The sequence below is a fragment of the Acinonyx jubatus genome, chromosome D2 (assembly GCF_027475565.1).
Source record: "Acinonyx jubatus isolate Ajub_Pintada_27869175 chromosome D2, VMU_Ajub_asm_v1.0, whole genome shotgun sequence".
NCBI classification, from domain to species: domain Eukaryota; kingdom Metazoa; phylum Chordata; class Mammalia; order Carnivora; family Felidae; genus Acinonyx; species Acinonyx jubatus.
Genome location: NC_069393.1, coordinates 46,088,847 through 46,230,701, shown reverse-complemented (window position 1 = coordinate 46,230,701; position 141,855 = coordinate 46,088,847). Strand labels below are relative to the sequence as shown.

At 46.8% G+C, this 141,855-nt stretch overlaps 4 protein-coding genes and 1 pseudogene across 6 annotated transcripts; 1 reads left to right on the top strand and 4 right to left on the bottom strand.

The window, feature by feature from the left end:
* The first annotated feature begins 6,825 nt into the window (after positions 1 to 6,825).
* On the top strand, positions 6,826 to 36,234 carry OGDHL (oxoglutarate dehydrogenase L). 3 transcript variants are annotated; one of them, XM_027062544.2, is made up of 24 exons: positions 6,826 to 6,866; positions 9,237 to 9,308; positions 10,372 to 10,576; positions 12,900 to 13,058; positions 17,725 to 17,827; positions 18,222 to 18,337; positions 18,485 to 18,639; positions 19,444 to 19,590; positions 21,404 to 21,494; positions 22,547 to 22,726; positions 22,936 to 23,064; positions 24,537 to 24,716; positions 25,018 to 25,170; positions 25,710 to 25,812; positions 26,333 to 26,461; positions 27,409 to 27,559; positions 28,054 to 28,181; positions 28,806 to 28,984; positions 30,730 to 30,801; positions 30,889 to 31,014; positions 31,118 to 31,190; positions 32,554 to 32,717; positions 32,890 to 33,044; positions 33,501 to 36,232. In XM_027062544.2, exons 3-24 carry the CDS (start codon positions 10,373 to 10,375, stop codon positions 33,622 to 33,624), a joined length of 3,021 nt encoding a protein of 1,006 aa, XP_026918345.1. In that variant the 5' UTR covers positions 6,826 to 6,866; positions 9,237 to 9,308; position 10,372; the 3' UTR covers positions 33,625 to 36,232. The 3 variants fall into 3 exon arrangements, with proteins under 3 accessions (XP_026918345.1, XP_014943498.1, XP_053063159.1); XM_015088012.3 differs by having other exon boundaries at positions 6,851 to 6,956; XM_053207184.1 differs by lacking the exon at positions 30,730 to 30,801 and having other exon boundaries at positions 6,851 to 6,956; positions 33,501 to 36,234.
* Positions 36,235 to 65,953: 29,719 nt separating this feature from the next.
* On the bottom strand, positions 65,954 to 76,082 carry CD2H10orf53 (chromosome D2 C10orf53 homolog). The gene is made up of 3 exons (XM_015088272.3): positions 75,948 to 76,082; positions 66,886 to 67,005; positions 65,954 to 66,189 (listed from the first exon to the last, which is right to left on the bottom strand). Exons 1-3 carry the CDS (start codon positions 76,042 to 76,044, stop codon positions 66,125 to 66,127), a joined length of 282 nt encoding a protein of 93 aa, XP_014943758.2. The 5' UTR covers positions 76,045 to 76,082; the 3' UTR covers positions 65,954 to 66,124.
* A 10,732-nt stretch (positions 76,083 to 86,814) lies between these two features.
* On the bottom strand, positions 86,815 to 87,608 carry LOC106989666 (mitochondrial import inner membrane translocase subunit TIM14-like; annotated as a pseudogene).
* A 2,747-nt stretch (positions 87,609 to 90,355) lies between these two features.
* CHAT (choline O-acetyltransferase) lies at positions 90,356 to 135,175 on the bottom strand. Its single transcript, XM_053207342.1, has 14 exons — positions 135,125 to 135,175; positions 132,055 to 132,243; positions 131,115 to 131,233; positions 129,659 to 129,712; positions 128,010 to 128,190; positions 125,858 to 126,035; positions 107,881 to 108,050; positions 105,739 to 105,839; positions 104,750 to 104,878; positions 102,038 to 102,160; positions 98,937 to 99,078; positions 98,732 to 98,794; positions 95,537 to 95,674; positions 90,356 to 93,775 (listed from the first exon to the last, which is right to left on the bottom strand). Exons 1-14 carry the CDS (start codon positions 135,158 to 135,160, stop codon positions 93,506 to 93,508), a joined length of 1,893 nt encoding a protein of 630 aa, XP_053063317.1. The 5' UTR covers positions 135,161 to 135,175; the 3' UTR covers positions 90,356 to 93,505.
* Positions 135,176 to 139,082: 3,907 nt separating this feature from the next.
* SLC18A3 (solute carrier family 18 member A3) lies at positions 139,083 to 141,453 on the bottom strand. The gene has a single exon (XM_015088168.3). It carries the CDS (start codon positions 140,989 to 140,991, stop codon positions 139,447 to 139,449), a length of 1,545 nt encoding a protein of 514 aa, XP_014943654.2. The 5' UTR covers positions 140,992 to 141,453; the 3' UTR covers positions 139,083 to 139,446.
* Between the last annotated feature and the right edge of the window lie 402 nt (positions 141,454 to 141,855).

Genomic DNA, 141,855 nt, shown 5'->3' with positions numbered 1-141,855 from the left:
CAAACAAACAAACAAACAAACAAACAAATAAAAAAGAGTCTCAGCCTAAGTCTCACACCTTATACAAAAATTAAGTCAAAATACATAATGAGCTTAAATATAAATGTAAAAATAGAAAAATTTTGGAAAAAAAAAAGGAGAGAATCTTTAGGATCTAGGGCTAGGCAAAAAAAAAAAAAATTAGACTGGAAAGCAAAAATATGAACCATAAAATTAAAAATTAAAAAATTGGATTCCACCAGAATTGAAAAACTTTTGTTCAGGGTAAGACCCTGGTAAGAGGACAGAAAGACGAGCTGTAGACTGGGGGGAAATATTTGCAAATCACAGAGCTGACCAATGACTAGTATCTAGACCATATAAAGAGCTCAAAACTCAACAGTAAAGGATCAAATTAGAAAAAAAAGCATCCAGTTAGAAAAAGGGATAGAAAGACACCAGGAGACGTTTCACTGAAGAAGATATACAGATGGTAAACAAAGCACTGAAGAGATGTTCATTAGCCATCGAGGAAATGCAGAATAAAACCATAATCTCATTATATACCCATTGGAAAGGATAAAATAAAAAAAAAAATAGTGACCTCATCAGACATAGTTAAGGGCAATAGGAGGGATTCTCCTGTTATGGAAATGTATTGTATCTGGACTGTATCAACATCGGTACCCTGGTTGTGATATCGTATTATAAGTTTGCAAGATGTTACCACTGGGGGAAACTGGGTAAAGAGTACACAGAATCTCTGTATTATTATTCCTTACAACTAAAAGTATCTTAAAAAAAGAAGTTTAAGTTTTAAAATGTCCCCTACCTATATCTCTGATTTTAATAAATTTGCTTTAAGACAACCATATGAATAATTAAGCTTAATTTGAACATATCTTGAAATTTAAGGCTGATCGACTGTTTCTGAGCTATTGGGACCGGAGTTATTGAAGCTTTCTTTCATGCATAGGTCACCACCCCCAAGCACTAAAAGGAGAGAGTTTGTTGAAGGGGGAGGTTGGACTCCTTTGGGGCCGAGGCTTGTCCAGGGAAGTCCTTGATAGCCTGGTGCCTCCTGGGTTGTGCCCTCTTTAGGGGAGAGTGTGGAGCTTGTGAAAAGGCAGACTGGCTTGTGAAAAGAGCCAGGATGAAGAAGCAGGAGGCCAGGTCTGCACCTGGCTATGTTCTGTGATCCTGTGCAAATATCAGAACCTCAGTGGGTTCTCAGCTGCCAGGTCCGTTAAATGGGTGTTGGGACTAGAAGTGGAAGTCTCAGAGTTCCACTCTGATATGTCTTCATCGATACACAGAGCATCACTCTGCCTCCACCTATGGGGTTGTTTACAAGGGACCTCTGTGTATGGCAGTTTCCTCATCTCTTCAATGTAAAGATTAATTGAGATGACATCTAATCCAACTCTGGTGGGAGCAGTAATCACAGTGGTAACAAAGCAAACAGTGTGAGGTCTGGCCAGAGGCCACAGAGAACGGCTCATGTTGAAATTAAAAGAAAATTGTACTGTATTTTATTAAAATAAAATATTAAAAAGTATATTATTATATACTTAAAGCCATTAAGATTGCGTTTATAAGTAATTAATAACATGGGAAATGCTAAAGTTATCCTAAGTAAGTGAAGTATTATGTCAATTGTTTTGTGTAAAAGACACATTTTTAAAAGTGAGGATAAAATCTGCCCAGGAACACTGGCCTCTTGCTGATGACCTGTCCTTTTGATATGTCTCTTCAAAATAATAATATAGAGAGATGGGAGAGGAAAAGAACAAACTAAATGTACACATAAACTGTAGGCAGACTTTAGTAGGGAGCTAACAGAGAGGATAAAATGAGCCATCCCTATCCTGCCTGAGGATATAGGAGGAGCCCTGCCCCAGGAGAAGCTGGAATTGAGGAAAAACCCTGGAGTTCTGAGTGGTTCTTAAATCAAGGAGTGGGGGCCTCCAACAACAGCACTGTATTTATTTTTCTCAGGCATCATAACAAAGTACCACAGACTGAGGGTTTAAACGATTTATTTAAAATACATTTATTTAGGGGCACCTGGGTGTCTCAGTCTGTTAAGTGTCTGACTTTGGCTCAGGTCATGATCTCATGGTTTGTGAGTTTGAACCCTGCTTTGGGCTCTGTGCTAACAGCTCAGAGCCTGGAGCCTGCTTCACATTCTGTCTCTCTGCCTCTCCCCTGCTTGCGCCCTGTGTCTCTTTCTCTCCCTCAAATATAAATAAACATTAAAATAAAGAAAATAAATTTATTTATTTTCTAACAGTTCTGGAAGCCAGAAATTCAAGATCAAGTTGTCACCAGGGTTGGTTTCTTCTGAGGACTCTCTCCTTGTCTTGCAGATGGCTGGCTGCCTTATTCCTCTGTTTCACATGATGTTAACTGTGTGTGAAGATGTCTGTGTCCAAATGCTCTCTTCTTATACGGACACCAGTCGTATTGGATTAGAGCCCACCCTAAAGACCTCAATTTAACTTGATTACCTCTTTAATGACCTTATCTCCAAATAAGATTATATCCTGAGGTACTGGGGGTTAGCACATCAGAGTATGAATTTTGGGGGGACAAAATTCACCCCATCACAAGCGTAAATTACCATATAGCTAAAGCATCTGTAAACAAAGTTAAAAGACAGAGGACAAAGTGACAGAGGAAGAGAAAGAAATATTTGTAACATTTACAACACACAAAAAATTCTTATTCAGAATATACATACACAGTTTATGTGAATCAATTAAAAAGTGTAAGCACTCCAATGGAAAAATGGACAAAGAACACGAATAGGAAATTCACAGGAAAGGAATGCAAAATCATCAACATACAGGAAGATTTTCAACTTCACTTATCAGTTTTATGCAAACTGAAACAAAGTGAAGTTTTTTTCAACTATCAGATTGGCACAAATTAAATTAAAAACACTGATAATAAGAAGTCTTGGCAACATGTAAGGAAGTAGAAACTCTCAAATGCTAATGGGAAACATAAATAGGCATGGTGTTACAGAAGGCAGTACCTATTAAAATGTAGAACATGCATATCTTTTAGCCCAGTGTTAAACTTCTAGGAATCAATGTTACCAAAAAAGATGCACACACGCTAAAGGATTTATGTAAGAGGGCTTTTATTTCTGTGAGTGTCAAAAACAATGTAAATGTCCATTCAATGGGAGAGAAGTTAAATACAATCATTATACATCCCCTTCAATGAACACAATATACCCATTAAAGTGAATGAGATGGTCTTACACATCCTGAGATTAAAACAAAGATCATCAAGACAAGGGAAAAAAAAGGAGTAAATTGCAGAACTATATTCTCATGGATCCATTTAATGTTTTTGTAAGTGTGTATTTTTAAAGTAGAAGTAGTACACAGGCAATTTTGTAAAAATGTTTACCAAAATGTGGCCATGCATCAAAGCTTCTCAGTCTTCTGAGACTGGCAGCTATCCTCACGGGAGCCTTGATTGCCCCCAAATGTTTGCTTTAATCAGTGTAATTAGCAGAACATCAATTAGGCTGGAAGACCTAGCAGCCCTGACTTCTTCCACAGCAGTGCCTTCTGTTCTGGCTGCCCTGCTCAGCCCCTTTGGTGACTTAGCTTCCCTCCATAGTGCGGTTCTCTCTCCCTCCATTGCTGTCTGTTTTCCTCATGAACTCTCAAGACCACTATGGACAAATGGGAGGCTCTGGAGCCCTTTGATTTGCTAGGGCTTTGCTCCTGACTGTTGTTCCAAGTCACACTCCTCTTTTTTAAATGGCTCATTGGTGGCTCCAGCTTGTAAACTTTTCTGTTATGCTCCCCAAACTGTATCTCTTCCTGTTTCTCAGTTTACTGAGAATTTCTATTCCCCCCACCAACTCATTAAAGCCAGAAACCTGTGAGTTATCATTGTCCCCATCACTCATGCTTCGTTAACCCTTAGATCCTACAGAGCTGATTCCTAAATGTCTCTCAAATCTGTATCCCTTTCTCTATTTCTACTGCCAGTGCTTCTCACCTGGATATATTTTCACTCCGACCTTTTACCACTCTATCCTCCCTCCATTTGGTAGAGAAAGCTCTGTAAAAATCAAATCTGACCATCTCTTTCACAGCTTAAAATGTTGCTTGTGTCTCATGGCCTACTGGATAGAATCCAAACCCCTTGAAATGGTGTTCAAGGTCCAGTCCTATTCGCCTAGGCCACCAGTCCCTGCATACATGTAGGCACTTCCCATTCCCCTAGCCCTTCATACAACTCTGCATTTTAATAAGTACTTTTCTGTTAAAGGTCATCAGTACATATGTGTTGTTTTTTCCTCCACAGCACCCACTCCTACTTCTTGTTGTACCAGCATCCCAAGAACTATCTGCTTTGCTTCTCAACCCACGTGTGTTTCAGATGAGTGAGTCCAGGCCTCCATCCCCCACTTCAGGACAAGCCAGATCTTTTAGCTTCCCTGTTCCTGGAATTTGAGTTTTGAACATCATAACAGGCTTGATGAGATAGTCCATTTCTGGCTCAGCCCTACTTCCTGAGACTAATTCCTCAGTTTCCCTTTGAATCTATGAGTTGACAATCTTCCTATCAACTCCTTTTTGACATAACCCCCCTAAGTAATTTTCTAATGCTTTTAATCAAAGAAATTTCAGTGAACCCTGCCTTTCTGCAGCAAACTTACTTATCCTTCAGGATCCAAATTAAGTGTCCATTTACTCATTCATTTATTCACCCAACAAATATTTACTCAAAACATACTATAAGTTGGGCATTATGCTAAGTGCTGGGGATATAATCGTAAATTGAACATGTATGGTCTTTGACCATACGGACCTTAAAATATCTCCAAATAAGGGTGCTTGAGTAGCTCAGTCAGTTAAACATCTGACTCTTGGTTTCAGCTCAGGTCATGATCTCATGGATTGTGAGTTCGAGCCGCACATTGGGCTCTGTGCTGACAGCAGGGAGCCTGCTTGGGATTTCTCTCTGTCCCTCCCCAGCTCTCTCTCTCTCTTTCTCAAAAATGAAATAAATAAACATAATAAAAATATCTCTAAATAAACAACTTTTGGGGGATTTCAGGTATAGACTGTAGAGTTAATCATATTCCTCCATTTATCGCATCTTATCAGGGTTGTCATGGGCAATCAGTTAATTACCTCAGATCTACATCCCACAACAGGAAATTATATTCATTTATTAATAAATATTTGTGTTCTTGTGAAAAGTATAGCATAGTTTTGTGAGTGTGTGCTTTTAATTAACACAGAGTATTACATCACATATTTTTGTAATTTTCCAATTTTCTTCATTAAGCATGATGGCATGCCTATATAATTGAGGTGACATAATGGGCCTTAGAAGCAAATGTAAGAATTTTTACTTTTCCTTCTAGTAAAATGGGAGGTCATTTGAAGGTTTTGAGCAGAGAGCAACATGATTTTAACTGATGTTTTACAAGAAAATCCTGCTGTGTTGAGACTGAAATTCAGGAATGCAAGTGTGGAAGCAAGGAGGCCAGTTCAGGGGCTTTGGCAATAATCTATGGGAGATTTGATGGTGGTGTGCACCACCTACATGACAAACTCCTGTGTATAAACAAGAACAAAACCCAAGAGAAATACAACAGGAAACCCTCAAAACTAACAGACAATGTGAAATGCAAATCATTGATAATCAGAGAAATGCAGATGAAAACAACTATATGACATTGAATCTGTTATTCCAGAAAAAATTGTAAAGCTGCGTATTGCCAAGTGTTGGCTGGGACAGAAGGACTTAAAAGTCCTCTTGCACTGTTAATGAGAATATAGAATTGAACACCAGTGTGACACTGCTGAGTTGTTAAGTATACACATACCCATGACCAAGCAATTCAACTTCTGAGAGAAACTTTCATACAGGTTCAAAAGAGAATATGTAGGAAGATGTTCATTGCAGCATTGTTTGTGGCAACAGGGAGTTGAAGGCCATCTAGGTCTCTATCACTGGGTCAATGAAAGGGTAAAATGTGTATCAGGTTTTGTGATAAGCACTTTATATGCATTATCTCATCTTTTCTTCAAAACAACCCTAAGACAGTGGTACTTTTTATTTTTAAGTTTTATTTATTTATTTTGAGAGAGAGGGAGAGAGAGAGAGAGAGATATCTTGTGAGCACAAGCACGAGTGGGGAGGGGCAGAGAGAGAGGGAGAGAGAATCCCAAGCAGGCTTCTCGCTGTAAGCACAGAGCTCTACTGGGGGCTCCATCTCACAAACCGTGAGGTCATGACCTGCGTGGAAACCAAGAGGTGGAGGCTCAATTGACTGAGCTCCCCAAGCTCCCCAAGACAATGTTATATATTTTTTAATTTTTTAAATGTTTATTTATTTTTGGGAGAGAAAGAGAGAGTGAGCGAGCTGGGAAGGGGCAGAGAGGGAGACATAGAATCCGAAGTAGGCTCCAGGCTCGGAGCTGCCAGTACAGAGCCGGACATGGGGCTCGAACTCAGAAACTGCGAGATCATGACCTGAGCCAAAGTCGGACACTTAACCGAGAGCATGCAGCTTTACAGGAGATAAAAGGGAAACTATCCTCCCATGCACACAAACGGCTGCCTATTTTCTGGTACATTTTCCTTAGTGTTCGTTCAAGGCCACTGGGATTCAGGGACTCAACAGCGTACCAGGTACCCCAGCCATCCGGAGTCGTCTGACCCCCGTGGTCTTCCGGATCTTCGCTTTTCCGGGCCCCGGAGGCTTTGGGTTGGCCTGGGTCGTCAGCACCGCGGACAGCGCCACGGGTGCAGGGGCGGGGCGTACACAGTGACGCCACGACGCGCGGAGTCTCGGGGCGCGCGCTCCCGAGCGGCAGGCGCCACAGCGTCACGTGACCCAGGTAATTGGCTGGGCTCGCTGCTCACCCCCTGCGCGCAGTCCCTGACTTGCAGCTTCCAGGACTGCGCTGCCGCGCGGACCCGACGGCCCGGTGAGCGCGGCTGCCTCGCCACTCCGGGTCCCTGCGCCTCCTCTTCTCCTGCCGTCCTGGGGGGCGGCCCCTCTGCTCCCCTGTCCCGGGGCGCCGCTGCACTGGGTCCTGAGCCAGGCCCCGTCGGGGGTGGTGAGAGAGGGAGTGAGCGTGACCTTGGCTCCGCCCTTATCTGGCCAAGGTCTCTCCAAGGACCCCCAGCCCTTCGCGCACGTTCGACCCTGTGAATGCAGTGTTTTGCGTGAAGGAGCGACTTGCTAACGGTGGGGTTTCAGGCATCAGCGTGGGTTCTTCAGCTCAAAGACTGCATACTGTCCATGCTGCCTTTCGTGGCCTTGTGGGGGGAGGGAGGCGGTGTGAGCTGCTGCTCGTCACCCTCAACAGGCCAGGCTTTGGAGGGCTGCCGAGCTGGGGATGGGGAGGGTCCAGCGTTAGGTGCCTGGCGGGACACACCAGGCAGTTTCCAAGTCTGAGGACCTCGTGGGGGCAGGGCCCTTACAGAAAGCTTTAACCAGGGTCTCTGCTTACAGATGAGGAAACTGAGACCGTGAGAGAGGCCGGGAGGGGAGTGAGGTGGCAGTCAGCCTGGGAAGTGCTTCTCCCGTACCCCGAGAGATGTTGGGGGAGACGGGAAGGTGCAGCGGGGTACAATGGGCATAAACCGGACCTTAAGGGCCCCATTCTGACCCCCCTCCACCATGGGCCCAAGCCCGCCCTTGCGTCCCCTTCCCTGCGACTCCTTCCCACACATACCACAGCCTCTTGGAACAGGTCCTGACTACCTTTGTACTTTTATAACCTCTGGGCTTTAGCTCAGGCCCTTTGTCTCTGCCAGTGAAATAAGCACACCCCTCCCTGCCCAGCTTCCTACCTTGGAGTCTGCCTTCTCTTGGGTTCAGCAAACTAGGGAAAAGCCCACCCAGTTCTTAGAATGTGGGGCCAGAGTAGGCCTGCAGCATTGCCAGTCCAGCCTCCATTGCTGCCTGGCTTCAAGGTCTTGGGGAGGGCCCTTCCCCTCTTTGGATCTCTGTTAACTCATCTTAACAATGGACATACTGCAGGAGGAGTCCTCACCAGCACAGCCCAGACAGGGCCTTGCATGTGGGAGGCTTCCTGGACAGCACGTGTGCAGTTGTTCCGGTTGTGGGGTTGGGGGTGGGGATGGTACTGACCTTGTCCCTAGAGAAGAGACCCCCAAGAGTTGCCCCGAGCAACGTACCTGTTATTAGTCCACTGGGGACTGGGCTGGGCAGAGCGTCCACAGCATGCCTGACTGACTCTTTGCTGTCGCCTTCGCCTGGGTGGACAGGACCTGGTAGGGTTAGCTGGGGCTCTGGCTCCAGATACTGAGGTTGGTTCTGTCTCTAGCCCTCCAGGGTTCCTGGGTCCTCAAGCCCTGCTGGGATGGGGGCAGGGGTAGCCAGCTGGCTGCCTTCCTACCAGGCCAGGTGAAGGTCATAGCAGTGTCCAGCAGCCACTCCAGACCATTCAGTGTTTGTGACACAGTATTCCTGTACTAGGCCACGCTGGACACAGCCAGTCTTTGTCACTGCCACCCTGAGCCATCCCATTCCCCTGTGAGGGTGGGGGTGGGTGCTGGCAGAGAGAGCACTTCTGGCTGTTGCTATTGGAAAGGGCATGTCATTCTGAGAAATCTGGGTTTACATCCTGACTCTCTAGTGAGGAGGGTACAAGTTCTGGAACCATACTGAGCCCCATCAGTTACCAGTTTCCCTTTTATAACATGGGGATAATCTAAGTGCCCACCACATGAGATTGCTGAGAGGGTTAAATAAGCACAGTGCCTACCCCAGAGTCAGTGCTCACAGTCTGTGTGTTTTTATTTTTATTCCCACAATGGATGGTCTTGGTGTCTGGTTTCCTTTGCCTTAGAATGGGGATGATAGAGCTTCTTGGCTTGTTTAGATTCTTCTGATGTTCTAGGCCAGTATGTCCTATGTCTCTCCATCATCGCCCAGAGCCGTAAGGGCAGGGTCAGCCCTGTATTTGCCTAGGGACAGTCAGTGGTAGAGCAGGGGTTGGGACCCTGGCACTCTGATCCCAGAGCCCATGCCTTGAACCCCAACCCAGCACCTGGAGAGGTGCTGTTCTAGGGAGATCTAGCCCCTAATGGCCCTTGCTCTGGAACCTGGACTCATCAGCTGGTGGGGGTGGGCATGTGGGAAGCTTGGGGCACTTGGGGCTCAGGTTCCAGCTGAACCCACCCCCTTCCTCCCTTCACTGGACTATATTTTTGCTTTTTAATTTTACTCTGTTTAGAGTTCCTGCTGGTTGCCCTGAGGAGCCTACTTTCCCTCGCTTGAGAAGACCACCCTCTTCTCTTTACCGCAAGTGAGTTTGGAAGGGGAGGGAGGAAGCAGGATGGAAGGGCTTGTAGAAGGGCCAGCCAGATAGTTCTGGAGACTTGGTTGAGCTGATGGGTGGGGGTAGGGTGGGGGAATCCTGTCTAGGGGCATTGGCTCAGGACCAGATAGGACCTGGGAGTCAGTTTTGCCCCAGAAGGCATGTTTTCTGGGACTGAGCTGTGCAAGGGGAAGCAGGCTCCTGCTTGTGTGGCCTCTGGTGGGGTGGCTCTGGTGTTGCACCCCACTTACAGGCTGGGATTCTCTGGGCAGAAGCGTGTTGGTGAGGATTCAGGGGAAGCTGTTCTGTGTCCAGGCAGTACTAGGCTGGAGCAGAGGAGGGGCCTCTGCTCACACTGGTGGAGATGGGGGTAGGGGAACGGAGGTCCTACTTTACAAATCCTGTGTATGGGGAGGTGGCCTTAGTGGACCCTGCCAAGCTCCCATATTGCCTGGAGAGGGAGCCCCAGGGCTTGCCACTGTGACCGCTTCTGGTCACAGGGACCAGAGACCCAGCAGTGCCATGGGCCCCCTGAGATGGTGTAGCTCAGTCAGCCCTCCTTTCTTCAGGCTTTTTCCCGAGAAGCCATGGTACACCCAGCCCATGAAGGACTCCCCTGCTCGAGTTCCAGGGTGGCCAACTGTGTGGCTCGCTCCTTCTTGGGTGTACTGCCTGCACATGCCCTGTGACCCACACAGTGGGCTCTAGGACCTTGGCTGAGTGCTCCCTTTGGTAGGACCCTGGTGATAGTTGCTATATCAGGCTTAGGGGGATAGCAGAGAGGGAATGTGGGCTGGGTGGGTGGGCTCAGCAAGACTGGGGCTCAGAATGCTGAATAGCTGTTGGTGAAGTTAATTGAGCTGTGACCTACCACTAGGCAGTGAATCCAGGACTCCTGGCAGACTGTTCCATTTTCTCCTCTGTCTCATCAATGCCTAGCTCAGGGCCCCCTGCCCAGTAGAACCAAAAATACCAGATGAGTGAATGGTGGCTGCCAGAGCCTTTGTTCTGGTCCTGTGGTTTTTACCTCTCCCTCATTGCCTGTGTCCAGAATGAGTCAGCTGAGGCTGCTGCCATCCCGGCTTGGGGCACAGGCCTCGAGGCTCCTGGCCCCACATGATATCCAGATGTTCAGCCGGCGCAGCAGGTCGTCTGGGCCACCGGCCCCCTTCCCAAGCAGCAAACGTGGAGGCAGCTCCAGTTACATGGAGGAGATGTACTTCGCCTGGTTGGAAAACCCCCAGAGTGTCCACAAGGTCAGCACCCCCTCTCCGCCCGCTGTGGAGGGGGGAAGCTCCTGGAGCTGGGCTGTGGAGGGAGCGGTGACGAGAAGCAGCTTGCCTGCTGTCTGATCTTGGACAGGTTTCTTTGCCTCCATCGTCCCGGTTTATAAAAGCCTTGGCCTTGGTGTTGGGTGAGGAGAGTCTGTTGCTTTCCTGTTTCGGAACCAGCCAGTAGGTGGTAGTCTGGCCTGAGAAGCCTTGAGCCTGTCCTGCTCAGCTGCACCTGGTCTGAGATCTGCCCCTGCCCCCTGGTCATGCTGTGCTGTTTCCAGGTGGCTCTTTGTTATGTAGTTAGGGGCCTAAGTGTTTATACATGCACTGAGCTGACAAAATAAATACCTGCTGATGGTAAGAAAAAATAAATAAATAAAAAATCAGATGACAGGGCAAAAAGGGAGAAGTGAAGCTGCTCTTCTCTTGACTCATTTTCCTCAGAGGAAAGTGATCACATGATTCAAAAACCAGAAGTGTGAAGTTACGCAGTAAAAAGGCTCCCCCCCCACCCATCCTCTGTCTGCTCAGCTCCCATCTGTCTGTCCCCCAGTTTATTCCTAGTTTCTTCTGTATCCTTTCAGAGAGTTTCTTTAGGTAATTTTTTTGCGAGTATAACTCAGTTTCCCTCCCTTCACACAAAAGCAACATGTAACATCCGTGGCTTTGCTCCAGCCTTCTTCTCTTAGCACACAACTCCAAGATTTTCCATGTCACTGCATCAAGAGCCTCATTGTTCTTTTTCCCAGCTGTGTAGTATTCCATTGTATGGATGTGCCACGCCTGTCCCCACTGACAGTATCTGGCTCATTTCCAGTCCCTGGCTGTCACGACCAGTGCTCCCGTGCATCATTTCATACATTTGTCATCTTGTACATTGCAGCTCTCTGGAGGATAAATTCCCCCAAGTGGAATCATTGGGTCACAGAGGATCTGTGTATATAATTCTGTTGGGCCTTGCCAAATTGCTTTCCAGAGGGCTTGTGCCACTTGGTCTTTTGAAGAAGGGTGTGAATAAAACACTTGTGTTCTAGAACATGGAGGTGCTTAGGCATATGCGTATCTGCTTTTGGCTTCTACATGAATAGTACACTTTTTTTTAAATATATACATTTTTTAAGTTTATTTATTTAGAGAGAGTACAAGTGCTAGCAAGAGGGGCAGAGAGAGAGAGAGAGAGAGAGAGAGAGAGAGAGAGAATCCCAAATAGGCTCTGCTCTGTCAACGCAGAGCCCAATATGGGGCTCAAACTCATGAGCCACCATGAGATCATGACCTGAGCCAAAATCAAGAGCCGGATACTTAACTGACTGAGCCACCCAGGTGGCCTCTGCTTGGTTCACTTTATAGTTACATATCTTGGTGATATTCTACCTGTTCCACAATAATAAATGCACCTTATTTTTTTTAAGACTGCATTATCTTCCAGAACCTAAATGTACCATCATCTATCTAACCTGTGTCCTATTGGTCACCACTTAGATTTTTTTAAGGTTTTATTTTTATTTATTTTCATTTTTAAGTAATCTCTGTACCCAACGTGGGGCTCAGACTTACAACCCCAAGATCAAGAGTCACATGCTTCACCAACTGAGCCAGCCAGGTGCCCCTAGATTTTTTGTTTACATTGTCATTTTTTAAAAAAATGTTTATTTATTTTTGAGACAATGCAAGAGTCAGAGTGCAAGCAGCAGAGGGGCAGACAGAGGGAGACACAGAATCTGAAGCAGGCTCCAGGCTCTGAGCTGTCAGCACAGAGCCCAATGCAGGGCTTGAACCTACAGACCGTGAGATTATGACCTGAGCTGAAGTCGGACGCTTAGCCAACTGAACCACCCAGGCGCCCCTACATTGTCATTTTTGTGAACAATCCTGTAGGGAACATCCTTGTATGTATATCTAGGCACTCCTGTATAAATACATTTCTAGCAGTGGAAATGCTGGTTCAAAAGATACATTCATTGAAAATATTGAGAGGGCCTACCTGCCTAATTGCCCTCCTGCCAACCCACAATGTGTGAAGACATGTTTCCCCCAAGGGCTAGAAGCCCCTTTCACGCCTGAAGCCCCTGAGTCACAAGTTAGAGCCTTCCCCCAACAGCCTTCCAAGCTGGGGACTGAAGAGATCCAGGCTTTAGGTTGGAGGGTCCTGGGCTGGTTGCAAGGGGTTTTCTCGGCAGGGTTCTGGGAAGGCCCAAAGAGCTATGGTGGTGAGAGAACACCCAGCACCCGCTGGGGACCCCAACCGGGACCACCCCCCACTCCTCCCGGACCCTGACATGGCTGTTTTCTTGCCTCTTCCCAGTCCTGGGACAGCTTCTTCCGGAAAGCCAGTGAGGAAGCCGCCTGTGACCCCGCTCAGTCACGGTTCCCTGAGAGCAGGCCATCAATCTCGAGCCGGACCAAGACCAGCAAGCTGGTGGAGGACCACCTAGCTGTGCAGTCCCTGATCCGGGCCTACCAGGTAAGTGACTGGGAGGGCCCAGGTTTCGAGGCTGGATTGGCTTCTGGGATATGGCCAGGTGCTGACGGGAAGGGGACTGGCTCAGCTCCAGAGTCACCTTCCCCAGAGATTCCTTCTCTGAGTCCTCTGTTGGGTGGCTCTCACTCCTCTGCTTACTCGCTGTCCGTTACTGTTTATGTCATTAACCACCCCCTGGTATTTTTTGTGCATACTGGTATTTTGTTTGTTGGTGGTCTTTCTTAATGGAGTGCGGTCTCAGAAACCACTATGCCCCAGGCTTCCAGAGGAGTACTTAGTAAGTAATCAGTTTCAGTAAATGTTGAATGAAAGTTGAATAGATTGACCCTTGTTAATAATGTCTGTTTTCTCTTCTTTAAAAAAATTTTTTTAAATGTTTACTTACATAAATAAACATTATGTATGAGAGAGAGCAAGAGTGCATAAGCGGGGGAGGGGCAGAGAGAGAGAGGGAGACACAGAATCTGAAGCAGGCTCTGAGCTGTCAGTGCAAAGCCCGACGTGGGACTCAAACTCAAGAACTGTGAGATCATGACCTGAGCCAAAGTTGGATGCTTAACCGACTGAGCCACCCAGGTGCCCCTTCTGTTTTCTCTTCTTGACTGAGCATTCCAACAGGACTGAGACTGACATACAGCAGGTACCTAATTAGGGTTTACGGAATGAATGGATGGATAGTTCAGTAAGCAGCACTTCCTCTATCAGCTGCTCTGTTCTGGAGACTTAGGCTCTTCCCTGCTGGGTCCCCAGCGCCCCTGCTCTGACAAAGCATCTTGATGACGTTCCATATTCTTGGTCTTGACTGAACAGGACTAATTGGAGGGCTGCTCTGGGTGTTCCTTCCATAACAAGTGTAATCATTTGGGATCTCTCTGGGAATCTGGCTGAAAGTGTTTCATGAGAGAAACATGTCAGGCAGACATGCTGAAGGAAGGGCAAGGGCGTCCCAGGGCCCTTGGCAGAGACTCCGTGGGAAGGAGCAGCAAGCCACCGCAGGAGCTGGGGGAGGAGGAGGCTTTAGCAAATGGAAAAGGTGCCTTGCCTCTGAATGAGGCGCTCTGTGGGGTGGCAGCTGCACTTCCTGTGCACCAGTTATGCTGGGAGGGAAGCGGGAGGTGAGCAGGCCTGAGGACCCATGAATTGTGGGCCACTTGCAAGCAAACAGTAATAATTGTTCTTCTTGACTGGCTGAAAGAGCCAGAAAATGATCTAGCCGTTGACTTTGAAAACCAAGAGGAAAGAATGTAAAACTCCACATAACATACAAGATAGCATTGGTGCGGCTCAAGGGCCTTATTCTCCAACCACCGTTCCCAGCTCTTCAGCTGCTCTGTGTTCTTCAGCCGAGACTAAGCACTGGAGTCCTTCCAGCGGAGTAGTGTCTGGATTCAGGCATGTTACTGTGTATTTGTAGGGTAAAAATCTGCCAAAGGTTATGCCTGATGTGAGCAAGTTCCCACTGGGTGGGCTGCAGCTCCTCACAGCCCTGGAGGAGGCAGAGTTATTGTTTTGCTCATCTACACACAGTACTGAAAAATCCTCAGACTTATTATTAAGAACATTTTCAAACATATAAGAGGTAGAAGAATTGTGTCTCAAACCCCACACCCATAAATACAGGGCCAGTCTTGATTCCTCTGTTAACCACCTCTGGCCCTCACCTGTTGGCCCTTGAGGATTTTGAAGCAAGTCCTGGACATACCATTTCATTCACCAGACATTTTAGGATGGATTTCTGTAGGTAAGGCTCTTGAAAAATGTACCATGATAGCACCGTCACACCTAAAAATGTTAACAATCACCCTTAATGTCATCAGATATGCAGTTGGTATTCATGTTTGCCTGTTTGTCTACAGATTCCTCTCTGTTTTTGTGTTTGCCATTTTTATTTATTTATTTATTTATTTATTTATTTATTTATTTATTTATTTATTTATTATGTGGAACAAACCAGGTTGTTTGTGCTGTAGAGTTTTCCTGAGTCTGGATTGTGCTGATTGCATCCCCATGGTGTCACTTCATCTGTCCCTTTGTCCCATGTAATTTCTATAAATTGGTAATTAGATCTAGAAGCTTTATCCAATATAGATTTAATTTTTTTGTTTCAAAATCAGCTTCCTGGTGGTGATGGGTACTTCATCAGTCAGCAGCTTTGGATGATTATTTCCTGGACACATTAATTCATTAGGAGTGGTAAAAATGGTGATGATATTCTAATTCTACTTTTGTTTCTTTGTTTATTACCTGAAGTACTTCTGTCAGGAGAAACTTACCTTTGTCAGCTCCACTTCTCCTGAGGTGCAAATTGTATAGGAAAGGCAAGATCAATGCTTGATTTTCAAAAGTATGACATGGTTCCTTAGTGTACTCCAAAGGTGGCCAATGAAGGTTTTTCTTATTATTTAGTATGATATGAATGTGTGAATTTAAACCTATTTGATGAATTATTTATTTAATTTTAATGTTCATTTATTTCTGAGAGAGAGACAGCATGAGTGAGGGAAGGGCAGAGAGAGAGGGAGACAACAGCATCTGAAGTAGGCTCCAGCCTCTGAGCTGTCAGCACAGAGCCCAATGCAGGGCTTGAACCCATGAACCGTGAGATCACGACCTGAGCTGAGGTTGGATGCTTAACTGACTGAGCCACCCAGGTGCCCCTATTTGATGAGTTTTAATCTGTTATAGATACCATCCTTCTCATTGTCAAAATGTGTCCTTATTCCCTGCCCCAGCAGTGTTTGAGGACCCCTTTCTTACCTGGTATGACAAGATGCTCTGAGCTTATCTTGTACATTTCTGTCTAGCACTGGACCAGCCAGTTCTTCACGGAGTGCTGGGAGGGTCACTGCTATGGTCTGGTCATGACTTCTGGGCCTTTTCAGTGGTTAGAGCCAGGAAATATGTGTTGTTTTTTTTAAGATTTTTTTTTTAAAGTTTATTTATTTATTTTGAGAGAGAAAGAGAGGAGAGAGAGAATCCCAAACAGGCTTTGCACTGTCAGCATGGTGCCCAGCAAGGCTCGAACCCACAAACTGTGAGATCATGACCTGAGCTGGAGTCAAGAGTCAGATGCTTAACAGATTGAATCACCCAGGTGCCCCTAACAGACAACACATTTATGGGTTTATACTGATGTTTCCAGATACTCCAAATGCAGGACTTAAGGTTTGTTCTTGACCTCATCAATCTTATGTCAGTGTCTTCTTTTAAAGATGCCAGAAATAGGGGCGCCTGGGTGGCTCAGTCGGTTAAGCGGCCGACTTCGGCTCAGGTCATGATCTCATAGTCCATGAGTTTGAGCTCCGCATCGGGCTCTGTGCTGACAGTTCAGAGCCTGGAGCCTGTTTCCGATTCTGTGTTTCCCTCTCTCTGACCCTCCCCCATTCATGCTCTGTCTCTCTCTGTCTCAAAAATAAATAAACGTGGGGAGCCTGGGTGGCTCAGTTGGTTAAGCGTCTGACTTCGGCTCAGGTCATGATCTCACGGTTCGTGAGTTCAGGCCCCGTGTCGGGCTCTGTCCTGATGGCTCGGAGCCTGGAGCCTGTTTCGGATTCTGTGTCTTCCTCTCTCTCTAGCCCTCTCCCGTTCATGCTCTGTCTCTCTCTGTCTCAAAAATAAATAAACGTTAAAAAAAATAAATAAAAATAAATAAACATTAAAAAAATTAAAAAAAAAAAAAAAGATGCCAGAAATAGAGGTCTGAAAGACATCAATACAACGACTATTTGATTTTCCCACAGCCTGCACACTGTGGTTTTAAAATATAATTCTACTGCTGCCACTATTGATTGGTACTAGAAATGAATTTATAATATTTTTTTCCTGGAGTTCTGTTTGTCTGTTGGAGACATTCTGTTAGTCAGTTGTGTAGTTATGCCACCAATGGATGCATGAATCCATTGGTTTTGTTTTACTTTAATTTTTAAAACTTCATTTTGTTTTATAGCGATATAAACTATTTACAAGATTCCAAAATCAAATTTTCAAAGCCAAATGTATCCTTAAGAGTCTAGTTTCCATCCCTGGCATTCTACTCTATTCCTTTTATCAGAGATCATGGTTTTTCTTCCTTTATGGTTTTCTTGTTTTATGATGTATTTTTCTAATGCCTATGTTCATTTGTATATATACAAATACATGCAAATGCATATATTTACTTGAATCTTCTCTTTCTTAGATAACGGGTAGTTTGCCACACATACTTTTCTGTAATTTTTTTTTTTTTTTTGCTTAACAGTATTTTGGGGAGGCTACTTCCTAGTAGCAAATAGGGATTTTTTTTTTATTACTCTTAACAGCTCTGTAGTACTCCCTGTGGGGATTTCGCATATCCACACGCCAGTCTTCTATTGATGGATTGGAAGCTTCTAGAATTTTGCGATTACTAATAGTACTGTAGTGAACACTTTTGTGTATGCATGCTTTCTTATTTTTGAAAGTGGCATGATGTACTTTTAAGCCGAGTGGAGCTCCTGCCCACCTTAGTGGTCATGGCGAAGGCAGCGTGCAGTGGCTGGGTGCTGGAGACATGTGGAAAGTTGAAATTCTGAAGTGGGAAATGAGGGGCCAGGGCCCAGAACTTTGCTTTTGGTGAGGGTGTGTCCGTCTGGGTCCCAGCCTGGCCCTGACCTTTTTCCCCTTCTCCCAGATTCGAGGCCACCATGTGGCCCAGCTGGACCCCCTGGGCATTCTGGATGCAGACCTGGACTCCTTTGTGCCCTCGGACTTAATCACAACCATCGATAAACTGGGTGAGAGTTCATATTGCTCTGGCAGTGCCGGGGCCGGCTGGTGGTGCCTGTGGCCCTTTGAGGGGCTCTGAGATAGCTTGCCTCCAGGGCCTGGGGTCCAGCAATCAGCCCCAGAAGCTTTCTTCTGACCTTTGCCCGGCTACCTCATATGCTCTTCCCTCATCCCTAGCCCGTGCACTATGTTCAGCAAGCTTGTGTCCCAGCCTACCCTTGTGGTACAGGCTGGGTTCTTTTACCCCTCTGCACCCTGCAGACAGAGTCCTTGAGCTTTAGGCTGGAACTGGTGGGAGAGTGCCGGGGGCACTGTTGGAAGGTCTGGGGATATGGCTGGGCCCCACCTGGCCTGATCCCTCTCTCCTCCCCTCTGCTCCCTGGGCTGTGTGTATCTCCTCAGCGTTCTATGACCTGCGGGAGGCTGACCTAGATAAGGAGTTCCAGCTGCCCACGACCACCTTCATCGGGGGATCTGAGCATACCCTGTCTCTGCGGGAGATCATTCGGCGCCTGGAGGTGAGCACATACAAGTGTGTCAGGCACACTTGCCGGCTGTCTCTGGAGTGTGCTAGAGGGAGGGAGGATGCTGCCTTTTGTATTGCAGATGCTGGGACCGTTGCCCCTCTTCCTGGCTCCTTGTGGAGTCCCCACCTATTCCCCCAGAGCACCTACTGCCAGCACATTGGCCTGGAATTCATGTTCATCAATGACGTGGAGCAGTGCCAGTGGATCCGGCAGAAGTTTGAGACCCCTGGTGTGATGCAGTTCTCCAGTGAGGAGAAGCGGACCCTGCTGGCCCGGCTGGTGCGCTCCATGAGGTCAGGCCCCCGGCACCACGCAGGGTGGCTGCAGTGGTTGGAGGGTCTGCTGCAGGGCCATGAGATGTCCCGGGCCGTGGCTGAGAAACTAGGATAACTGGTAGGGGAAGTCAGGACTGGATGGGCCTCACCCCTGGCCCAGGGGAGGTCCATAGGAGCATCAGGGGCCAGGTGGCAGGGATGGGCTCCAGGAGAACATGACAGCAGGGGCAGAAGTGGCAGAAAGTGGCTGAGGGAGTTTGGGCAGAAAGGTTCCCTACATGGAGCGAGTGTAGCAGTGCTTCCTTGCAGGTGGGGCACCACCTGGCTGTGCCCACTGGCTGTCCGAAGCTGGGTCCAGGGCTGGCAGGGGCCTAGAAGAGAGCGGGGCTCAGCTGCTGGGTGCAGAGTGGATGTGTGGTGGTGAGGTACAGGATGGAATTTGAGCTGAGTGCTGAGGAGGTCTTTGTGTCATGGAAAGGGCGGAGTGTGTGTGTGTGTGTGTGCGCGCGTGTGCGTGCATGTGTGCATGCACAGGACTATGGGCTGGGAGCAGGGGGAGATGGGTTATTGGAACAGTCTGACTGGAAGGGGGAGGGGGGTAACAGCTGGGGATGCGTGCAAGCAGAGGTCTTTATTTAGGCTGGGGGGATGCCCAGTCTCCTTCTGGCCTATGCTCCTGGTTGGTGGATTTTGATGGCAGGTCCTGACTGCAGAGGAAGGTGATGTTGCTGCTCCCTCTGCCCCGGGCATCCAGCTGTGGCCCTCATCAACAGCCTCTGTGACCCCCAGCCTCTCCATCCTTTCCCTTCTCTCCCCAAGCAGGTTTGAAGACTTCCTGGCCCGGAAATGGTCCTCGGAGAAGCGATTTGGCCTGGAGGGCTGTGAGGTCATGATTCCTGCCCTCAAGACCATCATAGACAAATCCAGTGAGATGGGGATCGAGAATGTCATCCTGGGGATGCCACATAGGTGGGTCCCCTTCCTGCTCCTCCACAGCCCATGTCTTCTCCAGGCCCAGCAGAATGAGATGGAAGGGAGGGGATGAAAATCAGAGCAGGGGTTTTGGGGGAACCTGAGGCAGGATGGCCTAGAAAGTTCTCAGAGTCGCTGGGCCCCAGGGCCTGCTCAGCACAGAGTCAGGCCCTTGGCCAAAGCCACATGGAGGCAGGGACTAACCAGGTTTGCTCAGACTCAGTTTTTCTCTCCCCATGTTGCCGCTGTCCCCAGGAGGGTCAGGATTTCAGAAAAGGGGTGTCATACCTCTGGGGGTTCCTGTGGACAAGGAGATGTGGAGGGTTATATCCCAGGGAAGTGAGGGCAGGGCCTGGGCAGGTGGCCGTGGGTTGGCACCCTCTGGAGGGGGATCTCTGGAGGCGAGCTGAGGGCTTTTCCCCTGGCTGCAAGCTGACTGCATGTTTCCCTGAGACCTTGATAGACTTGGAAGGCTGGCCTGGCAGCTGGGCGGTTACCTCTGAGCTAGAGCCTATGGACTAGTGAGGAATACGGCCTGGGGACAGAGACCAAGGTGACCAGGGGTCCTGTGGAATGTGGCATAAGAGGACATGCAGAGCAGTCTCAGGGGCAAAGCTCCAGCATTTCCTGCGACTGTCTCCACCTGCTTGTGGGTGGGCCAGTCCTGGGCCGCACTAGCACGGGGGGTGGCTAGGTGTCCAGATGCGGTGTGAGAGGGTCTCCCTCCTGTGGGCTGGCTGCCAGGAGCCTGGGGTTTGTCTGTGATGGCTCCTTGCTCTGAGGGGCCCAGAAATGCCCAGTGTCTCATCAGAGGGTCAGGAAGAGCTGGCTCAGTGGTCTGAGGTCCCCCACACATGGCTTCAGTGGAACTCTTGGGGAGGATGGCACTGAGCAGCCAAGGGCAGATGTGGGACTGTAGGGTGGTGCTGGGGGAGGCTCCTGGCCTGAGGAGCGCCCTGGGAGCCAAAGGACTGTTCTACGCCAAGCTTCCATAGTGGGAGTTAAGGGGACTCTGAGGCTACAGGGCTTGTCCGAGAGGGGCTGAGGGTTGTTCATTCAGCTCCTGTGGCCTCATAGCCCTGACCCACAGAATAGGAGAGAGGCCCAACTGGAAGATGGCCCTTCTGTGAGGCCAGAGGTCTGGCCAGGGTGTGTGCAGGCCTGGGGCTGATGTCTGCTGGTGGGCTATGGGGGGTGAGTTCTGAGACCTCCCCAATGTCCCGATCAACCTGGTGCCCACCCCTGAATTAAACCGCTGCCTGATGGGAAGTCCAGGCTGCACTAGAGAGTCCCTGGTCTCTGGCTGCTTTCCTGTCCCCACCACCCTTAGACCTCAGCTTTCCCGAACAGGTCCCCTGATAACTCCTGCCCTTAGGATCAGTCCAGTCCCCTCATCCCCGTCCTGCATCAAGACACTGCTGGCTAGGCTGGGAGTCGTGTACGAGCAGCTGTGGGTAGCAGATTGGGGCTGAGGTGCTGGGTTAGGCTCAGCTTTTGGCTGGAGGACAGCGGGGTGGAGGTGCCGGGGGATGGTGCATGTGCATCCTGCCATGAGGCTGAGTGGCTCCTGCTTGAGGACCTCCAGAGTCTTGAGTTGTACAGGGGTGTCTAGGGGAGCTGGCCCACCAGAGCCACTCATGTGCCCTTGTAGATTGAGACAGGACGAGAGGGCCGGGCCTCCCTTGGGCTGTACTGGGAGGGCTCCCCTGACCGCCATGCTGGGCTCTGGTAGGCCCAGGTGGGGGGATGCTGGGGCCTGTCTCAGGAGGTGGCCTCTGCAAGATGAAAGTCCTACCACTTCTGGCTGCAGGGGCAGGCTGAATGTGCTGGCCAATGTGATCCGCAAGGACCTGGAGCAGATTTTCTGCCAGTTTGACCCCAAGCTGGAGGCAGCAGATGAGGTAGGTGTCAAGCCCTGGTCCCAGATATCTGGGAGGTAGATTCGGGAGGGGCTGGACCAGAAGCATCCAGGCTCAAACAGATCTGTAGATGGATGGATATGTGGAAGAATGGGGAGAGAATGGGTATGTTGTTGTGAGGCCACCAAGGTGAGTACTATGATCTCTGAAACTTGGGAGAGTCCTCAGGTAATCTGGACCAACCTCCTTGTTTTTCAGCCAGGGAAACTGAGGCCCAGACACAGAGAGTACACATGGGGGAAAGGCATAGGGAGGGAGAGAGATAGGATCCTAAGGAGGCCCCACATCATCAGTGCAGAGCCTGGACTCGGGGCTCAAACTCATGAACCGTGAGATCATGACCTGAGTTGAAACCAAGAGTTGGATGCTTAACCGACTAAGCCAACCAGCGCCCCTGCTCATTTTTCTGTGGGATTTTGGGCTTTCTCTTACTGGTTTGTAAAAGTGCTTTATATATTGAGGGTGTTAGCCTTTGCCTGCATTTGTCTTATAGTTATTTTTCTCAGCTTGATTTTTTTCCCCCTAATACTGCATGGATTTGCTTCCTTCATGGCAGATTTATTAAATTTTAGCCGCCTTATTTTTTATGGCTTCTGAGGTTTGTACGTTGTTTTTGAAGGGTCTTGAAACATATATAATGTTTTTCTCTGCTGTACTGTAGGCTCATCTGTCGTGTGTACATTGTTGGTTGCTTTGGTGCAAGGAGTTAGGTAGGGGTCCAGCTCCAGTATTTGCCACCGGTCTCAACACCCCCTTCATTTCTCTGCTTGCACCGTCATTAATGCTGAGGACAGTAGTTGATCATGTGAAGGGCTTCTGATGAGGGGCCTTGGCTGGCCTCTGAGGCCTGGGGGAACCTGCCTGCCTTTCACAAAGAGGGGCAGTATGTGGGGTGGGAGGGCAGGACGAGGGTGTAGGTCGGGAATAGCAGTCTTCCCAGGGAGCGTCCCAGCCCCGCTGTGGGCTTGCATGTCCACGTGTCTGCCTGTGCGGCTGAGAGGGGTGGGTTCATCACAGCCCACCTCAACTTTCAGGGCTCCGGAGACGTCAAGTATCACCTCGGCATGTACCATGAGAGAATCAACCGGGTCACCAACAGAAATATCACTTTGTCCCTTGTGGCCAACCCCTCCCACCTGGAAGCTGTGGACCCTGTGGTGCAGGGAAAAACGAAGGCAGAACAGTTCTACCGAGGGGATGCCCAGGGCAAGAAGGTGAACTCGCCTGGGTCCTAAGGGGTGGGCTCTGAGGGCTGGGCTCAGGAATGGGCTCCAGGGGGCCGGGCTCTGAGGAGTGGCCTTTGAGGGCCGGGCTCTGAGTGAGTAATGGTCCCTGAGGAACAGGCCCTGGATCTTTGCAGTATGGTGTGCAGAGATGGGCTACATAGGCTTGGGCTCCTCTTGGCTCACATCCTGCCCTGCAGGTCATGTCCATCCTGGTTCACGGGGACGCTGCCTTCGCTGGCCAAGGCGTGGTGTATGAGACCTTCCACCTGAGTGACCTGCCCTCTTACACCACCAATGGTACTGTGCACGTCGTCGTCAACAACCAGGTGAGTGCCTGGGCTGCCTGCCAGACCTCGTCAGTGTCCCACATTTCTGAAATTCAGGTAGCACTTTGGGGGAAGTGTGCGGTGATCCTGGTTTTAATCCCACTGCTCTGCCACTCCCCAATGTATGACTTCAGGCAGACCAGCCTGGTCTGTGAAATTGGTGTGTGTCTGTATGTATACGTATACGTATACACGTACACATACACATACACATACACACGTACACATGCACATATACATACACATATACACATATACATGTACGTGCACATATATGTATGCACATGTATACACATACACATATACATACACATATACATACATATATACATATACATACACATATACACATACACATATACATATGCATATGTATACGAATCACATATACATATATACATACACATATACACATATACATGTATGTGCACATATACATATGCACATGTATACACATACACATATACATACACATATACATACACATACACATATACATATATACACACATACACATATACATATGCACATGTATACGATACACATACACACATATACACACATACACATACACATACACATATACATATACATAAATACACATGCACCATGGAGAACGTTGTAAGGACAGGTATACAGGTGTAACTGGCACAGAGGCTAGACATGAAACTAGATGCTGCTTTTAGCTCTATAGGAACCAGTCTTAGAACACAGCTGTCACAGGCCTTTGCTCTTCAGGCAGCTGTGCTTACTAATAGCTCTTCTGAGCCTATAAAGCTCTGAGTTAATTGCCTTATTTGCATTAAGTCATTTAATCTTCACAGAATAACCCTGTGAGGTGGTAGTTAATGAGCCCTTTTCGTAGATGAGGAGACTGAGGCTTTGGGAATTTAAGTACCTTGCTCAGAATTGCACACATAGCAACTGATGGGACTGGCAGTTACCCACGCCTGCATTCTCACTACCTCTGTGTAAAATGCAGGAAAAAAAAAAGGCATGATTTCCCTGGTGTTGCTGCCATCCCTGTTGGGCCTGCTGCTACGCCTAATTTAGGGGCCATTTACTCTTAAAAAAATTTTTTTTTAATGTTTATTTTTGAGAGACACTGAGAGAGACAGAGAGAGACAGCAGGAGCGGGGAAGGGGCTGAGAGAGGGCGACACAGAATCCGAAGCAGGCTCCAGGCTCTGAGCTGTCAGCACAGAGCCCGATGCAGGGCCTGAACCCACCAACCATGATATCATGACCTGAGCTGAAGTCAGACGCTTAACTGATTGAACCACCCAGGTGCCCCAGGACCATTGACTCTCAGCCCTTCATGTGCCATGTATCTCCTGGTCACACCTAATGGACCTCAAGGCAAAGACAACCCCTGTTTCCTTGACCCACCGGTCTCCCAGGCAGTTTCCTTGACCCACTGCCTGTCTAGCTCTAAGAATACAGAGGTGCTGTCATTTCCTCCTGCTTCTGCAGATCGGCTTCACCACAGATCCCCGCATGGCCCGCTCATCACCATACCCCACTGATGTGGCTCGTGTGGTTAACGCGCCCATCTTCCACGTGAACGCAGATGACCCAGAGGCCGTGATATATGTGTGCAGTGTGGCAGCTGAGTGGAGGAACACCTTCAATAAAGATGTTGTGGTGGACTTGGTGGGTTTGGGGCTGTGAGCATGGTGGGGAGTATATAACCTGTCCCTGCTGTGCCACGTGGGCCACGTCTGCCATATCTTTGGCAGTGAGGGCTGGGAGTGCTTCTCGGGTGGAAGGTTTAGTGCTCCCAAGAACAGTCTGTACAAAGGCCAGGAGGTGGGGCATTCGGTGATAGGTGGTAGTGGGGGGCTTTCAGGGGCCTCGAAGGGTGTACCCTGCCAGCTGTGCCCCAGTTGTGCAGTGACTAGGCCTGCACTGCCTGGGGACACGGACTGAGCCCCTCCCCATGCTGTCCTTGCAGGTCTGTTACCGCCGGCGTGGCCACAATGAGATGGATGAGCCCATGTTCACGCAGCCGCTCATGTACAAGCAGATCCACAGACAGGTGCCTGTGCTGAAGAAGTACGCGGACAAGCTCATTGCTGAGGGCACCGTCACCCTGCAAGAGTTCGAGGTGGGCAGGCTAGCATCATGGACACCTGGGATAAGCCTCCAGTAGAGCCGGGACCCTGGGGTAGTTGGTGATGTTGGCAATGATTTAAAGAAGTAGCCAATATGGCCTTTGTCCCTAACATCCCCTAGCTGTCAAGGACAGAGAACCAAAGACATTTACAGCCTGGTGGGGCATAGGGAATGCTGCCATGTGGGGGAAGCTCAGCCTCAGGCAGGAGTCCAGAAGACTTCCTACAGGAGGCAGGCCTGAACTGTTTGTCCTCACAGTTATCTGTGGATGCATTGGTCCTCGTGCCTTGAGGGAGCTCTGAGAGGAAGCACTGTGACTCTTTTCTGAGCCGCCTCCAAGTCCCTTGCTAAGCAGGAGGGATCCCCCTTAATTCTGAGACTTTGGCCTCTGGCCACAGGGTCCCTGCAGGCCAGCAGACAGACAGTTCTAGAATGTAGTGAGGAGGACCAGGGTTTACGAGTCTGGGTTGATCCAGCCTCTAGCTGTCTGGGCCATCAATACCTCAATCCCCATATTCCCTCTGATTTCAGGAAGAAATTGCCAAATATGACCGGATCTGTGAGGAGGCGTATGGCAGGTCCAAGGATAAAAAGATTCTGCATATAAAGCACTGGCTGGACTCCCCCTGGCCCGGTGAGCGAGTGGTGTGTGGCTGAGAGTGATTCACCAGGGCCTGGGACCAAGGTTGCAGTGGGCCCTGGTAAGTAAGGGCAGTCACTGCCCAGCCTAGAGGCTGCGGGCTCCATCCATGAGACTCCTGAGGCTGTTGGGGGGCTGATTCCTGCAGGTGGGGATGGGCCTGGATACAGGAGAGATGGCATGTGTAACCAGCTCTTCTCTGGAAAGGGAGGGCTGAACCAAAGCTGGTGGACGCCAGAGTGGAAAGAGCCTGGGGGAGGGGTGCTCAGAGGGCCTCCGTGGGATAGAGCTGGATGGCTGTGACCCTGGCCCAGGGAGTGGTCCCCACAGGGGCCCAGGGGAAGATAGGGACTGAGCTGCGGCTGTGAGCTGTTGCAGGTCCCGAGGGTGGGTCAGGGTTTGAGTGCAGGTGGGGTTAAGGAAGATGTGGGTCCCTGCGTCTTGGGGAGGCACAATGACCAGGGGATCTGAGGCCCGATCACCACCCAGAAGCACTCAGACTCTGCTCTCTCAGGCTTCTTCAATGTGGACGGGGAGCCCAAGAGCATGACGTGCCCGGCCACAGGCATTCCTGAGGACGTGCTGACCCACATTGGTGAAGTGGCCAGCTCCGTGCCCCTGAAGGACTTTAAGATCCACACAGGTGAGGTTGCTGTGCAGGATGGTGCTTAGGGGTCGGGGAGGGCTGGCCGTGTCCCCACTTGGTTGTTGGCACGTCGGCTGAGCTCTTGGAACCTCTTGTGAGGTGTCCATGATAATAGTTGCTCTTAGGGTGGGCAGATGTAGAAGCCACGCTCCCTGCTGGATGCCAGTGACCAAGGCTTACGTTGGGCACCTTGGATTTTCCCAGTACCTTTGCTGGGGGTGTCTGCGGTCAAACAGAAGGAGAGCAGGGAAGCAGGGGCTCCCGTGGAGTGGGTAGTTGGACCTGGAATGTCAGGGGTGGGCAGGAGTGCTGGGCCTGCTGCTGACCTGGATGGATGAGACAGGGCGACCCTGCCACTCCTGGGTGAGCCTAGCTGTACCTCCTGGCTGTGGCCGTCCTGGTTGGGCAGCCTAGAAGGCCCCCAAGATGGTGTGGGGTGCCTGTACACCCTCGGACCAGCCTGTGGGAGTTCCAAGGGGATTCCTCCACAGTGTGCGTGGCAGCCCAGGCGTCTTTGGGTGCCCACTCTGTGCGTGTGTCACATGGGTGCCATGTGGGTATAGGACCAACAGGAGCCCCGCTTGGGCTGGGTGCCTGGGCTCAGATCCAGACATCTCTATAGTGCTGTGGTCATGCATAAGATAATTCCCTCTTCTGAGCCTCAGTCTCCTCATCTGGAGAGCGGCAGGTGACCTGTGGTGAATGTTCCTCAGTGCACGCGGCATCTACATGTGGCAGGTGCTCTCCTAGTGATGCCTGCTCCTTCCCGAAGGGAGGGAAGCTGGGGATGGCGCGCTCAGTCCTGCTCATGGAGTGGGTTTCCTGCGGCCTGCCAAGGCCCTGCTCTGTGGGAGGGATGTCCGTGGAGTACATACACACCTGGGCTGTCCCAGGTGGGGTCGCCAAGTCCCTGAATCCCTCAGGCCGGCTGCTTGTTCCCGCAGGCCTCTCTCGAATCCTGCGGGGCCGTGCAGATATGATCAAGAACCGGACGGTGGACTGGGCACTGGCAGAGTACATGGCCTTTGGCTCCCTGCTCAAGGAGGGTATCCACGTGCGGCTTAGTGGGCAGGACGTGGAGAGGGGCACGTTCAGGTGAGGGTGGGGAACATTCTCTGGGTCCTGGGCCCCATGGGCATTAGCCTTGTCCACATTGACCCCACGGGCTTTCTGGGAGCTCATCTGTGCTGCTTGGAGTCTCCCAGAGTCAGCCCAGGAGCTCCGGAGTGGAGTTGGCTCTTCCTTCTCTTCCTGGACCATGTCTGGGGAAGCCTTATCTGGCTGAGGTAGTCACAGGTAACCCCATCAGCATCCCCAGCCCCTGCTCTTGGGTCAAGCCATCAGAAGGTTGCTGGGCCACCTCTCTGACCCTGTGGGATTACCACTGGGAAGGGAGGCTACCTGGAGGAGAGACCAGATTGCTCTGGCTTCCCAGGATCTTCTTGGTGTGGCCATCCTATGGAATTCTGTCTGATTTCCTGGCACAGTGACAGAGGCTTGCCTGCCTCCTGTTACCTGGTCCACCTGCTGTGGGTGAACAGGTGGTAATCCACCTGCCCTCCATCCCTTCCCCATCTGTCTCTCTCTAGTCACCGGCACCACGTTCTCCATGACCAGGAAGTTGACCGGAGGACGTGTGTCCCCATGAACCACCTTTGGCCTGACCAGGCCCCCTACACTGTGTGCAACAGCTCCCTCTCAGAGTATGGAGTCCTGGGTGGGTCAGAACTCTGCCTGCAGGTCAGATGGGCCCTGAGGTGCCTGGAGACCGGACAGGGTCTTGCACCCCAAGCTATCCTAGCTTTATTGTTTTGACCATGACCACCCCTGCACTGCACCCAACAGTTCTATCTCCAGAGCCCCTCTCCAGGCTCTGGGCTCCTGGGACTATGTCCCCTGTACTCTCTCTCCCTTGGCTTGACCTTTAGCTGGCCTGCTTCCTCCCTCACTGTCTCCTTCCAGAGGTAGACACCCTGAAGAGACCAGCCCCCACTCCCTCCCTTCCCCTCAACATCACTGCAAATATTTTGGGGGGTTCCTCTTGGCAGATGGCTCCTGCTGCCTCCCCAAGGTATCTTTGGACTTGGCTCCTTGTCTAGATAATGCTAAAGCTGGCCATAGGTGAGGTCGGAGCTGAGGGTGGGCATCTCTGGGCGTATTGTCATCTCCCAGGAAGAAAGATTCTGGCCTTTGGGCCCAAGGAGTCCCCTGGCTCTTGCTGGCCCGCTGGGAAGGATGGGTGGGGGCAGGGAGAGTGTATGAAGAAGAGCTGGGTTTGAATGGAGCCACTGCCACTTGATGGCAATGTGTGGCAGGCTCTGTGTCTGTGCCTTCTGTTTAGGCTTTGAGCTGGGCTATGCCATGGCAAGCCCCAATGCCCTGGTCCTCTGGGAGGCTCAGTTTGGTGACTTTCACAACACGGCCCAGTGCATCATCGACCAGTTCATCAGCACCGGCCAGGCCAAGTGGGTGAGGCACAACGGCATCGTACTGCTGCTGCCCCATGGCATGGAGGGCATGGTGAGGGCCATTGTGGTGGCTGGGGGCTGGGTGGGCTGTGGCACTCCTGGGAGAAGGTGGGTGGACCCTTGGCCTCCAGCCAGGTTGGGGGGTGTTTTTCTTCCGGGCCCCTGGAACACACGGGTCTGCTCAGGTTGGGGCCTGCGTAGGTCTGCGTTGCTGCTGTGCTGACATTGCTGTCACTAGCAGTAAAGTCGCTGATATGTCTGAGGATTTGCTCTGGGCTGGGTGCTGTTTAAAACCCTCTCTGTGAGCTCTTCCAGTGCTTACAACAAATTAACGAACTAGGTACTGCTCCCAGTTTCCAGATGAAGGAAACTGAGGCACAGAGAAATCGAGTGGCTTGCCCAAGGTCGCACAGCTAGAAGCTGAGGTCTGAATGTCACACTGTGCCGTCCTGCCAGTCCTGTGGTCTTCTCCTGAGTGACCAGTGTGTGTGCCGCCCACAGGGAAGAGGGAGGATGTGCAGGCCCGTGAGAGAGGGAAGGGGAGGAGCAGAGCCCTCAGCCTGACCAGCTGGGGGGATGGGAGGGCTGCACTGGCTCCAGGGAAGCCTCTGTGACCTCTGCCTGACTCTGTGACCTGGGGCAGGGCCTTCCCCACCCTGGATGATTGGGCTACAGTGGATGTCCCTTGAGGGCCTGTTCAGCTTGGACTGGTCATCTAGTCAGGGACCGATCACTATTATCATCACCGAATGGCTGTTCAGAGCCAGGACTCCCTGTGCTGAGCATCTTTTTTTTTTTGAGAGAGAGCACCCGCACACTGCATGAGTGGGGGAGGGGCAGAGAGAGGGAGACAGAGGATCCGAAGTGGGCTTTGCACTGACAGCAGAGAGCCTGTTGTAGGGCTGGAACTCACATACTGTGAGATCATGACCTGAGCTGAAGTCAACAGTTGGCTGCTTAACGAACCGAGCCATCCAGGTGCCCCTGTGCTGAGCGTCTTGAGCACCGTGTGTAGTCCTGTGGGATTCTCACTACTGGACTGGGTGGTCAGTCCTGTGGCCCGTTTCACACTTGAAAGAAGTGGACTGGCCCTGCCCAAGGACATTTAGCTGGAGAGGCACAGGGTGGAGCTTGAGCCAGGCTGGGTGGGGAGGGTTGGGTGGCCTGCCTGTTGCCGTGGCACCGGGTCCTTGGGGCTTTGGGGCAGGTCGCCCTCATCTCATGGGGAGCCACCTCCTGGAGGTCAGTGTGGTGTTGTCTTGCTGCTGCCATGGAGCGGAGCAGCCCATGTGGGCGAGAGCAGGAGCAGGAGTCAGGGTTCGAATGTGCCTCCTGTGGCTGAGTGACTGTGGGGTTGTTCCTTCATCTCTCTGCCACTCACCTTCATCTGCAAAGCGAGGAAACAAATGTCTACACCATGGGGCTGCTTTCAAGATTAGTGAGTGATGTGTATTTGGTCCATAGAGCTGTGCCTAGCACCCAGCAGGTACTCAGTAAATGGTAACTGCTGTAGGTCAGAACATTCAGGAAAAAGCATCTCACCTTGGCCTTTTTGCCTGTCCTTCCTGCCCTACACATTCACGTGTGCTGGCTCTAGCCAGACCCTCCTCTGAGAATGTCCTCTCTACTCTTCTTCCACATTCCTGGTCCTTTACTGTGGTTTGGGCTCCAGAGAGAGAGGACATCTCCTCCAAGAAGCCACCCAGACTTTCCCCTGAGCCCTGGGCCTTTGCAGGGCCAGGGGTCTGTCCTGTGTAACACTTAGGCCAGCCTGTGCCATGTAGCACTTGTTTTCAGGGCCCGGAACACTCCTCAGCAAGGCCTGAGAGGTTCCTGCAGATGAGCAACGATGACTCCGATGCCTACCCCGTGAGTAGTGCCCTCCCTCCTCCGGGGCAAGGCCAGGGCGCGGGGGCCACGGGCCGGCCACCTCCCAGCCATACCCCGGCCCCCCAGGTGTTCACTGAGGACTTCGAGGTGAGCCAGCTCTACGATTGCAACTGGATTGTTGTCAATTGCTCCACACCGGCCAACTACTTTCACGTGCTGCGCCGCCAGGTCCTGCTGCCCTTCCGCAAGCCGGTGAGCTGCCTGCCCTACTCACCACCAGAGCAGTGCCGGGCCCAGCTGTGGGAGCCCTGCCCAGGCAGGGCAGCTGGCAGCTGGGCACATGTTTCCCTCTTAGCTGATCATCTTCACACCCAAGTCTCTGCTGAGGCACCCAGAGGCCAAGTCCAGCTTTGACCAAATGGTATCTGGTAAGTGCCCAAGTGTGTTGGGGAGGTGGCTGATGGGAGGCCTGGTGGCCCATGGCCCTCTGCTCCCGGGACTCTTCCGTCCTCGCCTCTGTCTGTGCCTCTGCAACAGCTCCTGGCTCATTCCTCACCGGTGGCCGGGTTGGGAGTTTAGCGTGGTGGCCGCCTGACATGGTCTGGCTTGGGTCACTTGGGCTCAGAAGCAGGGCCAGAGCAGGGCGCTGGGTGCTCCCCCAGCTACAAAGCAGGGCCCACCTGGCTGTGCTGGGGGAGCTGAGATGTGGGAGGCCTGGTGGAGGTCTGACCAGTACAGCAGGGCACGGAGTATCATTCAGTTATTCATTCAGTGTTCTTTCACTCATGAACCAAATAGATACTACTGGCCCTGGGGACCCAGTGCTCCTTCCAGGAGCTTTCAGGCTCCTTTACCCAGGAGTTGAGGGCCAGATAAAGCATCTGAAGGACCAGGTGTTGGAATTGAGATGTGACCCAGGGGAGGACCAGGGAGGGGCAGATGTGGGGCCCTGACGCTTCGGAGAGCAGAGCCATCTTGGAACACAGTCCTCGGTAGTAGGGAGAATGGCAGGTGCTGGCCAGGAAGGGACTCGGCAGTGTGGACAGGTGTTTGTTTGTCACCTGTGTGTGTTGGGGCATCCCCTCTGGTGTGGGCAGGTGACTGAGCCGGCAGTTCAGAGCTCTGGCCTTGGCACTGCAGACCTCCCAGGTTGAACACCCGGTGCTGGCTTTTCTCTGCTGAGGCCTGGCAACCAGGCACCCTCTGGGCTTCAGTGTCCTCACTTGAGATTTGGGGACACTATAGTGTCTTCCTCAGAGGTTTTTGGAGCATTCTTGGCTTGGTGCCTGGCACGTGGTGTGAGCCCAGGGAGGAAAAATGTTCAGAACTTGGGACATGGTGGCCTGGCTGCAGGCCTAAGGGAGGAAGGGAGAAATGTGCGCAGCCTCCCAGACAGCTCACCTTCTAGCTTGGTGAGCAGGTGGCTGGAGTGCATGCAGAAGGTAAGCGTGACTGGATGGGGAGCAGGTTGGGGGCAGATGTTGATGCTATCAGATGAGGACTTGATGTCACCTTCTCTATCCTCTCCAAGGGCTCCCCTTGTCATACCTGCCCCTCCGTCTTGGCTCCAGCCCATTTCTGTCCCTTTCCTGTGACATCTCAGGGTGTCATCTGTCCCCTGCTCTGTGGTTTGGCTCAAGAGGCCACAGATCCAAACCTGGGGGGTTAGTCTCAGTGGCCAGGGAGAGCATGGGGGTGGCTAGGGATGCGGGTCCTATTCTCGAGCTGTTCTGGCCAAGCTGATGCACCTGTGGGAGGTGATGTCCCTGCCATGCCCTGTTGGACCTCCAGGGGCCAGCTTCCAGCGGGTGATTCCTGAGGATGGGGCTGCGGCGCAGACTCCTGAGCAGGTGCGGCGGCTCATCTTCTGCACTGGAAAGGTGTACTACGACCTGGTGAAGGAGCGGAGCAGCCAGGGCCTGGAGGAACAAGTGGCCATCACCCGCCTGGAGCAGGTGCACCCCATGCCCTCATCCAGTCGGAGTGGTGGACAAGGTCAAAGCACCGGCCCCCGGGCTTTGGGCAGCATGCCAGGCAGGGCTGGGACTAGGCCCCACGAGGGGAGCTGGGCTGTGGGCACACCCCCCTTCTCCTGGCTGTACTCTGCTTTCTCCCTGCCTGCCCCAGATCTCTCCATTCCCCTTCGACCTGATCAAGCAAGAGGCAGAGAAGTACCCGGGCGCAGAGCTGGTGTGGTGCCAGGAGGAGCACAAGAACATGGGCTACTATGACTACATCAGCCCGCGCTTCATGACCATCCTGAGTCGGGCACGGCCCATATGGTAACGAGGCTGGGGGTAGGGGTGCCTGCCACCTACCCCTTGCCTCTGATGAGCCCAAGGGACTCTGAAGGCCTGAGGCTTCATCCTGGCTCTGCCTGGCCCATTTGCTGTGTGAGCCAGAACTGGCCACTGCCCTTCTCTGGACCACATTGGAAATCAAGGGGATAGTTTCATAGTCCCTGCTGGCTTTATGGCTGTTGGGGACAGACCAGGGACCCCATCAGTTCCACCTTACGGAGACTAAACCTTTGTCTTCATTCTGCAGCCGGAACTGAACTAGAAGACTTGCTGCATATCTCAGAGCTCCTTTGATAATAGGCCAGTCACTTAGCCTCTTGGGACCTCAGGCTCTTCACCTCTATGGCAGGATGATGATCAGGATTAGACCCGATGCAGTCCTGGGGTAGTGGCCAGGCCAGGCCCAGACCTCCTTTTAACGTGTCTCTTCTCCCCCAGGTACGTTGGCCGTGACCCAGCGGCTGCACCAGCCACAGGAAACAGGAACACTCACCTGGTTTCTCTGAAGAAGTTTCTGGATACTGCCTTTAATCTCCAGGCCTTTGAGGGCAAGACATTTTAGAGCTGGCAAGGCCTGGCTGGGTATTGCTGTGGGACTGGCTGGTGAGGGGAGGGACGGGTGTGCTCCTGCCCAGGAGAGGGGCTGTCCAGAGCCCCAGGATAAAATAATACTCACATAAGTGATTAAGGCCAAAGGTAGGTGCTGCTGGCTTCAGTATTATGCTACCTTGGACCTTGGTGTTTGTTTATGTCAGAATCTGTTAGGACTGAGCAAGCCAGAGGGCTCTGATAGATGGGCTGTAGTTCAGGAGTGTTTCCCCGCTTGCCCTGGTCTTCCTGAAATTTTTGTGTGACTTCTCCATCTGTGCTGTTCGTGTCTCTGCAGACAGCCACCCAGGAGCCCATGTCTTTGGCCCCTATCTCCCATCCTGGTAGATCTGGTTGCTGCTTACCCTGTCCTTGTTCATTTGTAGATTCAAGGAATGTTCTGTTTTGTGCTCTTAGAAATAAAGATTTCAGCAATAACAACCAGGTGAAGCAAAACCATGCCAGGTGATTTAAATGTGCTCTGTTTTATGGAGCGTGTCATAATGAGGTATGTCAGCTTCTGTGTGAAATACAGCCGCAGCTCAAGTGTACCAAAGCAGAAAACCAAATAACAGAAATAAAAAAGTGCTTAAGAGAGTTTTTCTGTTTTCATTTCATGTAAAACTGGGGAAGAGGCATATGGTTTAGAGAAGGTAGGGAATGGGGAGGGAGAACAAACTAAACATGTAGAGGATGAAATATCTGCCTCCATTGGACAGATTTTCTTTGGAGCACTAGGCAATGTTTGCAAATCTGTTGGCATGTCCACTCTAGCTTTTGTTGGTTTTGCTTCCCCGCAGAGATGCTGGGAAAGGTGCAGCACAGGAGGGATGTTTTGCTTTCTGCAAAGCATTTATTCATTTATCCCTTCTTAGAGTACTTTCTCTGTGCTACACTCTGAGGCCTGGGTGAAAGTTACGTTGGAGGTAACTGTGGAGGGTTGTGGGAGTCAAGGAGGCCTCCCTGGAGGAGGTGGTATTTGAAGGAAGAAGAGTCCTAAAGGAGAACCAGGAGAGATGAACCTCTCATGGAGCAGACCTAGAAATACCACAGGGTTGGGGTGGGTAGCCTAAAGGAACAATCAACCTGAAGTTGGAGAACAGTCTGTTAAGTTCCATCAGCCTCAAATAGAGCTTATTGGGATATGCTTTGAACCACACCGCAGGAGCAGGAGCAGGAGCATTCTTTTCTTAATGTTTATTTTTGAGAAAGAGAGACAGAGCATGAGCAGGGGACAGGCAGAGAGAGAGGGAAACACAGAATCCGAAGCAGGCTCCAGGCTCTGAGCTGTCAGCACAGAGCCCGACACGGGGCTTGAACTCACAAACTGTGAGATCATGACCTGAGTCAAAGTCGGATGCTTAACCAACTGAGCCACCCAGGCATTCCCATACCACAGGAGCATTCTAAGTGACATAAAGTAAAAATAATTACAGCTGCCTGTATCATGTGTCTGTTGTGTCCTGGACCCACTGCCGGGGTTTTGCATATGTTACTAAATACTGTTTAACCTTCATCTTGGCTTTGCATGCTGGGAATATGCCCATTTTACAGACGAAGAAATTGAGGTTCACATGAAATTATTTGCCCAGGGTCACTTGCCAAGTGGACTTGGCCTCTGCCCATAAGACTGCATTGCTGCCCTTGGGAAATCAGCTCTTCCCATATCATGTGTTCCTGGCTCCGTGGAGACCCAGTGGTCTGGGCTCTCCCTGCAGTCAGGCCGTGGCCAGCAGGGATGCACCTGGGCTAGGCAGAGTGCCTTCATACTCAGGAGGCGGATAGTTGGGCTGTCCTGCCTATAGCACACATTGCCCCTTCTTCACTCTCAAGTGTAGAAAGGCTACACACAGGCTGGTGAAGACCAGCTGGTGAGATCACTGACCTGAGGAAAACCAACCTCATGAAACGAGGGGTCTAAACTCCACAAACAAGAACTAATGCTGGGAAGTGAAATTGAGCTTACAAAACAAAGGCTTCAAATGAACTGAAATAACTTCGGGAGGCAAGGAGGATATTGCTACTATGAAACAATAACAGACAATGACCATATAGATATTTAGAAAATACCAACTATTGCCCAAATAACCTCAATGGATGGCCTGAATAGCAGAACGGACACAGCTGCAATGCGAAATAATACATTTGGAGATGAGGCCAAGGAACTCTCCAAAAAATGCAGAACAGTGAACAAAGATGTATTTAAAAGAGTGCTTTAAAGAGTAAGTATAGATCCTGCAGTTCTGACATACATGTAACAGGAGTCCCAGGAGGAGAAAGCATGAGGGGATCTTGTGGTGATGGAAATATTCTTTTGACTGTACAATGTCAGAGTTGCGGTTGTGACATTTTACTGTAGTTTTTCAAGATGTTATCATTGGAGAAATTTGATCAAGGCTACACGGGATATATTTCTTACAACTGCATGCAGCTGGAGAATTATAAGAAATAAAGGAGTTTCGTTTAACAATGAATTATTTGCTTCCAGTTATCAAGTTGGGAAAACTTGTATAATTTGGATACAAATCCTTTGTCAGATATATGTTTTAAGAATATCATCAGTCTATGGCTGGTAGTTTAATATTTTCTAATAGTTAAAGATTTTTATTTTCATGGAGTCCAATTTATCATTTTTAATGGTTTACAATATTTTTGTATTCTAAGTAAAAAATTGTTTCTTAACCTGATGTCACAAAGATTTTCTCTTAGACAGTTCATAGTTTTATGTATGTACGTATGTATGTTTATTTGTTTTTGAGAGAGACAGAGAGTGTGAGGGGCTGAAAGAAAGGGAGACACAGAATCCAAAGCTGTCAGCACAGAGCCTGACGCAGGGCTTGAACTCACAAACTGCAAGATCATGGCGTGCGCCAAAGTCAGACACTTAACCAACTGAGCCACTGAGGCGCCCCAAGTTCATAGTTTTAAATTTAAGTCTATAAACATACATTCTGAGTTGCTTTGCAGGTGGTATGAGGTAAGGGTCAAACTTTAGTATTTTCTATATAATACTCAACTGATCCTCAAACACCTTTAAAAAGACTATCCTTTTTATTCATTGAATTAACTTCACACCTTTGTGAAAGTATAGTTAATTATATAGCATCAAGAATATGAAAACGTAAAAAGACACTATCAATGTATAAAAAATTACTGAGATAATTAAAAAAGATCTAACAAATGGAGAGTTATGCCATGTTCAGAGATGAAAAAATTTAATATTTTTAAACACCAGTGCTCCCCAAATTGATCTATATTCCATACAATCCCCATCTAAATTACATTAAGCTGTTTTGTAGAAATTGACAAGTTGATTCTAAAATTTATATGTAAATATTTAAGAACATAGAAGAACAATATATAGTTTCAAGATTTGTTATAAACTATAACAGAAGTCTGCTGGGATATTGAATGGAATTGTGTTGAATGTATATATCAACTTTAGGAAAAAACCTTCCAATCAATATGTTCTATGTTTATGAATATATTCTATATCTATGTTCCATTTATTTATATCTTTAAATTTTACTCAGCAGTGTTTTGTAGTTTTTCAGTGTACAGGTATATCACATATGTAATTAAGTTTATCTGTGAAATATTTTTAGCCATCATAAATGGTAGCAAAATTTTAAATTTATACTCTTTCATTGTTTATATTGGAATGAAATTTATTTTTATATGATGCGATCATGCTTATTAGTTCTAATGGCTTAAAAATTTTTTTTAACATTTATTTATTATTGAAAGACAGAGTCAGAGTGTGAGCAGGGGAGGGGTAGAGGGAGAGGGAGACACAGAATATGAAGCAGACTCCAGGCTCTGAGCTGTCACTCACAAACTGCAAGATCATGACCTGAGCCGAAGTCGGACGCTTAACCGACTGAGCCACCCAGGCTCCCCTTTAAAAAAATTTTTTTTAACGTCTAATGGCTTTTTAAAAATAGATCTTGGATTTTCTACAAAAACAATCATATTATCTGCAAAGAAAGTCTTATGTCTTCCTTTGCAATCTTTATACATTTTATTTTTCTTGCCTTCCTGCACTGTCTAGGGCTTCCTGTAATATGTTGAATACAAGTTGTAAGAAGTTACCTTATTCCTGTTCTTAGAAGGAAAGCATTTAGTCTTTCATCATACAGCATGATGTTAACCAAAGTATTTTCTTGGGTCCCTTTAACAGGTTAGTAAAATTTCTTCTATTCTGGTTTGCTGAGAGTTTTTCTAAGGGATGGATGTAGGATTTTAGCAATTCTTCCCTCCATTTATTGACATCGTATTTTTCTTTCTTAGTCTGTTAATATGGTAGATTGGCTTAAAATTTTTTTTTAATGTTTATTTATTTTTGAGAGAGACACACACAGTGCAAGTGGGGGAGGCAGAGAGGGAGACACAGAATCTGAAGCAGGCTCCAGGCTCCAAGCTGTCAGTACAGAGCCTGACGCGGGGCTCAAACCCACGAGATGTGAGATCGTGACCTGAGCCGAAGTTGGCCCCTTAACCAACTGAGCCACCCAGGCACCCCAGATTGGCTTTTGAATATTAAGTCAACTTTGTATTCCTGGAATAAACTCATTGGTTTATGATGTGTTATCAATTTGCTTATTGATAGACTTGATTTATTAAATTTTGGTTTAGGATTTTTGTTTCTGTGTTTTTGAGGGATATTGTTCCTATAGTTTTCTTTCTTGTAGTGTCTTTGTCAGATTTTTATATCAGTGTTCCATCATCTATTTTCTGGAAGAGATTGTGTAGATATGGCATTTAATTCTTCTTTAAATGTTTTAGAATTAACCAGTGAAGCCACTTGGGCTTGAACTTTCTTTTTGTGGAAAGGTTTTAAACTATGAATTCAATTTCTTTAATAAATTTGGGGCTATTCACATTATCTGTTTTCTCTTGAGTGAGTTTTGATAGTTTGTTATGGGCCGAATTGTGTTGCCCCAAAATTAAAATGTTTAAGTCCTAACCCTCAGTACTCCAGAATGTGACTGTATTTAGAGATCTGGCCCTTGATGTGGCAATTAAGTTAAAATGAGACATTAGGGTGGGCCCTAATCAAATATATGACAGGTGTCCTTATAAGAAGAGATTGTGACACACACAGAGGAAGAACATGTGAAGATACAGGGGGAAGATGGCCATCTACAGACCAAGGAGAGGGGCTTCAGAAGATACCAACCCTGTTGATGCTTTGAATTGGACTTCTAGCTTCCAGAATTTTAAGAAAATAAATTTATATTGTTTAAGGCATCCAGTCTTGGTACTTTGTTATGGCAATCCTAGCAAGTAATACAAGATCTTTCAAGGAATTTTGTCTACTTCACCAAGTTGTTGAATTTATTAGCATAGAATTGTTTATCAAAATGCAAAGAGATACCACCTCACATTCATTATAATGGGTACTATTTTTTTTAATTTTATTTTTTATTTTTAAAAATTTATATCCAAATTAGTTAGCATATAGTGAAACAATGATTTCAGGAGTAGATTCCTTAATGCCCCTTACCCATTTAGCCCATCCCCCCTCCCACAACCCCTCCAATAACCCTCAGTTTGTTCTCCATATTTATGAATCTCTTCTGTTTTGTCCCCCTCCCTGTTTTTATACTATTTTTGTTTCCCTTCCTTTATGTTCATCTATTTTGTCTCTTAAAGTCCTCATGTGAGTGAAGTCATATGATTTTTGTCATTCTCTGACTGACTAATTTCACTTAACATAATACCTTCCAGTACCATCCACGTAGTTGCAAATGGCAAGATTTCATTCTTTTTGATTGCCGAGTAATACTCCATTGTATAGATACACCACATCCTCTTCATCCATTCATCCATGATGAACATTTGGGCTCTTTCCATACTTTGGCTATAGTGCATAGTGCTGCTATAAACATGGGGGTGCACGTGTCCCTTCAAAACAGCACACCTGTATCCCATGGATAAATACCTAGTAGTGCAATTGCTGGGTCACAGGGTAGTTCTATTTTTAGTTTTATGAGGAACCTCTATATTGTTTTCCAGAGTGGCTGCACCAGTTTGCATTCCCACCAACAGTGCAAAAGAGATCCTCTTTCTCCTCATCCTCGCCAACATCTATTGTTGCCTGAGTTGTTAATGTTGGCCATTCTGACTGGTGTGAGGTGGTATCTCTTTGTGGTATTGATTTGTATTTCCCTGATGATGAGTGATGTTGAGCATTCTTTCATGTGTCGGTTGGCCATCTGGATGTCTTCCTTGGAGAAGTGTCTATTCATGTCTTTTGCCCATTTCTTCACTGGATTATTTGTTTTTTGGGTGTTGAGTTTGATAAGTTCTTTATAGATTTTGGATACTAACCCTTTATCTGATATGTCATTTGAAAATATCTTCTCCCATTCTGTTGGTTGCCTTTTAGTTTTGCTGATTGTTTCCTTCGCTGTTCAGAAGGTTTTTATTTTGATGAGGTCCCAGTAGTTCATTTTTGCTTTTGTTTCCCTTGCTTCCAGAGACATGTTGAGTAAGAAGTTGCTGCAGCCAAGATCAAAGAGGTTTTTCCCTGCTTTCTCCTCGAGGATTTTGATGGCTTCCTGTCTTACATTGAAGTCTTCCATCCATTTTGAGTTTATTTTTGTGTATGGTGTAAGAGAGTGGTCCAGGTTCATTCTTCTGCATGTTGCTGTCCACATTTTCAAGCACCACTTGCTGAAGAGACTGTCTTTATTCCATTGGATATTCTTTCCTGCTTTGTCAAAGATTAGTTGGCCATATGTTTGTGGATCCATTGCTGGGTTCTCTATTCTGTTCCATTGATCTGAGTGTCTGTTGTTGTGCCAGTATCATACTGTCTTGATGATTACAGCTTTATAGTATAGCTTGAAGTCTGGAATTGTGATGTTTCCTGCTTTGGTTTTCTTTTTCAAGATTTCTTTGGCTATTTGGGGTATTTTCTGGTTCCATACAAATTTTAGGATTATTTGTTCTAGCTCTGTGAAGAATGTTGGTGTTACTTTGATAGGGATTGCATTGAATATGTAGATTGCTTTGGGTAATATTGACATTTTAACAATATTTGTTCTTTCTATCCAGGAGCATGGAATCTTTTTCCATTTTTTTGTGTCTTCTTCAATTTTCTTTCATAAGCTTTCTATAGTTTTCAGTGTATAAATTTTTCACCTCTTTGGTTATATTTATTCCTAGGTATTTTATGTTTTTTTGTGCCACTGTAAATGGGATCGATTCCTTGATTTCTCTTTCTGTCACTTCATTGTTGGGTGTATAGGAATGCAACCAATTACTGTGCATTGATTTTATATCCTGCAACTTTCCTGATTCATAAATCAGTTCTAGCAGTTTTTTGGTGGAATCTTTTGGGTTTTCCATATAGAGTATCATGTCATTTGCAAAGAGTGAAAATTTGACCTCCTCCTGGCCGATTTGGATGCCTTTTATTTCTTTGTATTGTCTGATTGCAGAGGCTAAGACTTTCAATACTATGTTGAATAACAGTGGTGAGAGTGGACATCTCTGTCTTGTTCCTGAGCTTAGGGGGAAAGCTCTCAGTTTTTCCCCATTGAGGATGATATTAGCGTTGGGTCGTTCATATATGGCTTTTATGATCTTGAGGTATGCTCCTTGTATCCCTACTTTCTTGAGGGTTTTCATCAAGAAAGGATGCTGTATTTTGTCAAATTCTTTCTCTGCATCTGTTGAGAGGACCCTATGGTTCTTGTCCTTTCTTTTATTGATATGATGAATCACGTTAATTGTTTTGCGGATATAGAACCAGCCCTGCATCCCAGGCATATATCTCGCTTGGTCGTGGTGAATAATTTTTTTAATGTATTGTTGGATCTGGTTGGCTAATATCTTGTTAAGGATTTTTGCATCCATGTTTATCAGGGAACTTGGCCTATAGTTTTCCTTTTTAGTGTGGTCTCTGTCTGGTTTTGGAATCAAGGTAATGCTGGCTTCATAGAAAGAATTTGGAAGTTTTCCTTCCATTTCTATTTTTTGGAACAGTGTCAAGAGAATAGGTGTTAACTCTTCCTTAAATGTTTGGTAGAATTCCCCTGGAAAGCCGTCTGGCCCTGGACTCTTGTGTTTTGGCAGATTTTTGATTACTAATTTGATTTCCTTACTGGTGATGGGTCTGTTCAAATTTTCTATTTCTTCCTGTTTCAGTTTTGGTAGTGTAGTGTTTCTAGGAACTTGTCCATTTCTTCCAGATTACCCATTTTATTGGCATATAATTGTTCATAATATTCTCTTATTATTGTTTTTGTTTCTGTTGTGTTGTGTTGGTGATCTCTCCTCTTTCATTCTTGATTTTATTTATTTGGGTCCTTTCCTTTTTCTTTTTGATCAAACTGGCTACTGGTTTATCAATTTTGTTAATTCTTTCAAAGAACCAGCTTCTGGTTTCACTGATCTGTTCTACTGTTTTTTTGGTTTCAACAGCATTAATTTCTGCTCTAATCTTTATTATTTCTTGTCTTCTGCTGGTTTTGGGTTTTATTTGCTGTTCTTTTTCCAGCTCCTTAAGGCGTAAGGTTAGGTTGTGTATCTGAGATCTTTCCTCCTTCTTTAGGAAGGCCTGGATTGCTGTATACTTTCCTCTTATGACTGTCTTTGCTGCGTCCCAGAGGTTTTGGGTTGTGGTGTTATCATTTTCATTGACTTCCATATACTTTTTAATTTCCTCTTTAACTGTTTGGTTAGCCCATTCATTCTTTAGTAAGATGTTCTTCAGTCTCCAAGTATTTGTTACCTTTCCAAAATTTTTCTTCTGGTTGATTTCGAGTTTTATAGCGTTGTGGTCTGAAAATATGCACAGTATGATCTTGATCTTTTTGTACTTACTTAGGGCTGATTTGTGTCCCAGTATATGGTCTATTCTGGAGAACGTTCCATGTGCACTGGAGAAGAATGTATATTCTTCTGCTTTAGGATGAAATGTTCTGAATATATCTGTTAAGTCCATCTGGTCCAGTGTGTCATTCAAAGCCATTGTTTCCTTGTTGATTTTTTGATCAGATGATCTGTCCATTGCTGTGAGTGGGGTGTTGAAGTCCCCTAGTATTATGGTATTATTATCGATGAGTTTCTTTATGTTTGTGAATAATTGATTTATATATTTGGGTGCTCTCACATTTGGAGCATAAATGTTTACAATTGTTAGGCCTTCTTGGTGGATAGACCCCTTAATCATGATATAATGCCCTTCTTCATCTCTTGTTACAGTCTTTATTTTAAAGTCTAGATTGTCTGATATAAGTATGGCTACTCAGGCTTTCTTTTGTCAACAATTAGCGTGATAGATGGTTCCCCATCCCCTTACTTACCATCTGAAGGTGTCTGTAGGTCTAAAGTGGGTCGCTTGTAAACAGCAAATAGATGGATCTTATTTTCTTATCCATTCTGTTACCCTATGTCTTTTTATTGGAGCATTGAGTCCATTGACGTTTAGAGTGGGTACTGAAAGATATGAATTTATTGCCATTATGTTGCTTGTAGAGTTGGAGTTTCTGGTGGAGTTTTCTGGTCCTTTCTAATCTTTGTTGCTTTTGATATTTATATATACGTACATATATATATATATATTTTTTTTCATCTGTTCTCCCCTCAGAAAGTCCCCCTTAAAATTTCTTGCAGGGCTGGTTTAGCGGTCACAAACTCCTTTAATTTTTGTTTGTCTGGGAAACCTTTTATCTCTCCTTCTATTTTGAATGACAGCCTTGCTGGATGAAGAATTCTTGGCTGCATATTTGTCTGATTCAGCACATTGAATATATCCTGCCACTCCTTTCTGGCCTTCCAAGTTTCTGTGGATAGGTCTGCTGCAAACCTGATCTGTCTTCCCTTGTAGGTTAAGGACTTTCTTTCCCTTGCTGCTTTCATGATTCTCTCCTTGCCTGAGTATTTTGTGAATTTGACTACGATATGCCTTGTTGATGGTCGGTTTTTGTTGAATCTCATGGGGGTCCACTATGCTTCCTGGATTTTGATGTCTGTGTCTTTCCCCAGGTTAGGAAAGTTTTCCACTATGATTTGCTCACATAACCCTTCTACCCCTATTTCTCTTTCTTCCTCTTCTGGGACCCCTATGATTCTGATGTTGTCCCTTTTTAATGAGTCACTGATTTCTCTAATTCTTAAATTGTGCTCTTTTGCCTTAATCTCCCTCTTTTTTTTTTTTTTTTTTTTTTGCTTCATTATTCTCCATAAGTTTGTCCTCTATATCGCTGATTCTCTGTTCTGCCTCATCCATCCTTGCTGCTGCTGCATCCATCTGTGATTGCAGCTCAGTTATAGCATTTTTAATTTCATTCTGGCTATTTTTTACTTCTTTTATCTCTGCAGAAAGGGATTCTAATCTATTTTCGACTCCAGCTAGTGTTCTTATTATCGTGATTCTAAATTCTGGTTCAGACCATTGCTTGTATCTATGTTGGTTAAATCCCTGGGTGTCGTTTCTTCCTGCTCTTTCTTTTGGGGTGAATTTCTTTGTTTGGTCATTTTGAAGGGAGAAAAGGAATTAATGAGGTAGAAAAGTTAAAATTAAAAAAATTAAAATTAAAAAAAATTAAAACTAAAAAATGTTAAAATTAAAAAATTAAAAACACAAACACACACAAAATCGAATAAATGATGCTAGATTCTAGGTGTGTTTTGTCTGGGTGTTGAAAGTGGTTTGACAGATTAGAGAAAAAAAGTGGGGGGGAGAAAAAAAATAAAATCGTTTAAGAATTTGAAAAAATGAATACACTGAAGTAGACTAAAATGAGATGATGGGGGTAAGATAGAATTTGATAAAATATACACAAAAGTAAAGAATATAGTAGAAAAAAATTAAAAATATTTTTAATAAAAATTAAAAATAAATATGAATTTTTCTTTTTCTGTATTTAAGAAAAAGAAAAGAAATGAAAAAGAAAAAAGATGAAAAAAGAAAAAAAATCATTTGAAAATTTTAAAAAGTGAATAATCGTAGTAGACTAAAATAAAATGATGGAGGTAAAATAGAACTTGAAAAAATTTACATAAGAGCAAAAAAATAGTAATAAAAATTAAATAAAAATATTTTTAATAGAAATTGAAAGTAAAAATGAAGTTTTTCTCTTCCTGCATCCAAGAAAAAGGAAAGAAAAAGAGAAAAAAAGAAAAAGAAGGAAAAAAAAGAAATTGTTTGAAAATTTGAAAAGGTGAATACCCTGAAGTAGACTAAAATAAAATGATGGAAGTAAAGTAGAACTTGAAAAAATTTACACAAAAGTAAGAAATATAGTAATAAAAATTAAAGAAAAATATTTTTAATAAAAATTGAAAATAAAAATGAATTTTTTCTCTTTATGTATTCAAGAAAAAGAATTATAAAAGAGAAAAAGAAAAAAGAAAAAAAAGAAAGAAAATTGAATAGATGAACCTGCTAACAGGTTGAAGTAGGACTGAAATTGCTTCGTTTTCCCCTAGAAGTCAGTCTACGTAGCTCGTTAGAGTCCATAAATTAAGCTGGCGGTGAGACATGTGTTCTTGAAGAGCGAAGTTGGCCCAGTTGGGCGGGGCTCAGTGTAACAGCTTCACTCCCCAGTAGATGGCGCTACTAGCCTACTGGGGTGTGTATGCACATGCGCGGGAGTGACAAAAATGGCACCACCCAGCTACCCAGTCCATTCTCCCCATCAGCAATCGCGCACCGGTTCTCTGTCTTCAGCTCTGGTCCACTCCCCGCTTTTTCACTCTTCATGACCAAGCCCCAGGCAGTACCTCTCTCACGAGTTTTGTCTCAGATGCGGCTGTTTTCCCCAGCCCCTTACTTCCGAAGGACTGCGGCTTTGACCAGTTCTGCCCCTCTGCGGGAGGGTCTCACCGTGCAATGGCTGAATGAGCAATGGCCGAATATCGGCTGCACCGAGGAACGCCTGCGGGACCCTGCTGCTGCCAGTGCCCAGAGACTGCGGCCAGGTGCCAGCCCGTCCCAGAAAAAGTTCGTGAGACAATGTAGCAGCAGCATTTCAGGGATTATGGAAAATCACAACACACATCTGGCACCAGGCTTCACCCTTAATGACCTTGCCCCAGCACCAGCAAATGCGGCTGCCTTCCGGGGTCTGCTGGGACCAGGTGGCTTCAACAGTCTCTACCACATGTCTTCCAGCAGTGGAACCGCTTTTCCCTGTGTGGCCCGAGAAGCTCCTGGACCCCACTCTGTTCCTGGGGATTCGCTCTTCCCACCAGAGCACCGCCAGGTATTGAGCCACGGAGTTGCAGCCTTTGCTCTCCCCTTGTTTACAGTATTAATGGAATTTAAACCCTCTCCTTTCTCCTTTTTCCCTTTTTAGTTTAGTCCCTGCGGCTGTTTGCAGTTTTCCACTTTCTCTCCAGCTGCTTTTGGGGAGGGGTGCTTTTCCCGTATTCTCCTCTCCTCCCTAGTCTCCGTCCTCTCTCTGCCCACTTTCCCTACCTTTTACGGCTTCTTGCTCCCCAAATTCACCTTTCTGCGCTGCGTACCTGCTGAATTCTGTGGCTCAGGTTGCGCAGATTGTTGTGTTAATCCTCCAATCAGTTTTCTAGGTGCGTAGAATGGTTTAGTGTTGGTCTGGCTGTATTTCATGGACACGAGACATATAAAAAACTTCCATGCTGTTCCGCCATCTTGGCTCCTTCCTCATTATAATGGGTACTATTAAGAAAAGAAACAGGGTGCCTGAGTGACTCAGTGGGTGAAGTGTCTGACTTTGGCCCACGTCATGACCCTGCACTTTGTGGGTTTGAGCCCTGTGTTGGGCTGACAGCTCAGAGCGTGGAGCCTACTTTAGATTCTGTGTCTTCCTCTCTCTCTGCCCCTCCCCTGCTCACAGTCTGTCTCTCTGTCTGTCTGTCTCTCTCTTTCTTTCAGAAATAAACATAAAAAAAAGAAAGTAGCAAGTGTTGGCAGGGATGCGGGGAAATTAGAACATTGTGCACTTTGGTAGGAATGTGACAGGACCCCGGGTGTTCATTGGTGGATGGATGAATAAGAAAAATGTGGTATGTTGGAAGGATGGATTAAATAGGTGATGGGGATGAAGGAATGCACTTATGATGAACACTGGGTGATGTGTAGAATTGTTGAATCACTATATTGTACACCTGAAACTAATATAGCACTATATGTTAACTAACTGGAATTAAAAAAGAAACTTGGAGCTCCTGAGTGACTCAGTTGGGTAAGTGTCCAACCCGTGCTGTCAGAGTGGAGCCTGCTCTCTCCCTGTCTCTGCCCCTCCCCCCCTCAAATAAATAAACTTTAAAAAGAGTCGAATTATTTTTAAAAATGTATATATATGTAATGGCATATTCAGCTTTAAAAAGGAAGGAAACTCTAACATACACAACAACATGGATGAACCTTGAGGACATTATGCTAAATGAAATAAGCAAGTCGCCAAAAGGCAAGTACTGTATAATTTCACTTATATGAGATACTTAGAGTAGCCCAAATCATAGAGACAGAGGTAAAATGGTGTTTACTAGGAGCTAGAGGGATGGGAAGTGGGAAGTTATTGTTTAATACATATAGAGGTTTTTAAAAAATATTTGTTCTTAAAAAACGTCTATTTTGAGAGACAGCATGAGCAGGGGAGGGACAGAGAGAGGAGAGAATTTTTTTTTAATGTTTATTTATTTTAGAGAGAGAGAGAGAGAGCACAAATGGGGGAGGGGCAGAGAAGGAGACACAAAATCCGAAGCAGGCTCCAGCCTCTGAGCTGTCAGCATAGAGCCTGATGGGGGCCTCGAACCCACAAACCCACAAACCATGACCCAAGCTGAAGTCAGATGCCCAGCCAACTGAGCCACTCAGGTGCTCTGAGGAGAGAGAGAACCTTAAGCAGGTTCCCCGCTCAGTGTAGAGATGGACACAGGGCTCTATCCCATGACCATGAGATCATGGCCTGAGCTGAAATCAAGAGTCGGATGCTTAACCAACTGACCCACACAGGCACCCCCAGTTTCAGTCTTATAAGATGAAAAGAGGGGCACCTGGCTGGCTTAGTTGGAGAATGTAACTCTTGTTCTTGGGATTGTGAGTTTCAGCCCATGTTGAGTATAGAGATTACTTTTTAGAGAATCGTTAAATTTTTTTTAATGTTTATTTATTTTTGAGACACAGAGAGACAGAACATGAATGGGGGAGGGGCAGAGAGAGAAGGAGATACAGAACCTGAAGCAGGGTCCAGGCTCTGAGCTGTCACCACAGAGCCTGATGAGGGGCTCAAACTCATGGACTGTGAGATTATGACCTGAGCCGAAGTCGGATGCTCAACTGACTGAGCCACCCAGGCGCCCCTTTAAATAATCTTTTAAAAAGTAAGATGAAAAGAATTCTGATGATAGTGATGATAGGATGATAACGATTGTACAATATTATAAATGTATTCAAGTATGACTTAACTGTAGACTTATAAATGATTAAGATATATAGCTTTTATGTATTTTACCACAATTTAAAAAGTTGGAAGAAGTGTTCACAGTATTCTTTTAATATTCTTTCTAGGTCTATAGACTCTGTTGTGTTTCTTCTTTCATTCCTGATTTTGGGAATATGTGTCTTTTTTCTTTTTTTCTGGAAAGTCTGACTAGAATTGTCCAATTGAAAAAGTACTTTTCAAAAAACCTACTTAGAGTTTTATTGATTTTATTTTTTTCATTTTCTGTCATTGACTTTTGCTCTTATTTTTTTTTAATTTTCTTTTTTTACATTTTATTTATTTTTGAGAGAGAGAGAGAGAGAGACAGAGCACAAGTGGAGGAGAGACAGAAAGAGGGAGACACAGAATCCGAAGCAGGCTCCAGGCTCTGAGCTGTCAGCACAGAGCACAATGCAGGGCTTGAACCCATGAACCGTGAGATCATGACCTGAGCTGAAGTCAGTTGCTTAACCGACGGAGCCACCCAGGCGCCCCTCTGCTCTCATTTTTTATTTTCTTATTATTTTAATATTAACTTGCTCTTTTTTAAAAAGTTCCTTTAGGTACATGTTTAGATCACTGATTTTAGACCTTTATTGTTTCCTAATATAAATAATTAATGTTATGCATTTTCCTCTAAGCAATGCTTTAGTTGCATCCCACAAATTTTAATATATTATATTTTCATTTTGATTCAGTGAAAAATATTTTCTAATTCCTTTGTTTTTTTTTATTTGACCATTGGTTAATTGGGAATTTATGGTTTAATTTCCAAATGTTGGTTTTTTTTTTTTTATAATTTTCTGTTCTTGATACCTAGATTAGTTCTGTTTTGGTCAGAGAACATATCTGTATTATTTCAGTCCTTTTCAGATTTATTGAGACTTGTTTCATGCCCAGAATATAGTTTATTTTGGTCATATTCCATAAAATTTGAAAAGAATGTTTATTCTGTTGTTGGGTAGACTCTTTCAGAAATACCAATTAGGACATGTTCGTTAATAATGTTAAGAGCTTTTTTTGTTTGTTTTGTTTTGTTTTTTTTGTCAGTTAATGAATGAGTGTCAAAATATCCAAATACAATTGCGGTTTAGTTTATTTTTCCTTTTAGCTCTATCAATTTATCCTTTATGTTTTAGAACTCTGTTATTAGATGCTTTCATATTTGGATTTCTTTTTTAATGAACTTATTCCTTTATCATCATAATATCTTTCCTTATTCTTGCTAATATTCCTTCTTATGAATTCTATTTTGGGTATTATTAATATAACTACTCTAGTTTTTTTCTTTGTGTTTGAATGTTATCTGTTTTCTCCATGTCCTATTCTTTGGTAATGCTAGAGGAATCCTAGGTCCAGACAAAAGTCAGTAATTAATTCTGTGTTCTTTGTCCAGCATCCTCTTGAGATCCAGAACCTCAAACAAATCAGTGCTCCAGGGAGTAGGCCAGAGTTTGTTTCAGGCTTGTTTCCCAACCAGGGGATCCACATCTCAACACATGACTTTAAGCACAGGGATTGGAGCCAGTCCCCCATGTCACATGAAATATTTTTAGTTGTCTTACTTGTAAAAAAAAAAAAAAAAGCCAAGCTCCCCGATACCTAGCCTGCTTTGGGCTCCAGTGCTCAGCAGACTTGTACCTTCTGTACTATCTATAGTGTTGCATTCCCGTCTTGTTTTTGGACCCAAACATATATATCTTTTTTTGAGCTGACTATATCGTAGAGTGCTTCTCTTTTAAAGTTTTATCTGTCATTGTTATATATTAGAGTGCTGAAGTTGGAAGAATCTTGAAGGATGTCTTAGAGTTCTTTCCTTGTAAGCTACAGAACTTTCCTCTGGAATTTGCACATAGGAAGACTAAGATGGAGCTCGTGGGGTAGAAAGACATGGCCGGAATAGATATGCAGATCTGGGCAGCAGGAACTAATGGAGACCCGGGTCCATGTTGTTCCTAAGATGAATTCCTAGATTTCTAATCATGTGCAGTCATTTTTTCACTATCCTTGAGTCAATTCCAGAAAAGAATATCTGATTGGCATTTCTTGGACCATCCATATCTTTCTTGGAGTAATTTGTTTCACAGCCTATCCAAAACCATGTGCGATGAATAGAGAAGGAACTTCAAAATAAAACTGGACTGCGGTTTCCAGAAGACAGGAATATAGATGTTGGGCAGCACAAACTAGAGATGCCCATTTTACTTACTCTGCCATGATGTAGGTGTGAGAACAATAACATCTGGTATTTATCAAGTACTTTCACGTACTTACTGTGTGCCAGTCATTGTTGTTGGTCTTTTCCACCTAATAGCACCTCTAAATCGTCACTATACCCCATGAGGCATGTATAACTTTCATGCTACTGATGAAGATGTTGAGGGTCAGAGAGATTGAGTAACTTTCCTAAGGTCACAGAGCTCGGATTTGTATCCAGTTGGTTGGGTCTAGTGTTCTTATCCTGAGCACTGAGCCACACTGCCTCTGGACTCAACTGCCTCTTCATATGGTTGACTGAGAATTAAGACAATGCAGGGAGAATACCTAGCAGTGCTTGCTCAGTCTAGGGTGACTGTTCAGTGTCCGACCAAGTTGGTCAGTGTGGGTCCAATGGGGCTCACTGGGTTTGCTCCATATGTGAGGAGAGAGAGGAGATAATGTGAGCTGCTTTTATTTTGAATCCCCAGGGCAAGTTTTGTAATAAGAGGGAATTCTCAAAATCGGAGGCCAGAGTTGAACTGTGTTACAAATTATCTGCCTCCCATGCTGTTTGTCACCTTTATTTCCAGCTGAGGTGCAAAATGAAAATACCCTGCAGTCACTTCCTTCTTAGAACCACTGGACCCAAAGGAAAGGCCAAGGAATACAGATGCTGCTGCTTTATTGCAGAGGATATTCAAAACCAAACTTCATCTTTTTCCTCATGGGAAAAGAATATGACCTTTGAATAAAAGGGACACTCAGGATAATAATAAGGAATAATAATTCCTAACATTTATTGATGGCTTAACAGTGTGCCAGGATCTAGGCTCAGCTCCTTATATTCTTTCATTTTTATCCTCATAATAGTCTCATCAGGAAGGTGTTATTACCACTCCCATTTTATTGATGAGAAAACTGAGGATTGTGAGGTTGAGTAGATTTTTGTCTATATAAACCCTAAGAGGGGGCTTCACACCATCTCTGACTCTCCACCCCAAACTGTGCATATGGTATTGCGGACAAAGAAAAGAGCAATCTTTTCTTTTTTCTATGCCTCCAGTCCATAAAATGATACACATGCTTTTCTTTTCTTTTTTCTTTTCTTTTCTTTTCTTTTTTCTTTTTTCTCTTCTTTCTTTCTTCTTTCTTTCTTTCTTCCTTCTTTCTATCTTTCTTTTCCTTCCTTCCTTCCTTCCTTCCTTCCTTCCTTCCTTCCTTCCTTCCTTCCTTCCTTCCCCTCTCCCTCCCTCCCTTCCTTCCTTCCTTCCTTCTTTCACATGCTTCTATTTGACAAACCTTCAAAGCATTTTCTTAAACACGTGTGCCCAAGGTTGTCTTGTTCAGGAAAGGGAATGGGGGCATGTTTTGTTTTGTTTTTTTGCCAAGGGAGATTTAATTTACACAGCTGCCACCTGGGGCCCAGTCAGAGCTGGGGAGATCTATAACCAAAGACCCCACTACCTCTTCCCTTGAAGACCAGTCCCCATAGACACTTAGATGGGGCTCCTTGGGTTGTGCAGAGAATGCTCCAGTCAAAAGGAGATTTGGAAATAATACTGTCCCCAAAATTGGGGGAACTCTGTGGCCTGGAGATGGTTGGCAATAGGGGGTTTGGGGGGCACCTTTTGCTGGGATCTTACAGCCTGTTGAAATGTACACTTTAAACAACAAAGGCTCCATCCACGCTGTAAGTCTGCATGCCAGGGCAGGCATAACTCACGTTATGAGTCAACCTGTTTGGAAAATAGCAACAATTGCTGTGACAAACAGAAGAACAAATTGAGAAATATGCAATTTTCCTAAACATATCAACGTTACAATCATTTTTCTCAGAAAAAACTCCACAACATATATTTGCCATATATGAGACATATATTTCATATATTACCTTTGCCAAAACCCTAACGTGTTTGGACACCTTCACATCCAATGAAGCGGATCCTAATGCTCTCAGCCTCCTCCGTTGCCTCTCTCCCTTATCCATCAGCACATGGCTTGTCCATGCCAATTACTTAGCTTAATCTGGATTGCAAAGGCAGACTAGGTTTGAGTGCTGACTCTACCCCCAGCCAGCTTTGTGGCCAGGAGCAAGTTGCCTCACTCCATGAAACGCTGTTTTAAAAGTCTGGATAGCATGGCTCGTTAGCTCACAGGTTGCTGAGAGCTCATTAACATACATGATGAGCATGGCATGGTTTCCTAACTCAAAACAGGTACCACGGTGAAGCCTCACAGCCTGTGGTCCATTTTTGCCTGGAATGGAGACAAGGAAGGAGTTTGCTGCCTGACAAAATAAGAAAATGTTTGCTTCTGTCAGCGCGGGGTGGGGGTGGGGGGTGGCTGGTAAGAATGCAGAGCTCCTGGGAGGGAGGGGGAGGAAGAGGAGGATGTGCAGGCCAGGGGAGACAGAGAAGAGCTGTGGGGAGTACAGACAAGTGATGAAGACTTCTAAAGTCATTGTTGTTGGGTATGTGATAGAAGCCCTCCCCTCTCTCCTAGAGAAGCTTCTATAAATTCTACTTTGTACGTGGTCACCTCTGGGTGAGTGAGTTTGTTTGGGGGTGCCCTAAGAGGAAGATAAGGTGAGTGACAAGTCGGCTATTGCATGGGTGGGAAGGTCAAGCCCCACGCTGGAGTGGTGTGTGCCTGGAGCTGCAGGGAGCTGCCCCGGTTCATGTGCGAGAGGTGTCCCAGGCCCCTCCCCAACCCCCCAGTTTCCATTAGCTGCTATAGAAGTGGCTATTTAATTTTTCTGAGCATGCACTGTTGTGTTTGGTGGCTGATCCAGTGAAAACCATTTTGGTTCCAAGTGACAGGAAACCAAACTCACACTAGCCTAAGAAAAGCCAATCACTGTGGCCTTGGATGCGCTGTGCTCTGATTAGCTGGGCATAACATTTCAGCTGCCACAGGGCAAAGAGTGGCATCCCAGTTGGGCCGGATAGACCAAGAGTAGGGGATAGGTGGGTCCCTAAAACAACAGGGCTGTTACTGCAGGAAGCTGGAAGGGAGGCAGCAGAAGTGAAAAGCCACTGTTCACCAAGGTTGCCAAACGAGAGAAGTAAGTCTTCTCTGCTCCACAGTTTCAGAGATTTTCCAGCTCCCAAAAAACCTAGGGAGGCAGTTTTCTCCAGCAGGTCAACTGATCCCCAAAGGGAGATGATAAGTTGTCAGCAACAATTTGCACTAAGCACTTTTCTCCAAGGCAAGTGTTTGTTTTTTAAATTTCTACAGAAAACCACTGAGATACTATTAGGTGCTTTGGAAACATTTTTCAAAAGAAGGAAAAATAGAGGTCTCTCCAAGGACGCCTTCCAAGAAGGCACACACTGTTTAAATGCCAGTGCGCTGCCTGGCTTTAGTGCCACTCCACTGCTTGCTTCAGAAAGGACAGGGATCAACAAGCAGTTTCGGATATTTTTCCATTGTGAATTGTGGTGTTTATCTCGTTGAATCCATTTCCCCAGTGATGCTGAATTCCTAATGAATATTTAAATGACTGGAACATTTTAAGGACAAGAATCAGTCAAGCCTTGGAGCCTGATCACCGGCTGCTCTGAGCCTCTTGGTGTTACTTAGGCTCTTGCTTAATTTCGGTGAACTTTGTAATTTGTTCCACAAACGTGGTTGATTTCATATGTGCACTTTGACTGGGTTATTGTTGTCATCCACTGTTGTTGAAGTAGACTCCCAAGAGGTCAGTTTTGGGAATATAACAAAAAAAGCTTGAGTTTCATTCCAGCAAAGAGCGGGTGGAGGTGGAATGCTTGGGCCTGGGGTCCTATCTGTGAGTGCTCTGCTCCCAGGTGTGGCCACCACTCGCCTGTGTAAGAGAGCCTGGCCGAGTCCCTCACCTCAGTGCTGGGACTCAGTCTTCCCACCCAGGAAGAGAGAATGCTTACTGTGTAGGGCTGTGGAAGGGTCTTTTGAGGATTAGATGAGATCAGGTAGACAAGGAGGTCAGAGCCGTGTATAGCATGTAGCAGGGGCTCAATAATTAACAGTTGTCTGTAAAGGAGCTCACTTTTTGCCTTTCCTTATTTTTATTGTTTCCTAACAAAATAGCAAGTGCTCATTGTAAAAAATTCAAATAACACAGAAGTGTATAGAGTATGCCTTTCTCAAGTAAACCTGGTCAAGAGTCCTGACATATTTTTACTTGTGCAAATGTATGTACACACACTATACACACATGGCACAATTGTTCACGTGTATATGATGTGAACATCTTTACAAAACCAGCTCCTATAGGTGGTTGTAGATAGAATCTCATTCTTTCTAAAATTGTTCAAATAGTTTGGAGGGATGGGGCAACTGACTTTTTTTTTTAATTAAAAAAAATATTTTTTTTAACGTTTATTTATTTTTGAGACAGAGAGAGACAGAGCACGAACGGGGGAGGGTCAGAGAGAGAGGGAGACACAGAATCTGAAACAGGCTCCAGGCTCTGAGCTGTCAGCACAGAGCCCGACGCGGGGCTCGAACTCATGAACTGAGAGATCATGACCTGAGCTGAAGCTGGATGCTTAACCAACTGAACCACCAGGCACCCCACTTTTGATAACAGTTTTATAGATGTATAATTCACATGTCATACAGTTCACCCATTTAAAGCATACAATTCCGTGGTTTTCAGTGTATACACAGACTTGTGTATAGCCATTACCACAGTCAATTACAGAATATTTTCATTATGTCAAAAAGAAACCCCACGCTCTATCACACCCTCAATCCTCCAGCCTGCAGCCCTATGTAACCACTAATATACTTTCTTTCTATTTCTCTATATTTGCCTACTTGGACATTTCATACGAATGGAATCATATAATATATGGTGTTTTATAATTGGCTTATTTCACTTAGCATAATGTTTTCAAAGTCCATCCATGTTGTAGCATGTATCAGCACTTCATTCCTTTTTATGGCTGAACAATATTCCATTATACAGATATACAAGATTTTTTTTATCCACTTATCAGTTGATGGACATTTGAGTTATTTCCAGCTTCTGGCCATCATGCATAAATATGCTATGAACATTCACGTACCACTTTTTGTATCAACATAGGTTTTCATTTCTCTTGGATATATATCTAGTAGTAATATTGCTGGGAAGTCTATGTTTTACTTTTTCAGGAACTGTCAGGTTTTTTTCCAAAGTGGCTGCACCACTTTACATTCCCACCAACGGTGTCTGAGAATTCTGATTTCTCTGTAGCCTCACCAACACTTGTTGACTTTTTGAAAATAGCCGTCCTAATGGGTGAGAAGTGGTATCTCACCGTGGTTTTGATTTGCATTTCCCTGATGACTAATGATGTTGAACATCTTTTCATGGGCTGTCAGCCGTTCGTAATATCTTCTTTGAAAAACCGTCTGCTCAGATTCTCTGCCCATTTAAAAATTGGAGTTTTTTTTTATTATTGAGTTGTAAGAATTCTTTATGTATTCTGGGTACAAATCTTTTAACAGATTTATGATTTAAAAATATGTTCTCCCATTCTGTAGGTTGTCTTTTCACTTTCTTGATGGTGTCCTTTGAAAGACAAAAGTTTTTAATTTTGATGATGTCCAATTTATTTTTTTTCTTCAGTTGCTTGAGCTTTTGATGTCATGTCTAAGAAACCATTGCCATATCCAGAGTAGTGAAGATTTACCCTATGTTTTCTTCTAGGAGTTTTATAGCTTTGGCTCTAACATACAGACCTTTCATCTATTTTGAGTTAATTTTTGTATATGGTTTGAAGTTAGGATCAAATTTCATTCTTTTGCATGTGGTTATCCAGTGTCCCAGCACCATTTCTTAAGGGAACAGAATTTTGGATCTTTCTCCCTATACTGAATTCTGTCTTTAGTTCAAACACTCTTTCAGTTGTTTTTTTTTTTCCTTCCAGTTATTTCTTGGTTTTCATGCCTCCAATGACCCTCTGCTATGTTAGAATCTGGTTTCTCTGTTGATCTAAACCCAACTGCTTTATTTTTTTTTAATGTTTTTTGAATAGGTAATATAATATATGCAAATTTAAATTTAAATACAAAGTTAATAGATAAAAAGGCTGTATAGTGGAAAGGTCTCCCTTTCACTGCTGTCCCTCTGTTACCCCAGGCCTCCCAATGTAAAGGTAGTTACTTCCTGGTTCTTGCTATTTTATGCATACACACACACACACACACACACACACACACACACACACACATGCTTATACATACTTTCTCTTCTCTTCACAAATTGTAGTATAGCACATATACTCTTCTGAGTCATGTTTTTCATGATTTTTTTACTTAAACAGTATGTGTTGGAGATTCTTCCGTTACTGTACTCCAAAGATCTTTTCTAGGACACACAGGACTCCATTGTATGAATGAACCATGATTTATTGAATCAATCCCTTGTTAGTGGACATGGGTCAGCTTGTTATTATAAGCCATCCTGCAAAGAATTTTTGTACATGTAGAAATTTGTATGTGGGAATGTATGTCTTTAGGATATGAGGAATCTATTAAATGAGGTGAAACATCTTTTCCTATGTTCAAGGACCCTTCATATTTCCTTTTCTGTGAATTGTCTCTTCATGTCCTTTGCCTCTTTTCTGTTGGGTTTCTGGCCTTTTTCTCATGGATTTGTGGAAGCTCTCTGTAGATAAAAGATACAAGTTGAAAAGGCTTTTCCCTATATGCATTTTAACTTCAGTGTTATTTGCATTTAAAAAAACCACAAAATCATTTTTATTCTTATGGAGTTGAATTTATCCATTTGTTCTTCTACGTCTTTGGGTTTTGAGTCATACTTAAGAAGTCCTTCTTGATTCCAAGCTTAAAAAATATTTCAAGTTTGTGATTTTATTTACTACATTTAAATATTTGATCCATCTGGAATTTATTCTAGGATAAGTCTAGATAGGAATCCAGCTTTCCTCCAGATGGCTACCCAATTGTCTGCAATAACAATTTTAGAAGAAACACTCTTCTCCACTGATTGGAAAAGCCCTTTATCATACCCTACATTGCTCTGTTTGTCAATTTCAGATTTCTATTTTTGACTACAGCTTTTTTATATTTCAATATAAACTTTATAATCAGTTTTTCTTGTTTCTAAAAAGGCCTGTTGGCATTTTAATTTAATTTAACATGACATTTATAGATTAACTTAGGGAGAGTTGATGTTTTATGATGAGCCTGCCTGTAGTGTCTAGGACAAGGAGGGAGGTGTGAGGAGAGGGGCTTTTGAACTGCCTAGAAATGTTCCTGGATTTACAGCACAGCTTGTCACAAGACCAGGCATGATAACCTTTCAGTGATGACTGAGCCCCCTTTAATGTGTTTAGCAGACATCCTGTGAATGTCTGCTTTGTGCCCATGTGTGGCTGAGGCCTCGAATTAGCTGTTCTTCCCATCTTAGTATTAAGATGTTTTAGTGCCCGCTACTGCTTGGCTAAACATCTCCATTTTCCTGTCCGTTTTGCAACAAGGTTTGTCCATGTGAATGGAGGATCATGTGAGGCTTCTGAGAATTCTTAAAAGGAAGGGGAAAACCCTTTTTCTTGTCCCTTCCTCTGTCTGGCTGCCTGGAACACAAACCTGATGGCTGTGACTCAGAAGCCATTGTGGACCAGGAGACCCAATGCTAAGATGGTGGAGGTAGATGGAGTCAGGGTCTCTGGTGACTGAGGAGCACCCACAGCCTGGACTACTATATTAGGGTTCTCCGGAGACACAGGACCAAGAGGAGATATATATGCATTTGTGTACATATATGGGAGAGAGAAATGTATTATAAGGGATTGGCTCATGTGATTATGGAGGCTGGGAAGTTCCACGATCTGCCACCTGCAAGCTGGAAACCCGGGAGAGCCAGTGGTGTAAGTTCTAGTTGAAGCGCAGCATAAGACTGATGACCCATGTCAGAAAGAGTCAGGCAGAGAGTGTGAATTCTCCTTCACCCCTGCCTTTTGTCCTATTCAGGCCTTTACCAGGTTGGATGAGGTCCACCTATGTTGGGGAGAGCAGTCCAGTGTACTCAGTCAACAGATTCAAATGTTAATCTCAGCTAGAAACACCCTCCCAGGCACACCCAAAATGACACGTAAGCAAATATCTGGACACCTTGTATCCCAGCCAAGTTGACGCCTAAAATTAACCACCACAGCTTCCTGCTTCTAACTCCTTTCAACTGCTGTTACTTTGGGTTTTTCTCCAATGTGCCGCTGAACTTGATTCCATTCATCTTGAGCACACAGGCAAGAAAAGAGAGTCTTCATTGAGGGGCTCTTTCTGCAGAGGAGTGGGGAGACCAACAGGCATCCTCAGGATAGAGCGCCACATGACAGGAAGCACCCATGAGGTTGTACTGCTGCTATAGGGGGCAGGGAAGGCTCAGAGCAGGGCTTGATGGCTAAGTGGAACATGAAGGCTAGGCAAGACTTTGTCAGCCGGAGAACACAGCCTGGGCATTCCAGAAGGAGAAAGAAGCACGAAAAAGGCAAAAACAAGAAAGGTGCGGTTTATGTTCAAGAACTGTGAGAAATTTGGGGTAACCAGATTGGGTGTGTATAGGCAAGGTCTAGGTCGGTGGTAGGGCTTAAAAAGCGTGAAAGACCATAATGAATCTGGGGCACAACTTGGGGTACAGTAATTACTGTAGTTCAGAAATACACTTTTAGGTTTAACATAAATGTTAATGGAGAAAGAAGCACTTTATAAAACATTTCTAGCTGGGGTTCTCTAAACCGAGGTGTCCCCATATAGGATACACTCACATCAATGCGAGAGGTTCACTTGGCTGCAATTTCCCCGCCCCGCCAGGGACACAGCATACTACGTCGGTCTCCACAGAAGGTGTCTGCAGATTGAACAAGGCGTGAAGCCTGCTACAGCCTTTGGGAGGTGTGGCCTCTCCCTCACATCCTCCTCTGCCCTCAGAACCTCCTTGACTACCATGCTGGGCTGGAGCCTGCGTACTCCACCAAGTGAGGAGAACCTGGATTGATTTTTATCCAGAGTAAAAAACCTACTAACGTGAGTGTGGGGTTTTAATAAACAGATATACATAGAGAAGGGCAAGTAATTTTTATTTTTTATTTTATTTTTGTACTCATAACCCAAATGCTGCCTGCCTTTTTTTGGTTCAAGGGTGCAATTAAACTATTAGCAACAAAAGGCCAAGTTTGCTCCAAAGTGTCTTTCTGTGTGGCTGAAGGACAAGTGCCCTTCAGTGTGCCCTCTTCTCTAGACAGGAGTGATGGGGGATGAACCCCAGTGTTCTCCCCCACTGCTCTGAGCCTTTAATAGGCTTTTCTCCATATTCAGTCACCTCCAGAAGGTTCCAGGGCCACTGCCTTCTAAGGCCTCTGTTGCTGCTGTACACACCTTGGGGTTATATGCCCTTCCCCCTTAACCCTCCCCGCAGCCCAAGAGTAGACACAGACTGAGAAGAAGAATGGATTCCTCTCCCTATACCACAGCTCAGATGTCAAGGGCTTGCTGATGGCTCTGGGATAATTGGCCACACTCACAGAGTACTGGCCACAGGATGCTTCCCAGCCTAACCCCCAACCTGCTTCCATGCCCTGGAGACCAGCTTCTCTCACACTCCAGGAGTGTGAGACTAGCCCTGCTAGTCTCTTTGGACTCTGTGAGGCTAAGAAGGAAGGAAAATTCCACCTCACCTGCCTTCCTATTCTTGCCCAGCATGACTGAGGGAGGGAAGTTCCATTCCCCTCATGGGGGAGTCCTCACCTCTCCTTACAGTGATGTGGTCTCTCCCTAACACTCTAGTACCGCCTTTCTCAGAGTTGCAGTTGGCTTATGTGCACTGGAATCAATAGACGCTTATGTTAAAATGCAGATCCTGGGACCCATCGCAAACTCATTAAATTAGAGCACAGGAGAGGATCAGAGACTACAACATCAGTGGATTCCTTGAAGGAGACAGAAGGTTTTGGTTCGAAATATTATATGCTGGGGGCATGACTAACACAGGCTGGAGTGAGCTTCCCCTAACTTGATACTCCCATGCAAAGCAACGGTTGGGGCTTACCATTCTTATTTAGTCTTCTGGGTCTCCGTTCTTGACCTCTTTGGAACAGCCGCTCAAACAGGAACACTTACTTTCAAAGAGGTCCATCGTGATGCTGGCAAAAGTAGTCCAATACCTCACTTAGAGGAGTATTTCCCCAGTAAATGTGATCTGGGGTGTGCAGCTCTCCCCACAGCTGGGCCCCCTTGTATGTGACCACAGAGTAAGAGGCCCAGCTTCTCAAATGTCTTCATGTCACAGTCTTTGCTTTGCATTTGCGTAATCAAATAGTAGGGTCAAGTGGTTTCACTAGGACGGGAGGGCCGTGGGCCTCATCGTTTTGGGGGACAATTACAGCCAGACTGAAGGTGTAAATTGGAGAGTTTCAGGCAACCAGGAACAGATAGATGATCATCCTATGAATGGGCCAGATGCGGTAGTTTCTGTTTTCTTTTTGGTTTTTGGTTGAGACTGTGTTTTTCAAAGAATTAAGCCCACACTTAAAAAACTTTTTTAAGTTAATTTATTTATTTTGAGAGAGACAGAAACAGTGCAATTGGGGGAGGAGCAGAGAGAGAGAGGGAGAGAGAGAGAGAATCCCAAGCAGGCTCCATGCTGCCAGGGCAGAGCCTGAGGTGGGGCTCGAACTCACAAACTGCGAGATCATGACCTGAGCCCAAATCAAAAGACAGACGCTTAACCAACTGAGCCACCCAGGAGCCCTGAGTTCACACTTTAAAATCAAAAGTTTTAAATAAAAATCTAGATTTCGACTCTTCTGGGCAAATTCAGAGCATTGATACCATGGGGCTTGCCTCGCTGGCTTCATAGCAGCATGGCCCTGTAAGGCCATCCCAGCCCTTACTCCCCACAGTGTCCCTCACAAGGCCAGCGTCCAAGGTTGTCATTATGCTGTTAGCTGTCTTGTTTCTTTTTACCTGCCTAGTGCCACTTAGCCTGTGCTGTCCTCACTCTGTGGCCTCCAGGATGGCGGTGGGGGCTGGGGGTATGTGACCTCTGGCCCACATGGAGGTTAATTCAGGTCTCCCTTCCTTTCAGAACATCCGCTTACAGCCAGGATGGGAGCATCTGGTCACACTGCTATCCAAATAACCACAAATAGGTCATGACCTCATAAGCCATGAGTTCGAGCCCGGGCTCTGTGCTGACAGCGTAGAAGCTGTTTGGGATTTTCTCTTTCCCTTTCTCTGCCTTTTCCCCACTCATGTGCTTGCTCTCTCTCTCTCTCTCCCTCTCTCTCTCCCTCTTTCTCTCTCAACATAAATAAATAAACATTTTTTAAAAAACCCAACCAGCAAAGGAAACAACCAACAAAACTAAAACGAACGGAATGGGAAAAGATATTTGCCAATGACATATCAGACAAAGGGCTAGTATCCAAAATCTATAAAGAGCTCACCAAACTCCACACCTGAAAAACAAATAACCCAGTAAAGAAATGGGCAGAAAACATGAATAGACACTTCTCTAAAGAAGACATCCGGATGGCCAACAGGCACATGAAAAGATGCTCAATGTCGCTCCTCATCAGGGAAATACAAATCAAAACCACACTCAGATATCACCTCACGCCAGTCACAGTGGCCAAAATGAACAAATCAGGAGACTATAGATGCTGGAGAGGATGTGGAGAAACGGGAACCCTCTTGCACTGTTGGTGGGAATGCAAATTGGTGTAGCCACTCTGGAAAACAGTGTGGAGGTTCCTCAAAAAATTAAAAATAGACCTACCCTATGACCCAGCAATAGCACTGCTAGGAATTTACCCAAGGGATACAGGAGTACTGATGCATAGGGGCACTTGTACCCCAATGTTTATAGCAGCACTCTCAACAATAGCCAAATTATGGAAAGAGTCTAAATGTCCATCAACTGATGAATGGATAAAGCAATTGTGGTTTATATACACAATGGAGTACTACGTGACAATGAGAAAGAATGAAATATGGCCCTTTGTAGCAACATGGATGGAACTGGAGAGTGTGATGCTAAGTGAAATAAGCCATACAGAGAAAGATAGATACCATATGGTTTCACTCTTATGTGGATCCTGAGAAACTTAACAGAAACCCATGGGGGAGGGGAAGGAAAAAAAAAAGAGGTTAGAGTGGAAGAGAGCCAAAGCATAAGAGACTCTTAAAAACTGAGAACAAACTGAGGGTTGATGGGGGGTGGGAGGGAGGGGAGGGTGGGTGATGGGTATTGAGGAGGGCACCTTTTGGGATGAGCACTGGGTGTTGTATGGAAACCAATTTGACAGTAAACTTCATATATTGAAAACAAAACAAAAAACAAAACAAAACAAAACAAAACCCAACCAAATAACCACAAATAGACTCTTTCCCATAAAATTTTCAAACAATCTGGGAAGAAAATTTCTCTATGCTTCATGCCAGCCACCTGGGCTAGCATTTTCTTGTCTTTTACCTGGATTTGGCCAATGGTGTATTTCTCCTAAAAGCACAGCACCCACAGGTGAACATGTGAAACCTGAAATTTTCTCCCCCGTGGTGTCTGCAAAGCACAGGGGGATTTGTGCATCAAGTCTCAGTATTACTTTGCCTGGGATATGTGTCCACACTAGCCTTTGCTAGAGAGGAAATACAGAGGCCTTTGGGGTCCCCCCTCCATATACCGACTGCTCAAATGTCCTAGCAGCTTAGTTTGGAAACTAATTTTTAACACAGTTCTCTTATATGTGGACTTTTCACATATTGTCTGTCAATGTTTTTAAGGGTGAAATTACCAAGAGGGCAAATATAGCCAGTGAGGCCCCCAGCAGCAAGCCCAGGGAGGCTCCCAAAAAACCTATTCTTTTTAAATTTTAAAACTAGAAGAAATAAACTTAGAGATTCCAAATTTCACTTAAAAACTAATAAGGTGGAGCTAATGCTTCTAATTTTATTAAAAGATTGTAAAGATGTCTTTTACTAAAGAGAATTTCTTTACACATTTTCATGTTATACAATGAAATTGATTTGGCATCTTAATAAAGTTAAAATATGAGTTAACTAAGTGGCATTTTAAAAGCATTAAAAGGCACCCGAATGTCTAGCTTGTTGAAGCACAGAGGGCTTTTGCCTTCAATCAGGAGCAAGCCATGTTTCCTGTTTCTTTGCAGGGAGACAGATGTTCAAGAAGACATAAGACAGAGGAAGATGGAGGCAGATTCTGGCACATTTCTTTAGACTGAAAAATGATCACATTTCCAAAGAGAAAGCTCTTCTTAATGACAGAGAAGGGCTAGGATATATGGGCAGATGACTTTTATATCAAATTCTTGATTTTATTTTTATTAAAAAAATTTAAAGTATATTTATTTATTGAGAGAGAGAGAGAGAGAGAGAGAGAGAGAGAGAGAGAGAGAAAAACATGGAGGGACAGGGAGAGAGGGAGAGAGAATCCCAATCAGGCTCCGCACTCTCAGTGCAGAGCCTGATGTGGGGCTCAATCTCATGAACTGTGAGATCATGACCCAAGCTGAAATCAGGAGTTGGATGCTCAACTGACTGAGCCACCCAGGCACCCCAAACTCTTGATTTTATTTTAAATGTTTGTTTTAAAAGTACCCTCAACCCCAACACACACACACACACACACACACACACACACACACACACACACACACAAAGTAAAAATTCTACCACTGAAAAATATTTCTTCCATACTGGGAAGAAATGAAACTCTTGCAGTCCCACCCCAGCAAGCCCACCACACAGAGGTAACCTTGTGATTTGTTCTGGCGATGCTGATTCATACGTCATTTAACTCTGAAACTGGAACACAGCACCTGGGGCATAGGCATCTCCCAGCAGTTTTGCATGCTCGAGTGCATCTTAGAATCGTGTGCAATCTTGCCTTACTTGCCCTTCTGCTCTGGTCAGGGAGAGAAGGAGAGCAGGTGTAGGTGCTGGTGGGGGGCTCCTCTGAGGGCACAAATACAGGCTGGGGGGGGGCGTGTCAGAGGAGGGCAAGGCAGCTACCTGGTGGGGCCCTTGCTCAACACGGGGTGGGGGGTGGGCTGCAGAGCCTGAAGAGGGGCCAGGGTCCTTCAAGCTGAAGTTACTGCACTGAATGCTGATGGGAAAGCTTGCCATTTTATTTCTTAGCAGAAAAAGTTATGGTAGTGAAAGTGGGAATCACTATTCAAGGAGGAAGAAATTTCCTGATTCATGATAGAATTCCTGGACAAATGTCTTAGTCACTTGGGAAGAGGGTCAACACAAAAAGCTAAGTTAAAAAATAGATACATAATTGGGTACACACAACGTGGTCTCAACTTAGTGAAATCAATTTCTCTATATATCTATCTCTTAATGAATATTCAGACGTAAATGCAAGAAACTCAAATTGAAATATACCAAAATGTTATCAAATGTATACCTTATTCCCACTTGTATTTTTCCATTTGACTGTAATGAAAATGTATTTCTCTTATAGTAAAATGTTTATATGAAACCAGAATTCTACATCTTAAACTGGTCTTTAAGACAGAGAAACTGAATCTAGGGTTACTGAAGACATGTTAGAACTAGCACCAGACACCAGGGGGAAACTTTTTTAGCCTCAGGTTCTCAGTGAGGATGATTAAGTATTTCCAGAATCCTAAAGCGATCGTAATCTCTGAGTGAAATCTGGTAAGTGAAGCTTGGGCTGAAAATGAAAATTATATCCCCCATGTCCTCACATGCGAGAAAGAACTTGTGCAGGTGGTTTCATCGCGTCCCAGATGCCTTTGAAGTTCTGGGGTGCAGGAGGTTTGAGGCCACCTGGAGTTATGGGAAGGGTGGCCTCCCCAGGTGCAGTGAAGCCGCGGGGAGCAGGGTGGTTGCCTCCCCAAGGGGGCTGCGCTGGGAGTCAGCCGGTGGCCTTGTGGAGGCCCTGAAAGCCCTTCTCTTTCACCAGGGTGCCCAGAGTCTTCTGTGAAGGAACTCATCTTTCCCCTACAAGGTGTGATGCATTTTTACCATGACTTCACATTTAACGTCATTAGATCGATATCTGCATGTCTCTATAGCTAAGAAGGGATGCTACAGTTGGTGCACAGGACCTGAAAGTACAAAGGGCATCACTTTGACACAGCTGCTTTTACACTGCCCATGACTAACCTTCTTTAACCCTGCAGGGCTGTGTGTTCCTCCAGAGGGACAAGCAGCCACTTTACCCGTCTGCCCTGGGCTCTTTCTGGCCCTCTGCAGAACAGCTTGATGGGCTGGCTCATGCAAAAGAAGGCAGATACTTTTCTTGTTATGAAGAATAACTGGGGATTTGACTTTAGGGAATTGTATTTGAACACTTAAAATATTATTGCATTGGGAGCAAGAAATCAACCTGTAGAAATAGCCAGGTTTCCAAATACCGACATTAACTCTGGGTTCAGATTTTCAAGGGCCACTCTTCTCCCTCCTGCTCCCCTTTCCCCGCAATCTTTAATTTTACCTGCTCCTAGCTCTTTCCTTACTAGAGAATGGAATCTCAGATGCTCCTGGCAAACTCTGTGTTATTAGTACAGGATGGCTTTCTGTTATTAGATTGCATTTTATTATTTCCTTCAGCTCAGCGCATACCTGATATTGGAGGACTCTCCCTGTGGGTTGAGATTGAAAGATGCTGCAAATGATGATGTGCTTTTATTATTTGGGGGGGGGGGCTTGTTCCCTCGAAGCCAAGTGAGAGACCTTATGGTGGGCAGGCTGAAGGACAGGCCTGCATTACTTTAGACTGTCAGAGCCCAGCATCCTGGAATGACTGCTTTTGTTTGCCAGAGGCAGCTGCTGTGTTGTTGACTTGAGGTGCCTGTCTGGGTGAGGAGATCAGTAGGCGTTTAGGACGGCTATCCTGGCCTCTTCGCACAGTGGGTCTAGTTTACCATCACCTCCTAGGGAAATAGATACAATTTTCCTTTGACCAGCTTTCTGTACAATTTCATGTCATGTAAGACACGTACGATTTCCACTAGAAGACAAGTCTCAAAGTACACAGTCACTTAAATTGTTAACTAGCCTTCGACAGAGTATAATAACAGCAAAAACTTTTACTTCTGAGCAGAGTGTGGTATGTGCGATGCCAGCCTGCCAGGCAGGAAGCTCTCCAGGGCAATGAAATCCCTAGAATGTCACTGATAATGCCATGCAATGAGGGCGTGTCAACTCTAATTGTCTTAGCAAGCCTACGTAGAATAATCAAATGGAACAAACCTGTTTTGAAGGTAAATGATAATAAAACACACATTGTTAAAATGTGAAAATAAAAAGAAAAAATAAAAGAAAACCCCCAAACCTATTACCCCTAAGTGCCTGTTATATCATTTGAAATCTGGGGCTAAAACTTCATTTTTCTTTCTGTCCCTCTTTTGTGTCCAGTGTTCCAGGAAGGAACCCAGAGCATCAAGCACTTTGTGTGGTTTAGGATGTGCTTACTCATGTACACAGGGCTTTGAGTAAGAATTTAAGACTCAGAAAAAAAGTCCAATTTGAATCTGGTCCTAACCCACTGGCCACTTCAACTAGAAATCGAGCCCACTTCAGAGAAGGCAAAATGCTGCTTGGGAGCAGAGCAGTGCTGAAGGACTTACCAAATTCCAGGTCTTTGATGTTGCAGTGAAAGACGACTTCTTCATTCACCATGAGTTCTACCACATTCCAGTCTTCTATCTTTTCTAGGATGACGTTGTGTCCATCTCTGGCCAACACAGCTGGAAAAGATGGAGAGGAGTGTGGGTGGCATGAGGACAGGCTCTAGATTAACCTGCCATGCGCATGTTCTCATGGATGCCAGCAGCTGGCTTGGTTTCCAGTTGCCCGTGGCTATAACTCCAGTTGCCCTGTTGGGTACCTACCTGGTGCTGGCCCGGTGTGCCCTCACCTTTTCTGGAAAGCACAGCCAAAGACCTGAGCAATTCAGGTTTTGGTTGCAATTTGCCCCAGACCCATAGGATATGTGGAAATAGGAGATGTCTCTAGGAAGAGTTTTTGAACTTTTTTTTATAGAGATGATACTCAGTGCTGGAGGGGATGGGGGGAATTAGGTAACTTCTTATCCTGCTGATGGAAATAGAAATTGGCCACCTTTCTGGAGTTAATTTGGCAATACAAGCCTCAAAAGCCTCAAAAACTTTTAGAATTACAGAATAAACTCTGGCCAGGGGATATGCGCTTATAAGAAAGCTTCCTCAGGAAAAAACAAAACAAAACAAAACAGAAATACAGGCAGACTTTTGTAACGAGAGGTTCCTTTCTGCAGTTTTATAATAGAAAATACTGTGTATAACCTATTGTTCAAATCATAAGAAGATGATAGGTCCATATGATGAGTTTTTTTCTGATCATTTCAGAAAATGTTTATTCATTTTTTTAATAGCAAGAAAAATATTTGTAATATGTGCCAACAGTCAGGGTACATGTATAGCATATATGAAAACACATCTTCACTACTAATTAGAGTATGTATATGTAATAGGAAAAGAAAAGAAATATTCAGTGGTTATCTCTCTGGTAAGAGTGTGTGAAACTTCTTTGTCTTTATTCTTCCAGCATTTTCCAGATTTTCTATACTAAGGAGAAATAAAATGCTATTTATTTTTTGTTTTGTTTTAAAGCTAATGAACTGAACTTTTATTCACACCTTTGGAAGTTGCTTTTTGGTTATCACTTCCCTAGAGATGAGCCATGGAAAAGTTGTTATTTCTATTCTCTAACGTGGAAACGCAAAAGTGTAGGAGTTTAGGAGAAATGATGTGCATGAACACCATGGGATTCTGTTTTCTCTAACATGTCTGTCCTCCGTTTTCCTGACATGTTCACCTTGTAACATTGGTGGTAGAGTAGGTGTGCTCAGTCACCATCTTTGGTAGTCTTCATGCATCAGTGAGAATTTTGGTTAGGTTGGGATGAGGAATCCGATGAAGGGAGTGGTTTTTTTTTTTTTTTTTTTTTGAGTCTTAGCATTGCAATCAGTCTTATGTGCAGAAAAGCAGACAATTATGTCAGTTAATTGCACTTAATTACAGAGACAATTGCTGCTTCAAAATGTTGGCGTGTCCACTTCTTCATCTTTCAATCAGCTCAAGAACATCCAGCCCCAACTGTGAACATTTTAATTGCGTGATTTTAATTTCACTTCTGGAAAGGAACTTCAGAGAGTAACTCAGTGAGGATCTCCATCAACGAGATAGCGCTCCTTGGGCACCCAGCGGGAGCCCTAATTGACCCTGCATCGGCTAACGCCTCTCTCTACGAACACCCACATCTTTTCCTCTGGCATATTTATGTTATTGTATCCTATTTAAGTGTCTTGTATCAAACATCTTTGGAGGAAGGCACTGAGCTTGGACTAATGCCTTGTTTGGGATGGCCAGGGGACAGTCTAGGAAGCAGAAAGGCAGTCTATAGGCAGAGATTTCTGGGAAGTAGACACTCTCCCAGCAGCACCCCATCAGGAGAGGGGATGTGTAGCCTGAGAGGGAAAAGTTGCAAGTGAGTGGGTAGGGGGCAATTTGGCCTCCAGAACCTTGGCTTTGCCTTGTCAGAAGATGTTCCTGGGAAATGTACTTCAATTTGGTAGGAAGAAATCAGGAAAAAAACAGCTTCTCTGTTCCAACCCCATCTCTGGAGGCAAGGTGTTACCTCTATACTACTAACACACAACAGCAACTCTCTAAGGCCTGGGGGTTCTGGAGAGAAGGAGGCACAGACTGTGTCTGGAGTTGCTCACTGTAATGCAGTGTAAGTGAGGAAGGGCTCTGCACGAGGAGACCTGGGAAGGCGCACACCCTTCGGCAGTCCACAGACCTTTCCTTTCTCAGAGGGCAGAGCCCTGTCTGAGTCTCACATAGCATCTGGGTCTGGGGTTACTTTTATGAGAAAGGCAGCACTCTTTCATGGCAAAGCGAATCTAAGAAACAGGATTTGATGTACCAAATAATCCACCCTGTGGAAGTGGGGGTGCCAAATAATGAGTCTGCCTCCTACTTGAGCAAATCAAGCCCTACAGGGAGAGACCCTCTTAAGACAGCATACCACTTCTCACTTCACTTTCTACATGGTTCGCAAAGCATGGGCTCTTGGGGCCTTTAAGGGAGCACATCTCCCTCACTGACCCTAATCCCCCCACCCCAACCCCACCAGATGCTTGGTGTTAATATAGCTTGTTAAATAAACAAACTCAATTCAATGGTGCTGGGAATCTCCAATGACTCTCTTGGATCTTGAGTGACCTAAGTCCGATTCTTATTAAAGCAATGAGCCACCCCAGACCCCACATCATATATTCCCCCACAGGATGCCTGCCCCCTAGTCATCAGTCTGGGGTGTGTTGAGCCCAGCTGTAGGGTGGTCAGTGCGGGCTTAAGGGATCAAACCTGGAGAAGCACCAGAATTCCTGCAGTTCATCCAAATGCCACCTCTCTACATGGAGGACCCATTCTTTCCTACGAGCTGCTGTGGGGTTGTCTATTCAAAGAAAGGTCAGATAAATACACTCCATGCAACAAAGTCTTTCCAAAGGCGGTAGCTAAACTCCAGCATAAATCAACCAGAAGCTGTAAGGCCACCCGCAGAATGCCTGCCTCTTTGAAGTGGCACATCATCCTTCAAGGGGGATCTGGGTAAGCTGAAGGGAAACAGAAAAGCCTCCCTTTTCTCAGTGCTGGCAGAATTGGGCACCATCTGGGAGGGATTTAAACACTGCTAGTTAGGAAGTCAAGGCAAACAGACAGACCGACATCTCCCCCTTCTCTGCTGGGCACAGATGAAATGCCTATGACCATTGATGTGAGCAGCTAATGTATAGCTAGGGACAGGAGAATGGCACACAGGGTGTTGTCGCTAAATAAGCATAGATCCAATTTTTATGCGTTGGTTTCAATTCCTTTTAGTTCCTTTTAGCAGCTCATTTGGCAGACTTAAGGACAGTAGACAAGGAGCAACCATGGTCAGGAGATTACTTAGGACTTTGGTTAAGCATTACATAGTTTAGTTTCATTAATATTGAGTTCATAATAGAGACATTTTTGCTGAACCATTATAACTTGTGGGTAATAAAAAAAGAACAAAAATTTTCAGATTCCTTAAGGCACAGTAAGTTCAGGAAATATCAGGCATATTTCCAAAGCCAGCAGGACTTCAGGAAATGATAAAGGGCTATGATTTTTAAAGAAACATACAGAATTCAGATGCAGATTTTACAGATGGGGACCTGTGAATGCACCACTCTGCTTGGTGTGATGTTACTATTGACTCTAAAGTGGTGGTGGGAGTGTGGAGCAGAACGGGGTCGCGGGGGTGGGGGGGGGACCAGATACTCCCTGCTTTGCTTTTGTTAACACCCTGGCACTTGTCACCAGTCCTCAGTGAATGTTGGCTGCTGGTACAATATGAATCATCATTCAGGGATACACAAACTAACTTTAAACATCAGCCACCTGCTGATAGCTTGCAATGTGCTTCTTCAACCATAAAAATTCTCCCCTTGATCTTGTCAAGATACTCCTTCCCCTCCCCTACTGTGGGAAGAACTGCTTGTGCCCTTGGCTTCCTCATCTCTCCCTACATCTTAACCTCCTGCCAATGAAGGCTTCAGCCCACCTTCTCTTGATCCTGTGCTCTCAGAGGTGGAGAACCATCAGCACATTCAGTGGCTCACACAGTTCTCCCGCCCCTCTTAGTAAACTGATAGTCTGGCTCATCTCCTTTCTTACTTCTTTTTTTAAAAATGTTTTTATTTATTTTTGAGACAGAGAAAGACAGAGCATGAGCAGGGGAGGGGCAGAGAGAGAGGGAGACACAGAATCCAAAGCAGGCTCCAGGCTCTGAGCTGTCAGCACAGAGGGGCTCAAACTCATGGACTGTGAGATCATGACCTGAGCTAAAATCAGACGCTTAACCGACTGAGCCACCCAGGCGCCCCTCTTACTTCTTTAAAATACTTCTGCTGGAAAAAAATAAAGAAACTACCCCAAACTATTTTAAACTCTAAAATTTTATCAGATTAATTTTTTTTAATGTTTACTTTTGAGAGAGAGAGACACACACAGAGCACAAGCGGGGGAGAGGCAGAGAGACAGGGAGACACAGAATCCGAAGCAGGCTCCAGGCTCCACACTGTCAGCACAGAGCCTGATTCAGGGCTCGAACTCATTCATGAACCATGAGATCATGACCTGAGCCAAAGTTGGAGACTTAACTGACTGAGCCACTGAGGCACCCCATGAATTTTTATCAGATTATAAATGTGATGCAGACCCATGATTTTTAAAAAACCTTACAATTATAGGACAGAACATTTTAAATCACCCATAATTCTTCCTCCTCCCCCCCACTTTGTCCTTTTCAGTGGAAGTTGGATCACAGTGTACATGGAATTCAGGAACACACCTCACTCCCTTAACGTCATGTCGTGGTGATCCAGTTCTGTCAATATATACATGGACCAGCTGCACTGCATTTCATGTGACAGCTGTACTGCAATGTATTCAAGCTGGTCCTTTCTCCGGTTGTTTTCAATTTTCCACTATCAGCAAGAACATTGCAGGAAACATTCCTGGGCATCCCTCTGTGTACATGTACAAGTTTATGTATACATGGGAGAGACTGAGAAATGGAATAGCTGGGTTCCACAGTATATGGTTAAATTTTAAGACATGGCCAAGTTGGCCTCTAAAGTTCTGTACCATTTTGCCTTCCTATCCCAAGTCTCTGAGAATATTTTTTTCTATGTCCTTCATTAACCATGAATTCACCTTTACTAGAAATGACTCCTATTTAACAGTTTGGTGCCCAGTAGCCATTTTCGTCTTGAAATCATCTCACTTGCCTCTGTCTCTGGGGTCTCTCTTGCCTCTGCGCCCCTCAGAGGGGCCACTGCCAACGTCCTCCTGTTCGCCGGTTCTGTCTTTCCTTGATTTCTCTCCAAGTCTCACCTCCTGTGGATCCAGTGTTCAGCTCCATTCAGGTTAATTTTATTTATTTAATGCTTATTGACCCTTAAGATATACCTGGCACAGTTCTGGACACTGGGACACAGCAGAGAACAGGGCAGACCAGAACCCCTGCTATCCTGAAGCAAACCTCCCGGCAAACAGGTGAAATGTACGTTTCACCTAGAAAAAGATGGAGTCTTGATCAATGAGGGCCTAGAAAAAGAGTGTGCTCAAACTTATGAGCATTAGGAAGAAGTAAAGAAGGAAGGAAGGGGGGAGATAGGGAAGAGGCAGGCAGAGGGAGGTGTTGACATTTTTGATAGGGATGCTCAAGGAATGGCTGTTGATGAAGGTGAGTTTTAAGAAACACCCAGAGGCTGCGAGGGAGTGAAGAGTGAGGACAATGCAGGAATCTGGAGGAAGAGCATTCCAGGTGGAGCAGCTGCCACACCTGGAGGTCAAAGTGCACCAGGGGTGTTCAAGGGCCAATGAGGAGGTCGGCGTGGCTGCAGCTGAGTGACTGAGGGTACAGAGTGTGTAGTGAAAGAGGAAACGAGGTCAGGGAGGACACCTATAGGCCACTGCAAGCCTTTGACTTCTCCCTTGAGTGAGCTGGGAGCCACCAGGATGTTCTTGGAGGCACAGGTCATGCTATGACTCAAGTTTAAAGGCATCACCCGGCTTTGGTGCTGAGGACAGACTGCAGGGGACAAGGGTGGTCACAGGGAACTCAGCAGAGAGATAGGGGCACTTATCCAGGCAGGAGATGATGGTGTTTGTGATGAATGTGAAGCAAAGAGAGGACAGAAAGTTGCCTGCAAAGTTTTTGGCCTGAGTAACTAAAAGAACAGAGCTGTGTGAACTGAGAGGGAGAGAATGCAGAGGGGCTGGTGTGGGGTGGGTATTAGGTTTAGAAACTTCGGACATATTAGTCTGAGATGCCTACTAAACACCCCAGTGGCAATGAGAAATCCTGATGGGAGAGAGAAATTTGGGGGCCATCAGCACATAGATGTTATTTAAACTCATAACTGCTTCTGACTCAAATCTGCCTTTGTCTTTCCCCTGAACTTCAGAATGTAATTTCTAACCTCTTAATATCTCTCAATAATTAATCTTTTCTCACTTCTCCTCCCTAAATCTCTTCCTTGAGAATTGGCCTCTTAAGGCACATCCTTAATCTCATGATTCTTTGGCTCAAGAAACTTTGCTGGCTCCCTGTTGCCAAGGGTAAAACAGTCGTGACTCTCTTGTTACATACCATCCTCCAGCCAGACCCAGCGGCTTGCTGCTCCCCAGCTTGCCCCATGTGGCTCCCTCCTTCCCTTCCTAGTAACCCCGTGCCCTGAAATAATAAGAACGAATGCTTGTTGAACATTTACTATGTGCAGGTATGGTATTCATGACTCTGCATTTTCCCACTGGAATCTCACATCAGCGAGGTAGGGATCTACTCCCATTTTACCAATAAGTAAACTGAGGCTTGCAAAAGTGAAATAACTTGATCTTGGCTTTGGCCACAGAGCTACTAAATGGTGGAGACCCATTCAAAATTAGATTGGTTGGACTTCAGAGTCCTTGCACTTGACCTCTGCTCATGCCATTTTCTCTGCCAACTGTGCCAAGAGCGCAAGTAGGAGACAGGTGACCAGGAGATCCATGGGATTTGTGTACAAACTAGATGGGAAGTATCCCCTACTTCAATACCTATAATTTGTAGGTTATAACAAAATGTTTATTTATGCGTTCTCCTTTAATATAATTCTTGGTAGCGAAATGATCTAGTTGGACTCTATATAGTCATGCTTGCTATGGCAGCAGCAAGAAACGTAATTAAAAAGGGTCTGCAGGCATCAGCACAATGGCGGAGTAGGCACTCCAAACTCCCATTCCTCCATAGAGACATTAACGTTCTGTTGTCAAAAAAACAGCAGAAACTGTCAGAACAAACTTTGTCAGAACTCTGGAAAACAAAGTTGGCAAAAGAGTAAACACTGGGCCAAGACAAAGCCAACTTTAAGATGCTAAGAAAGCTTTGTGGCATCTTTACTTGTCCTTGCCTCACCTCCTCCCTCACTTGCTGGCAGCCTTGAAGATAATAGCCTTTGTCCCCAGTGTGGGTCCTCGTCCCCATGTCTAGAGGGAGCAAAGCAAACCATGTTTTGCAAATTCCTGTTTGTCTGTTCCTCCCTGTCTTGGGGCTCCCTAGGGACTGGCACAAGGCCCTCGTCTATGTTTCACCTAATGTGGAACTCACACAAGGTGGAAAAGCTGTGGGCAGCGTGCGGGAAAATGAAAAATGCATAGCTGTCTGGGCAAAAGACTGTTGAGACATACAATAAACCTCATGAAGCCAGGGAGGGAAAGCTGGTGAGAAGTTTCTGATGGGAAATTAGAGCATTTAAAAGCACTGAAGACTGAAGACCCAGGCCTGGGCTCTCTTCTCGTTCTATATGTGATCCCCAAGTCCCTGACTCAGACCATTCTATCTCTAGTTCAGACTTTTTCTCTGAGCTCTAGAACTGCAGAGCTAACTCAGTACCTCCATCTACACAGCTGAAAACACATGAAGTTTAATATGGTCGAAATGGAGCATGTTCCTACAAATTACAGTCCATCTGTGTTGTCATCTTCACTGTAGAGCATTTCCATCCATCAGCACTTTGATCAAGCCAGACACTGACTGGATCCAGAGGATATCCTCCTGACCCTCGCCCACCCCCCCACCTCTTTCCTCTTACTTTTTTTTGTCCTTCCTCTTACTTTAATCCACTGCCCCTCTATGGCTGTCCTGGTCCAAGCTACTCTCATCTCTCCCTTGTACCACCCGAAGTCTCTTGACTTGTCTCTTCACTTCCATTCTTGGCCCCCTCTGCTCTGTTCTCCTCAGACAGCCACAGTTTGACCCCCCCCCCACCACCCCCGCCTGAAACTTGCTTAGGGCCGTGCAGGATCTGCCCCTGTCTACCTCTCCAACCTCATCCTTCTTGCAGTTCAACAAATACCTCATTTGTTCATGCTTCCAGCCTTTGTAGTTTCTCTGTCTGGCATGCTCTTTATTCTCTTTACCTGGTTTTCTCTCCCTACTTTTTAAAGCTCAACTCAAGTATAATTCTAGTGAACAAACCTTTCCAGATCTTTCCCTCTCCCCTCCAATTACAGCCAGTGGCAGGCCCCACTCTGATCACATTCCTCTGTTGGAGGCTCAGCACAACTGTTAACTAGTAGTCAACAATGAGAAGGTCATTTTAAGGACATGTACCTTTGTTTGCAAGTATGTCCCCAGTACCTGGAATAGTGTTCAACACAGATGCTCAGTAAAGGTTTGTTGCATGATTGAATGCTGAAAATGTAGACTCTCCACCATTTTCCAGCCACATGACTTTGGAAAAGTCACTTAATATTCTTGATCGTCTGTTTAAGCAGGTTATGTGATCCTTCCCATTCAAATGATTTGTATAAACTGCCTGGTACCCAGTGGGCTCCCAGTACATGTTTGTTTCCACTCCTATTTTGAAGCAGTAGAAGCCAGAGGAAGATGCTAAGTCATCCTGAGAAAGTAGAAGCTCAGGGAAGACTCTCCAGAGGTTATGGTGCTTGGTCTGGGTCAGCGGAAGGAAGGAGGTATAGGGAGAGGGTACCGCCTGCACAGGTGCTCAGAGGTTGGGGTACGCCTGGGCACACGCAGTTGGGTGGCCCTCTGGCGCTCGGCTGCCCACCTTGCAGGCCCTCTAGGCGGAAGGTGCGGTACTCCACAGACAGGCCGACTGCACTGTATGGCCCATAGCGCAAGATGACTAACGCGTTCTTCGGCATGGCTGCCGAGCACCCAGCCTGCGCTAAGGCGCAATACAGACTGCTAGGCAACTGCTCTGCAGGCCCTTGGGAGAGGGTGTGGCCACGGGGCAGTGGGCGGGGCCAGGGCGGGTAGGGGTGGAACTTGAGGATCCTCCCCACAAGTCCCTTCCTGAGAGTCTGTGTCAGGGATGGGGATGAGGGTTCTTCCTTTCTGGGTGTCTGCCCCACCATCACTGGGGTGCAAGAAAGGTACGGTGGTAGTTTGAGGCAATAGCCAGGTAAATGCGGGATTTCTACTTGGTATGGCAAGTGTTAGTGATAAATAACAAGAGCCAACATTTATAGCTAGTTACAGAAAGTATTGTCAAGTGACATGCTAAGCACTTTCCATATATTATCTCATTTAACCTTTTTACCATCCTTCTGAAGTAGGTTGTATTTTGTATTTTGTATTTACAAAACTAAGGCTCAGAGGGTCCAGGTAGCCTTCCAAGGCAAGTCAGTGGTGTAGGATGGATTGGAACCCCTTGTAAGGTGCCTATATATAGAGAAGTGGTTTTTGTTTTGTTTTGTTTTGTTGTTTTTTGTTTTTTATCAATTCTTGAAACTGAATTTAAGTCCTTCATCTGTTTTCTGAAAAATGTGAGTCATTATCTCTTCACATATTGCTTCTGGTCCCATTTTCTCACTTTTTAGGGACTTCAGTTAAATTTATGTTAGACCTTCCAACTGTATTCTTCATGTCTCTTCTCTGCTGTGTTTTTCTCTTTTCAATCTTCTTTTGGACTGTATATGTGTATGTGTTCATTCATTCATTCATTCATTCATTCATTTTTACCTGTAATCCAGTTTACTAATTTTCTCTGTAGCTGTGTCTTAACTGCTATTAGAGCCATCAATATGGTTGGGTTTTTTTTTTCTTCAGTTATTTGTGTTTTAATTCTGGAATTTTGCTTTGGTCCTTTTTCAAATCTGCTGTGACACTTTCTATACTTTTCAGTTTCTTGCCAAGTGTTTTAGGTTTGAGGTTATCTTCTTGATCATAGTAAAGATACTTATTTTATAGTCTGCATTTGAGAATTCCACTATCTGGAGACCCCATGTTTCTGTTTCTGTTTTTATTTCTACTAGTGTCTGCTTATTTTGTCTAGAGCTCTTGGTTTACTTTCAATGTGTACTGGACATTGTATCTGAAAAATTATTTGTAGGAAGAATTTGAGGCCAAGGGTGATGTTATCTTCCTCTATAGAAGACTTTTTTTTTCTTCACTGCTTGCCAATTCCCAGTAACACCAGTAACCCAGGATCATCTTAATATGACTTTAGGGCTTATGGTTATCTGAGTCATCCAGATGGCTTGAAACTGGGAGCAGGCCAGGTGCAGATTTGTTCACTTATATTTTATCCTCATTTCTGCCCTAATGAGGGTGGTCGCTTGCCAGGATTCACCCGTGGTGGTGCTGGGCTCCAGTTTTTATATGCCTAATGCTGCAAAGACAAAAATTGCATCTTACCTTCTAGGTTGCCTATTCAAGATCACTAGACAGCTCCGGAGTAAAAACATCTCCAGTGCTATGCTTACTTACTCTCATCCTCTCCCTGATCTTGATCTAGGTTAGGTCTTTTATGATTTCAAGAAGATTTTTAAAAACATATATGCCAGATTTTTAAAAATGTCTTCTGTAGGAAGCTTTGTCTGAAATAGCTAGTCTACCATTATTAGAGGCAGAAGATGCCCCTGTTGAAGTTTTGTTGGAGTTGAATTGAATCTAGAGATCAGTTTGGGGAAAACTAACATCTTTCTGAGGCTTTCATATTCATGATCTTGAAATACCTCTCCTTTATTTAGATCTTCTTCAATGTATTTTAGTGCAGTTTATAATTATCTGTGTATAGGTCTTCATGTCTTTTGTTAGATTTATTGCTAGGTTCTATTGTAAATCATGTATTCTGTATTGTGATTTTATTGTTTGTTGCTGGTATGTAAAACAAAATTGACTTTTATATGTTGATTTTATGTAAGCAGCCTTGATCTTTTTAGTTGATTTCTGTTTATTTATATATAGATTCTTTTGGATTTTCTTATTGGCAATCACTTTGCAGAAAATGGTCGTTTTTTTTTCTTTTATTAAGCTTTTGTTTCTTTTTCTTCTTATCTTGTTGCACAGTCTAGAACCTCTAGTTAATATGATGAACAGAAGTGGAAATAGTACATATCCTGTTTTTATTTTGTTTTATATTATTTTATTTTTTTAATTTACATCCAAGTTAGTTAGCATATAGTACAACAGTGATTTCAGGCGTAGATTCCTTAATGCCCCTTACCTATTTATCCCATCCCCCCTTCCACAATCCCTCCAGTAACCCTCTGTTCTCCATATTTAAGAGTCTCTTATGTTTTGTCCCCTCCCTGGTTTTATATTATTTTTGCTTCCCTTCCCTTGTGTTCATCTGTTCTGTGTCTTAAAGTCCTCATATGAGTGAAGTCCTGTCATATTTGTCTTTCTCTGACTGACTAATTTCGCTTAGCATAATACCCTCTAGTTCCATACACGTAGTTGCAAATGGCAAGATTTCATTCTTTTTGATGGCCGAGTAATACTCCATTATATATATATATACCACATCTTCTTTATCAATTCATCCATCGATGGACATTTGGGCTCTTTCCATACTTTGGCTACTGTTGATAGTGCTGCTATAAACATTGGGGTGCATGTGTCCCTTTGAAACAGCATACCTGTATCCCTTGGATAAATGCCTAGTAGTGCAATTGCTGGGTCACAGGGTAGTTCTATTTTTAATTTTTTGAGGAACCTCCATAGTGTTTTCCAGAGTGGCTGCACCAGTTTGCATTTCCACCAGCAGTGCAACAGAGACCCTCTTTCTCCACATCCTCACCAACATCTGCTGTTGCCTGAGTTGTTAATGTTGGCCATTCTGACAGGTGTGAGGTGGTATCTCTTTGTGGTTTTGATTTGTATTTCCCTGATGATGAGTGATGTTGAGCCTTTTTTCAAGTGTCGGTTGGCCATCTGGATGTCTTCTTTGGAGAAGTGTCTATTCATGTCTTTTGCCCATTTCTTCACTGGACTATTTGTTTTTTGGGTGTTGAGTTTGATAAGTTCTTTATAGATTTTGGATACTAACCCTTTATCTGATATGTCATTTGAAAATATCTTCTCCCATTCTGTCGGTTGCCTTTTAGTTTTACTGATTGTTTCCTTCGCTGTGCAGAAGCTTTTTATTTTGATGAGGTTCAAGATTGCTTTGGCTATTCGGGGTCTTTTCTGGCTCCATACATATTTTAGGATTGTTTGTTCTAGCTCTGTGAAGAATGCTGGTGTTATCTTGATAGGGATTGCATTGAATATGTAGCTTGCTTTGGGTAGTACTGACATGTTAACAATATTTGTTCTTCCTACCCAGGAGCATGGAATATTTTTCCATTTTTTTGTGTCTTTTTCAATTTATTTCATAAGATTTCTATAGTTTTCAGTGTATAGATTTTTCACCTCTTTGGTTAGGTTTATTCCTAGGTATTTTATGGGTTTTGGTGCAATTGTAAATGGGATCGATTCCTTGATTTTTCTTTCTGTTGCTTCATTGTTGGTGTATAGGAATGCAACCAATTTCTGTGCATTGGCTTTATATTCTGCCACTTTGCTGAATTCATGAATCAGTTCTAGCAGTTTTTGGTGGAATCTTTTGAGGTTTTTGTGTAGAGTATCATGTCATCTGTGAAGAGTGCAAGTTTGACCTCCTCGTGGCCAATTTGGATGCCTTTTATTTCTTTGTGTTGTCTGATTGCTGAGGCTAAGACTTCCAATACTATGTTGAATAACACTGGTGAGAGTGGACATCCCTGTCTTGTTCCTGACCTTAGGGGGAAAGCTCTCGGTTTTTCCCCATTGAGGATGATATTAGCGTTGGGCCTTCATATATGGCTTTTGTGATCTCGAGGTATGATCTTTCTATCCCTACTTTCTTGAGAGTTTTTATCAAGAAAGGATGCTGTGTTTTGTCAAATGCTTTCTTTGCATCTATTGAGAGGATCATGTGGCTCTTGTCCTTTCTTTTATTGATGTGATGAATCACATTGATTGTTTTGAGGATATTGAACCAGCCCTGTATCCCAGGTATAAATCCTGCCTGGTCATGGTGAATAATTTTTTTAATGTATTGTTGGATTCAGTCGGCTAATATCTTGTTGAGGATTTTTGCATCCATGTTCGTCAGGGAAATTGGTTTATAATTCTCCTTTTTAGTGGGGTCTTTGTCTGGTTTTGGAATCAAGGTAATGCTGGCTTCATAGAAGGACTTTGGAAGTTTTCCTTCCATTTCTATTTTTTGGAACAGTTTCAAGAGAATAGGTGTTAACTCTTCTTAAATGTTTGGTAGAATTCCCCTGGAAAGCCATCTGGCCCTGGACTCTCGTTTTTTGGGAGATTTTCAACTACTAATTGAACTTCTTTACTGATTATGGGTCTGTTCAAATTTTCTATTTCTTCCTGTTTCAGTTTTGGTAGTTTATATGTTTCGAGGAATGTGTCCTTTTCTTCCAGATTGCCCATTTTATTGGCGTAAAATTGCTCATAATATTCTCTTATTATTGTTTTTATTTCTGCTGTGTTGGTTGTGATCTCTCCTCTTTCATTCTTGATTTTATTTATTTGGGTCCTTTCCTTTTTCTTTTTGATCAAACTGGCTAGTGGTTTATCAATTTTGTTAATTCTTTCAAAGAACCAGCTTCTGGTTTCACTGATCTGTTCTACTGTTTTTGTTGTTGCTGTAGTTTTGTTTGTTTCAATAGCATTGATTTCTGCTCTAATCTTTATTATTTCCTGTCTTCTGCTGGTTTTGGGTTTTATTTGCTCTTCTTTTTCAAGCTCTTTAAGGTGTAAGCTTAGGTTGTATATCTGAGACCTTTCTTCCTTTTTTAAGAAGGTCTGGATTGCCATATACTTTCCTTTTATAACTGCCTTTGCTGTGTCCCAGAGGTTTTGGGCTGTGGTGTTATCATTTTCATTGGCTTCTATGGACTCTTTAATTTCCTCTTTAACTTCTTGGTTAGACCATTCATTCTTTAGTAGAGTGTTCTTTAGTCTTCAAGTATTTGTTACCTTTCCAAAATTTTTCTTCTGGTTGTTTTCGAGTTTCATAGCATTGTGGTCTGAAAATATGCACAGTATGATCTTGATCTTTTTGTACTTACTTAGGGCTGATTTGTGTCCCAGTATATGGTCTATTCTGGAGAATGTTCCATGTGCACTGGAGAAGAATGTATATTTTCTGCTTTAGGATGAAATGTTCTGAATATATCTGTTAAGTCCATCTGGTCCAGTGTGTCATTCAAAGCCATTGTTTCCTTGTTGATTTTTTTGAACAGATGATCTGTCCCTTGCTGTGAGTGGGGTGTTGAAGTCCCCTAGTATTATGGTATTATTATTGATGAATTTCTTTATGTTTGTGATTAGTTGGTTTATATATTTGGGTGCTCTCACATTTGGAGCATAAATGTTTACAATTGTTAGGTCTTCTTGGTGGATAGACTCCTTAATTATGATATAATGCCCTTCTTCATCTCTTGTTACAGTCTTTATTTTAAAGTCTAGATTGTCTGATATAAGTATGGCTACTCAGGCTTTCTTTTGTCAACAATTAGCGTGATAGATGGTTCCCCATCCCCTTACTTACCATCTGAAGGTGTCTGTAGGTCTAAAGTGGGTCGCTTGTAAACAGCAAATAGATGGATCTTATTTTCTTATCTATTCTGTTACCCTATGTCTTTTTATTGGAGCATTGAGTCTATTGACATTTAGAGTGGGTACTGAAAGATACGAATTTATTGCCATTATGTTGCTTGTAGAGTTGGAGTTTCTGGTGGAGTTCTCTGGTCCTTTCTAATCTTTGTTGCTTTTGGTATGTATCTATTTATATAAATATGTATTTTCATCTTTTCTCCCCTCAGAATATCCCCCTTAAAATTTCTTTCAGGGCTGGTTTAGTGGTCACAAACTCCTTTAATTTTTGTTTGTCTGGGAAACTTAATCTCTCATATTTTGAATGACAGTCTTGCTGGATAAAGAATTCTTGGCTGCATATTTTTCTGATTCAGCACACTGAATATATCCTGCCACTCCTTTCTGGCCTGCCAAGTTTCTGTGGATAGGTCTGCTGCAAACCTGATCTGTCTTCCCTTGTATGTTAGGGAATTTTTCCCCTTGCTGCTTTCATGATTCTCTCCTTGCCTGAGTATTTTGTGAATTTGACTATGATATGCCTTGTTGATGGTCGGTTTTTGTTGAATCTAATGGGGGTCCTCTGTGCTTCCTGGATTTGATGTCTGTGTCTTTCCCCAGGTTAGGAAAGTTTTCCACTATGATTTGCTCACATAACCCTTCTACCCCTATTTCTCTTTCTTCCTCTTCTGGGACCCCTATGATTCTGATGTTGTCCCTTTTTAATGAGTCACTGATTTCTCTAATTCTTAAATTGTGCTCTTTTGCCTTAATCTCCCTCTTTTTTTTTTTTTTTTGCTTCATTATTCTCCATAAGTTTGTCCTCTATATCGCTGATTCTCTGTTCTGCCTCATCCATCCTTGCTGCTGCTGCATCCATCTGTGATTGCAGCTCAGTTATAGCATTTTTAATTTCATTCTGGCTATTTTTTACTTCTTTTATCTCTGCAGAAAGGGATTCTAATCTATTTTCGACTCCAGCTAGTGTTCTTATTATCGTGATTCTAAATTCTGGTTCAGACATCTTGCTTGTATCTGTGTTGGTTAAGTCCCTGGGTGTCGTTTCTTCCTGCTCTTTCTTTTGGGGTGAATTCCTTTGTTTGGTCATTTTGAAGGGAGAAAAGGAATTAATGAGGTAGAAAAGTTAAAATTAAAAAAAATTAAAATTGAAAAATTAAAAACAAACACATACACACACACAAAATCGAATAAATGATGCTAGACCCTAGGTGTGTTTTGGTCTGGGTGGTGAAAGGGTCATGGTAGAATAGAGAAAAAACGGGGTAAAAAAAGGATATCATTTGATAATTTGAAAAAATGAATACACTCAAATATAATAAAATGAAATGATGGAAGTAAAATTGAATTTGAAAAATTTACAAAAAAGTAAAAAATATAGTTGAAATAATTAAAAAATATATATTTTAAAAAATAATTGAAAATAAAAAGATTTTTTCTCTTTCTGTATTTGAGAAAAGAAAAGAAAAGAAAAAGAAAGAGAAAAAAAAAGAAAATTGAATAGATGGACCAGTAAACAGACTGAAATACATTTGAAATTACTTTGTTTTCTCCTAGAAGTCTAACTATGAAGTGCTTTATAGTCCATAAACTAAGCAGGCAGAGAGATTTGTGTTCCTGAAGAACAAGGTTGGCCCAGTTGGGCGGGGCTTCATGTAATGGTCCATTCTCCACTAGATGGCGCTGCTTAGCCTACGCTTTGGAGGGAGTGTTGTGGTGCTTTTAAGTGTGTATGCGCATGCGCAGGAGTGGTGAAAATGGCGTCACCCAGCTACCAGTCTCTAGTATTGGAACTCTGTTCTCCTCGATCAGCAATCACACACCCATCTTTTGTTGTCCTTTCTGTCTGGCTTCCATCCACTTTCCGCTTTTACACTGTCCATGACCAAGCCCCTGGCAGCACTTCCCTCCTGAGTTTTATCTCAGATGTGGCTATTTTTCCCAACCCCTTACTTCTGAAGCACTGTGGCTTTGACCCATTCTGCCCCTCTGTGGGAGGGTCTTACCAAGCAATGGCCAGGTGTCAGCTGCACCCAGCAACGTTCACAGGACCGTGCTGCTGCAGATGCCTGGAGACTGCAGCTGGGCACCAGCCTGCCCCAGAAAAAGTTCGCGTGATGGTGGCAGCAGCAGTGTTTCAGGGATTATGGAAAATCACGGCACACATCTGGCACATGGCTTCACCCCCAATGACCTTGTTCAAGCCCCAGCAAATGTGGTTGTTCTCCCAGGTCCGCTGGGGCCTTTGGGGGAGCCACACAGCCTCTACCAGGTGTCCTCCCAGCAGGGGAACCACCTTTCCCCATGTGGCACCGAAGACCTCTGGACTTCATTCTGTTCCTGGGGATTCGCCCTTCCCACCAGAGCACCACCAGGTATCAAGCTGCAGGGTTTCAGACTCTGCACTCCCCCTGTTTATAGAGTCTTAATGGAAGTTAAACCCTCTCCTTTCTCCTTTCTCCCTTTTTAGTTCAGTCCCTGTGGCTGTTTCCACTTTTCCACTTTCTCTCCAGCTGCTTTTGGTGGAGGGTGTTTTTCCCGTATTCCCCCCCACCCATCTCTGTCCTCTCTCCGCAAGCAAAAACAGCTTCCTGTCCTCTGTGGCTTCTCTCTCCCCCAGTTCACTCTCAGCGCTGTGTACCTCCTGAGTGCTGTGGTTCAGGTTGTGCAGCTTGTTGTGTTAATCCTCAAGTCAGTTTTCTAGGTGTGCAGGATGGTTTAGTGTTGGTCTGGCTGTATTTCATGGAGGCGAGAGGCACAAAAAACTTCCATGCTGTTCCTCCATCTTGGCTCCTCCAGTGCATATCCACCTTTATCCTACATTTCCCTACTTAGGATGATGTATATTGTATGTTTTATGCAGATGTTCCATGTTGCTAAGTTATTTTCTAATTCCTTTTACTATGAGTTTTTTAAAATTATGAATGACTGTTAAATTTTACTGAATGCATTTCAGTGATCTATTAGAGTGGTTCTGTAGTTTTATTCTTTAAGCTATTCATGGGTAAATGACATTTAGCTATCTTCTTCTTTTTTTAAGTTTTAATTTTAATTCTAGTTAGTTACCAGCATCATATTAGTTTCAGGTGTACTATACAGTGATTCAACACGTTTATACATTGCCTGGTGCTCATCATCTTCTAATATTAAACTACCTTGCATTCTCAGATAAACCTGACTTGGCCATGGGTGCAGTACTGTTAGAATTTGTTTGCTATAGTTTCATTTAGATTTCTGGATATTTATGCATGAGGAAAATGGGCCTTTAGTTTTTCTTTATTGTATATCCAAGTCTGGTTTGGATACTAAAGTTATACTAGCCTCAGAGAATAAATAAGGGTGTTTATACAAAGAGGGAATATTCCCTTATTGGTTTTATATATGATTGAAATGATCATTTCTTTGAATGTTTGGTAGGAAATGTCTACAACATTTTACATTCCTCTTCCCCCACCATACTTATTTTTCTGAGTGGGAAGATTTTATTTTATTTATTTTATTTTATTTTTCTGAGTGGGAAGATTTTAAACTACTGCTTCAGTTAATTTAAGATTTATAAGGCTATCCAGAAATCTTATTTCTTCTTTTATTAGTTGTAGTAAGTTATACTTTTCTAAGAATTTTTATCTAAGTTTTCAAATTTATTGGAATAAAGTAGTTGATATATTCTCTGGTTACCTTTATAATGTCTACTACAGTTGTATCTACCTATTATTAATTATATATTTCTGAATTTCTCATTTTTTCATTGTTTTTACCAGAGCCTTGTCTATTTTGTTATTTTTTTCAAAGAACCAAGTTAAAAAATATATATTTATCACACTGTATTTTAGTTACCAGTTTATCAGTATCCCATTTGACTGGGGGCTCCTTGAAAGCTAGAGAGTGTCACATTCATTTTGCCTTGAAGTAGGTAACAGATTATTTGCTAAATGAATAACAAACAATATTTCTATTCAAATTCTGTGTATTTTTCCATGATTACTGAGTGTTAAATCTCCAAATATGTATGTATGTAGGTATGTATGTATTTATCTATTTATTTATTGTCAACTTAGCTAACATACAGTGTAGTCTTAGCTTCAGGAGTAGATTCCAGTGATTTATCACTTATATACAACACCCTGTACTCAACCCAACAAGTGCCCTCCTCAATGTCATTCACCCATTTTCCGCACCCTCCCAACCCTTCATGCCCATCAACCCTCAGTTCTCTGTTTTTAAGAATCTCTATGGTTTGCCCCTCTCTCTTCTTGTATCTTATTTTTCATTCCCTTCCCCTATGGTCATCTGTTAAGTTTCTAAAATTCCACATATGAGTGAAATCATATGGTATCTGTCTTTTTCTGACTGACTTATTTTTCTTAGTATAATACCCTCCAGTTTCATCCACACTGTTGCAAAGATTTCATTCTTTTTCACTTCCAAGTAGTATTCCATTGTATATATATATGTATATATATATATACCTCTTCTTCTTCTTCTTCTTCTTCTTCTTCTTCTTCTTCTTCTTCTTCTTTTTTTACACTTATTTATTTTTGAGAGACAGAGCACTAGTGGGAGAGGGGCAGAGAGAGACAGACAGACAGACAGACAGACAGAATCCAAAGCAGGCTCCAGGCTCTGAGTTGTCAGCACAGAGCCTGATGTGGGGCTCGAACTCAGAAACTGTGAGATCATGACCTGAACCAAAGTTGGACGCTCAACCAACTGAGCCCTGACATCTTCTTTATCCATTCATCAGTTGATGAATATTTGGACTCTTTCCATACTTTGGCTATTGTTGATAGTGCTGCTATAAACATTGGGGTGCATGTGCCCCCTTTGAATCAGCACTCCTGTATCCTTTGGATAAATTCCTAGTAGTGCAATTGCTAGGTCTTGGGTAATTCTATTTTTAATTTTTTGAGGAACCTCCACACTGTTTTTCAGAATCCACAAGTATTCTATAATCTGATTTAAAATCCTCAAATTCAAAGAAGAAACTTATACCAAAGCTTTGGCTCAGCTTGTACTAAATCATTTAAAAAATTTGTAACTTTGAGGCATTTTATTATAAGAAGCTGGCACTCATACATAAACTAACAAGAACTTAAAATTCATTACACATTTACTTCATTTTTTTAGCTTGACTGTGTAGTAAATCTTTAGCTTCCTTGATTTTGGCTGCTATATAAGGAGATTCTCCCTTGTCTGGGTGATTTAAAAGGATACTTCATCAACAAGCATCTCTTATTTTTCCTTTATTGGCAGTAGGGCTTGTGCCTAATATTAATGCTGCTTCTCATTTTGTCATTTTGGGTTCAAATGCACCTCTATAATAGCCACCACTGAAAGCAGATTTTTGTAGACTTTGAAAAATTTGTTATGCTTGAGGTTCCATATATTTCATGGCTTGAAGAACATAGCAGCCTGCAAATCCTGCAGCAGCCATGGTCAGTCCAACTGCTGCCCCTATACTGGCCATGATTCTGGCTCAGCTCCCTGACCTCCACTGAGCACAAGCATGTGGTCAAAGAACCAACTTTTGCTTTTTTTTTTAGCTTCTCTGTTATTTTTTGTTTTCTCCTTCCTTGATAGTTGTCTTATCTTGGTTACTTTCTTTGAGTTTACTCTTCAGCTCTTTTTCCTACCTTTTTTCTTTTTAAAGTTTTTTTTTTTAATTTTTGAGAGAGAGAGGGAGAGAGGGTGTGTGCATGCATGTGCATGGGGGAGGGGCAGAGAAAGAGAGAGAGAATTCCAGAAGGTTCCACACTGTCAGCACAGAGCTTGACGTGGGGTTCGATCTCACAAACCACAAGTTCATAACCTGAGCCAAAACCAAGAGCCAGATGCTTAACCAACTGAGCCACCCAGGTGCCCCACTTTTTCTTACTTTTTAAGAAAAAAGTACACTTAAGTGTATACTTAGCTCATCAATTTTCAGTCTTTCATCTTTTCTGATGTATTTTAAGGTATAAATTTTTCTCAAAGTATCACTTTTTCTGTATCCCAGAGATTTGGTATGAAGTGTCTTTATTATCATTCTGATCTAAGTATTTCTAAATTTTCATTATTGTTTTTTCTTTGACCCAAGAATTTTAGAATAATGTAATTCTTTGATTCTGGAATATTCCTAATTATTTTCTCTTTGAATAGTGCTTTCCTCCATTGTCTCTAACCTCTTCTTCCTGAACTTCTACATGTATCTTCCTTGTATTTTTATTTCTTTCTTTATAATATTAAACATATCTATTTTACAGCTTCTGTCTGAGTCATCTTTTCTTTCCAGTCTTTGTGATATTCACTCTGATGTTTGCTTTATCTGCTGCTTTCCCTCTTGTGAACTATTTCTTGTGCTGTTTGTATTTTTTGACTGTGAGCTCATCTTTAATAGAGTGTTTTCCCTCTCTGGGTGTTTGGTGTTTCCACATTTGTGGAAGGTGGTTTTGTATTGGACTCTGCTGAGCCCCTTTGGATCTTACTGACCCAGGAAATTAAAAAAAAAATTATTGGCTTAGAATTCTTGCTTTGCAAATAAGTTGTATAAACTCAGGCTCCACATCTACACATGACACACATTTATAGTTTAATTTCTCATGGATGTCTTTTTTCCATCATCTATAGCCCTGAGTGAATGGCATGGTTCCTCAATGCTCCCCTAGGATGATGGGAAGAGTTTTTCTAGTCTTTTTATTGTTGTTGTTGTTAGAGTTGGGACACTTCTATGAGGTTCGGATTTTGTGCAGGGAGTTTAGCTGCATCTTCTATCTTGCATGAGCTGAGGTCATGTTCTCTCAACTTGCAGCGGTGGTAAACCCTGCTGTTAGCCACTGGAATTTGTGTCTGGTCTGACACATCTTTAACTCCTGCTCACTGTTCTGTTTTAGGCCTTCTTCTCCTTCTCCTTCTCCTTCTCCTTCTCCTTCTCCTTCTCCTTCTCCTTCTCCTTCTCCTCCTCCTCCCCCTCCCCCTCCCCCTCCTCCTTCTTGTAATGTGAGGATTTCTTTTCTTTCTTTTGAATTTGACTATATATTTCAAAGAATTTTCTCTGTGCATATGTTTTTATAGGTAGAAGGGCCCTTCTGGATCAGTTCAATCTCCCGTTTTGTTGCTCTTTAATATAAGAAATAGAGATAGGGGCACCTGGGTGCCTCAGTCGGTTTAGCATCTGACTTTGGCTCAGGTCTTGATCTCACGGTTTGTGGGTTTGAGCCCCACATCAGGCTCTGTGCTGACAACTCAGAGCCTGGAACCTGCTTCAGATTGTGTCTCCCTCTCTCTCTGTCCCTCCCCTATTCATGCTCTGTCTCTCAAAAATGAATAAACATTAAAAAAAAAAGAAATAGAGATCAAGGACAGAACCCTGGGGTCCAATATCACGTAAGGGACAGAAATAGGAAGTGAAACCCCCAAGGAGATGGAAGAAACAGAAGGAATAGAACAAGGAGAGACCTGGCCCTTAGAAGAAGGAGAGCAGTTTTTAGAAAGGTTCTCTTATTTGATATGAGGCCAGCTTTCCCAGAGATGTCATATTGTTTATCCTGCAGACTCAAAAGGCCTCCTTGGAAGGAAAACTCAGAGAACTATAAAAGAAAGGAGATCAGCTGAATTTATAAAGGCAATGAAGGGCACTAGTTCCCGCCCCCCCACTATCAGGGATTAATTTGGAAAATTCTGGTTCTTCTTGTGAACCTGGGAGGGACTCTTCTCTGCCTTTTTAACTAAATGTACCAACATCCACCCCACAGAGACTCCAGAGACAACAAGGAGGGAGTTGCATTAGTTTGTATGTTGGGGGCTGGCTTGCCTGTTTGTATTCTCTCTCTATTTTCTTCATCTTGTTATTTTAGGGCCACGTGTGATCTGTGTGCTAAATAAGAGCAAGCTGACATTACTCTGACCCTGTTCGCTCCTAACCCCACCATTCCTCCTGGAATATTCTTAGCCGTTGTCTTTTTGGAAAATGCCTTTTCTGCTTCCCAAGTATACAAATTCAGACATGTTAAGGTTCCTTTTAGGCTCTGATTGGAAAGCATTTGGAAACCCAGTTCTGGTTCTGTGGATTTTTGTGGCTGCAGAGGGGATCTTGCAGCTTGGAATGTATCTTTGGGCTGTGCAGGGTGAAGGAACCTGTGTGCAAGTATCTGTGAGCCTGCAGTGAGCGATTTTTACGTCACTATCTAAGTTTTCAAACAAGGACCATCTGTGTCATCTCACCACAGTCCTGGAAATGGGTGGTGCTGGTGTCAACATCCGCACTTCACAGATGAAGAAACAAGGCTAGAGAGGTGAAGCAACATCCCCAGAGTCCATGGCAAGTTAGAGATAGAATTGGATTTACAGTCTAGGCATCCCATCTCTGAGTCTGGCATTTTTCCCTTCATTCCATTCTGCTACGCAGAGGCTTAAGTGGAGACACTGATCTCTACACCCAGGTTTCTGCCAACGTGATCACAAACAGCCCGTGAAGCCCCTCTGCCCCTCACCCTTTCCCCATGCCACATGGTAGGAGAGACTCAGGTTCCTTCCTCCCTTTCTCTCCTGGTCCCTGTACCTTTCAGACATCCACTGCTGCTGCTGACAGACCTCAGACAATGCCAAATGAATTGTTAACCCAGCTCACAGAATTTACAACAACATTTTTATAGCATTTCTGGGTAGAAACAATGGCTAACACCATCTTTCTTGGCATTACTTTTTATTGAATACAGGCTTACAGTCTTTATTTTGAATATAGTACTTTCAATATACAGTCCTTTAGTCATACATATATTTCTTTAAAGCACAAAACTATAACTTAAAATTGAAAGACTATAAATACACATGTATATATTGCCATAAATCTAGAACAATTTTATAAAAATAGAACTCAAATGTCAACTTTATATATTTTGGCAACTTAGCAGTATTGTAAGGTGGCCACAAGCATTTTTATTATGTATCACTGCCCTGAAATGACTGTCTTCAGATTTCATTCTCCATCTCTCTGGGGACACTTGAAACAGTCTCCATTACCAGGGTCCCCCAGAGATGCCCATGGCCATGGCTCAGCATTGCCTTTGCATAAAGACTCAGGGCATCCACCTGTTCTTGGAGGGGGAAGACCAGCTTCCAGATTCTTCCTCAGAAAGAGGAGGTATTCCCTCCTGCCAAATGTCCACAATCCTACACTTCTTAAAGCCCTCACAGTGTGTGGTTGATATCTGAATATACAGAGTCAGTTTCCTTTCCCTATGCTCAGGGAATGACAGACGTGAGCTTGGTTCTTTCAAACCAGTGTAAAAGTTTGAAATAACTTCACCTGAACAATGCCTGCTGGGGTAACATCATACTGACAGTGGACACCAGAGCCCAACTGCTTGTGCAAGGCCCTTTACAGACATGATCTGCAATCCTCAAAGCATTGCAAAGTTGGGACATTCTTGTCCCCATTTGATGATGGAGGGAATTGAGTCTCTGGGTATTTAGGTCTCTTGGTCAGGTCAGTGGGGTTGCCAGACCCCAAAATCAAATGTCCAGAAATCCGTGGAGGGAAATCAGAAGAGAAATCAGATCTGTACTGTGGTCATTTGGTGAGAACAGACAAGTGGTTTTGGGTCAACTTACATCAGGTGGACAGAAATTCCCCAGACATTCTCAGGACTCTTAGAATGCTACTTCCCAAGGGGAGCAGGAAGGTGGAGGTCTGTAGGAGTATGCACCTACAGACCAGTGACTTTGAAGGGCAGTGCAGAATCTCCTAGATCATCCAATAGAAATCCTCAATCTAAAACCAGGGCTCAAGGAATTTACTGTTCCGGGCGGTTTGTGTTTTCAGAGCTGAACAAAGGTCCCCCATCTCAGCCCTGCCTACTTCAATACTGGTCAAAGTGCAGAAAGCTTGCATGGTTGTCCAAAGGGACATGTGCAGGGTCCCTGGGCTAGAGTGCAGAGCTCAGAATGCCTCAGAGCACAGTGGGAATGGGGCGAGGGGGTATTTGCAGGAATCTCCCGCTGGTCGCACAGCAGAAGTTAGTGGTGAGAGCCAAGCTCTGTGCCTCCTCTGGACAGAGACAGCCTGCCTCAGCTGTTTGCAGTGTGGCCTTTCTAGTCCCTTGCCTTTTAGATTTACTATAAAAATAGTCCCCAACAGGAAGTGATTCTCATATCTTCTTGATGATCACAATCTCTTGGGACCACCTTAACTTTGGCTTTGTGCACTCTCTACCCCTCCATCAGGGTTGTCTCTGGATACAGCCATTCCCTCCTCCTGGCCCACTCCCCACTAGCTGTCTCCTTTCCCCACCCTCCCCTGCTGGGGGCAAGGAGAGTCCTGTTCTGCACTCCTCCTCATGGGTTTTAGTTGGAATCCCTGGGTAACATCCTCCACATAAAGGGGCCCAGCTGTCTGCAGGTGTCCTGCTTGGGTCACTGAGATAATTTTCTGAAATTAATTATATGGTAGTTTTCTTAAAATCCTCTCTTAAAAATAAATAAAACAAGGGGTGCCTGAGTGGTTCAGTCGGTTAAGCATCTGATTTAGATTCAGGTCATAATCTTGGGGCTCATGAGTTCAAGCCCCACGTCGGGCTCTGTGCTGACAGCCCAGAGCATGGAGCCTGCTTCAGATTCTGTGTCTCCCTCTCTATCTGCCCCTCCCCTGCTCACTCTATCTCTCTCTCTTTCTCTCTCTCCCTCTCTCTCTCTCAAAAATGAATAAACATTAAAAAAATTTTAAAGATGAATAAAACAAAACAAATGAACAAGAGCAGAAAACCCCCAAAGTAACCCTCTCCTCTGTAGAAGGCAGATCACCTATAAGGGCATGATTCCTGTGAAGGGGAGTGGGGAAGGAACGAGAAAAAAAAATGTGAGTGGCAGGATCCTTGGGGACGTAGACTGGTCCTCCTTCCATCCCTGCTGCTTGGGTGGGCACTGTGCTGCTTACTCTGCTGGACTGTCCTTAATGCCCCCCCCCACCCCAGGGAAGCAGAGAGCAATACCACTCTAGGGCAATGGCAGATGGTTCTTTTTCCCCTTTCAAAATAGCAGGACCAGATTTTCCAAACTCAATGGAAGGCTGCCCCTAGGAGATTAGATGAAAACCAGGAGACATGTGGTTTTGGGCCTGGGTCACTACATTTTAAAATAACTTGGGCTGTGTGTGTGTGTGTGTGTGTGTGTGTGTGTGTGTAAGGGAGGGGGTGTTTACAGCACTGTCTGGCTCAGTGCAGGTCACCCTGAATGCCATGATCAGACTGCTGTGAATCTGAAAACAAAGGCCCCTACTCTTCCCCCCCCAAAAAAGAGGTAATGACCTGGAGTTAGCCTCTTTCTTCATGATTCATGTAGGGACACTGCATGTAATAGGTTGACTCATTCTTTTTTGGGGCAAAAATCTCACCTGGACATACTAGGTCCTGCTAGGGTAGCAAACACCAACATTAAGCTTCTGATACCACACAGGGAAGGCAGTGTAGACTTCCCCATCTCACCAAGGCTGCCTCAGAGCCAGGCCAGTCTTATTTCCCAGTACACAGGCTAGAGGTAACCTTGGTAAATGATGACAATTCCCATGAGTAAGGAGGGACACTTTCCTCCTAACACCCCCGCTTTGTGTGATGCCTCAGTGTGGTCTCTGTGTTGGGCCCTGAGGATGGGAGCTACTGAAAGCTGGGGAGAGGGTGGGAAGCAGGGGTTTGGCAGGGTCTAGCAGCGGCAGAATGCTGGGTTTGGGGAGGTGAAATCTAGTGGCAGGAGTCAAGGTTGGTGCCCTTGAATGGGCCTTGTTGCTTTTTCTTGTGTTGCCAATGGCTTGCCCACCATAGACTGTGACAGACTACACAGGTCCCGCATTTCAATGAGGCTTTCTTCTACTGCTTTTGCAAACTTGGTAGAAGATGTCTCTTTGCAGCCATGAAAGCTGGAGATGCAGAAAAGGATGCTCTCTGGCTGGGGGTTGTAGCAGGCCCCGTACCCGTTGGGCACCACGGGACCATAGCAGCAAAACATCTCCATGGTTGTGGGCACCTAGAGGAGAGGACAGGTCAGAAGATGCTTGTCCTGAAATGTAACCTGCGAACTTGCTAGAATGCAGGGCGTTTCAACAACCCAGAGGCCTCAACGGGATATTTGCTTCTCTTTTCCACCTGGGCGTTTGACTGAATTAACCAAATGAACCAGTTGCTTCAGCATGGTTGGCCACAGGCAGAGTCATAAAAACAAACCTATCTAACCACACGATGTCAGAAGAAGAGGGTCCATAAGCCACTCCCTGGTAGGAAATGTGCTGTACTTGTAGAGTCAAAATCTCCCAGAGTGACCTGTGCTGGGTCTCAGGCTGAGACTCTCCTTCACCGGGAAGGCTGTTTGAGGCACTGAGGCAATCAGGGTAATTAACTCAATGGGACCCTGGTGGTACCCAACAGTTAGATGGCTTCCCAGAGGGAGTAATTTATGAACAGAAGGAAATCTGGCCTGTCTTCTTTGTCGATTTTCCCCACATCCTTAATTACTGTCAGTATTGCCTGGCTGGTCTGATTTTCTCCCCATAGCCCCGCCATGCACAATTACCCAGCATTGGGCATTTCAAAGAGTGCCATCAACTGGAGTTTTAGTTATGCACCTAATACATTTTGAATTCAGAGTGCTGAGATTTTGTAATCGGGATCACAAATCAGGAAAATGTGTCTCTGAAGGCCTTCAAGCCATAAATGTTCATTTCTAGTTGGGAGGGAAAAAACACCAAACCACCACACCCCAAATTAATTTTATTAGCTGGTCTGATGGGGAAAATAAAACACATTCTTGAGTACTTGCAGGATGGGGTTTGTTTTAAACCTAAGGTTTCTGGTGCTCTGTAGTCGGGCCTTCAGAAATGACAGCGGCCATTTTAATGGGGCAGAACAAACCATTAGTCTTGCTAATAGAGTCACCTCATTGTGAGATAAATTTGCCGTGCAACAGCTGAAGGCCGTAAAACCATTCCAAAGCACTTTTTGCCCACGGATGGTTTCCTGAAGAATTTATGTTGTTGCGTCCTGCCCTCGTTTATTCACGTCTGCGAGCTCACTGCCGTAATGACAAAATCAAATTACTGAGTGGGCTTTTATCCTCAAACACAACTTTGTCAGCCCCTTTTATTGCCCATGTCCAGCCTTCGGCAGATGAGGTAGAGTTTTAGTAAGCTGACTTTTGGGGGTTTATTTTCTTTCCTAAACTGCTGCCTTCTCTAGTGGATTTCATTCTTTCCAACAGTGGTCCTCCCACAGAGGGAGGATGTAGCACTAGTGAGGAGATGCTGGGATGGCAGCCAATCACCTGCTGTTGGCCACACAGACCTTTATAATAATGTCTGTGACCTGATTAGAGGATCCTGTCCATGCCAGGCACTGGGCTAGGCTTTCTACCCACATCGTCACCTCTTGTTGAGTCAGGACTTCACTCTAGTCCTATCGGGCTTCAGAACCTGTGGCCAGCATGGTGGAACACTACCCCTCTAGTAACAGATTGAAAGGTAATAAGCAGTAATGATTAGGGCACCAGTACCCATCCAATCCACCTCTGCCAAGGTGGCGTCCATGATTACACCCATTTAGGCAGTGGGGAAACCAGCACTCTGAGCATTTAAGTCATTTTGCAAAAGGTCATGCAGCTTGTAAGAAGCAGATCTGGGACTTGCCTGACTCCAACCAGTGGGCTGTAGTCACTTGGTTACACTAAGTGGCTTTTTAGAAAGCGCACTGGTTACACTAAATGGCCCCTTGGGTGACAGCTGCACCAGGGCTGTACCTGGCTGGTTGAGAGGATGAACCGGTTACTCATCAGGTATGTTTCATCCGTGAACATCTCGGGCAACTCCTTGCACATGTCCCGGGCCAGCTCCCGCAGCCCCAGCAAATGATTGTCGATGGCCATCCCTGTTATGGCCTGGGTAGTTAGGGACAAAGAACAGGACATAAGAATGGGCTCCCCTGCCCTCCCCCTTCTCTCTAGTCCACAATGCTAATGGTGACTGCAAGGGTCAAGGCTTGCACTTACCCAGTGCTTGCTGCAGACAGTGGGTGTCGGTGGCCACCCAGGACTGGCCACTTTACTACTCAGCCTCTGCTTCTTGGACCCTTCCTATGTGCACAGGGCGAGTCCAGAGCAGGCTGGGTTCTAACATGAGCATGTCTGAGTTAAAGGTCTATGAGTCTGAGTATCCCTCACCTCTCAACCCCAGCATGGTCACCGCTCTAAGTGGAAGAGGTGGGCCAGGCCATCCCCAGTAACTTCATAGGTAGGAGAAGAGTTTGGGGAGAAGGATGGGTTCTGTGCCCTGTGGACGGATGGGGAGGGGTGCCCTGGGATATCACTGGACAGACTCTCACCACAACTAATACTTTATCCTCCAGCAGAAGTCCAATGAATGAGTGGTAGAGGACATTAAGGTCTGTTTCTAAATCTTGGTTGCTATTTCATGGGCCCAGAATCAGCTCAACTAAACTGGATTATAATCGAAGAAATCATTTTGAGGCAGAAACTAGACATCTTAGCAGAGGCTCAGCTGATGTTTGCAAGAGGAAAGCTTGTTGAATGTAAAAAGATTTTTTTCTTTTTATCATAAGACACTTGAATTCTTATCAAAGGATAAAATATAGCAGTGGGGACTCCAGGATTTCTACGGAAGAGGAACTCAGAAGTGGTGGTGTGGCCAGTAGTGGGGCCGGGGCACTCATTTCATATCCTTCCCACTTGAGTTGGCGTGAGTAGCATGCACACTGGTTTCACTTGGATTACATGTTTATTTGGGGCAATTATGGGAAGTGGTGGAGACTTGGGGGCCACCTCTGGCCTATAGTAGTGACCTATGGGTCCACATCAGGGTAATTGTAAATCATAGGGGGTTCACAGTTGCATAAGATGCCCACTTAGTTGTTAGAGCCCCAGCGAGGAGGAAACCTCCATCACAATGAACTCTGTTCAAGTTTACAAGGCACGCTTTGGGATTTGGCAACTGTTCTTTCTCAGTACAGAATGAATGCATAAAGATGACTCAGAGGCCCCAGTCTCTTCCAGTGCACCTAATTATAGGTTAAAAGACATGTCACACAACCTCAGCTCACTTTAGACGTGCCCCGTTAGAACAGAGGGGAAGAACTATGAGCCTATCTTTGAAGTGGGCGCACTTCTAATTTCTCTGGTTACCTCTGTGTCATCGCCGATTGGTGGCAGATCTGGAGAAGCAGCCACTCTCTGCAGCAGCCACCCACCCGTCTTCACCACCTCAAGCTCACTGTGGCAACTGGGGTTGATTTAACAGATTGTTTGGATTAAGGCCACAAGTAGTAATGAGTAGAATGATTCATCACTCAGTCTTTCTTTCATTCATTCAGGGAATCTTACTTGAGCACCCACTGTGTGCCCAAGCTACTGGGTGCTGGGAGTGTGCGTGCTATGAAGGAAAAGCATAAGGTGCTGTGAGAGTCTGTGATGGGGCATCTGGCGCACACCTGCTCCTTCACTGGGATGTCCTTTCTCCACAACCATTCCCAAATACACCAGCCAGGGAGCTGGAGCTGCCTTTGCTTCTTTCCCCCATCCCTTACCCCATGTCACCAACCAAGCACCAGATTAACCTTCAAAGCATCCTTATAGCTCTTTCCTTCCCACCCCATCTCTTTTATTTAGCTGTTCCCACAACTTAAAATAGTTAACACAGCAGAAACCTAGGGCAATGCTCTACAGGATTTTTTTTAAAGTTTTTTTTATGTTTATTTATTTATTTTGAGAGAGAGAGAGAGAAAGCGAACAGGAGAGGTAGAGAGAGAAGGAAAGAGAGAATCCCAAGAAGGCTCTACACTGTCAATGCAGAGCCAGATGCGGGGCTTGAACTCACGAACTGAGACCACTCCTTGAGCCAAAATCAAGAATCAGAGGTGAGGCACCTGGGTGGCTCGGTTGGTTAAACATCTGACTTCAGCTCAGTTCGTGATCTCATGGTACATGAGTTCTAGCCCTGCATTGGGCTTTCTACTGTCAGTGCAGAGCCAGCTTCAGATCCTCTGTGCCTGCCTCTCTCTGCCCCACGTCTGCTCGACTTCATCAAAAACAAATACACATTAAAAAATTAATTAATTAATTAAAAAGGAGTCAGATGCTTAACTAACTGAGCCACCCAGGCACCCCACAATGATTGTCAGTTAATATATTGATCACCAGTGCAAGTAGTAGTTTATCCTCTGTTGTTTGTGTGCAAATGATGGCTCTGCCATGCTAGAAAATAAACTATTTCTCTAAATAAGGGAACATTTTCCTTAAAATTTTGATTTCACTGTTAATTTTCAGCAAAGCCTTTTTATTCATAGGCAATATGAATAAATAGAAAATAAGAAGGCAAAACCAGCCCTTGGTGGGAATAAATACTGCCTCACCTGCGATCTCATGCAAGGTGTGCAAGCCACCCCAGTTTGCCAGGCTTGGCCACCATCTCTCACATTTGACTTCTCTTGTATAAACTCTAAAGTGCTATAACATATTTGCTATTATTATCATTTTTTTTTTCAAAGACCATTCGTCGTATTCTTGTAAAATCCATGTAAAAACAAGTGCTCTGTTGGGGCGCCTGGGTGGCTCAGTTGGTTAAGCATCCAACTTCAGCTCAGGTTATGATCTCGCAGTTTCTGAGTTTGAGCCCTGCATTGGGCTCTCTGCTGTCAGCACAGAGCCCACTTCAGATCCTCTGTCTCCATCTCTCTCTCCCCCTCCCCCACTTGTGCTCCATCCCTCTAAAAAATAAATAAACATTAAAAAAAAAAAAAAGAGTGCCATGTTATCTAGTATCTAAAAATAAGAAAAAGGAGGCTCTGAGAGGCATGGCCTTGGCCAAGCCACTGGGCCCAGCTCTCACCCAGGTCCTGTGCCACGGCCCTACTCTTGAAGGCCCCGCTCTGGGCACAGCCCACAGTCATGAGTTCACCTGAGAGGGGGCGCCACATCACTCACCATGACTGTGTACTCAGTCTGGGCTCGGATGGCATCCTTCAGGAGCAGCAGCTTCTCTGAAGCCTGTCGACAGACCAGAGATGGGGCTTTAAAGGGCTACTCAGTGGCAAGGTAAAGGAGCTGGTTGTCACGGAGCCCAGCCAACAGGCAGCCCACCGCTGCCCCTCTGGCCTCCTGGAGACTCTTTAGACAGAGCAGGACTTACCGGCACAGCAGCCTTGTGGTCAGTGATGGCTCTCACAAAACTCAGCGCCTCTGGAGTTGCCGATCGAATGTTGTCCACGCGGCCCTCCTGGAATCGGCGAATGGACGCGCTCTCATAGGTGGGGACGAGTCTCCTGTGGAGCCTGCATAAGATGCAAGATGAATGGCAAATGGTGATGTAGTCTCAGGAAACCATAAACGCTGAAAGAAAAATAGCCTCGGCAGGCTTTATTTTTACAGTCCTGACTCTACTTGGCATAGTATTTCATTTTAATGTTAATAGAATTCTGGAGGAGATTTCCCAAAGAGGAGTGTCGGGGAGTCGCTAATATGACTTTCATACATTTGGTGACACTGTGGTTATAAAATAAAGAAGTGACTGGTAACTTTTCAAAAAACCCCAGTCTGGTGGGGAACCTAGAATTTTCTTCAAGATCTGATGAGTGTTTGATTAATAGCACAGAATGGAATAATTGTGCAATTAATCATTCACACCCTTGAGGGAATCCTGTTTTATTTAGAACAATTCAAGCGTGACCTACGAATGGAGGCAGGGAGGGAGCTTCAGTGGTCACGAGTGGAAACTGCAGCACAGGCCCGCCTGTCCAGGGGCAGCACCCGTGGGCACCATGGCTGTGCCTCTCCTCCCTGATGTCTGGGACAGGAGCCACTCCCCACACCAGCCAGGGAAAGTCCTTTCATTAGGCATGTGAGCCATGAGCACTCCTAGGCTTGCATACCTGGCTGACACACATCTTTCTCACCAGTCAGTAAAGTCTTTGGTGTTGGGGGTGGGGAGGAGAAAGACACAGAATCACAGAGGGGCAGTGACAGCCCAAAGTCACATACAAGTCATGGTCCTGCATCTTGGCCTTGTCAGGGCATGTACCTCCCATGCTGGGTAAGCTCTAGGAGGAGAAAGGCCAAGTCTGATTCAGCACAGTGCTTTGTCCTGTAACTTGGTGAGAAGGTCAGTCAGCTTCCTGTACACTTATGCCTCATTTCCCCAAGGAGAAAGGACTCTGGCAGGGAGCTCATTTCTTCTATCTCTATGGCCCCAGGAGGCAAACGCCATGCTGAGCACAAAAGTAGATGCCATCACTGGCTAATCACTGATCAACCCCAATTTAGGCAGCTTCCAGGCTTCTGTAGACTCTAGGGGCAGATTAAAAAATTTTTTTTTGTTATGGCTTAGACTCTTGAAGCATGTTCTCCATGAGAAGCAGAGAAGCCCTATTTGGGCTACTCACAGGAGCCATTGGCCACATCCACTGCTGGCCACATCCAGTGCAACAAAGATCATTAAGGGTGGAGGAGGCAGAGCTCTGTACAGGGTCCACTAGCCCCCTCCTAGATTTGGGTCCGAAGGGCTCTCTGAAGTAACACCTGCCGGCATCTCTGGTTGTGGTTCCAGCAGAACCTTGACCTCATGGCCCATTTCAGCCATGTGCCAGTATCAGAATGGCGACTGTGGTTCCAGACACCAGGACCTGCCACAGCTCAATGCCAGTGAGGCCTTTGTGTCCCCACGATGAGCACAGACCTCGTGTGGGGTGACATCAGCCTTCCCCAAGGAGTCCCAGTGCTCTGAATGGCCGTAGCCACTTCCCTTCCCTGTGAGTTACCACCCCTCCAGGGGAAACTGGGATCTGGGTTGCTGTGTCCACATGAGTGCTGTCAACCCTTGCCCCAGCCTTATCGCAAGGTCACTTTATGCTCCCCCCCGTATATGGCAAGATGCAGGCAGGTCCTGGTGGGGTAGTGCTATTTATCGCCTATGCCGGCTGATGAGTGCTGCTCCAGGAGCACTGGAGCCTGCAGGAGCCAGCCTTGTCTTTAGGATGATCCACTTTGCATTTTAGTTTCAGCCTCCTATCAAAGACTGCTTGGGCTCCCCGCCTTCAACCCTTACTCCCTTACTCCCTACTTTGCTGCCAACACAGGGCTACCACCACAGGGACTTCTCTAAGTTGCAGACCTGACTGTGCCACCCCCCAGATAAAACTCCTGTCGTGTATTCTCACATCTGTGACTCAGCCCCTGATGCCTACTCTGTGCCGGGTGTGTGAGAGATACCCAGAGTGTCAGGCTTGGGAGAGACAGGCTAGAAAACAAAAATCAACAAATCAACAAACATGGTAGCTCACACAAACAACTGCTATGAAAGAAAAAGAGGACACAATGGGATAGGCTAGAGAGCTGGATGGCGAGGGCCTGAGGTGGCTGCTTTAGATAAGGGGGTCAGGGCAGGCCTCTGAGAGCTGACACCAGAGCAGACCCCGGCAGAGGGGAGGAGGTGGCATGTGAAGAGTGGTGATGGCAACGGGTGGGTGGGCGGAGGCACAGCCAGAGCAAAGGGCTTGGAAGGAGGGCCCCAGTAGAGGCCAGTTCACAGGGAGACTTTCTAAGCCTGGACTTTGTTCTAAACATGGTGGAAAACCATTGGGAGGGTTCAAGGTGGTGAGTGATAGGATCTGATTTGCATATTTCAACGTTTTGCAAAGATGGGAGTGGAGGCAGAGACCCTGGAGGAGCAGACTGCAGTTAAGCAGCACCAGATGATGGGGGCGGGGGAGGGGCTGATGGTGATGGAGAGGGAAAATGGGGGGTGGGGGGGAGAGGTTCTGAGAGACATCTGGAAGATGACATGGTGGTGTCACGGGTGGGGAATGAGAGACAGGGACAAATCAAAGATGAGTTCAGATTCTTTGACTTGACCCACAGTGGGCGGGGGTGGGGGGTATGCTGGTTCCATGTCCTTATAAAGAAACAGGGCACAGCCAGAGGCTGGGTGAGGGCAAGAGAGGAGCGGCCTCCATCACCCACATTGTTAGCTCAGTGTTCTGGCGCTTTGAGCTCTGTGCACCTGTGCCATCACTCGGGCAAATTCCTGACTTGATGTCTTTCCTTCTCTTTTCTGAGACTGGATTCACACTTTGATGAAGTGGCACCTTCTTTCATGCAGCCTGCTCTGGTCCTCCCATCTCCTAGGCCCACAGGAAGTCATTCCTCCCTCTAGGATGCTTCTAGACTCTAGAGTCTAGGGCAGCTTGTCAGTCAGCCCGCCTGAGCAGCGTCATTCCGCCAGCAGGCTTTGCTCACCTGTAGAAGGCCAGCTGGAGGGCCACCTGAATGAAGGCATCAGGACTGCATTTCTGCTTCTTAATGAATGTTTTCCCGAAGATGTCAAACTTATAAACAGTAAAGTCGAGATTCTTTACTATTCTGTGGCAGAAGAAGAAGAGGTGCTATTACATGTAAAATGGAATGCACACACCACAAAGTCTAACCAAGTTTCTCAGGCTTGGTGTACAACCTAGTGCTCTGGAAGTTGAGGACACAGTCCTTGCCCACCAGGAACATATTGGGTGTCAGAGACAGGCCTTGACATACAGAAGTGGCAGAGGGCATGCCAGACCAGGGATCCCTGAGCTGAAGGTGAGGCTTGGCCAGGCAGGGCAGTGGCCCTGTTCTGGTGGTAGGGGAGGGGCCTGGGAGCACAGAGGCCTGACAGGCATTTGCATGGGCAGGGAGAGCAGTGTCCTCAAACAAAATCCTAGAAGCCTCTTGCCCACAGAAGCAGGCCTGAAGGAGGCCGTTCATTTGACCTGTTTGGGAAGGTGTGTCCCACATCGTCAGACTCTTTTGGCATCCTGGCTATTCTGCCACACTGGGCATGCCACCTTTGCCCAGGAAAAAGCCTATTTCTGAGATGGCTGTAAGCCATGTCTCTTCACAGAGACTCTTCCCTGTTGTGTTATGAGAGGAAGACCTGGGGCCTCCCTGTTGGTCATGGCCACCCCAGCAAGGGCTGCTCTTCTGGGCTTGGCCGCTGACTATAAACCCCAGGAACTATTACTGAGCCTCTCATGGCATGCCCAGGTCCTTACTGCCCATGAGTCACTGTCAGAGTAACAGGTAGATTCCCTGAGTCTACACTGAGACCCTTGAGTACCTGTCATCCCCTATTGACCAGTCTCTTCCTTCATGAGTTTGGGGTCTGGGCTGATTGTCCATTGCAACATGGTCCAGCAGGGTCCACACCATCTGTCCACTGGCCATAAGTGAACACAGAGCCTTGGGCAGGCAACCCCAAGCCTCCACGCACATACTTCCTCAGGTCGCAGATGCTGCCTGCCTGCCCTTCCTTGAGCTATTCCCCCTTCCTCATGGGAGCTCAGCTCTCAGTGGGGCCATGTCAGGTTATGGAGACCCATGGAGGCCCACCCCTCAGTCCAACCTGTTAGTCAACTGTCTCTAGACAGGCTGAGTTCATGGTCACACAGCCACCTGGAAACCTCTTGCCCAGGCCCTGCCCACACAGACACTGCTCCCTTCCACAGGTGGCCCAGGACCCCCAAGGCTCCTCCTGCTTTCTCAGCTTCAGGCCTCTCCTGGTTCCCCACTTCTGAAAAGAAAACTTCAGGGGCCCCATTCAGATCTCTGAAAATGAGTGGGGGTTTTCTCCACCCAGGACTTGCCAGTCTACCAACTCACTCTCCTAGAGGTCTGCTCATCCCAAGAACAGCCCTATAAGGTTGTGATATCAGCACCATTTGTAGATGAACACCTGGGGCTTCTCCCACTCTCCTGCCACAGCCAGTCATCCTCCACAGCAGCCTGCAGTGGCCTTGCCCTTTCTACCCTTCAAGCCTGGCCATGATCTGTCCCACTCACCCATGCGCTTCCCATAATCTCCTCACTGGCCCCCTGAACCCCCCTGCTCAAAACCCTCCAGGGGCTCTTCACCACTGAAGGACAGCTTCCAGGTCCCATAACACAAGAACAGCAATGTATTCACAATGTGGCCTCAACGTCCCTTTAGTGCCTCAGTTCTGCCAATTCTCTCAGTTGCTGGTTTCCAGGCCAGCCTGGATCTTCTACGAACCTGTATAAGCTTGAACAAGCTGCCTTTCTGCCTCTTCTCCCCTGCCTGCACCATGAACTCCTATCCATCCTTCAAGGCCCATCGTTGCAAAGCCCTCCCACAATGTCCTGGTAGAATTCCACTCCTGTAGCCTCTGTGAGTTCGGGTCTGTATGCCTTTCCCTGGTTTTGGCACTTTATTGTCACACGTTTTGGTCTGAGGGTCTCCTTCCTCCACTGAAGCATGGACAGCAGGCTCCGTGGTATATTCATTTTGGTGTCCTCAGCCTTTCCACAGTTCTGGCACACTTAAAATTCTGTACATGTTTAATGAATGAGTGAATGAGTGAATGAATGAATCATGCTCACTTACCGAATGAGGGAATGAACAACCAAGGTCCGGATCTAGTTGCCAGCCTACAGCTCACTCCACAACTTGCCACCGTTCTAGTGCTGGCCCACCCAGAGATGCCCAGACCCATCCTGGGCCCTCCTGCACGGTCCCGTTAGGGCCTTGACTGCCTCCCTCCTTTTGGGAAAAAAGGCCCCCTTGTCAAGTTGCAGTGTAAATTCAAGCAAATCAAAATAGCTTGGATTCAAATGACCTATGCAAACCAGTTGTTTACTACTCCCCCCGAAAGGAGGGGGATGATTTCCCCGTCTTGACTCTGCTCAGTCAGGTGAAACCCACGAGAAAATAGCTCCATGTTTGCATTTTATGGAAATGATGGATACTCCAGCAAGGTTATTTCCCAGAGAGTTGTAACTCCCCTTTAGTTTGAATACATTTCCATGATGGGGGTGGGAGGGAGTAGTGCAGGTGGGCGAGGGGAGGCAAAGAGCTGGGGTCTTTAGAAACTTCCAGGCTGCCTCTGGATATCCAGCCTGGATAGAGGGGGTTGTGGTGAGGTGGTAGCAATCCCCCTAAAAGAGACTTGGACTTTGTACCGTTGAAGTTTTTCTGCTGAGGAGGCTAAGAGGCCTTGAATTTCCGGGGAGCATTTCCAACGCAGCCTCCTGGGGGCCGGGAGCTCGCTGACGGAGTCGGCTCGGACCAGCTTCTGGCTGCTCTTCACCCTGCAGACAGAGAGAGGTGACCTCGTGTGGCCCTGCCACATGCTGCGGGCTGCCGGCAGCATGCGTCTTAGCTGTTGGAGTTTCAGTGGGTATGAGCTGTCCCTGGAAACACAGACTGAGGGTCAGCGGAGCCACTCAAAGGAGCACGGGGCAGAGCCAGGATTCCAGCCAGTTCTGCCTGACTCCAGAGCCCCGTATTTCTTTTCACGCTTTCCCACTCCACTGCTTTCCACCACTGGCATTTATGAAACACTTGGAAGGAAATTGAAGAAGCAAATTGTGTTGTTTTGTCCATGAGGGCTTTTAGGGATCCTAAAGAGTTCTTAAATCATGGTAGAGATTTAGAACTTAGATTCAGAGAGAAGATTCTAGAAGGAGAGAATGGGTAAACCACAAATAGAGGAAAGGGGTCGGTGTGTTTAAGGGATAGAGAAGCACTCAGTCTGGCCGGCTTGGAAGCTAGGGAGAGAGACGCAGCCCAAGGGGATGGAAGGAGGTGGGACCTGCCCTCCTCTGTGCTGGGTCAAGCCAGCCCAGCCCTGACTCTGAACACACTAGATGTTGCTCTGGGCTTCACTGGGCCAAAGCAGGTGTTCCTTTTTGGCTGAGAATTCTTTGCCAAGCTTTTTTCTAACCGCCCAAAACCTGCTGTCCAGTCTGCCCCCCTCTGTCCATGGCAGATAAAGTGTATGATGTCAAGCTGGTTTTCAAACCCATCTTTTGCTAAGACACTTTCCGGACAAATGTGCCCCCCCCCCCCCGACGGACACCCAAATTTTTCTTGGCCTAGCTTGGCAGCCCCTTGGCAGTCTGGCTTTGACTTCTATGGCTGTTGCAAAGGGGCCCCGCCCCAGACTCACATGTGTTTGAGCAGATGCTCTGTGCACTGCACCAGGACGATGCCGTCGAAAGGGGAGTGTTCGCACACCACACCACAGGTGCCGTCTCGGCTCACCACAAACTGCAAGAAGAAGAGGTGAGGCACGTCTGGTAGCGTCTGCATTTCAAACTGGCCCCTTGGCTCCAGGCCAGGCATCCTCAACCTCTCAGGGACCTCTCCTCCAGGGACACCAAAGCACATGATCTCCCCAAAAAGAATGCTTCTGGAAATTGCCAAGACCTGAGAATATGGGGGCCTCAAGGCAGCTCTGTCGTGTGACCTCCTTCCCAGAAATGCTCTGGGCAGTGAGGGTGGAGCCCAAGGTTCCCTGGATGAGGTAGCCCAGTGATTCCTGAGACCTCACACGGAAGCTGTACATACTTTGCTCAAGTCCTGGGCAAGTTCCTTCAGCTTCTGGTAAGCCCTGTTTCCCCATCACAGTGGGCACTGGGGCCACAAGCCTGTACAGCTTTGTGTGGTTATGTGTCTGAGTCCACCCTGTGTGTCTGGCTACCTTGGATTTTATTCCCAGGATCTAAACCAGTGTCTACCCCATAGTAGGTGCTCAGTGATTTTGTTGAATGAGTGACTGAAAGATAATGATTCAATTCGGATGGTGTGCAGATTCCTAGGGAGAAACAAATTGTCTCTTGGTGGGAGTGAAGGAAGGGTGTTCTGAGGATGCTCTGCTCCCTGCTGCCTGGGCTTCGAGTCAGGGACCCAGATTCCAGCTCTGCCATTGCCACCTGCCAGCTGGGAGACCTTTAACCAGACATTTCAGCTCTCTGGCTTCAGTTTGCTCGCCTTTAAAATGGATGCAATAAGGCCCAGTTCACAGGATTGCTATGAGGATTAGAAAGAAGGTATAGGAAAGGTCCACAGGCACTGTGAAGATTTTACCAAGGCTGTACTTAGCCGACTTAGAAAAGGAACATACTCAGCATGTACAGAAGTGCTGGCAGAAAATAATGAGATTGAGATTTGATTGTTAAAGCGTACCCCAGATAAAGTGGGGCTGCCTATAGCGGCTCAGCACAGCATCACACTCAAGAGAGTCTGGTCCACCGTCCATAAACAAACAAGCAAACAAACAAGCTATTGACATTTTTACTGATACTCTTCCAGGATGCTGTAACAATCACACGTGAGCTGACTCTCCTCATGTCTTGCCCAGTCTCTCACATCACGTGCCGGTGACCCGAAGCTTTCCTCCCATTCTTCAATCTTCCCACGTCATCTTTCTCAAAACTCAACCCTTGCAGATTCTTTTCTCTTTTCCCCAACATCCCCTGCTTTCCTGTCCTGAGACTAGCTCTTGATCCTTTCAATTCACATCCCTGGGAGCCTCTTTGGCTCCTCCAGCTCACCTGATCATCTGTCCTGCCCGTGGAAAGAGCCCAGAGGTGGGCACAGTCACCCATGTGAGGCAGGAGGGGAAGGCTGTGCCCACTCATGCATTAGTGATTTTCTGTCCCTGTCACTAAAAGAAAGGAAGGAAAACGGTGCCTTTTAAAAACCACTCCCAAGGCTTGCTATGTTTCCGGTCCTGTACATCCATTATATCATTTCTCTCCCACAGCTGCTCCATGAAAGATTACAAGCCATTAGCACCACTGGTGGAGGCTGAGACAGCCAGCACAGCAGCAAGAGAACTCATCAGGAATAGCAGAATCAATATGCAAACCAATAAAAAAGGATAACCAGAATGTAGGGGCCAGAGAAAGCGGAAAATGAGATGTTGCCTAGAAATGCTTCTCAGTGTGAGCAATGTTAGCCCAAAGCATAGAGATTGCTGGCTATTTAATATGGTCATTATGAAAGTGATGTCCCTCACCTTATAGTGCGTGAAGGGAGATAGGGAATGAGCCCCAGGTCTGACCCAGAGGTCCCACATGCCTGGCACAGGCTGCAGGAAGGTTAGGGGTTTGAGTTGGGTTCGGGCACTTGCTCCAGAGAAGCATCCTGGCCAGTTCAGGGGCTGACACCAGCAGCACATTTCCAGTGCCTTCAGCTCCCTTGGCCCCCGATGCAGCATCCTGGGTAGCACAGGCCAGTGAGCCAGCCTGCTGGATGTGAGCATGTGCTGGCTCGAGCCCCTGGCCACGCCACTGGGGAGGCTTACCTGCAGGGACTTGTCGTACCAGCGGTTCGCCCCATTCTTGCTACAGCCTCCGCCGTGAAGGAGCTGAAGTGCCCTGTTGGTGTCGCTGAGCTCCATGCCTCCCGGGGCATCCAGGCATACCAGGCAGATGCAGCGTTCAATCATGTCCAGTGCGTCCCGGTTGGTGGAGTCTGCGGGCCAGGCAAACAAGGCCTTATCACCTACCCCCAAACCCTAGGCTTGAGGTCCCCTCCACAGAGTGTCACATATCACAGGCAGACACCCAGCCCTTGAGCCAGTCCCGACCCCTCTTTGAACCCCAGCGGGTAGGCGGTGAAGTCAGCCAGACTGTCCTGAGCTTCTGTGCGAATCCCAGCAGCCGGCTCACTCTCAGGGTCTCTGAGAGAGTCCCACTCACTCTTCATCTGTGGCCAGTTCTGCCCCTGGATGGGTGGTCACTGGCCCTGCCTTCTAGGATGAGGGGGCTCATGCAGGGCCTTCTCCATGGATGTTAGACCCACTGGCCAGATTTTGCCAGGGGAGGAGCTCCAATTCCCCCATCCAGCCGCACCCCCACCCGCCCCACTGTGGCACTTAAGAGCCACATGTGGCACATAGGCATGTTTATTTGTCCTGAACTACAGTTTTTGGACATTGGTTGCTGAAATTTAAAAATCAGTCAGTTTCACACGAAAAGCTGAAGGGAGGGATTCAAGGTGTTGCCCTCCCTGCCCCCTGCCACCTCGGCAGTTATTTCAATGCAGAGGGCAGATGGAAGGGACAGGCTGCCCCAAAGCCATATGCGGGTGAGCCCATTGGGGCCATTTCAGGCATGTCACTAAAAGCCACTGAGTTGTGCAGGAGACATATCACCAAGGCAGCTCAGCTTCTCCATGGGGGACATTGGGCATGGGGTTTCTCTTGGAGTAGAGCTGGCCCGGCCAGATGGGCTGCCCTAGGCAGCCTCCTCCACCTCCACCACCTCCTCTATCCAGCCTTTTGGGCTGGATGCTGTAACAGGATGAAGTGCAGAGTTACCCCTCCCTCCAAGCCCCAGAGTATTCTATGCATGGAAGATGGGGTGCAAGGTATTTGGAGGCAAAGGGGCACTATGTGGCAGAGATTGCTAGCTGCAGATGGCAATATCCATTCTCCCTTTAGTCACAGAGTGCCTGGTTTTTGGTTGGCACAGGGAGAACCAGAACTCAAGCTACATTGCCCACTGCCAACAGCATTTAGAAACACAACGTGACAGCTTCTAAGAGAGCTCCTTAAAGATAACTAGCACATGCTCTTTGCCCCTCTTCCCACCTTCCACTATCCACTGCTTGGAACACCGGTGTGATGACTGGACCTCTAGCCTCCATTTGGACCATATGGATGCAGGGCCACATCCTTGCAGTGAGATGGAAGAACCCTAGACGCCATGTATTAGCTTTGGATGGCTTACTTCTGGTGTACATGAGAGAGAGAGAGAGAGAGAGAGAGAGAGAGAGAAACCTGTTTTCTTTAAGCCACTATTATTTTGGGCTTTCTGTCACACATGGCCAAATCTAATCCTAACTTATACCATCTGGTGATGTTGGGTTCAGATTCTCACACTGCAAGAATTGGCTGGAGCTGAGAAGCTGCACCCTTGGTTTATCATAGTCCTTTCTCATTCATTCAACCCCCTTGATCCCTGTGGGTATTGAAATTCGAGGTCCCTGTCCAGGAAGCTATTTGTCAGAGAGAAACCTTCTGGGGGCCAAGGAGCCCTCCAAGATGACAATCAGGACCACCCCCACCCTGCTCCCTCTTGTCCCATTAAGGTAGGCACTTGGGCAGGCCCTGGTCCTGAGTGCTGGCTCTCCTATTTCCTGTAGTCAGCTGGAGTCCAAGCACACAGCCCTCTGCCTGTCCAGCCACACATACCTCTCTGCTCCTGCCCTTCCCCTCCTTATTGGGATCCATTTACTGATAGGTCAGAATTCTCTTTCAGAGCCCTTGGCTCTGGAAGCTTTTCTTCTTCCAGAGCCTCAAGCCAAAAATTATGCCCATCATCTCTCACAGCCATCTGGAAACTGCTTTTCTGAAGTCCAGGGAATGTGTGGGAGCAGGTGTGGCTTAGGTTCAGTATCTCCCCACAGCCTCTGTCCACCAGCCAGGTCCTGCCTGTGGGTTGGAGCCAGGCCAACAGCACCTTCCCCAGTCAATAGGAGGCTGAGTCTATATATAGCTTGATGCTGCCAACGGTAGTTTGTCCTTCCTTCTATCCAGCTAGGGACCTGGGGTGGCCCTCGATAAGGTTCTGTCTCTTCCTCCTTGCTCTTAGCCTCACCCCAACCTTTCTGGGCTGCACCCTCACTGGGGTGTGTGGTGACTCTCCCCCACCCCAGTGGAGTAAGACTTGAGTGGGGCCGTTGTGCTAGGCACACAGATGTCAAGGCCACTTGGGTGTTGTCTGCTCTGCCCACATGATTTCTCCAGTTCATGAGAAGTGTCCACATATAATCTCACGTGAAGAGAGTCTGCAGTCCCCACCCATCCCCTCCCTCCCACTTCTTGCAAATCCCTCTCACAGCGAGTCTTCCACTCTGGGAAGGAGGTTGACAGGCAAGCCAGCCCATCCTTGGGTCATCTGCTCCCCACTGCCTATCTAGATGAGGGCTTGGAGAGCACTGCACTTTCAGCACCGCTCTTGATCCCAATGGTGCCAGGATGACTCATTATCTTCCACATGGCCTCCTGGAATTTCCTGGAATCTGATCAACTTCAAGGCTTTAGGCCATGTCCTGAGGATCTAAAGATTTACCAGCTGAAGCCTTCGGGAATTGCCCTTCCCTCTACTCCTCAGTGTGGTGCTGTCACTGGGTTACCCTTTTCAACCTGAAATGACTTCTATTGCCCACGAAGTTGAATCTAAGTATAGCCCTTTGGGCCCAATGGCTCATCATGTTGCCCTTCTGGGGATCACTTCCCCTGAATCCCTGCATGGACCTCATACCTCCTGCTACTCCCTAGACACCTGGGCTCATTCATCTCTACATCATAGGATGTATGGGGGCTCCTCTCCTACTCCGCCTATCAGAGCTCCACTCATAAACACCTCCCAAGCTCCCCGATCCTCTAACAGGGCTGGTACTGTGCCTGGCATGGGGGGGTGGCCCAGACAGAGTTCCTGCACTCCAGAACTCCTCATAGCCAGAGCATGCTAGCTCAGCTGCTTGCTTGGGGCATACAAGGAACCTCTGCTCTGTCCACCAGGCTGACCTCATATGGTGCCTGGGTTCAAGGCTGGACTGGTCCCCTCTATACCTGTTGTCTCCTATTGCACTGTGCATGACCCTACAGCAAAAGGCCCTGCTGCTGACCTCAGACCTCCCTATACTTTAAGCAGTCACTGCCAGTCCAGCTCCAGAAACCCTGATCTAGTCCACTCTCCCATGTCTGTGAGCTTGTAGAGGGTGAGGCCTGGGTCCCTAGTCCAGGTGGGCACAGGAAAATATCCATGGCTGACAGTGGACTTGAGAGTGTATATAGACAGGTGAGGCTGAGATCTGTGTACACAGCGCAGAGTGGGAGCCTGGAGGAGTCCATCTGGCTAACAGGAAAGGTCAATGGCCTCTTGAGGGTGAGAAAACCACTACCCCCAGGGCATAGAGCCTCGTGGGATGGGAGAATGGTGAGAGATTTGGAGGGGATGGAGATTTGGAAGGGATTCCTCACCCTTTGCAAGGCTCCCAGGCCTGCCCTTCTCTGCTCCAATTGGAGTCCCTGCCAATGGCCCTGGTGCCCGGCCCTGCCCTGTGTGCTATTCTGGGGGTTCCTTTTGGCTCCCAGGCTGGCTGGTGACTTCAGAGAATGGAGAAGTCTTGGCCAGGCTGGGATCAGATTTAAACAGGCAGAGAGGAAGGGAAAAACATGTCAGGAGGGAGATAACAGTGCTGGAAAAGGTTCTAAGGGCTGGGGTATAGACACCCAGGCTTATGGGTGGAGCTTTTGAGTGAGCAGACCACCCCAGGCTGCAGTTCATCCCCAGATTATAGGTAAAGGCATGCAAGATTTAGGTGAGGCTGAAAAAATGCAGTGAAGTGATGCTATTAGCTAACCTTTGTTGAGCACCTACTATGTGCCAGGCATCTATTGAAGCCCTCATATTGACGAACATGAGATAGGCATTTTTATCATCCCCATTCACAGAGAAGCTAAATGTCTTGTCTAAGGTCACCCAGTAAATGGAGGGAAATAGACCTGATCTCAGGCGTGCAACCACAACGCCCAGGCTGGGAACAGATCATCAAGGGCTGTGAATGGCAGGATCCGGAATGTGGGTTTCATCTAGCAACAACAAGGAACCACCAAAGGATCTTGGGCTGGGGTTGATATGGTCAGAGCAGAGTCTAGGGGATGCCCAGCAGCTTGGGAAGGATGTGGGTCTGGAGGTCAGTTAAAGGGCCATGGGAATCCCCAATGCTGCATACCTTGGCCCTGTTGGTCATGTCTCAGTGAGCTCCGAGACCCCAGGCTGGGTATCTGCCTACACTAAAATTTCCTTGGAAATACCCCAAAGCCAAATTCCTTAGAATAGCCTTGAAGCTATTTCCTTAGACTAGCTCCCAAAGTGGAGCGGGCAGGCTATAGCTCCCCCAGGAAACTCAAGGCAGGCCTGTCCATCCAGGATGCTGGGGAGTAAGCCTAACACATCTGCGCAGGAGAGTGGAGGCTTTGCACACTCCTTCCCAGATGGACAACTTGAAGCAACAGACAAGGACATCTCCCCAGGCATCAGTGCTGTAGCCGCCTCCAGGCAGGAGAGATGGGACCCTGAGGAGGGGCTGAGCATGCGGGTTGTGCAGGGCCCCAGAGCTCAGCGCCAACCAACAGTAACCAGGTCCTGGCTCATTAGACAGGGTGAAATGGGAGCAGGACAGCAGAGCTGGGATGCCAGGTGGCCTTGCAAATGAACTCCTGCATACAAGTAGCTGATCGGTCAAAGGCTGACAAGTTTATCGTGTAAGGCAGAAAATGAACTACACCCAAACTCATCCACCATGACTCTGGCCCAAATGTAATGGAAACGGGGGGCTGTGGGCTGGAGGCATGCGGCAGGAGCCGTTTGTCTTGTGACATTCTCATCGAGCACATGGAGGCTCGTTTAATGTGGTAAATCAATCTTCCTCAAGGAGCCCCTGCTTAATAGTGAGAAGTCGGAGTTGAGTAATAGGAGGAGCTTGCTCTGCCACCCACGCCTGGGGAGTTGACAGCTTCGGTGACACGGAAATTCCAGAGGCCACAGGGCCTTGGAGGGCCCTGGAGCTTCTGTTAGAGACTGAAAGCTTACAGACTGTGACTAATGTGAGCAAAAATAAAAGGAACACAGCACCCCTGTTGTGGAGGGCTGCAGAACTCAGGTGCTGCTCCCCAACACCTCCACCTGTGCACATGTGTGCACATATACACAGCTCTATCTCAGACACTTGCCTTCTCTGTTCTACACCCTGGGAAGGTGGCTCAAGTCAGATCCCTACTGTCTTGCCTCACATGGTCCAAGGAGATGGAGACACTGGCTCCTTTTCGGAGGCTTAGAGCTTCTAAACCTTTGTCAGTTCCATCTGAGCAGATTTTCTGCCTAGATAAAGGGATTGTCTCTCCTTTTGGGATGGAAATTTGCCATCACACATCCCATATTCTTCTCTACTCTATGGCTTATGGAATAATCTTTATGCTCCCAGTTCCCAAAGGCTATGAAAATTCCAACAAAAGTATTTCTTGCCCAATAAGACCTGGCTCTTGCACAGCAGAATTGCTTTGAATTGAGTTCCAAAATCCTCTTGAAAGAGCTCAAAAGGAAGGACTTCTGCTTCCAGGAACATCAAGTTGACTTTTCCCAGTTCCTTCTACTAAAAACCCTGGATATTACATTTAAAACAAACATCAGAAGACTCTGAAAGATGGAGAGAGATGGACAGGCTGAGGTTCTCAGGACCCAAGGAACAATATGATGGTGAATTCCCTGCCTGTTCTGGACTAAATTGTGTTCCATCAGCCCTGAAATTCATATACGGAAGCTTTAACCTTCAATGTGACTGTATTTAAAGATGAGGCTTTATTTAATGAGGTAATTAAGGTTAAATGAGATCATAAGGGTGGGGTCTTAAACGTATATGACCATGTCCTCACGAGAAGAGGAAGAGACACCAGAGATGTGTGTGCACAGATAAAAGACCATTTGAGGATGCAGTGAGATGGTGGTCATCTGCAAGCCACAGAGAAAGGCTTCCGGAGAAACCAATGCTGCCAATACCTTGACCTTGGACTTCTAGCCACCATAATGGTGAGAAATAAATTTATGTTGTTTAAGCCACTCAGATGAATACACTGGGTTTTCTGTTTTACCTAAAATATGCCAGGCTTGGAGCTCAAATAGCCAATAACATAAAACACAAACAAATGTAGACCAAAAAGAAAAAAAAAAGCCCAATAAAAGCCTACTTTCTTTAGCCAAAGGACCAGGAAAGAGGCATACTAGCAAGACAGGAAAACTTTTAGATAATAACCTTCCCCCATGCCAACAAAAGCAGAGTGGGGAGCCTAGACTTCTACCATCAGCAGTCTGTACTGAAGCATGTCAGCTTCTGAGGGTGTCGGAGAAGGCATGGTCTCAGATAGAAGCTGGGACATCCATTTCCACTGGGCAATATCCACCACCTCAGTTGCTCCACACACAGCATTAGTCGAGAATATGTGGGATCTTGAATTCCTACTCCCACCATGAGTAACAAGGAACCTCCCCTGGGGTGTTAATATAGGTCTCATGAGAAACTTGGACTTCTATCTCCACCTGGTTGCATCAAGGCAGAACCCATTCCCTGCTCCTGCTGGAGTGGTGTCAGAGAAAGCCAGCTAAAACAGAAGGTTTAAATAACATCCAGAGTCTTACAATATAACACCTCCAGGTTTCAATAGAAAATCACTTATACCAAGAACCAGGAAAATCTCAGCTTGAATGAAAAAAGACCATCAGTATATGCCCACTACTGATATGACCAGAATGTTAGAACTATGTGAGAAATATTTTAAAATTAATCATCATAATACTGAAAAATCCGTGGGACAAAAGACCTTAACAATCATGTTATTGGAGTCTCAGAAGGAGAGGAAAAAGAGCAGAGCAAGAAAGCACTCAGAGAAATAATGGCCCAAAACTTCCTAAATTTGGCAAAAGACATAAACTTAATCCCACACAGGATAAATTCAGGGATTCAGTTAATCCCACACAGGATACATTCAAAAAAATCCACATCAAGAAGACATTATCATAGTCAAAGTTCTGAAAACTAAAGACAAAGAAAAAATCTTGAAAGCAGAGAGAAATGATGCTTTATTTTTAGGGAAAAACAATTTAAATTACTGTCTATTTCTCATCAGAAACCATGGAGGCTGGTATGAAGTGACACAACCTTTTTCAAGTACTGAGAGAAAACCATTAATCCAGAATTCTATATCTAGCAAAAATATCCTTCAGGAAGGACGGGGAAATCAAGACATTTTAGATGAGGAAAAACTAAGAAAATTTATCCCCAGAAGACTTGCCCTAAAAGGAAAGCTAAAGGAATTTCCCCCCAAAGAAAGGAAATTATATAAAGAAAGAAACATGGAAACATTAAGAAGGAAGAAAGAATAACAGAAAGAGTAAATATTATAGTAAATAAATTTTCATTCTCTTTTTGAGTTTTTAAAATTATATTTCCCTGCTGAAACAAAATTATAACGCTGCCTGATGTGGTTCTAAATTTGTATTAGAGGAAATGTTTAAGACAATTATATTATAAATGGGGGAGAGTAAAGGGTAATAAACTTTTTACATTTCACTAGAACTCGCAAAATTTCAACACCAGTAGATAGTGATAAGTTATATATATATATATATATATATATATATATATATATATATACACACACATATGATATACTATAATATATGTATAATTTATCAATATAATATATAAATACCTATAGAAACCACTAGAGAAAACTATACAGATACACTAAAATCATTACAATAAATCAAAGTGGAATTCTCAAAAATGTTCAAGTAACCTATAGGAAGGAAAAAGAAAGCAAGAATTGAAAAACAGAGGTGATTGGGAATGCAAGCTGGTGCAGCCACTCTGGAAAACAGTATGGAGATTCCTCAAAAAACTGAAAGTGGAATTACCCTATGACCCAGCAGTTGCACTACTAGGCATTTACCCACGAGATACAGGTGTGCCATTTCAAAAGGACACATGCACCCCCATGTTTATAGCAGCACTATCAACAATAGCTAAAGTATGGAAAGAGCCCAAATGTCCATCAATAGATGAACAAAGATGTGGTATGTATGTATGTGTGTATATATATATATATATATATATATATATATATATACACACACACACACACACACACACACACACACACACACACACACACAATGGAGTATTACTCAGCAATCAAAAGGAATGAAATCTTGCCATTTGCAACTACATGGATGGAACTGAGGGTATTATGTTAAGTGAAATGAGTCAGAGAAAGACAAAAATCATATGACTTCACTCATATGAGGACTTTAAGAGACAAAACAGATGAACGTAAGGGAAGGGAAACAAAAATAGTATAAAAACAGGGAGGGGGACAAAACAGAAGAAACTCATAAATATGGAGAACAAACTGAGGGTTATTGGAGGGGTTGTGGGAGGGGGGATGGGCTAAATGGGTAAGGGGCATTAAGGAATCTACTCCTGACATCATTGTTTCACTCTATGCTAACTAACTTGAATGTAAATTAAAAAAAATAAGAAATAAAATTAAAAAAATAAATAAAAATTAAAAAAAAAGAACAACAGAGGTGACGAAAAATAAAATGTTAACATGAAATCCCAACATATCAATAATTACAGTGATAGAAATTGACAAAGTAGATTTAAAAAGACATCCTGGTTATATTCTATCTATAAGAAACTCACATCAAATATAATGATATAGACTGGCTGAAAGTAAAAGAAAGGAAAAAGATATATCAAGCAAACATTAATCAAAAGAAAGCAGGAGTTGCTGCATTGATATCAGATTAAGTAAACTTCAGGGCAAAAAAAATTACCAGAGACATTGAGGGGCATTACATAAAACAAAATGGTCAATCTACCAGAGCACCATGGTGGCTCAGTAGTTAAACATCCAACTCCTAATTTCAGCTCAGGTCATGATCTCACGGTTCATGAGTTTGAGCCCCACATACGGCTCCACACTGATAGTGCAGAGTCTGCCTGGGATTCTCTCCCTCTCTGCCTCTACCCTGCTAGTGCTGTCTCTCTCAAAACCAACCAACCAACCAACCAACCAACCAACAAACAAACATTTTAGAAAAAACCTAAACATGCAGATATCAATTTTATTCCTGGACATTTTTCCTAAAATGAAAATTTATGATCGCACAAAAACCTTTATATATAATATAAATATATATAATTTATATATAATATAAATATAATTATATATCAATTATATATTAATTATATAATTTTTGGCTATTCAAATAAAGCTACTATAGTAATAGCTACTATACATTTTACAGCTATTATATACGATAGTAGCTTTATTTGAATAGCCAAAAAGTAGGAACAACTCAGATGTCCTCTAATGGGTGAATGATATCAACTACATACCAAGGAATAAATAAAAAGGAATGAACTATTGAGACATGGGACAGTGTGAATGAATCTCCAGAGAATTATGCCAAGTGAAAACAAGCCAGTCTCAGAAGGTTACATACTGTATGATTCCATTTGTATAACGTTCTGAAAACAATTACATTCTAGAAATGAAGACAGATTCTGGTTGCCAGGGGTTAAGGAGGATGGAGTTGGAAGGGAAATGGGCTGTGATATCCTGGTTGTGATATCATACTAGAATTTTACAAGATATTAGCACTGGGGGGGAAAGGGTACAGTGAGATTATTTTTATTTTTCTAGTTTTTTTGTTTTTTTGTTTTTTTTTGTTGTTGTTTTTTTGAGAGAGCAAGCCAGGGAGGGGCAGAGAGAGAGGGAGAGAAAAATCCCAAGCAGGCTCCAAGCTGTCAGTGCAGAGCCCGATGTGGGGCTTTAGCTCACAAACTGTGAGATCATGACCTCACCAGCTGAAACCAAGAGTCAGACGCTTAACTGACTAAGCCACCCAGGTGCCCCTCTGGGGGAGATCATTTTTTACAAGCATGTGTGCATCTATAATTATTCCCAAATAAGTTTAATTTAATTAAAAAAAAAACCCTCAAGAACCAAGAGCTGCTCTTTCTTCTGGGTTTGAAATACCCTTCCCACAGAGGCCGATTTAAAGAGCTATCACACTTCCAGAATTAGGGGAGAGGTGGTGAGTTGAGAAGGGCAGGAGATTAAAAAAAAAAAACTTCCCACCTGCTTTGTACCCCAAATATCATAAAATGGAAAGTGAGAGCCAGAGACACAGCATCTGAGAAGAAAGGAAATAACAGAGGTGTCTGAGTGTAAGCACACAGAGTATGTGCCATGTGGGGAGCCCAGGGGAAGCACCTCCAAGGGTATCTTGGAGTTAATAAGGGTTAGAGTTCCGAGGCAAGGAGTACAGGCCATTCAGTCTAAGGCCATGGGTCACTGTCACTGACCAAATGGACGTTCAACAGGTATCCATTTGCAGTTCACCAGATTTTTCCATAAAGTGTGTGGGCCTTGGATAAAAATCCCCAGAGTGTTTTCCCAAATCTAATAAGAGTTATCATTTAGCAAACAGCCTCTATGCACCAGGCACAAGACCACCTGCTTTGTAGTCCCTCTGCAAACCCTCGGTCCTGTCTGCAGGGCAGGGTGGCTATCCCCATGTCCTGGCCTAGGACACCAGGCTCCAGGGCACAGCAAGGAGAGCCAGGTCAAGCCCAGGCCTCTTGCCCCTGAACCTGTGCCTCTCCCTGTCTGGATACCCTCCTCCACAGGAGCCTTCGTGCTTCCACTGTGGGAGGACAATGGCCCCTGCAACACCACCCTCCTACCCTCAAGGAAGGAAAACAGCATTCAGCCTTGGGAGCCCAGGAGGTATTTCTGGGCCAATTAAATCAGAAAGGCTGTTATTGCTAATGTGTAATTGGTTTTAAAATCAGCAGACTTGTCTATCTCTGGATGACAATATTTAAATAGCAAAATGCCCATCCCGAGTGGTTCTTGTAAACCATGACTGAGGCCTTCTCCAGACGCAGCCGCCTTCTGTCAGTTCCCTCCTTGAAAGCAATGGCTCAGCTCTAATTGGCTGCTGGGGATAAATATTTACGGCGCTGTGTAAACAGAAGCATCTGCCCAAAGTCTGTTCACAGGATCTCCACGCAGCACCCAGGAAAGCCAGCGGGCTCCAGGGTGGGGGTGTGGGCTCTCTGAGTTGGCTATCCTTTTCCTACAAATTGACAAGTGCTGTAGTCTTCCAGACTCAGGGCAGAATGTCTAATTGAATTTCCAGACCAGGATAACAGTGTTGGACCTCCTGGGTTCAGGAAGGCCAAAGCTTCGAGGCTGTGCAGGGAGGGAGGTCCTGAGAGGTTATGCATGCCCTTCCTGAGGCCCCAAATCCCACCCTGCCTGCCAGGCCCTGAGGATCTCAGGCTTGGGGGACAGATACCCTGATCCACCACTGACCACCTGTAAGGGTGAACACTACCTCAACCTGTTGGAGACGCAGCCTCCTATGTTCTGTGGGGATGAAATCCCACCTCACAGGCTATACTGAAGACTGAAAGCAAGGGACAGAAAGGGCCCAAGATAAGGTCAGCATCAAGGTGGACCTCCATACATAGTAGCTGCTAATATCTGCAGAAGTTGGTCCCAACCTGAATTGCATTCAAAGGTATTTTAAAAATATAGATTCCTGGGACACCTGGGTGGCTTAGCTGGTTAAGCATCTGACTCTTGGTTTTGGCTTAGGTCATGATCTCACGGTTCATGAGTTGGAACCCTGTGTCGTGCTCTGCGTGGACAGTGTGGAAACTGCTTGGCATTCTGTCTCTCCCTCTTTTTCTGCCCCTCCCTAGCTTATATGCACTTTCTCTCTCTCTCTCTCAAAATAAATAAATACACTTAAAAAAAAAAGAAAGAAAGATGTGGTCCAAGGCCATTTAAAAAATATATATTCAGATTCCTAGGGCACCTGGGTGGCTCAGTTGGTTAAGCATCTGACTCGGTTTCCGATCAGATCATGATCTCACAGTTTTGTGAGTTCAAGCCCCACATCAGGCTCTGCCAGGCTTGGGCTCTGTGCTGGCATTGCAGAACTTGCTTGGGATTCAATCTCTCTCCCTCTCTCTGCCCCTCCCCTGCTTGCACTGTCTCTGTCTCTCTCAAAATAAATAAATAAACTTAAAAAAAAAACAACAAATTCCTTGGCCTCACTCCTATCACCCTGCAAAATCCCTGGGACCCCAGAATCTTTTTTAAGTGTCTCCCTAGATGATCCTGATGTTGTTGGCCAGCCCCAGTCACACACACCTCAACCCACCTGGGCTTAGCCTCATGTCCCACTTGGCAAAGGAAGCCCTCCTGAGCTATGACAGGCAGATGGGTAAGGTCCCCAAATTCCCTCTGGACACCTGTTGGAGGCACTCCTTTGGTTTTATCCTGTCCACTCTTGTTCTAACAATTCTGCTTATTCCAGTCTCCCAAAAAGACCTGAGGCTTCTGTGGGGCAGTGATGGTCCTGCTGGGTTTCTTAGCTCTTGGACCCCCAGGAGGGCATTCTGTGTTGGCTGTTGATGATTAGGCTGAAGATAGAGATGACAATACACACACTTGTCTTGTAACATATTCTCAGAGATTTCATGTAAGAAGTGCTGGGGGAGTGTCAAGGGGGTGTGGAGACATGGGGTACAGAGAGGGAGCATGGGCTTTATGGCAGACAGCTGGCTCCACTGCTCTGTGAGCTCCACCTTCTCAATGTCATAGCAGAGGATTGGGTGGGGGAAACTGTGGGCTGGCAGTGGGAGCTGTCTTGGTTGGGAGGCAGGGTGAAGGATCAGGGTCCCGTTTTCTAAGGAGAGAGTTGATAAAATCAATTGCCCCACTGTGCCTCAGTTGACCCTATGACAATTCAGGGGCCGATTTTGTCTGAGCTCAGGTGCCACCATCCAGGCCTCCACCATGACAAGAGGAGCTCAGCTTGGCTGAAGCCTTTTGTTAGACAGCACCTGCCTGGGCCCAGTGCCCATGGGCATTGGTCTCTGCCCAGGTCCGAGGAAGGGAGGTGGAGACCTTGGGACTTGGGCTTTCCATTGTGCTAGTTGTGATACTGTTGTGGGCCAGTCAGATGCCCACCCCAGCTCCCACAACCACACTGGAACCAGGAGAGTACCTCCACAGAAGTTGAGGATTTGAGAGTGTTGTTTGCAATGATCACCACCATCCCTGGGACTCTCAGTAGCACTCCCATGCCATGAGTCCCCTCCATGGGCTCATTTTTCACTCCCCTCCTCTCCCCCTTCCTGAACCCCTTATGACATCTGAGTAGTGATGGCTAGTCCCCTTGCATTGCCAATCTTTTCTGAAAGTGTTCTGTTCACCTTCTGCCTCAACAGGAGGGGGCATCTTCTGAGGGAAACACTTCCCTATGTCCTCTCACGGGAGACTATTTTCCTTCACACTCATGCACCCCAGTGCCAGGTGGGGTAGGTGGCTTTCTTCTCCCTGTTCCTGCACCTGAACACGTCTTCACTGCTTTTCCTTTGGAGCCATAGCTATTAGACTTCTACCTTCCAACCCCCATCATTGTCACCCCTCTGTTGCTGTGTTCCCCTGACTCCCTCACAACACCCCCTCACGTTTAACAGTCCAACCTTGGCATCCACTCCCACAATCACACCTGGGAGCTCATCACTACCAGGAACTGATGCCTTTGAAGTCTCAGTCTCAAGCATCCCACACTCAGACCACACTCTTGACTTTCTGATTCACAAGCTCTGTTATTCCACACTCTGCAACATGTCTTATCTCACTGACCCCTAAAAATCATCAACTCCACCACCTATTTCCACTCTCAATCATCCACCTTTGTTTTTTACTTCCCACCTGTCATGGGCTGAACTGTGTCCTCTCGAAGTCCCCAAGTTAAAGTCTTAACCCCCCCCCCCCATATCTCAGAATAGGACTGTATTGGGAGATGGGGTCTTTATTGAGGTAGTAAAAGTAAAATGAGGTCCTAATCCAATATATCTGGTGTCCTCATAAGAAGATATTAGGACTCAGACACATACAGAGGGAAGATCATGGGAAGACACAGGGAGAAGATGGCCATTGACAAGCCAGGGAGAGAGGACTCAGAAGAAACCAACCATGTCCACACCTTGATCTCAGACTTCTAGCCTTCAGAACTGTAAGAAAATACATTTCTGCTGTTTAAGCTACTCAGGCTGTGGTACTTTGCAAAGGTGGCTCAAGCAGACTACTACACCTCCTTACTCATTTCAGATTCCAATACTGTAACTATTCCCTTGCCCTATCTTCCACCTCTCTCCCTTGGTTATATTCTCCTACCTTAGCTGAATCTGATGACCCACTTCTCTTTGCCTGAACCCGAGGAGCTGAACATTGTAAGGAAAAAAAATTGCGAAACAATACTAATTAGTTTCTCTTAAAATGTATGGCCCTCAAGCCCTCAAATATGAGCTCAACACAGTCCATAAATCTCATCAAGTTTTCCAAGAGGCTATTTCTTGCATTCTCTTTTGCCTTCAGAACCCACCCTGCCTCTCTCAGCTCATGGCCATAGCTCTGCTGATCTGAGACTAGAAGCCACCAGTCAGGTACCTCCTCATATTCCTACCACCACAGCTACAGACCCATGGACCACGGGCCCAGCTTTTGGTTTTCCCGGTACCAACCAAAGCCTCTTATTCTCTGGGTTCCATCTCATTTTGCCTTTGCAAGAATCCCATGCGTCTGTTCATCTCTTCTGTCCTCATTAATGATTTCTCTTACCAAAGTACTTCCATACATGTGTGTACATACAATGATGCATTTGCCTCTCCTACTAAAGACATTTTCCTTGACCCCCATCAACCCCCAGGAACAGCCCCATTTTTCTGCCTTTTTAATACCAAAATGTCTTAAAAGAGTCATCCACACTTAACTGATTCTACTCATTGACAGTGTCATCAACAATTTCTTCCTGCTGTTGGATCGCATTCATCAGCATGCAACCATTTGTTCTTCCTACTCCCCAGCCTGACTTTGGTGAAGGTCACCGATGACTTAGGGTTGCCAAACTCTGACTCCCCTCTTGTCCAGCTCTGCTTGGAGCCATCAGCAGCATTCCAAGTAGTTGGCCACTTCCTCCTTCCATTTGAATCTTTGTGACTCATCTCCTGGTTTTGCTCTTGACTTCATGGGCTGCTCTTTCTCAATCCTCTTTGTATCTTTCCCTACCTGACCTCCGAGGACCCATTCTGCTGTTTCTAGATGATCTCACCCAGGTCCATGACTTTAAATATCACTTATGTGCTGATGGCTCTCAAATTTATGTCTCTGTACTGACCTCTGTCTTGAGCTCCAGACACATAGATCTAATTTGACATCTTCACTTAGATGACTCAAGGCATCTCAAACCTGACACACTTAGAAAGGACTTCATTCTGCAGCCACTTCCCCAAACTGGTTCCCATCTCAGTGAATGGTACCACCATCTACTCAGTTGCTTGAATCAAAAACCTCGGAACCATTCTCTTTTCTTTTCCTCCTTGTTACTTCTACTTTGCAATATATCTGGACCTCACCCATGTCTTTCCATCTTTACTCTCAACCTTAGTCCAAGCTGCCACGATCTTTCACATCTATACTGAAATCATTTCGTAAATGGCTTCCCTTCTGTGGGTAGGGGATGCTCCAGGGAGGGGGTCTCTGTGAAGGACTGGTTTCCTGCTGTGCAGATGACACAGTCAGTGCTAACCAGGTTAATTGGATTTCCGAAGGGAAAGCATGTGGGCCCCTCTTTTCTGTCACACTTCCCTCAGAAACAGCACTTCCATTCAGAAAGCCAGATCAAGTGCCATTAACAAATTAATTCCGATTAGCACAGCCCAAGCACTTAAACCTCAAGGCAATCCCGGTCAGTACTGCAGGGAGATAGCTTGGCCTGCTAATAAAGTGGAAACTGTATTGGAAGCAAAGGCGATTGTTTGATGCCTGTCTCTGTCCCTGGAGGGGAGGAGAGTGGGATCTGATTACACTATGGTCTCCTGAGGGAATTAACTCACTTCCCAATGACAAGTTATTAATTCCCCCATTTGGTGGTCAGGTCTGTGAGAATGGGGTCAGCTCTCACACCCTCCTGTGTCCCATGCATCCCCTGATTTAGGACTGAGCATTCCTTGGGTACCCAATAATTGAATGAAAAAGAATTAACTGGTAGGTAGGCAATAGGTCTAGGGCCTAGTATCATTAGTAACCCTTCATTCTTTTATTTAACAAATACCATTGGGGCCCAACTGTGTTTGGCACAGCAGATTGAAACGTTAATCCAAACAGATGAGGCCCCTGTTCCCCTAGAACTCATAGACTAGGGGAGGGAGGCAGATAATCAGCATGCATCAAACAGATGAGATGCTGGTTTCAGAGAGTTACAAATGCAAACAAGGTAAGAAAATAGGACAAGGTGACAGAGTGTGCTGAGTTGGGGATGCACTAGGAGGGTCTGAGCCAGTGACACCTAAGCTGAGCTCTGGATGGTGCAAGGAGCCAGTTAACCCTGGCAAAAGAACTTTCTAGGGAGAGGGATCAGAAAATGTAAGTGCCTACTGCCCGAGACCCAGGCCCTACCACCTTTTCATTCTCTCAACACGTCCAGCATGGCCATCTTTGCTGGCTGGTTGGTCTCCATGTGGAACCAGGCAGGGCAGACATGTCCCTGCTGGGCAGTCGGCTTTGCCCACAGCCAGCCTGCTATCCCTCCCTCCTGCTCTTCTCACTCATGTCTAAGAGCTTTGCAAAATTCGCACCTCTTCCAATGAAATCTTTCAAAAGCTTCCCAAGTGGAAGGGCTCCCTCTCCTCGCTGAAGTCCCGGAGCACTTATTTGGTACCTGCTGTCTCTATTGCTTTACATGGGTAGATGCTGCCTTACTGTGTACCTGAATCTGCTCCCCCATGCCTTCCCTTACCCTGTCCAGTGGGCTGCTTGGGGGCAGTAGCTTCATCCTCTCTGCCTCTTAGACTTTCTAGGCCTAGCCCAGACCCTCAGCTGATAGACACTCAGGGAGTCTGAATGGACATCTGGCCAAATGAGAGCCCAAGGGGCAGATGGAGGTCCACAGAAGCCTCCCTTTTATTCCCCAGTCTCTAATAGAGGCAAAAAAGGAAAGCACTCCATCCAATTCCTGGGAATAAGGCTGGCTTTAGCTTTGAAAATTAGTTTCCAGAGGATGATTTAAAATTATTACGACTATTACCAGCTTTCTTGTGGGAATGCTTGGAAACTTTCATAAAAGCAGCAAGCCAGCCACAAGGATAGGTCAGCTTGAAGATGAAAAGTTCTAGGACTGAGAAATCACATGAAGGAGGCAGCCAACCATGCTCCCAGAGCTGTGCTCCATCCCAGATCTCCAGGTGACAGCTCTCCCAGTGACTCAGACCCCTAAAATGGGTACCATTGCTGCCCACCAGTAAAACACAACTGCTTAATTGTAGCCAGCCTTCCTCCAGCTCAACACTTCCGTCCCTCAATATTCCCAGACATTCCAGGATTCCAGTGCTCATCAGCCTCACCCAGGAAGCTAGAATATTGTCAGATGAAAAACGAGGTGCCTGTAACTTCCAGGTGCCTCAGCTGACTTTCCATAGGGTCCTGAGTTGGAGGGAGGCCTGAGCTCCCCATGCTATGGCAAATGGGGATGAGGCATGGTGCCCAACCCTGGAGGAAGGAAAGCCAATGGGCATGAGGATGAGATGAGCGTGGAGACGCGCTGGGCACTGCTGCTAACCTTTCACGAGGACCGTCCTGGCCTCAGCCCACTCGCTCCTCCCTTCTGACGTCAGCAGGCCGATTGGAGGCAAGCGTTCATCCTCGTTGGAAGCCATTTTGACTATCTTTCTCAACTGAGTGAACAGATCCCCCTCACTGAGACGGCGGAAATTAATGACAACATCCAAGACAAAGAACTGTGGGGGAAACAGGTCAAACACGTCACTCATGGCAGCCGGCCCAAGGCGAAGGGCCTTCACTGAGCCTTCACACATGCGTATAGATAGGGGATAATCAGGCTCAAGGTATGTGATGGTTCCCTGAAAAGTCACATGTTGGGGACCTATCCAAATGCTGTTGACTGGGCTGGACTCTAAGCTTCCCCAAATCAAAGAGGGCCAGATTAACCTTAGCTAAAATAAAACCTGTTTCTATGGTTCCTACTTCAGGCAAAACTATTATGTTTGTGGGGAATTAAGTATAAATTGGTACAATTGCTATTGGAGGGCAGTGTCTATCAAAACTGAAAATGTGCATACCTTATGATTCAGCAGTCACTCTTATAAATGCATACTTTAGCCTTAGGCTTGGAGAAACATACACTCTTGTGCCCAGATATGTGAAGCAGTGGGCATATAAGCCTTATTTGCAACAGCAAAATGGTAGAGACAGCCTACGTGTTCTTCAGAAGGGGAACAGCTAAATTAAATGAGTTTATCTAATGCATGTCTACTCATTGGTAAATAGGAATGAACTAGCTCTAGATACAGCTAGAGATAGATCTCAAACACACTGGTGAGTGGAGAAAAAAAAGCAAGTCAGCAAATGATAAGCAGAGGAAGATTCAAATGGAAAAATAACACACAAAATGCTCTATCCCTTTGTGTGCCCATATACAGGTGTACATGCATGTGCTTTGTATGTGAGACCTGTGAGCTATCATTAGTAGCTTTGAAGCCAGAGTCTTGGGCTTTGTGAAAGGTCTTATCTAGCCCCAAGTCAAGATCCCTTTTCTGCTGGTTGACATAAGTACCTGGTCCCATGTCCTGAGAAGCATACATGTGGCCTGGTTCTGAGCAGGAGCCCCAAGAGCATTTCTGAAATGGATGGATACTGCAGCACATAGGGGCTGGGAAATGAGTTTGACTTTTGAATGAAGACGGAGAAAGTTTCTTGTTTGTGGCTAAACTGTCATGTGGGCTTCCAGTGGGAACGCTAACCTAGGATGGCAGACTTTCACTGAGCTCCTATCCTAGAAAATGTCAGATGAACCCAAGAAGAAAACATTGTAGCACAAATAGCAGGGGAATCCTGGGGGGTAGGTTTTTAGCAAAACCAACCACACAAACAAAAAAAACAAAAAAACCCCACCAAAACTCAAAAACCAAAGCAAACCCAAACAAAACAAAACAAAACCAGAAAAAAACCAAATCCTAAACAAAACCACTTTTTGTCAGATGAAATCATGAGGTGTAGGCTCAATATACAGACCAAATCACCTAGTGGGCACTGGTAAGGGGTCAGGAGCCCTCATGCTAAGACTATCCCCTGGGGCCCCATGGGTCCTTGTTGGTTCCTGGAACCCAGTATGAAGACCTGAGCTGCAGGAGATGGGGCATTGGCCAGGCCTGGGAGTCCTTCTCAGCCTTGGACAGGCCACTCAACTTGTCTAAGTCCCATTTCCCCTTTTTTCAGATGGAGATTTAAAGGCCCCTCTGCAAGGTTACTATAGAACCAGGTGGGGTGCATACATGTAAGTGCCAAGCCTAAGGCCTGGACATGGAGGTCCCGATGGGCAGTCTGTTAAGCTGTCCATATGTCTGCATGTGGTCTCCAGGAAGGCCACAGCCTGGGTCCTTCATGAGGAGTTGCTAAGGCCATGCAGGGTCTCAGTCCTTCCAGGAAGTTCTTTTGAGTTGACCTGGCTGGTCAGGGCCCATATAAGAGCCCACATAAGTCATTCTCAATTGATGACTCTCCTTGTTCTTAAAATCTAACTCGTGGAGAGAAATGGGACTGAGTAGGAATCAAGAAACCCCACTTTGGGGTCATGCTGTCCCAGCTCACTGTCTGCCTCTGAGAGCGGGCTGAGCATGCCTGGTGAAATAGGAGTGGGTAAGTACTCATGCACCCTCCCCAAGCCTGAGATGCAGCAGAGAGGGGCGACTGACCTGGTTGCAGCAGGCCACAATGACATGCTCTGGCTCGGGCATGACACTGCTCTTCTGGGCCACCAGTGTATCCTGGATGTGGCCAGGGAGGCGGTAGGAGGAGAAGAGCCCGTAGTATTGCTTCATACAGAGTGGCTGCCCTGACAGCTGGCCCTTGGCACAGTCGGTGGGGATGGAGTGACTGGAGAGGGAGAGCAGGGAGGGAGGCAGGGAATCAGAATTGCTTCTACTTGACTTGATCAGGCAAAGCAGGGCACAAAAACCAGAACTGCGTTAGGATGGTAGTAAGAGAGCTGGACTCCTCACTTTTTAAAGTAGTGGAGTGCCCCATTTCCAAGGTCCATGGACACCCTCAGGGTTTGCTCAAGCCTCTGATTGTTTCCCTCACCCCTGCCTCAGGCAGCCCTGTGCCTTCGCTTCTGCTGATCTTTGCCTGGCATGCCTTCACCCCACCTCTGCACTCAACTAATTTGTTTAGGAAAACTTCCACTCCTTTAAGAGCCTACTCTTCCATCGCCTCTTCCAGAAGCCTTCTCTAAATTCAAGGTAGAAAGTTCTCTTTCTCCTGTGGTCTCAGCGTATCTTGTGTCTTTCTTTACTTCCTCCCTGACCTTTTACTCCTCCTCCTCCTCTTCCTTTCCCTACTCCTCCTCCTTCCTCCATCCCTCTCCCCTCTGCTTCATCTTTGTCTGTCTCCCCTTCCATCCTTCCTTCTTTCTCTTCCCTTCCTTCCTCCACTTCCTCCCCCTCCTCCTCTCCCTTCTCTCTGCTTTTATCTCTTTCCTCTGTCCTTCCTTCTTCCGTCCCTCTCTCTTCTTCCTCTTCCTCTTCCTTCTTCTCTCCTCCCTCCCTCCATCTCTACTTCTCCTCCCTCCCTTTCAGGCAACAAATGTTATTGAGCATTCCTCTGTGCCAGGCACAGGGGTAATAGTGGCATCTTTCTGGGATCTGGGATTATAGTGGCAAGCAAAACATGAGTCTCCTGTTCTAATGGGGCACAGGTCCTGGGATATGTAGGTGGAACATAGGCAATAAGCAGCAAGTTGATAGATGGGAAGGTTTTGGATAATGAGACAGGGTGATAAGGACCAGATATGTAAGCTGAGCCTTGAGGGGAAGAGGCAGCCCTAAGATGAGCTGGGGCAGAGTGAGGGTAGGGTGTTCCATGGCCCTGCTGCTCAACGTGCAGGTGCCACACTGAACCATAGGAATCAGTGGGAGCTCTCAGAAACTTCTACAGCAATTTGATGGAGGAATTTTATGTCTATTGAATCTATAGTAAACATAAGATATGTGGTTGTGTATTTTGTACCTCTGTACCATTTTTCTGCAAATTCATTTTGGTAGAGTGTGTGAGTGGGGGTGCATTTTAAAGAGATCAAGGAAGGAGAGTGCTTACCCTAGGAAGAGGAACCACTAATGGTTGGGCCAGCTGGGGTAAAGGTTATCCTGATGCTGCAGGAGTTGGGGCGGGGGCGGGGAGGGGGGTTGGTCCACCTGCTCTATGACATGAGCCAGGAACACAGAGCTGAAAAAGACAAGGTCTCTGCCCTCTGGTTGCTCCTTGACTAGTGTAGCAGGGAGACAGATGACTCAACAGGCTGTGCCAAAACAGGGCTCTGCCCTTCCCAGCCTGGGCCCCATCCTACCTGTCCAGCAGGGTCTTGTAGCTGAGCACGCCAGAGATGAGGTTGGCTGCGAACCTGCAGAGACACATGAAGCCTTAAGTTCTCCTCTCAGGGGCTCAGGCCCCTTCCCTTTCTCCAACATTCCTCTCCCTCCCCTCCACCTCCTTTCTCCCAAACTCAAGGACCACCCTCCAGATGCCAGGCCTCAGTGGTACACTAATCTGATGGGATTCCTGCTGCCTGCCCACCCCCCTCCCCTGTATCATGCTGTCAGTCCTTCACAAGCCTTGGATTAAAAATGGTCCTGTGGAGATAACTGGGAGGAGGAGAGGAAAGCAGAAGGTGAATGAGAAGGAGGAGGAGGAGGAGGGAGAGAAAACGAGCAGAGGCCACAGAGCAGGCAGGAGAAGGCTGGATGGTCAGGGGTGGGTTTCGCCCTAGGAAAGGCCAGTGCTGGGGCTGAACTGGAAAAGGAACCTGGGTTTGGGGAAATCCAGTCTCCCAGGAAAAGTCCATTTCATTCGGTGCTAATGAAAATGAAAGTAAGTGCCAGGGGGAAAAGAGTCACCAGAGAACTGTGCCACAGGGCCATGTCATCTTAACTGCCCATGGGTGATGGCCCTGGCTTAAGGAGGAAAAATGTCCCCTTGTAAGCAGTTGGAGAACTGTTTTCAGCAGCTGCTCATCCATTTATCTGCATACTTCCTGCTGGCATGGGAAGTCCAGGCTTGCAGGCTGCCTGACCAGCAGTCAGTTGGGCTAGTCTCAGTGAGGAAGGAGGGGATGGGGGTCTAACTAGCATAGCTGAGCCCTGCCCACAGGCCAAGGTAGGCCCTGCCTCTTTTGTTTGGTTGGTTTTTCCTCTCTGAACGGTCCTGATGCTGTGCCACATTGGATTTGGCTCTAAGAGACTCCTGTAGGGAGACCTTTCCTCCCTGCCACATCCCTGTGTAAACTCCCCCCCACCCCCCCATCAACATCAGTGGGCCCAGAGGCCATTCCCGTGGCTCAGTGAGCCCTGAAATTGCAGCAGATGGAAAAGGCTCTGGCGGCGGCAGCTGGCAGGAAGGAACCATTTCCACCCCCTTGGAGCCTCTGTTTAGATAGCCTGGTGCAGTGCATCCCAGTGACAAGCCCAAGACTCAAGTACTGGTAGGGCAGAGATGCATACCTCCTTCCAGGGCCTCAGCCAGGTCAAGAATGCCATGGGGACACCTGGGGGCCCATGACCTCCATTTACTGCCCACTCCACCTCAAATAAATATATTCCAAGGAAGACCCTGTGTTTGTCACTCATATTGTAGCCTCATCTAACCAATTTCCCAAACCCATAGCCTGGACTGCCTCTGTCTCAGAGGCATTTGGTCTCAGGAATCTCAGCCAAGGCACAAGCGTTGACCTTTCCTTCCTGCTACTGGAGCCAGGACCCCAGGCAGGCTCTCAAGCTGTGAATTCAGGAGCATGGTGGCCTCCTCACCTTAGCTGGTCATTTGTATCTTGAAAGTGCTGGCGGGCAAAGATCACAGCTGGACTGGAGTTTACAGGCAGGGCCAGGCGGTTATTGAGATACATGTCATTCAGCCAGTACTCAGACACCTGTTGGGGAAAACGGGAGGGGTGCCATTACCCCGCAAGGTCACACACGCCCCTCTGAACAAAGGCACCTTGCCTTGAGAGCACCCAGTCCCATCCTGGCAGGCCCAAGGGACAACCGAGACACTTTCTTGGACCATGGACTTTGTTCGTTCATTCCGCAAATGCACATGGAGCCCTAGTGATGCGCTAGGGCCTGTGTGCTCTCCAGCCCACCATGACTATCCTTCATTTTTGCCCCATGCCATCCTTCTCTTCCATCCCAGTTTCCCATTCTGGGTGTTTGGTACTTCATCCCTGTTCCCTGCCCATCTTTATGTGTGTCTTGTTCATGCTTTTCACCCTTCTTTGTTTCCCTGAACTTACCTCTATCTTCTGCCACCCCATCACTATCTGCCATCCCTGTCCCCCATATGTCTCCATCTCTGTACCCTGTCTTTCCCTATTGCCCCATTTCTATCTCCTGCTGCCCCCACCCCTGTTCCCCTTGCTTATCCCCCATCTGTCCTCCATCTTTGTCCTTGTCTGTCCCCCATCCGCAACCCCTAATGTCTTCTACCTGTATATCCTGTCTCTCCCCAGCACTCTATCTCTATCCCCATCTGTCCCTTTTTGGTCCCCATCCCTATCTCCCATCCCACATCCTGTCTGTCCCTTGCTGTCCCCCTGTTTCTCCTCTCATCCCTATCCCTTCATCTGTCCATCTTTGTTACCTACCTGCCCCTCATCCAAATCCCTGTCTCCGTGTCTGCTCCCTGCCCCCCACCCTGTGGGTCCCTTGTCTGCCCCCACGCCCTAGTCTGCTCCCTCTCAGCAACTCTTACCCAATTGGCTGTCTTCTCCTGTCGTTCCAGGAGCTTCTGCTGCAGGGTCTCACCAAGGCCACCAGGGGCCCCAAACCGCTGCACAATGGCCTGGCTCCTCTTGAACTGTTCTTCAGGTACTAGGTGCTGCATGCACCGCAGGTAAGTGGCCAGGGTCTGCTGCAGTGGGGGCACTGGAAGTTTGGGCAACTCCTGGAAGAGAGAGTTCACCAGCACTTGCTATGCCTGTTCTTGTGTGGGGTCCATGCCTGTCCGCGAGATGATCCCCACTGTGTGTCTCCATCTGGCCTTATCCTTGTTCTACACTCTGGGTCTTGCCTATTTCCAGGGCTCAGCTCAGCAGAATTATGAACTTAGGAAACTTCTATTTGTTTTTTTCTGGTACCCTAGTCCTGCACCCACGAGGGGATAAAGTGTAGAGGAAAATACCTTGATGTTGGCACCAGACAGACCTGGGTTCATGCACTGACCCTGCTGCTAACCAGCTGTGTAATCTTAAGCAAACCACCTCACCTTTGTGCCTCAGTTTCCCCTCCTGTAAAATGGGGATAATAACCTCCACCTCTCATAGGATCAAACAGATCCTATGTGAAAAGTGCTTTTAAATCACAAGGAATGGGTCTAAGATGAAACAGATCTGTTACTGATATTGGATACTTATCACTCTTAATTTAGGGATTGTTTCCAGCTGGGGCTTCAGAAGTCAGTTGATCTCTGGACCCAAAGGGTGTAATACTAATGGAGAGATTTGGACAGGTGAAAGATGGCGGGAGGCATAGTTCAGAATCCTGCAAGTTGTTTCCTAAGAAGGTGACTCATGTCCTGGCTCCTTACTAAGCCCTTCCCAGTTATGAAAGCCGGGAGCCCCATTCTGCTCCATGTGGGTACAGGGCGGGGGAGGGAGAACAGAGAGTGCTGTGGATGTTCTTCCTATCTTAGCCTTTCTGAGCCCCAGCTTCCTAATCCATAGGACATAAATAACAATTCCTACCTGAGTGGAGCACAGACAGAATTAAATGAGAGAAACCACTGGCCCCAGATAAGCACATCATAAAATGTTATGATGTTACTGTCCCCCTCTAAAAGGGATTCCTGAAAGGAAACCCATAACTTCTGGGGACTCCCAAAGTGTGGAGAGAGTCTGAATAGAACTCTCCACCAATGTCTCCCCTTTCTGGATGCCATGCTTCCTACTTTACCAGCTGTGTTCACCCAGGGATCTCATGCTTGTGTTCAACCATGTTACGGCTGACCTGGGCAGGGATTTTCCTTCCATTTTCAGATGAAACTGAAGCCCAAAGAGTGGAGAAACTAGTCCATGGTCACCCAGCAATATGATAGCAGAGTTGGGACCTGAAATCAGTCTTCATCCAACATCCACTCTGCTCCTTCCTCCTAGATTGTTCTCTCCCTTCCTCCTTGGTCCTTTTTCCATTCCTCCTTTTCCTTCTTCCTCACTAAGCTAGTTACAGTCAGAAACCAGGACTTTTCATATTACCGATAAAGTTTACAAAGTTGGCAGTAGGTAGTCACCTTCTTTCAGGGGTTTTTCCCCTTGGGGTGGGGGTGACAGTGAATTTCCACCCCTGGCAGGCTGTGGAGTAAAGGGGTCCATTCAAAGCTTGCCTCTGCTTTGCCCCTGCCGCTGCATGGGCTGAGGCCCTCCCCAAGTGGCCCTTGGCAGACAAGGACCAACCACGGGAGCCTGTGCTGATGAATGAATGAGAATCTTGCCTGCCTCATCCTGTCTTTAGAGCTCACTACTCTAGGGGGAGGGAGGAGGGTGTCAGTGCCAACTATGTGCTATCCTGCCCCAGGGAACTCTCAAGGACCAGGGTGGTCTGGGTAGCATTCCAGGTTCCTCAGCCCACTTCAAGAGAGCCAGGTCCAGACCCCCATCCAGCTGCTCTGGTTCCCCCTCCCCTGTCTTGGGGTCTGGAGGCCTCTCTGGTGGGTGAGTGGGCAAGTACCTGCAGAAAGCCAAGCCCAGCTGGTGGCCTTTCCAAGAGTGCCAGCAGGCCTGGCTGGGGCCCCAGCTAGAAACAGGTCACCCTTCCTCAGGGCTCTGACAGGGTGCTGGGACTCAGAGTTATGGGGAATCAGCGATGGGTAAAATGGAATGAGGCAGAAAATCTCTGCTCACATGTGGTAGCCCCATGGGGCTCCTCCCCAGACTCTCCTAGGTTTCTGGCCCACACCTGGGGCTAGATAGAGGCAGGGAGGTGTACTAATGAGGGTCTTTGGACACTAGGGTCCCAGGTCAGTACACATTTCCTGGGAAGTTCATGTGAGCCAGGCCCTAGACTGGACTTAGGGACAATGGAAAGAAAAGGCCTGCTCCCAGGGAAGCCACATTTCAATGGGAGGGACATGCCATGGCAAGACTCAACAACAGAGATGTTTGTGGGCTGCAAAAGTCAGGACAAACAACATGGTGAGCAACTTCATGGGTAGAAGCCTAAAAGTTCTGATTAGGATTTCAAATGAAGCCCTGGGTAAAGAAGTGGCAAGAAGACTAACTTAGCAGAGGGGCCAGCACTGCAACAACTCACAGACTAGATAAGCTGCTCCATCACTTAAGAAGGTAAGGAAGGAGGATGCCTGCCTAAGGAGGGGTGGCATTGTCTTAAACCAGTGGGGAAGAGAGTGCCCAAAGCTCCAGGGCTGAACCAGTAACAGTAGCCGGGACTGGGAGGTGACCTGGCTTAAGGTAGAAATTCAGCCTCACCCTAAGGCAACTCCACTAGGCTCAAAGCCATTGGAAGTGGAACTTGGGGAGGGGAAAAAGCCCTGGGAGAAGAGAGAGTACCTGGCCCAGGTCAAGGGCTCTTCCTGGCTTTGGGGTTAGGAAGTGTGGCTGTCAGAATTCCATCAGCATCCCCTGAAACCACTCCCAGCCCTTTGAGGCGTTCCCAGGCTCCTCAGTGGGCTCAGAGCAGGGCTGCAGCCTGGACTTCATGCCCTGGAGAGTGCAGGGTTGGGGGCTAGTCCCACACAGGACTGTTCTGGAAGCAAGAGTATGTGAGTAGGGAGAACAGGGATGAAGGAGAGAGCTCCAAAAGTCACTCACAGACTCCTCCTCACTGCTGGGCGGTTTTGCTGCCATCTTATGGGGAGCTTTTTCCAGTATGGGCATCTTGGTGACTCCTGGCTGGGGAAGCAGACGTGCAGACCTGGGGACCAAGAAGCAGAAGGGCATCAGCACAATAGCCACATAAAGCTACATGGACCCTTCACCCCCACCCTGTGAAGAGGCTAGAGCTGGACATGGGCCCCAAATACACAGGGCCTCATTGTAGACCTGGTCCCAATCTCCCAATCTCTGGACCAGGCCCCCTGACCACAGTGTCCTTTCTGAGTCCCCAGATGGGATAGAGTGGGGTCTAGAGTGAGCCTTTAGGTGGTCCCTACTCCATAAGACTGCCACCCAGGCTCAACCTACCACCTCAGAGCAGAGTGGGAGGGAGCGGGGCTGGACTCGCTCACTCCAAATCCATAAGGATTGGAGCACTTGCTTTGTTCCTGCCTTGGACCCAACAGATACACGTTTTGCTGATTAAAATCTCTCTTTCCCACTAGACTGTGAGCTTCTCCTGTTGTGTTCAGTGCTTCATCTCTGGGACCTAGCTGCGTGACTAGCATGGAGTAGGATCAGTGCTGGGTAGCTGAGTAAAAGGAATGCACGCATGCATCAATGCATGTGTAAATGAACACAGGTCCTCTAAGGCTGTGGGTTCCAGGAGCACTCTGGGCTGACTGGGAGCCTGGCCTCTGGCCAAGGTAGGGGTGGGAGTGGAGGACCCTGGGGCCTGCTGGACAGACTTGGACTTAGGCAATCTTTGGTTCCCAGGCCCCTAGAGCAGGTGGCATGGGAATGCTGAGGGAGATGGGACAGGGCAGCTGCACAGTCCAGGCCCCTAGAGACCACCTGACTCAACCTGGAGAGAAGAGGATTAATTTTTTATTCACAGTACAAGTGACACAGGCCAAGAGTGGGCAAAGGCCTATTTTTAAGGCTACCTTCTACCTTCAGAGAATGCGCTAAGCATAAGCCTCAGAGCCATGCATCCATGATTTCCACTCACTCATTGCCTATTCTCTCCCAAGAGCAGAAAGCTGATGCTTAGCCCATTTTATCCCCTGCGCCCTCCCCCACCCCCCAGGCAAGCATGGCCCAGGTGGGAGCCAGGGTCCAGGCACAGTTGACCCAAGGGCAGAGCATCCAGAAAGATGGATGAATCAGGCTCCAGAATGGAGGAACCTAGCCTTCCTGGCAGTGCTAGGCAGAGACTATAGGCAGAGATGTGAACACTTTGCCAGGATGCTACAGACTAGGTGGTCCCTGGACCTTCCCTGGAGGGTAGTAGCTACTCCCACTCCCAGTAACATAAAAGCAGCAACATCCAAGTTAGGGTCTATCACAGCACCGCGGAGATTGGAAAGGTTGTTGAGGGCAAGGGCAAGTTGGTAAAGGCCCTAGTGCTCTTGGAGATCCCATATCTTGGAAAGGTGTAGGATTGGAGCAGGGACAGCTTCCTGGGGACCAAATGGGAGAGCCTGGTCCTTGTGAGGCAGCAGCTGCTTTCCCTCCTTGGGCCATGGGCCCACAGCAAGGAGGCGTATGTGTATGTGTGTGTGTCTTTCTGTCTCTGTTTGGTGCTCTCCACTCTCTGCTGCCACCAGCATGGCTTCCGCGAGGACTGCCAGGAGGGGTCTCTGCTCTGCCCAGGAGGCCCAACCCCAGCTCCGCCCGGGCAACACAGGCAGTCCGTACTCTCTAGAGACTCCTTGGGACCCAGCTCATACTTGCCACCTGCGGCGGCTCCCCACCTCCGCCTTCGCGAGAGTTGGGTGCTCACCCGCGATTCAGAGGGGTCTGGCTGGGTGAGATCCGCCAACGCCTTGACTGGGCACAGAAAGTGCAGACCTTGGCATTTAGCAGATGGGGATCTAGGAGAAGAGAGAAGTGAGGATACGCACGTGGAACCTCGGAGCCTGATGGTCAAGTTCTCTCCAAGCCCTTTCCCCCTAACTTCTCACCGTTCAGCTCCCTGTCCCCCTGCCCCCACTCCTGGTGGGGAAGAGCCAGAGCCGCGGAAGCCCAGTCTCCTGGCAGTTCCCCGACGGCCGCTTCAGTTCAGGGCTCGGAAATCCCGAGGATCTTGGGTTCTCTCGCCCCCGGCGCGGTCCTTGGACGGAGCCTTACTCCGCGGCCCTCCGGTCTCTGAGCTTTGCTTGCTCCCCGCGCTGCGGTCCTCCAGCCCAGCCCTTCTCACCTGCCTTCCTCGGATCTGCCGCCTCTGCCGCCGCTCCACGGCACCAAGCAAGACTGGGGGCGCGAGTGTGAGCCAGAAGGGATCCAGGGGCGCGTCAGCAGTACGGTGGTGGGGGCCTCTGTCCACCTTAGAGCCTCCGACGTCGCCGGGTCCCTGCGGCCTCCCTACTGGCTGCCGGCGAACCGGCCGCTCTTGTCTTCTCCTTCCTCCTGTTCCTCCTCCCTCCCCTCTCTCCTCTTTTCCTCCCTCCCTCAGCCCCACCCCGTCTCTCCCGTTCTTCCTCATTGCCCCCGCCCCCGCGGCTCCCTACCGCGATCCCATCTCCCGGCCCCTAGCCCCGGCTCGGACGGCTTCCCGGATGAGTTTGTGTAAGGGCAGCGGAATCCGGGCCGCGGAAGGGTGTGCAGAACATTGCCTCCCCGCCCCCCCCCCCCCCCCCCCGCCTTGCCTTTTGCACCCCGCCCAGCCATCCCCAGTCGCCGCGCTCTCCCAACTCCATTATCCAAGCCCCGGTTGCGTCCGCACCACCCTGGGAAGGGTTGGGTCTGGAGAAATCTGCCCTCCCCGCCGTCTAGGCCAGGCTCAAACCGTACCACAACTTCTTTCAAAATCATCATCATCATCATCATCATCATCATCATCATCCTGTTTGTTGATCACTGCAGGTCCTCCTTCCTTTTCTATTCCCACCCCATCCTTGCTGGCACTATGGGGTGAGGGAGTGGAGATACAGACCTGGGGATGCTCATAGACACTCCTCCCAGACAGAGCACTCCTCCCCCCACCCCAGATACAGATCCTTACACACCAACACAACAGACAGACCCACAAAGACAGACCCTGCCCAAATGCACGCAACACAGCCCAACACACAGACGAGGACAGACGTGCACACACCAGCAGTGAAGACTCTCGCAGGCATTGTTTAATACACAGGCGTACCCCAACTCTGCTGCCTCTCCTTGCCAGAATTGGAGGGCTCTTCGGCCTTCATCAGGCCGCAGGCTCCAGGACTGGGAGTGGCCTGCAAACGGGGGCCTGCGGCTCCGGAGACCTACGCTCAAGGTGGGGAGAATTCTGACAGCCTTGGCCAGCTGCTTCCACCAAGGCCAGGGTAAGGGTGGGGGTAAGGGTGGGGGGTTGGCACCAGCTCCCACACTGGCACCCTCTTCAGTCACGACTCAGACCCGCACAGCCAGGACACAGCAGACACATCAACAATTCCCCCACTCCTCGAAGGATAGAGCCTAACTCTCTAACGAGCACACACGACACAAGCGCTTTTCCAGAGAGCGGATCTCTGCCCGGAACAGCTCAGCCCCTACTCCTCACCGGAGCCTGGACCGGGCAGGATGCGGGGCTCTGGCGTTTCAGAGCTCAGTGGCTGACACTGGGAGTGTCCTCAAGGGGCGGGGACTAGCGTACCCGGAGGGAGCGGATCCTCAGGCTCCCTCGGGCGGCTCCCTGGGGCGCTGCGTTGGGACTGGGAGGGAGGGGCTGTCTCGAGGGAAGAGAGCCATGTACAACACGGTGTCTGAGGGTGGGATCCCTTGTTGGTTTTGCTTCTTTCGTATCTCCTTTACCAGGTAGCAAGAGCCACAGGCTTCCCGAGTGCTTGCCAGACCTGGATCGGGGCTAGACTCAGCTCACCCTCCCCTCTGCCCTCCCCTCTGCCCTGGCCCTGTGCCAGGCCGCCCACCCTCATCAGTAAAGAGACTCGGTCTCGAACAGACATAGTTTATTGATTCTGGCCGGAAGCACCGCGGTGCTGGGGGCTAAGTTGGCACTGAGAGGAACGGAAGGAAAGACAGACAGACAGACAGACCGTTCTACACAGGGGAGCCCCGAGGTGGCGGCTTGCGCACCTCTTTATCTCTGCCAGGAGTGTATCGTTTTGTATGCTTCCGTGCTCCACGTCCCACTGGACTAGAGGGAGGGAAACACAGAAAGGGTCAAAGTGGGGGGATCCCGGCAGGCAAGTCAAGATGGGCGAGAGTGTAGGATACTCGTTGGAGGGGTGGGCCTTGAGTCTAAGCTGGCCAGTACTCTCACAGAGTAGCCACCTTGACCCGGGGGGTGGGCGGTGAGGGGATGGCTCGGGAGAGTAGCTGGGCTGCTAGCTGTGGGTGTAGTAATTGTTGTAGACGTCCTCGCACTCGTCAAAGGGGCCCGAAGGGCTTCGAGGGGCGCCGTCTGGGTCGGCCACAGGGCGCTCACGCAGGCGCACAGCATCGTACAGACCCTGCGGTGGCTCATCCAGCAGCACGTCGCGCTCAGAGCGGGAGCGCCTCAGGAGGCCCACGTTGCGCAGCAGCAGCAGGACCGGCGCGTAGAGCAGGTTGGCCAGGCCCATGCCAAGGCTAAGTTGCACAAAACCAAGCGAGTGCACTATGTGCCCCGCCACTATGGGCCCGAGAGCATAGGCCACAGAATAGGAGATGTCGGCGATGGCATAGACGCTGCCGTAGACCGAGACGTGGCGCACGTCCACGAGAAAGGCGAGCGTGGGCAGCAGTGCCGTGTCAACTAGCGCGATGCCGAAGCAGAGGCCGCAGAGTGAGATCACCAGTGGTGCGAAGGAGCGGCAGGCAGGCACCACGCAAGAGCTGGCGCCGATCACTGCCAGCCCTAGTGCTCCGTACAGCCACTGCAGGTGTGGATAGCGCGCCGCCAGGCGCACGGTGAGGTAGACACCTAGCACATGCGGCACGAAAGCTGGCAGCCAGGCCATGCCCGTCTGCCATTCAGACGCCGCCATCGTGTGCTCCATCCACGTGGCGATGGTGGGCTCGAGGAAGGCGAGGGGGATGTTGCAGGTGGTGAGCGCCCCGGCCACCACGGCGATGTAAGGGTCCAGCATGAGGCGGTGGATGGGTGTGCCTACTGGCAGGTTGGCTCGCGCCCGCGTCACGGCCGAGAAGGGCTTGGCCACCACCAGCAGCAACAGCGCGTCGAGCAGCGAAACAGCGGCGAGCACCAGAAAGGGCACAGGCTTGCCCGCGAACCCGTAGAGGAAACCCCCGAAGGGTGGCGCCACCAGACTCCCGAAGCTGATGAAGGCCAGCGCCACGCCCAACGCACGACTGCGCTCCGGCTCTTCAGGATACTTGTCGGCGATCATGGCAATGCCGGACGTATCCGCAAAGGCTGAGCCCAGGCCTTGCAGGCTGCGTGCAGCGAAGAGCATAGCATAGTCCTCCGCGAACGCGAACAGCACGGTGGAGGCGAACAAGACGCCCAGGCCGATAAGCAGCGGCACGTCGTAGCTCATACGGTCAATGAAGGGCCCACTCAGGGGGTTCACCAGCAGCTGCAGGATGGCCTTGGAGGCAAACAGCACCCCGATCTTCACGTCCTCACTCTCCGTCGGGGACTCTGAGGTGTTGCCCATGTTGTCACTGCCACTGGCTGGAGTGGGCGCCTGCAGGGTGTGCACTTTGGGGCTCGTGGTGGGCCTGCCGGCCTTATGCATGTGGGCAATGTAGTCGGGCACGATGGGCACGATGACCATGTACAGCATGTTGTCCAGGAAGAGAGCCACGCACACGATGACCAGCACCAGGCGCCGCTGCCGCCGAGGATCCTGCAGCACTGCGCCCATCGCCTCCGACAGCTTGCTGGCTGCCGCCCGGGCCTGGCCCGCGGGCGCCGCGGGTTCCATTGCCTCTACTCCTCCGCTCTTCCGAGGACGCCTCCGCTGGGGCCGCCTGGGCGCGGGCGCCCTGCAGTGCAGAGCCGAGGGCACGGAACTTCGCGGGCGCGGTCCGCGCGGCGCAGCGCCCCCTGTGTCTCAGGTGGCTGCAGGGCTCATGGCCCGTTGTCCCGGGAAAGGCAAAGACCCTGTCCGGCGAGACGCCTCCGGCCGTTCGCAGCCAAGCCCGGACCCGCCGCTGCTGGGCTCGGGGGCTGTCAGGGAAGGTGGGCGCGCCGAGTGGCTGGGGCCAGAGACCGATCGCGCGGCGCCTTGGGCTCGTCAGGCGCGGTCCCCGAAGCGTTGAAAGGCCGCCCGCGCGGGCCGAAGGGCATGCTGCTGCCGCCCGCCCGCTGGCTCACTCGCCCCGCCGCCGCTCTCCCCTCCCTTCGCGTCGGCTCTTGCCTCCTCCTCCTCCGCCTCCTCTTTTTTTCCTTTCCACTCGGGGCTGTGACGCGGCGAGTCTCGGCCCCCGAGTGGTGCCCGGGCCACTTGCGTCGCTCATGCTAATGCGACGTCGGCGGGGCGGGGGCCGGGGGCGGGGCACGGCCGGGCAGGGGTCCCCTTCCCAGAGGCGCCAGGACTGGAAACCCTAGAAAGGGGTCTTGGTGTGAAGAGAGTACTGGTCAAGCCCTGGAGGATGGATGCGCCGCGCGAGGAGCGGGCTGTCTGTTCCTCCGCCCCCTCTCAGTTCTAGGACCCGAGGGGTTTGCACCCCTTCTTTTCCCCCCTCCCCAGAGGGTCGCTCAGCGGCCGTCCCCCAACCCTCCAGCCCTGCTGGAGAGGAAGGCGCCGGGGACTCCAGATCTCCGCCTCAGCCTGGATCTCCGCGCA

Coding starts and splice junctions, on each gene's coding strand:
- SLC18A3 (XM_015088168.3), bottom strand. CDS start 140,991: ATGGAACCCGCGGCGCCCGCGGGCCAGGCCCGGGCGGCAGCCAGCAAG.
- OGDHL (XM_027062544.2), top strand. CDS start 10,373: ATGAGTCAGCTGAGGCTGCTGCCATCCCGGCTTGGGGCACAGGCCTCG. Junction 18,338..18,484: donor AGATCATTCGGCGCCTGGAG/GTGAGCACATAC, acceptor CTATTCCCCCAG/AGCACCTACTGCCAGCACAT. Junction 28,182..28,805: donor CTCAGAGTATGGAGTCCTGG/GTGGGTCAGAAC, acceptor CCTTCTGTTTAG/GCTTTGAGCTGGGCTATGCC.
- CHAT (XM_053207342.1), bottom strand. CDS start 135,160: ATGGCAGCAAAACCGCCCAGCAGTGAGGAGGAGTCT. Junction 128,191..129,658: donor TACAAGACCCTGCTGGACAG/GTAGGATGGGGC, acceptor CTCCCTCTCCAG/TCACTCCATCCCCACCGACT. Junction 104,879..105,738: donor GAGCATCTGCTCAAACACAT/GTGAGTCTGGGG, acceptor CTCTGTCTGCAG/GGTGAAGAGCAGCCAGAAGC.
- CD2H10orf53 (XM_015088272.3), bottom strand. CDS start 76,044: ATGCCGAAGAACGCGTTAGTCATCTTGCGCTATGGGCCATACAGTGCA. Junction 67,006..75,947: donor CCGCCTAGAGGGCCTGCAAG/GTGGGCAGCCGA, acceptor CATCTTTTCCAG/CTGTGTTGGCCAGAGATGGA. Junction 66,190..66,885: donor CATCAAAGACCTGGAATTTG/GTAAGTCCTTCA, acceptor CTATTTCCCTAG/GAGGTGATGGTAAACTAGAC.